Source organism: Tinamus guttatus, unplaced genomic scaffold (assembly GCF_059628265.1).
Source record: "Tinamus guttatus ecotype Peru unplaced genomic scaffold, ASM5962826v1 Tinamus_guttatus_pri_ptg000048l, whole genome shotgun sequence".
NCBI lineage: Eukaryota > Metazoa > Chordata > Aves > Tinamiformes > Tinamidae > Tinamus > Tinamus guttatus.
Genome location: NW_028288582.1, coordinates 14,829,523 through 14,973,701, shown reverse-complemented (window position 1 = coordinate 14,973,701; position 144,179 = coordinate 14,829,523).

Below are 144,179 nucleotides of genomic sequence, written 5' to 3'. Positions count from 1 at the left end.
TTATTTCCCATAGAGGTTTATTGTATGTATGAAAATTTGAAAATTGGATTTCTTTAGAAATGTATAATAATTCAAGATTTCCTTGATGAAAATAATGCTAGTTGAAATACAGAATTTTTCTTTAGAAACATAAAGTTATTTTTAAAAATCCTGACAGTATGAATGGGGTTAAAATGTCTTATCTTAATTTAGTTGAAGATTGAAATGTCATCACCGGTTATCATAGGGCTGTATGGAATTTGAAATAAGAGTGCCTCATTTTCACATTTCTGATGCGGGAAAAGCTTTTAGACTATTCCATCTTCTAGGCTATGTAAGAATCATTGGGGTAGGTTGTTTTCCTTTCTTTTCTTTTACGAAGTGCTGTCATAGGAGCACTTGAAATTGATGATGCACAATAGCAAAGGATACATGAGGAAAACACTTGTTTCTGAAATCTCTCTTTCCAAACTCCTTTGAAACATCACTGCAACGCAGATACATAAATTAATGCCTGATCACTCCCTAGTGAAACATTGTGATTCAAACCACTGATCAAAACAAATACATTATTTTGATTTTGTTTCAGGAAATCAATAATAATAAAATATAAAAAAAAAAATGTATCCCCTGGGAAAATTTGTGGAAACTGCATTCTTCAGAAGGGAAAACCTTTCAACGGATATTTTCTAAGCAGCTTGAGTCATAATCAGGTTGAGAAGCCAGCAATGATTTCAGACGATTTTTTTTCATATCCATATTCATGATCAAAAAGAAGTGCACAATAAATTCTTTGTTAATAAATTTTATGTTTTATTTTGGATTTCTTGTATGACTGCTATTAATATTTTGCCTGACAGTTCAGTTAGAGACAACAGCATTTACTGAGGGTATGGAAGACTTATGCTTTCTGCCTGTGAGGATTTAGACCCGTAGCTTCTATCTCTTGGGACTAGCCATAAGCTACCACTGTGTTTGAATGCTGATTAATGTTTTGTAGCTGTTTTGCTAGAATTCATACATAATGAAGTTGGGACTAAAATATAGTCTCCTGAGTGGGAATTCTAACCACAAAGGGAAAAACAGTTTTTATTCTTTTTCAGCTAAATAACAATTTGTGAAGGGAAAAAAACAAAACAAAACAAAACAAACAAAAAAAAAAAACCCAACCAAACAAACAAAAAAAAGCAATGGATTAGAACTATCTTACCAACTAATTCTCATTAGAAAATTCTTCAGGTAGGAAGGGACATCAGGTGGTCTGTAGTCCAGCCTCTTACTCAGAGCAGAGTCAGCATTGAATCAGATGAGCCTCAGCCAAAGCAGGATGCTCAGACTTTTGTCCTGGAGGATATTGAAAACCTCCAAGGATGGATGCTACACAACCATTCTGTGCAACCTGTTCCATGCATGTATATTTACTTATTTCTCTCCCTTAATCCTTTCTAAATTTGTGTCCTTAAGGCAGAGGAAAAGTTTAGGTGATTTAGGCAAGTTCTTAGCCAAATCACTGAGGTAGGATGTAAAAAGTAAATCCTCGTTCTTTTTTTGTGAGGCCAGTACTGGAAAAAAATTCCAGTTGAATGTGTTCGATAATTTGACCTGAACATCCAGGTAATCTAATTGTGCTCAGAAGCCACAGCTTTTCACTGAATTTGCAGTCTTGTCACTGCTCACTTATCTGACCTTTCTTTAAAGTAATTTTAAAATAATTTAATGGGTTTGTTTCCTTCCTTCCATAGGACTTCAGGCTTAGCAGAATGACTCTGTATGCAAGTAGGCAAGCCAAGTAGAGCTTGGTATACCAGAACAGAGGCTGAAAGTGTTCAGAAATTTGCTATTCTAATAGTGCTCAGGAGATGAAAAATATAAAGATTACATTCCCAGTGAATCCCACTTGTTGAGTTAAATTTACAACAGGGAGTGGTTGAAATAACAGATGCTATTGTCCTGCTCTGCCTGAGCTGTCTTGAAAATGATATCCATGTGTGAAAGTTCATTTCCAGGCTAGACAAGTATAACTTGTCTACTAATTTCAGAACATAACTATTGCAGAAATTGTTCATACAGTAGCCATTTTCAACATTATTTTAAGGTTATGATTTATGGACTTCCTCAAGGAAATGTGAGACTGACTAACTAACTTGCTTCTGTCTCTAACCTCTTAAGTATTGTCTGTGTGAAAGTATGTGTCACAGACAGTTAAGTGCACAGATGGCAAAAGGAGATTGGAGAGACAGCAGTATGCATCACTTATGCCTTTGGAATCACGGCAAACAATCTTGTTATATTCCTTTCCTCTATTTCCTGTGCTTGTCTATAACCTTCTGATACTATTATGAAAATATCCTTCAAGTGGTGACAGCCATTTATGCATTTTTGCCACTTAATTGCACTAACAGAGTAGAGGGCAGCTTTTGGAACATTTCTGCAATACTTTAATACAATGAATAGTACATAAATTGCCCCATTGATTCATCTGCATCACTTGTGTAACTATGTTCCTGGTATAACTGTTATGCACTCAAGACTTTCAATTTTCATATGGCCTCAAGAGTGACTCTTTATAGCAGAGGATTGGTTCTAAATAGGTACTTATCCACAACAGAAAATCTGTAGGAAATACTTTGTTATATTGAATTTGCAATAAGAGTAAATTCCGTATGCATAGCATTTTTTTTTTCTCCAATTGCCTTGATTAATAATTAAAATAAAAACCGCCGGAAAAAAAAATCCAGTTCTTACAGTTTATTTCCTCCCATTTCTTGAACCTACAGCTAAAATAATTAGGGAAATGATTAAATACTTTAGGGAAAATAAAAATATTTTAAATATTTGCCTTAAACTATTCTTTAACTGACATTCATAGAAGAGCAATTAATATTTTTCCTCAGCACTTGTATTGTGCATTTTTAGATGTCTTGAAGTGGGAGTTTGAATATAAAGTACAATACAGTGAAAGCACTGATGATTTGATTCGATACCAAAAATAAACCAAAATAAGAAAGCATTTTACGGATAACTTGCAGAAGTGGGTGTGAGATGAAATGTGTTTCAGGGTTAGTTTCCGTTCATTCCCTCAAGGCAGTCTCTGGGCAATTTATTCATCCTGAAAAAGGGAGAAAGAGCTCTGTTGCATTTGCTGTAGGTTTTGTTGGCTGGTATAGAATGAAGAAGCCTGGAAGCTGTCCACACTTTATTTTTAACCAGGAGCTCAAACACAGCTGAAGGGCAGAAGTAGCAATCAACCTGGGCATCTGTTGGTAGATGCGTGTTCAGGCTGTAAGTTACACAACAACACAGATGTTTTCCAAGAATGTTAAGTGGTTGATATTTGTGCCCTGAATGACACGAAACTGTCTCCATGCCACCTTTCTAATGTGTTTCAGGAACTGCATGTTATTATAGTATTTTCTCTTCCCTGTTTGCTGTTTTCCAGTAGGTTGTTGGCTGAGGTAGACAAACGACATAAGGAAGATGACAGGAGGTGTCCTACACTGTTCTGTCTATGGCCCTATATAACACCCTGTTTCAATACTTGATCTGATTAAGTTTACTGCCATATGAGTGGCATATTACCTATGTAATCTGGTTTATTAGGTTGCTTGTGCATCTATTTTATGATATATTTTGTGAAAAATGATTCTGAAAGATACCACCAACATCTAGTCAGTGGAGACAACTGGAATAACACTGCTCGTTGGCTCAGGTGATTTAAAAAAAACCCTTCTCGTTTGGACTCTATTTGAAGAGACAATTTCTTGATCCAATAATATCTTTAAAAGTTCATCACCTCTGGTAATTGTACTTCATCTTCACACTAACCAAATACTTTGAGTTGTTCTGTTATTATTTTCCTGAAGTGATAAAATCCAAATTACAGGCAAAGTAGCTCCTTTGTTTTTCTTTTGCTTAGTTGCAAAGATAAAATATAGAATATTTGCGAGGATTAAGGCAGCTGAACCATAAAGGCAAGATGGGCAGCAGAAGAACAACTAATATAAAAACATCTGTACAAAAGAATGCTGTTAGCTAATAACAGTAATAATGAGCTTTTAAATATCAGTAGTCACAAATAGACTTCAAAAGGAAGCACTATTCTCTTTTAACTGTAGGTGAAAAAAATGCCTTTTCTTGCTAACTGAGAGTGAAAGTAAAATTGTCATCACACTGTAAGTTCTTATTTTTAATCCAAAGTACAGAATCTCAAAAGATAATAGCTGGGTACAACTGCAAAGCAAAACACACACACCTCTACACGCACACCCACAAAAACACACACCTCTACACGTACATTTTAGAGCTGTTTTTGCCATCTGCTTGTTAGATTTCCACATATTTCTTAATTCATTAATATCAGTGGCAGAATAGAGTGTATTTGATTCTTTACCCTTTAAAAAAATCTCAAAGGTACAGGACGATTGTAGACAGAATGAAGTACCCCTCATTTGGCAATCTAAACAAGAAAGTGCCTGTGATAATGAAGTGAGTGCAATGTCTGGCGGTGTTTTCACTAGGCAAACACTTTCATATTGTGCTTGACTTTTTATTTCCTTTGAATTAAATTAAATTTAGATGCATTTTATTTTGAAATGAAGCATATGGACCGTTCTTAATATCAAACTATCAAACTAACTAGAATCTCAAAATTTGGCTTAGAATTTGCCTTGTAAGTGAGAGGCAAAATGAGTGAAATGTTTCATCTCCAAAGTATAACTGATGAAGATATCTTCATCTCCACAGGCAAAACAGCATTGTAGGCTCAATTAGGTTCCTAAAACTCCATGGTCAACATAATACAGGGTAGATAAGGATGGTGACCTTTGAGGTCTTAAAATGATGAATAACCAGAATGTTTTTCAAAATTGTAGGAGAAGAATTATTATGAATGAGAAGGCATGGAGTTTTTGCTTGTGTTTATTCTACTCCTACTTTGTGATTTATCATGCTGCTCAGTAATTGGTATTATTGGTGTTAGAATAAATTCTGTTTTCATCTGCGTCCCCCTCTTTAATAGAGTTTAAACAAAATCTGTATGAAGAACCACTGATCAAACAAAAAAGATATTTAGTAATTCTGCTCAAAATAATGTTGAAAATCATTACAGAAGAAATAGAAAAAATATTTCTAAAATACAGTTTTATAAAAATGCAATATCTACAGGGTTTGGATTCTCTGCTTTTTACCTATTAAATTTTATTGATGTGGATACACCAAGGAGAAAATCGATATATAGAGAAACTAAATAAGCAAATTATTTCCATCCTTGAATTAAGTGCAGTAATATCCTAGCTTTCCAATTACATTTTCTCTACTGTAACTAATAATTCAAGAGCATTTTTTTTTACTCCGAATTACCTCCCTTACCTATTATTCATTTTTTCTTCATCTGAGGGCTTACTATTCCTTTCCAAGTTTTAGTGATTGAACCTATTGTCTGTCATAATTCATACCAGAAATCAATCATTCATACTGCCTCATAATACTCAACATTTATATGATTTACAAACAATACCAGCAAAAACTGGAATGCACTCCGCTGGTGGAAAATGTTAGAAATAGCTAATGAGAAAATCCCAGAAACACAGAATGGTTGAGGTTGGAAGGGACCTCCAGAGATCATCTAATCCAACCCCCTTGCACAAGCAGGGTCACCTAGAGCACATGGCACAGGGTCACATCCAGGCAGGTTTTGAAGATCTCCAGAGAAGGAGACTCCACAACCTCTCTGGGCAACCTGTTCCAGGGCTCTGTCACCCTCACAGTAAAGTTGTTCTTCTTCATGTGGAGGTGGAAATTCCTGTGTTGCAACTTACACCATTACCCCTCGTCCTATCACTGGCCACCACTGAGAACAGTTTGAAGGACCAATTGGAGAGATCTGCTAAGCAGTCTTAAATGTCTAAATTTTGATAATATAATATGATATTACTAACCACAACTATGCACATGGTCTGAGTTCAACTGTTTTCCAGTGAATGCTTCAAGAAACCAAAAAGAAATGATACTTAATTTATAGTTATTTATAAAGAACACTTTGTCAGAAATATATGAAAATATTCTACATAAAGTAATAGTTGTCATATTTTTTAGACAATATTATATGTCTATTTAATAAAAGTATTGATATATAATTGTCCCATGAAAGCACAACCTTTGTCTATTCTATTTCATTTAATACTTAAATATTTTGAAACTTTGTACTTTGGAACATTTTTTGGCAAAGACTAGAGTTAGCTATAGACAGACTTTTAGTTAGTCCTTAATGAACAGTGAGGATTGATAGAATTAAAAAGCCAAACAAAGAAACAAAAATGCAGAACACATTCCTGGTCATTATTATAAAATAGTTTATCACTTATCTAGGTTTAGAGAGATCTTTTCTAAGGCTTGCATGGTACAGACATGCAAAAAAGATCAGACCTTAGTAAGCAAGAAGATTGCAAATAAACAAATATCTTCTTAATACAGCTGAACCCAAAATAACCCATTTTGGAATAAATTATTTGACTAAATATAAAGGGTGGCACTCTCTGTGTTGGAAGCTTGCAGCTGTCTCTCTTTTACCCTGCGAGAAGAGGCTACAGAGCAATTGCAAGCACATCTTGGTGCTGGGTTCTCCTAGTGCCTGCCTTTCATCTATGGTGATTGCTTGTGTTCTGTCCGAAGACAGGCTGTACAAACACCCTTGGCAATACTAATTCAGCAGGAAGTCTCAGGCACATTTAGTCCTGTGTGTCTCAGCCACAACTAATCTTAACACTCATTGGTTCTTTGTTTACATGACAGGCAAATTTAACCACAAGTGAATTTCTGAGTATAGAACAAACAAGCTACAGGCCTTTGAAAATATCTTTAAATTCTACATAAGTAAATATGGTAAGCTTTTAAGGCAACAGCTAAAATAAATACCTTAATGAGATCACAGAATATATCAAAAAGAGGATTACAAATAGCAAAGGAAAACTCAATTTTCTTCTGCACATATCATTTGATAAGAATTCATCTTTTCCTATCACAAGAGTATAAAAATACTGGAATTCTATAAAAGAGTCACAGAAACACCTTGAAAAATCAGCTTTGGAGCATGTGTGTGTGTGCGCACACATACATGTGTATATATCCAGTGGTTACACAACCTTGCACTTAAAATTAGATGCAAATCTAGGAATAAGAATCTCAGATTTTGGAACAGGATTTCAGAAAATGTCCCATTCAGAACTTGTCCCATCAGGAATCCTTATGGCAGAGACAGATACTGAAGAGGCACACTTTATTTTCTGCAATGAATTCTGTATTCTCTCTGTACAACAATCAGACTAAGACAGAATAGTAATCAGATCTTGGCACCTTTGAAAGAGCAGGACAAATAATTCTTATTTGTAGAGGTTTTTTTGTGTTCAGTAAAGAGATAATTTCCAATGAAGAATGTGAGATGGAAAGAAATGATGGGTTTGGATACAACCACTTCCATATAATTTCCTGAAAAACTTCAATGTCATGGGCAAATTTTTAGTAAAATCAATATATTTTCTTTCCTCCTATATTTCCATATCATCAGGGAAATGTGTTAAAAAATTCTTTTCAAGTTAATATAATGACTGCAGTGTGTGATTCTTGCGCTATTTTGCTAATGTGGCATGCTAAACCCTTGCACACAATAATACATTAGTATTACATTAGTACATACTTTGCTAATCATTTTACATTAGTTTGTACAGTAGTCTTTGATTGACTAAGCAGACACCAGATATTACTTTGTAAAATACAGATATAACTAAATATATTTCACTCAGAGATTTCTTTCTTGTTAGGACTGGCTCCTGCCATCAGTTGGATCAGCCAGGAAGATACTTCACCAGTTCAAAGTGGCCTCTGAAAAATTATATGCCCGATATCTCAGATGATGCAGACTGTCTTTTCTGGTGTCTAGGTTGATGCTTCTAAAGCATCTCATCCAGAGAGAGAGGATGTGAGAGGATGACATGCTTGCTTTGTAATTCTGAGATGGCAGTACGCTTTGTAGGTTCAATGACTTGCTGAAGTTGGTAGAAATCTATGATTCTATGAAATATAGTAGAAGAAACAAAACTTGGTGTGATCTCATTTATGCAGTCTCTTGGAGAAATCTCTGAAGAAATCTCTGGATTGTAGTTAGATGTCATCAGGGAGGAAATCTACAAATGCTCTCCAAAGGCAATGCCAGAATCCAGTTACTATATATGCAATCTGGAAATTAATAGATCAGGGAGCAGAGAGGCAAATCATTAGTCAGGGTAGACTTAACCTTTATGTTCAATGCCATGTCCTTTTTGAAAATCCTATAGGGTACAACTGCCTTTAAAAAAAAAATACTCAGCAGTGAGTGGGAAAAATAGCAAATGTACATGAAAAGAAAAATATAGTCTACACAGTTGACCTGCATGTGTAGGGAACAATTTCATGTAGAACATTAAGTGAGCTCAGTGCATTGGATTTCCTGGGTATACAAAAACCTGAGCGCACATGATTTGTTTGGCTGTGACTATCCTAGATATCAACACTTAAAATTAATGCAAGTAATTATTATTAATTGCTTATGCATGTAGCAGTCCATAATCAGTGGTCATTCTCAAATGAGCATGAAGGAGTCTGAAGTCATTTTTACAGAATGCATTACACCATGCACAAAACAGATGACATAATCTCTAAGAAGGCAAAGTTTATAAGGGAATAAATGCTAATTTCTTCAGGGACATACAGGATCATTCATTTTATTAAATGGTTTGTTAAACTTCATTCTGCCAATGTTTTTGTCTGTTTGATTGGCTTTGCAGTCGAGCATGCTAAAAACACATCTAGACAGGATTTGAAATAATGACTGGATTTTACTGCTTTAATACATTCAGTAAAATGGCTTCCATTTGAAATATTCCTATTGATTTCATTGACCGTTTTCATGGAGAGAGTTGCTACACAGTATGAGCAAGTAAATTGCCATATGCTCTTACAGTAATGAATTATGTGGGCTCTGATAGAAGTGGATGAGCCCCAAATGTTTGAAGTTGTAGAAATTCATAAATCCTTTAACTAAAAGTCTCAAATACCGTCAGAATAAATTTGAGTGGGAAACACTAGAAGTTTAAGAGTTCCTATGCTTCCGTCTTCTAGGATCAGAGTACTATCTTAAACTTTAAGATGCATAAAACAAACAAACAAAAAAAAAACAGAGAAGTCAATTTTATCATCTTTAGACAGAGTCCACACTTAAAAGACACATAGGACAATATAGATACTAAAGTGCTATGCTGTTAAGATACCTGATTTTTAAATATTGCATTTATATTCTTGTAAATGTGGACCTCTGTGAAATCAAAATGGGGAAGATAAAAACTCTATGAATCAGCCCTAAGTTTTTGTGAAAGCGATATGGAGCTCCCCATTTATTGCAGTAAAAATCACAAAAAGTCAGGTCCTTTTTGAAACTGGACCTCCTATAAGAAGTAGCTTCAAGAGTCCTTGGGGAAAATGTTACTCCATTTTTTCCCCCAATTTTTGGACGTCTTCCTGCTTCATAAGTGTTATTGGCTCAATCAAAAAGATATGAATGCATTAAAAAAAAAATCAGAAAGTTTCAGTGCTCTCTGTCCTTGGTAGAAAACTGTTACGTAAGCTAATCAATTCTCTAACAGGGCAGCAGTGACTACAGAGTTTTTCCTTGTACATATTAATAGTAATATTCAATCTGTCAATAGTTATTTTCACAAACAAAAATTTAAGTGCTTGGCAAAAGATGTCACAATTATTAATGCATTTTGCAGGTAAGAAAACTCCAGATAATATAGAACAAGTAGCTTAGTACATCCACCCAGCAGCTGCAAAGACAGGAGGAGAATGTCTGGAGTCCTGGTCCTCCCTGAGAAGAGCACTGACCTCTACCTGTTTCTTGTTTTCCCACTGACCTTTCAGGTGAGAGTTATATGTGTTTGTTGCACCACAGATACTTCTGTAGGGATAAATTAGTCCAGAAGGAGAAAGATTATTCCAAAATGGAGTTAAGATGACAGCAGGAATGTATTCGACCCATGCACATTCTCTGATGATAATCAGTTTAGTGTAGGGGCACACTCTTTTCAAAGAGCTATTTATAAAGCTACTGCTTTATGCAAGTGATTCAAGAGCAGCCCAATCGGTCAGTCCTATGCTTCACTGTAACTTCCAGAAATGCTGAGCCTGAATTCTTGGGTTTGAAAATGGCTTATCTGGAAATTATTATTGTGAGATGAATAGAACTAAATTAATACCATCATCACTGCTTGGAAAGAATGTGGCAGTGCTTAATAACTATAAAAGCCCCTTCCAAATTCTCTCAAAAACTGTTCCAACCAGTAGCTGTTACTGTAACTGCACGATAGGTTCACAATTCCATTAGTGGTATTTCAATGTCACTTTGCAATGACACAAAATGACATAAGATAGAATGAGTCAGTAACTTTATATTATTGATTTTTGTACAGATTTTTTTTCTTGCAGTGCTATAATAAAGAATTAGAAGTCATTAATATAGATGCTCCAAATTTAACAACAACAACAAAAAAAAAGGTTAGACATTTCAAACATTACTTAAATATATCAATACAGCTACCGAATTTCATGAATATTTCCTGAGACCATTGGAGTGAACTGAGTGCAGATTGGACCTTGGTCTTGCCATATTCATCCCTCAAATTAAAAAAGAAAGAAAGAAAAAAAAAAGTGATAGAAAGTTTGCTAGTGTCCAGGGGAGGAACAGCAAAATGTAATAGCCGTTATCACTGTTGTAATTTGTTAAGAGTCCTCTTCCTGGGAGCATTCAGTATTTCTGAAAGAGATGCATATGTAGTAAATAGAATCAGATGAGTTAACTCAAGCCGCATTACTGAACTGTATATTTGCTGGATATGGCTTGAAGCAGAAGTGTTCACACATTCTCCATTTACAACAGCGTGGGAGAGAGAGCTTGCAGAAGAATGGGTAGAAAGAAGCTGAAGGTTGTTAATATCTTCAGCCAGCACATCTGTATACAGAATGAACATCTGCCTGTAGCCTTATCTTCCGAAATTTCTCAGTGATGGGGAAACAGTTAAATTGTTTTTCAGGTGATTTTAAAGAATATCAGAGAAAGGAGAGCCAAGCTTCCTTTAAAATCAGGAGGATGCCATTTCTGCTCCAGGTCAGGGAGAGTTTGGGAAATATACTGGTGTCTACCATTTACTTTTTGCTAGTTGCAATGTTCACTTTTTTCATAATAGAGCTGATTCAGCAGTTCAACCTGGACTTGTTATTTTTTTTACTAATTTATTTGTAAATGAGGAGTAATATTACAATATTAAAATATGCTCAATCTTTTTTGGATTGCATAATTATTCCAGATTTCAAAGTTTTTCACAATAGCTTTCTGGAGGAGCTCTTTTTTTTTTTTTTTTTTGCCTGTAAATATTCCACCGTGCAGACACATCATGTAGTCTTGATATTCTGTACCTTGAAATATATCAATGTCCCCTGACTGAAGAATCTGGAATCTTGACAGAAATGACCAAATCGGCTTTGTGAAAATCATCTGTCTACAACATAATGGATATCTCATGGAATGGTAGGGTAAGTAAATGCTCATATTCAGAGAAAAACAGGTACTCCGTATTTAATCAGTGAAACAGATCATTGGTATTTCCAAGGCTACTGAAATCAGGATAGATGAATGTTTGAATATACAACTTTTGTGCATATTTCTATCAATCATGAACAAAAGTGTTATTGCTAAACTTCACAGTGTAAAAGTTGCTGAAAATATGTTCAATAGAGATGGGTGTCTATATTATGTCAAAAATTCACTGTTAATTTTTCCTTTTTCCTGTTTCTTCTCTTGGGAGGAGGGGGAGGAAAATGGAACTAATTTGGAGCTAATGGGTAAAAGTATGATATTTTCACACTTTTTCTCAGGGAAGATTCAGTACTTTCCATTCTGACCAATGAGTTGTAATCACTTCATTATCATTATGGGTTCGAGCTTTATTCTTAATTATAAAAGACTGCTTACTGGTTGTGTTCCATTCTACAAAATAATTCTGTCTTGCTTTGGCAATGTGGACAAAACTTTTAGGACAAAATTTTTCACAAATTGCTTTTGTTATTTTTAGTAATTCAGTAATTTGGCTTGATATACACTTTTTACTTGTAAAAATATACCACTAGAAAACTGAAGCCACTTCTAAATAGACTTTTAGACTTACTTTTTACGTTAATGTCATTATATTTACACAGATTTCTTTGAAGTAATCTTTGAAGTTCTTAATTGAGAAGGCCACAGAAATTCAAACTGTTGTTATTATGAGGTAATACCGGTGCAAATTATTCTTCTGAGATGGGCAGATTTGGTTTTTCCATTATCTACGGCTTTTGTTTAATCTTAATCTAAAGGGTCAGCTTCTGCCTTGCTTCTCTTTGTCTTCTGTTTTGGCAAACAGAGCTAAGGTTTATGGCATGCATATGAGATCATTTATTGAGAGTTATAAGAAGCATATTCTGCATGTTATTTGATACAGAATCTACTTTCGTAGATACATTCTGATTTGAAATGGTAAGTAAGCACTGGGTAAAACTTCCATAGCTTGTCAGTGTGAAAGTTAAGATGCTTAGGAACTAGAGAAGAATATGCACTGGAGTATTATTTTTATTATTATTATTGAACTGGTGTATTACCATGTGAAAATCCGCATAACCTGTCAGTGCATAGGTTAAAACTACTCGAGAACTGTTCTCAGACATACAGTGGGATATTTAAGTCATTGTAAAAAATGTTTTGTTAACAGATAAGTCTATTTTGTACACTGGAGCTGTGGACTCCTTATCCTGTTGACTTTGGCCCCTTTCCACTCAAACATTCCCTCCCTGGCTGTGCAATGAAGGAGCTAGCACTCTGTCAAGGCAAATGAATTATAAATGGGGTATTCTAAGATTTTCCAAACTAGACATTTTATTCATGTCCCCACACCTGAAGCTGAAGAAGACAAAGAATTAACTACTATCAATATTTTTTGTGTCTGAAAGTTTGAGACCTCCATGGATCTTCTTGCATTTCTTAATCTTCTACAGAATTTCTTTCCACACTAAATAAACTGACGAATTAGCTTTCTTTGTGGTTTTCATTCTTCTTTATATCAAAATAAAACTCCTATAATTATGGCTATAGGATTTGGTTCTGAATACAGTTTGATTGTGCTTAGAGTTTATATTTTCCTTAACTGGGCTATGGGATTTTAGCTCTACTGAATTTCATCTTTATGAAACCTGTCTTATTTAATTGGGTATTTTTTGTAAAGTTTCTATATTGCTATATTCCTAGAAACTCCAGAAATTGGTGTGGGTTTGCACAGATGGCCAGCATATTCTGGAAATGCTGCCACTATTGAATAGATGGCTGTGGATCATGTGTGATGAGGTCTGAATATCAAAGAATGGTCATTTCCCCATGACTTTTAGACATCTGTCATTTTCATTGGACCTGCTACTACTTCTTCTGCTGAAATGCCAGATATCAGAAAATCTGTTTAAACTGAGGTTTTTTCAGTCAGACAGTCAGGAAATTTCAGAAAAAAAAAAAAAAGAAAGAGGAAATGTTCTGGCTACATGGTAGTATAGTTTTAAGTGCTAGATAGAGAGACACATCTAGTACTTTGAATGATTCATTCATTGCTGTAAAAAAAAAGATGTATGTTTGAGATTCAAATGTCTTCTCACTATTCCTCTTTATTTTAATTTCATATGATAAAAATACTTTCTGGTTTTCCAATTGTGCTAGTTTCTTTATCCCTCTTTCCCAGCTTTGACACATTTGTGATGAAGTGCCCTTGATTTCCCCTCCTCTTTCCCCATATTCTTTTAGCTTTTAAAGTCACTGAACATGCAATATTTTCTTTTGATAGATAAGGAGAAAAGGCCAGAAGTGGTTTAAGAAAAAAATCTCTTGGTCTGTTTACAGAGGTTTCACAGAATTCCCTGGCAGATGATGTATTAAGCCTTTCAACCTTCATGTCAGTTCACCTCACAGCCTCTTGCTACCTGTTCCACATTCCTCATGTTGGAGAAGGAGACATGCTGAAGCCCTAGCCTTGTAATAGACACTTGTGGGGTCCATATAGACACAACTACCAACACCACTCTTCGTGAAACTGGTGTGTGTCCTCTGCCTATGCACTTGAAACACTCATCTGTTGATTTCAATTTTTTTCTCCATGCATTTATGGTTTGGCAAAAGCAAACTATTTTTTACATTTGCACAGTAAAAATTCAGTCTTCTTTGGTTTTCCAGATGTGGCAAGTAGTATTTACTGATTTATCTGTATATTTATCCATTCCTTTGTACATGTGTACTATGGTAAGTCTTAGCTAAAGAAATTGTTACTGAAGTAAACATAAAGTGCTAAATAGCTATTGGGGTAGGTCAGCTATTTTTATTGGATATTAGAACCTCAGAGTTTGAGACAGTTCAGGTTTCTAATGTTAATGCTCTCATTTATTTTTACCTTCTGTAGATATAGCTTGTTTCAAAACCCCTGGTACGAAAATAAAACTCTTGATATCAAAGAACTATTTTGATGAAACCCCAGTTCCTTAGCATTTCCCCAAAGGTGACCATTTTAAAGACAGCCTCTATTGACCTTTCTGGAACTTTTTCAGAGGATTTTTACTAATTTTACTAATGTTGAGGTATTCTGTTATTGTTGAGACCATATCATATCTTGGCATAACTGCCTGAGTTTTTCACTTGTTTGCAAACTTTTATGTGTACCAACTCTGTGAACAAAGTACATAAAATATTACTGAGTTAGAGAGGAGGTATTTGTACAGGCAAAATGCTGCATGAGTGTACAGATTTCAGCCTTGTGAATTAACATTATATGAAGTACATGAATCTCCTAAGACTTTTTAAAAATGGGGTTCAGAACGTATTCCGGAGGAGAGGGAGATTAACCTAGCCTAAGCATTCCACTCAGTGATGTCGATATAAATAGGAAGGCTAATAATAATATTGAGGGCTAATGAATGGCTGAGGGCCAACCATCATGACCGCTAAAAAGCAGGGGATAAGGACGTGTGTTCCGCTTTCTTCTATTGCAGTGCAAGTTCTCTGGGGATCTTTTCTTCTGTGTTTTTCTTGTGTATTCGTGAGCCCTAGTCATGCCACAGCATGGGGAAAATGTTTCCCATAGGACTAATGATAATCTGTGACTTTAGGCTTTATGACTTTCATTTTCTGTAGCTTATGTCACGTTTATCACCTACATTTAGTAGAGTACTTGTCTCTGGCTAAACTACGCAGCGTGACCTCCAAAATCCTTGTATGCGTTCACCACTGTTATTTTGTCTAGCAGGATCTCAACCCTCTTGCAAAGAGTGTAATTTTAAAATGGGAATAATTTCTCTAATACATAGGTTAGCCCTTTTTTTTTTTTTTTTTTTTTTTTTTTTTTAATTCCAGATGTTCTCAACATCTCTTCTCGAATGTCCTAGAAGAACACAAAATGAAATCTTGGGTCATCCTAGATGCAGAGTTCCCTTTGACTTTGACAAGCAGATGTAGGAGTCTAGCTCATTCATGTTCATATGAAACCTGTCAGTTTTGCATCATGTGATTTTTATGTGTGAATGCGATTTTTATGTGTAATGGAAATTGCAGGTAATAAACACTTCAAAGAATTCTAATTTTCACCACGGTCAATCCAAAATCCAGTAATCCACCATCTGCCTTGCAGCTGCCTGCTATTGTGGAAGGAGGTCCACAGAGAAATAAATTGCACAATAACTGATAGATGGAACAGAAGACCGGGAACAACTATTTGGGCACAGATTATGTTAGCATCCTAGATGCTAAACTTGGCCCTTTGTTTCAGTTACATACTTGTTCAGTGAGGAATCACCTTTGTAAGTTTTTTTGAAATCTACACATAAAAAAAATTATATTACTAGTAGGAATATAAAAATAAAATAAAGGTTTCCACTTGTATGGCCAAAGACAATCTCAATATTTAAAATTGTGTCAAGTGTATTCCCTTCAAATTAAGTTTTTTTTTTTTTTTTCCTGTTTAGAAGAAGGGGAAGGGCAATCTCAGGCAAGAAGAAGCATCAGGAAAAAATACTTTGCTGAACAAAAAGACCTTTATGTAGGTATTTTCAGTAAAAACTCCTTTATTCACCAAGCAAAACATCAAACTCCCCATAAATATCTCTGTAGCAGCAGCCAACTCCATTTTTCCCTCTTCTCCCATTGAGTTCTGCTCTTCCAATTTCACTCATAAAAATATTATTGTAGGAAAGTGTAAAATCAGTTCCAATTTCTAGGTTTCTAATTCCAAGACTGAAAAAAGAACATCCAAATATTACATGTTTCTGTTTAATCTAAAAAGCAAAGCTTGCAAATCCACCTGGGTTTTTTGTTTCTACTCTCTGGCTGAAAGTGATGAAAACATAAAACAAGAGAAAGAAGAATCAAGCAGAAAAGAATAAAACTTAAGTAATCTTATTATTAAGTTCTCCTACAGAATGCCATGACAGGGAATTATATATGCCTTTATCAGTAGTGATCCTTGCAATATTTTTTCTATATGTTTCCATGTTTTCTACACTGAACTTAGTTTTAAGAATAAAATTTACCACCATTGGGATTTCAAACCGTAATTTCAGAATATGAGACTGATTTCATAAACTTTGTGAATAAATCTACTGATGAAATTACAGTTTTTATATTATAGCAGCAGGATACATACCTCTGCGTGTGTGTGTGTGTGCATGCATATATACATATACTCATATACAAAAATGAAGAAATCGACTGTCACCCTCTGCTGTTTAACCCACAACACTAAGAAAACAATCACATCACAATACATAGTATTGATACATGATCCCCATGGGGGTATTTTGAAGTCATAAATAGAAATTCTAATGAAAGAGATGATAAATTACCTTTTTAAAATTCTTGGGAAAAAATATCCTGGTACAGGAAACTCAAAAATTTATTTTAGGGAATTCAGATTTTCAAAAAAACACAGTAAGATGGAAGAATAATGTTTGTCTTAGCGAAGATGTGTATTATTTACTAAGGAGAGGAGATTTTTGCAAAGATATTTTTGAAATAACTGATGGGAGATAAAAATTAGTAGAATTTTATTTCATCTACGAAATTGGCAAGAGAACTCCATTCTGAAGTCTACAGGAGGGATAGTATATTAAAAAGCATGTATGGAGCACATGGTAGACCATAGTGTTCCTAATTTGCTAGATTTCTCTTGCCATTGAGAACTGACCGCCTTGATCCAGAGGGGTCAAGCAGCTTAAATCTCCTTTTTACATAGTCTTGACCTTACCCTGACATTAGCTTATCATCAGCTGACATTAAGTCCTTCTAGTAGCTGAAGTTTTTGCTTTTATGGTAACATATGATTAAAACAAGCAAAAGTATGATTTTGTTTTAAAAAGTCATCCATCACATTTTTTTTTTGTAAGCAGAAGTGAAATCAAATGTTTAATCCTTGCACTGAAAAAAAAAAAAGAAAAAGAAAATTAATGACCCTTATCTAATGGCTCCATAATGTAGACATTTAAAAGAAAATGATGCCAGCAACAGACAGATATTTTACTGCAAGATCAGATTTTACAGATAACAGTAAAGTTGCCTGGAACTAACAGTGATAGTTTTTAAATAAAAATCAAGAAATGCTTTCTACTTTCATGGCATTTTTATGATAATTTTCACTCCTCTCTATGTATGGCAAAGAAGAGTTTCCCACACAGAAAGTTTCTTTTCTTAAGCAAGGTACACATATGCATGTAAATATTGATTTCCATTGTTACAATATTGATGAAAAATTCTTTTCTTAAATACTTAAAATCCTAACTGGTGATATTAATTTTGGAGTACTATCCATATTGGCAATAGCACAAATAAATCAGATGCATAACATTTGCCAACAAACATGATATTTTATATGTGATTTTTTAATAAACACTTTCTGTCAGCTAAACTGCAAAAACAGAGATACTCTCTGTGAAATGGTAGTAAGCTGGAGATTGGCAAGAAATCTCTTTCCATTGCTTATGGTAAAATGTTCTGAGAAAAACAGAGAGTTCCTGGACAAAACCTGCTGTTTCTAGGGATACAGAACTTGAACCTGAATCTTTGATGTAGCTCGATCAGAGAGCACAGGCCATATCAAGCCTGTGCCTGTGGATCAAGCCAGGCTCTAAGCAGAAAGGGTCCAACTTCAGTAACTTTAAAGATTGTTGGTCATTTAAAAATACCACTAAAACTTCAAGGTGGCTCTTGCTGATTAAGTTATTGTCACTGTAATTTGGGAATTAATTTCTTTTTCTTCTTTCTCTTGAACAGAAGACCTCAGAGACAACATAGCTCTCTAATGTGATAGTTAATCTATTTTACTGTACATATAATAGACTGTAACAGACATTAGAGAAGACACAAGAATCCCCTGAATGGGGCAAACTAAATACCTAAATTGTGGTTATAAATCCATAATAGAGCCTGGACTTCTATGAGACACTTGACCTTAAAAACGAGTTATCGCCATTATCATCTTTATTATTTATTGAGATATCAATATACCTGTTTACTTAAGGGCTTATGTACCAAAAATGTTACATTTGTCAAGCACATGTTATTTGAGAACTGTATTTCTCTCATGTGAGCGAGCATGATTGCAAGATCAGATGTGAGAACTTCTGTTAATCTCCACATAGCATGATATGTAGCAGTTTTCCTAAAAATATAATTCTTTCTCTCTGATTGAGAAATATGTAATTACATTGAAAAACTGGAACCTCTTCATTAGGAGAAATCAACTCACAGCCTGATTTCTTAATCTGATAGTTAATCCACTTTGCTGATACATAACAGCAAATTAGGTTCTAAACTTTCTTCCAAATCAAACAGAAGGAGAGCCAAAGTTACACTTGGTAGCTAGGTACATTAACGCACCACTAGCATAATAAATAGCAAATATAATTTCTTACTTTTGTGGAAGCAGTGACTAAGCTTCTCCCTCAGTTTGGAAAAAAAGATGCACAGATGAGAGAAGCATTCCTATTCTTTCCCATAGTTTTTATGTATGGATAAATTGATCCCTTGGAGCAGTAACAAGTTCTAACCCCTACAGATAAGAGCCCAGTTCTTAAGAAATAATAATAAAAAATGTTTTTCTTGTTTTCTCAGAAATCTAATAAATCAGTTTCTGCATGGAGTAATAATTTCATCAGGATAGAATGATTCTCCTCATCTCAGAAAGCTGCTAGCCTGATGCTTTGGGTGTCCTGCTGTAGGTGTCGACCTGACTCTGTCTTCAGGCATTTGCTTGAGGTAAATTCTGAGTGGCACAGAATATAGTTTCTCACAGCTTTCAGATGTATCAGTTACTGATACTGTGCCTGGAAAAATTGTTGAAACTGATATGCAGAGGGCATATCTTTAATAATTGTTCGGTTTTTGAATGACTATCTCTATGCGGGTGAAGAATGCTTTTCTGATACATGAAACTTCTGTAGCCATAAAGATGCAAATGAGACAAAAATCTCCTGCTTATGTGCGATCTCACATTAAAGTATAGTCCATTCACCTTTTTTCTTGCACTGAACTAACCAGTCTAGAAACAATAAACAAAACAGAATCTTGCAGATGAAACAAAAGGCAACTATTCACATCTGTGGAAATGCTGTTTAATTCTAGAGGGAAAACTGCTGAATCGTTGACTGTTGCATTGTGTTATAAAACAAATGCACAACGACTAATATTTATACCATAACAAAACATTTGTTCCTCTAATTTATTTATTAAAGACCTTTTTAGTAAATACCATCAAATGAATCCAGACTGTTGTTTACATCTCTGAAGAGTAATAAACAGGAGACAATTAACTGCTAATTATTTCCACCTGGTGAACTCTATTTTGAAAAGTTTTAATTAATTAACAATGGGGATCTACAATCATCATTTGCTGGAGAGGGGGAAAAATAACAATTTACATCAAATTAACATTAATCTGAAGTGAGGTCTTTGTCCATTTTCTGGGTCATTGCCACTAAACTCATTATAGAAATAATTGGAAAATGCAGCCACTGTTAATCAATATAACAATATGATTTCCTTTATGAAGCTGCTGGCAATTACAAGGAAGTCTGAAAAGAATTTTTAAAGAAGGAAAAGTAGAGAAGTGTTTTGTTTAACCATTAACACTGTATTACCTCAGCCGGTCACAGAGGTAAAAATAGCTCTCCTGTGCCGTCAATGTACAAAAATTTCCTTTTGTTTGAAAGGAAAATCTGGGAACAGTGGGAATGTTGTTTCAGAACTTATTCCTTCTTAACCTGGTGTTTACCCATTTGACTGAAAAATATGTACATAATGATTTTAGACTACAATATTTTTCTGTTCTTTCGGGTGACATCAAAATTGCCTTTCAGCCTCCCCAGACCAATGCTTGTGGAGATTGTCAGTTGTGCTGGGGCTTTTCCTTCATCAGATATAATAGTCCTTAATCCTCCAAACAGCTGCTCAGCCTCCATCTTATGCTCTCTCCTGAGATTATAAGGAGATACCTATCAGCCAACCCCAAAGGATATTCATTTAGGATCCTCAGGAGAATGTTTTTTCAGCTTATTGTTTTTGTTTATTTTATTTACAGTGCTGTGGAATGAGTTGACTTGACATGAACAACATGAGTTGACATAGGGATAACTGACAGAAATGTTAGTTAGTAGTAGGTATTTCATTATGCTACGAGCGCCATGGGCATTGGATGAACATGCTTTTATAGCAGAGCAGTAAGAATCAATACAAAAATACAGCGTGTTAAGAATAATGTTTAAAAAAGCATAAGGGGACAAAAACTAAATAGTTTCTTTCTTATTCTTTTCAGTGTTGACTTCTACCTCTCAATTTTTTGACCTTCAGCTAAAGATATGTGAAACATGCTTGTGTCTCTATTGACTTGTATATATATTGGTAGTATTTTAAAACAGATTTGTTCTTGAGGATGTGTGCCTGACTCCTATTGCACTAATCAGGACTTGTCAGTAGACAATTTCTTCCTTTTTTTCTTCCCTTTTTCTTGTAGTCAATATACATAGCAGAGAGTTAGTGGGGATGGATATAGGAAGGACTGTTTTATCACTGTAAGGATTTACCTGGGTAATTGCCATGTAGTAAATAAGATAAAATTCATGCTGGGACATTTTTTACGTGTATGAAATAGGCTTAAAACAATTTCCTGCTAAGGAAATGCTAAGGATGATTGAGATTAATTTTATGCCTTTGTTTTGGGGAAGAAAAATAGAGGAATGGAATGTGAAATTTTAGTCCTTTTACCATTTTCTCTTTCCTTAAAAAGCTATTTTTTCCCATTCACCCATAATTTTCTTCTACCCTTCCAAAGTCTCCCAGAAAATACTGTTGATTACGTAGGCTATTTTGTAGAATGAGCTTAAAGACCCAGGAGAAAGTAGAGCATTATGTATTAACAGAATACAAAACAGCCTATTTACTACAGGCTTAATTCATATCCATACTAGGAGAGTATGTTAAAACTTTCAACTGACCTTGCACTGTTACTTCCCCTTCCCCTTCCATACACATACATATATATATGTGTGTGTATATATATATATATGTATATGTGTATATATATGTATGTGTATACACATGCGCACACACAGAGTTATTCCTTCAGAGCAGTTCTTCAGTTCTTCTAGGAGAAAGAGACAGTAGCGCTTGAAAGCAATTAGGGAAAATAAAAAATTAAGGGCCAAATTCTCCTTTTCACTAGGACACTTTAACCCGACTGCAGAAATGTGAAGCACCAAAGGAAACTGCTGTTTTTTCTTGCCTAACACAGAATGTTTTCTAGTGTAATAAGGCAAAATTCAAACTGTGCACCTACTGAGGAAGAAGGGATTAGATCAGCCACATGTTGAGTGGAATGCAGCAGTTATTTACCAAAACACAGCAACTTTATGCAACATGCTAGGAAAGGAAATTAAGAAAACCGTCACCATCTGAAACTACAGGGGGAATTTAGGGAAGCAGAATGTAATTAACCTAATTGAAATTTGTCAGTGTGCAGGCTTTTCCTGTGCCTTCCTGTTCAGAATGACTTTATCATGAAGCAAATGAGCCACTGTCACGGACATGCACTTCGAGCAAGGCAGCAGCTTTGATCTGTTGGTTATAGCTACACTAAACTCCAAAGGCTGTTCATGCACTAGGCATTCATTCCTCTGTACTTTTTGTTCTTGGCAAATAAATAAGTAAATATTAAAATCCAGTTGATGTAACAGGACATCTTGAACAAACAGTCTATAATTATAAACATTTTCGCTAGTGACAAAAATGAGAGGAACAGTCTTTGGAAACTGCAGGATATGCCAATACTATTCCTGTAAAACAGTGACATGGTACAGAAGAAATTAAAAAAAAAAAAAAGGTTACCAATAACCTTTTCAGCCTCACTTGTATGTTTTTCAAAGGTTCACTCAGCTACAAGCTGTATCCTTAATATGCATAACGACTGGACAGGAAAGATCAGGGCACTCATTAGCTACATCACCTTTGAGGTAGATGATATTTCCTGTCCATGTCACTTTCCTTCTGAAAGAAAATAAAAGATATTATAATATACTGATCTGCAGAGAAATAAACAGAAGTGGAGGGTGGAGTTAGTGATTTCTTGAATTTATATGGCAATTCAACTGCAGAGCTGAGAATATACTTCTAGGGCACAATTTAACCAGTTCCATCACTAGTTTGCAATATGGTTCGTACTGAATAAAGATAAGAACAAGCCACCTACTTTGAACAACTTTGCTCCTGAATTTGATTTATCAGCCACACATGCAGCGCATGATCTATCCACAAAACGTTTCAAGGTCCTTTTCTGAGCCATGCTTAGAGCAATATTACTATTCCATTCAACTCCTCCTCACTTTCATTTCCTTACCCCCTAGGCTAATAATATTGCACTTCTCACTACATTTTCCACTTACTGGTCTAGCCATCTCACTGAAAAAACTAAATCTTACTGATTCTACTTACATTGTTCTTCGATTCTTGTACATCTCTGGTCTCATATTATGGGATGCTATAATACCATAGTTGAGGAAAAAAAAAAATTGCTATTATAGCACACTACAGACTTCCTAAAGAATTCTGCATTGCTCTTGAGTTAGGTTTGGTATTAATTGTAACGACATTATTAGAAATTTTCTGAATCCTTTTGAAGATCTGAACCTTAGCCCTGTGGTACTTTAACTTCCCATCTGTAAAGAAAGAAAAATAGTACTTTCATGAGAATTCTGCTGAGTAGGGATATAAGGATAAACATTATATTGTTTAAGTTATAGACTAATTAGTTCTGGAAGGTGGGTGAAGATGAAGCATAAAAATGTCATGTAAAAGGAAGAACTTAATTTTCAGAATAAACAACACAACTGTTTTCTGATTCTATACTTAAATAATATACTTGTTGTCCTTTTTTAAAAAAAATGCTTATTTGCCATTTATCTCCTGAATCTAACCAAATATTTTTGTCAAGAACTTCTGAAACAACTGGAAATTCATTTTCTTTTCTTTACTGTCTGTTTTGCTTACATTAATCATTACCATTTTTTTCAAAAACCATTTCAGTCTTCATCTTCACATCTTGCCCCATATCTCTTGGGGTTTGTCTCTTGCCCCAAATCTGCTCTGCATATCTTCACAAGAAGCTGTTGTTTATTCCTCTGTGGTTTTATGCAGGTTCTGTTCAATAAATCATTCTAGGTATTTCTCTCTTTCATTATGGCTGAGAAGCCAAATTACACAGTGTTTGTGGAAGAACTGCTTGAAAAGAGGCAACTTGGAGAAAAACCAGGGTCTAACAGAAGTTTGGGCATTACAGAGGCCTGCTTGGGGTGATACACAGTTGCTACTTCCAGGATGGCTGGTGCGCATGGACCCTGCTCCTCCACGGGTCCCTGGGCAACACAACCTGCCCTTCTCGCAGCTGCAAAGGTGATGGAGCGGAGTGAAGGCACCACGGCCAAACTCTGTTGCACTCCCTGTGCTGGGCTGCTGATAAGCCGCACAGTAGCTGCCCAGGGGGAGATAATACGATAAGATGATCGGTGCTGAGCCAGCAAGGGTGGCAAATCACTCAGTTCGGATGAACTTTGCTTGAACTTTCCTCATTATAATCTCATTATAATGCCAACACATGCCTCCATCCCAAAAGTTATCCGCCTCTGAGGTACGATCACTTCTCACTGAACATGCACTGTAGATTTTTGATTGATTGTACCTTTAAATGAAAACGAGAGACTTTTTCACCAGTCGTTAACAAAAGTAAGTATGGCTATAGCCACTCAAGCTCCACCTAAATGTAAAAAAAATATAAATAAAAATGAACTAAGGAGGGGAGAGGTTTAGAGGGAAGACTCCATTGTAATTTCTGCAAATGGTTGATGGGCTGAACCCCTTTCTTCCCCTCCAGTCGGGATGCTGCCCTAGGAGACTCCTCTCCCATCTTCTTGGGTGAGTGATTATTGCGCATTGGTTCATTCGATCTAGCTAAGAACCCCACACTGTAGTAGAGAATATTTCCTGTACTGACATCACAAACCTGCTTTTCAAATGTTGCTTTTGAATAACTCATGCTATTCATGAACCCAGCTACTTGTTTTGAAGGTCAACAGACCTACAGTCAACCTAATATTGCCAGAGTCAGGCCTATAGTTGACCATACTGTCCGTGAACTCCACTACTTGTTTTGAAGGCAGTCAGGCCTCCAGTCGACAGACTGTTCATGAATCTAGTGCTGCCAGAATTGGACCTATAGTTAACACAGTATTTGGTATCCCTGCTATCCCTAAGGAATGAGTCCAGCTGCCTCCAGTCCCTCTAACCTCCGAGGATTGGCTGGAATGCAAGGGGATTCATCTCTTCCCAAATCAGCCTAACCAAAATATGCTGAAAATGGACAGACTTGTATATAAACAAAAATACACTCCAGATGGGTGAATCAGAACAACAATGGAAATGGACAGTTCTATATAGTATCCAGTGATTTTCAGAAGCATTTCACTTCCACTACCATTGGTAAATGTCAACCTATAAGTTTCCTATTTTCATGGAACGAGTTCATAAAAATAACAATGTTTGTAATGGCAACAATTTAATTTCAGAAAACATTCTCCAAGGATTCATGAAAGCATTTATGCAAATAAAGAACTCTAAAATAACTCTCTTACTGTCATCTGCATCACAGAAAATATTTGTTTTCTCTTGCTTTATTCACCATAAGAGCTGAATATCTTTTGACTTTTAAAGTCACCAATATAAGGTAATAGCTGTTAGAGGAGTTAATAATTTGAACAGGTTTTATGAATATATTTAAGAAATATGTATACACATGTATTATGTTACATATTTAAAAATATTTTTCAAATCAAATTAATAGAGTGCTATTAAGTTTGCGAACCAATCAAAATTAAAGAAGCAGCATGCTAAAGATTGCTTCATCAACGGTAATTTTGTCTTTCTAATTTTGCCTGTTATCAAAATCAAGCTGCCTGATTGTCTTGTCCACTTATATCCACTTTAATGCCCTAGCTGATAAAATTTGAAACCTGAGCTTCTGAGCCTCAGTACACAAAAATACACACAATTTTAGCACTTCCATTAGACAGCTATCAGAGTTGGCCATAGCCTGTTACCCACAGTGTACCAGCTGCTAATTGTAATGCAAGGAAACAGTGGATTGCATATGCATACACAGGTCAAGTAACCAATTGCATTGACTTCAGACATGATTTTTTAGAGGCAATGTATTTAACAGAAGGCAACCTGTGCCCGTCATGTCAGACATCTGGGTTCTAATCATAGATTATATGGCCTTCTGCTGCGATATAAATCTCTGATGCATAAATATGTCACAAAGGGCATATTATTAATATTAACATAATATTGAATATGTGGTCTTCCTATTTGCTGCATATTCCGTAATCCAAAACTAGAGAAAAGGTTAGGTGACAGTTGCTAAATATGAAGCTGGTTGAGGGCCTTTCTAGAAACTCATTTGTGTGTGCATGCAGAACTGAGATCTCAAAAGCATCTTCAGTTTGTACTGTTGGTATATAGTTTGATCTTAGCAGGATTTCTAACTCCATTGTGCTAGAGAATACTGCAAACGGTAATTTTAATGTTGTAAAAATATAAATGGACTTTCATGAGCTAAAAAAAGAGCCTAAGCTTCCTGTCAAAATCTGAAGATAGTCTGAAAATGACCAAAATACCAAGATATTTAAAAAAGTGGTCAGGAAGAAAGAGCAACCACACATACACACACACACACGCATATGCATGTGATTACTGGAAAGTAAAGAACAAAGCTGTTTATTGGTCACTACTGTGATCCCTGTAATGGTGCAAAATTGCAAGAAGAAAATTGTATGAAGAACAGAGATCTGTTTCGGTTTGAGAAACTGTGATATGTTCTAACTTAGCTTATTTTTTACTTTTTTAATTTGCTTTTGATATCAAGTACCTTAGTGATGAGATAATCTGTGTAAATAAACAGATAATTGTTAGTGCTATAAAATAAATGAAAAATAATATGGTATCTGAAGGTTTCGTTTTGAGACAAGAGGGTTTAGCTGTCTAACATCCTCTTATGGCTCCGACTTTCTACTGTGTGTTCAGTCTGTGAAAAGTTTATTGCTGCAAGCTTTTCACTCAGGTTCTTGGCTCACTTCTCATCTGATCTGGGAAATTTGAATGCATTGGCGTTAACTGTTTCACACACATCATCCATGAACCTAGGATCATTTTCTTGTAAAGTAATTAGACATTAAGACTTTTTCATTTGCTTCTGTACTATTGATGGTATTGGATGTTCTTCAGCCTTAGCTTATCTCATTTAGTGCGTAGGCTAGAACCCAGTATGTATCTTCCTCAACAAAATACAGCCAAATCATCATTTGATGGCAATGATATAGAACAGATTTTTTTTTTTTTTTTTTTTTTTGGATAGAAAGTTTATATGGTTGTATAACAATATGAATTATATGTTTACATTGTTCTGATTAAAGGAAACGCTTTTCCGATGTAAAAAGATATATACTTTTCTGAGTCTAGTTCTAGTAAAAATCCTGTGGATGGAAAGACTATGTAAACCATAAAGGTGTATTATTGCTTTCTGTGTGGGGTTCTCCAGCACTTTCCTCTCCTCCTCTAACAACTGTACTGTATCTCAGGCTGCTGATAGTGGAAATCCTGCTGCTAGTGCAGAGAATAGTTAGGATTCCATGGGATCCCTGCATCCCTCACCAAAGTGGGGTTTCATAAAACTGTACATCTCTCCTGGAAATTGGAAAGAACCTCCTCCCTTCTCCATGAGCACACTCCACAGGACCCAGGCGCTGTACTCTGTGCTGCTTTCAGCCATTCCTCTTGTGGTTCATTTTAGGAATGCTATTCTCGCAATAATTCTCCATTATCTTCCTCCCACTCTCCCAATTTCCCTCCCCTAAAACAAGTGAGATTTCATGAAATGGGAAATACTTTCTGGAAGAATAGATGCCAATAGAAGATGACCAGATGGGTATTTTCCCCTCAGTCTTGTTTAAAAGGATGGAAAAAAAATAGACATGGCCTGAAGTTATTTGATTAGGAAATCCAATTGTCTTCAGTTCCAATTTGTGGAGCTCTTGAACCTCCTGCTCTTGAGAGGAGAGCTGCTACTTATTTATTTATTTGTTTATTTAGTAGTTTGATGGCTCATGGTAAAGTAAATTCAAAGCTAAAAAAGCCCAATTTTCACTTTTCACTTGTTTGATCCCTAACATCCTTGACAAACTGAACAGAAGTGGATAGAGACAAATTGCTAGGGAGGAGGAGCACTAATTTGTAAAAGAAGTGTAAAATCAGTAATGCTAAGGGAAGCTATCTACTCCTGCAGTTTTACAGATTATGGCATGTCATCTTCTCTGTTGTTTCTGTTTAAGCCTCATAAAGAACAGAGAAACAGGGGAACAGAGAATTAAGCTTAATTTCAAATGCTTTTTGTACAGTATGACACAATTTTTTTTTATGGAGGTAGAAGACAATATTAAGAGCTTGATCTATATAGATTTTAGTTAAAGCAGAAATCCAGAAATGTAGAAAACAGAATGGTTGCTTTTAAAGATGACCATTTCATTAGAGCTGAAACTTGGTACCATTTCAAAATATAAAGGAACAATTTGGGAAATGTCTGTTTAATTTCTATTTATGCTTTTGCGAATCTCTTAAAATCTTTTTTTTTTTTTTTTTTTGAACAAAACTGGAAGAGCTTCTGGAAGAAAGGAAAAACAAAGATGATCCTTCTGCTTATATCTACAATAATAAAAAGCAAGCTAGGAAAGCAGACTCCTTTTTTAAAGCCATAGTTACAAGAGATATATACATCTATGTTATTCAGTCCAGACATCAGGCTCTTGGAATTTGTTTTCAAAATATGCTTTTGATCACAGGTGAGCAATAGTTGAGTCAAATGAGGGATTTTTTTTTTCCAGTCAGAATTTTTCCAGAATTTCATTCCAGCTTAGAGTTTAAAGCTAGAAAAGATGACTAGAAAAATCAGCCTTGACTTCTTTGGAGAGCTATTATTTTTTAACCAAGGACTCTTACATTTAGTTAACAGCTCGCCTTAGTTTTTTTTTTTTTTTTATTGCATGTAGAACTAAAGTCTCTTTAATGATACTGACTGATTGATATTTGATAAAGCCATTGGTTTCATGGAGAGTTTTGCTTCAGAGAAGAGGGAAAGATTTCTAGTTTTTCTGGTGTTTTTTAAATTATTTATGTAGTCAATTCTAGGGCTTTTTGGCTTGGTCCAGGCTGTGGGACTGGGAAAAGTTTAAATAAGCAGAATCATCCACTGCTCTGACGGGCTCTTGTCAGAGTTAGCTATCTGCTCAGAAAAAAGAAATGAACAAAATATGTACCTGTTATTGGAAAACACATGCCCTCATGTTTGGCTTTAAGAAGGCATTATAGGATAGTCAAATGTGGCCACTGAATAGAAAATTATATATATATTTTTATAAAGTGGGTGAAAGGAAGACACTGTAAATAAAGGTGCAGAACAGCAGAGGTGGATTTATGTGGGGCTGTGGTGTGAGGTGGCTCTTCCCTTTTCCTTAAGTCCACTGTTAATCACTTGATAGGGGAGCAGCTGCCCTCTGCCTTGGCAGCGGCAACCAGCCTTGGGAAGGGTTACGCCAGATAAAACTCTTATTGGATGTTATTCTTAGGTTGGTGAATTGCAAAAGCTTTGCCTTGTCTTTTGTGCTTGTAAAAATGCTTTTTTTTCTGCAGAATTTAGCACTGAGGTGCCATCCTGAGAGTGACTCCACTCTTATGCATCCACTGTAGTGAATAAGTTGGGAGAAAAATCACCTATAAAGCCGTTGATTTAAAATTACTTTCCTCATTCTCTTGGGAGGTGAATTTTCAAGTTCAAAATACATTACTTCATTCATCTAAGGATTATATAGTATAAGAGAAACACCCAAAAGGAGAATTAACTCATATTAAACTAATAAAGCAGGCTGTCAAAATGAAATCAGTTTAAAGATCACAGTTGCTTTGAAAACAATTATCATTATCACAGATCTCATTAAACATTATATATTACTCACCTAGAGGGTCTAAATTAGGAAAGAGTAGAAGGAAAACAAAGAGAACCTGAATGAAAACTAAGTAAATTGATTAGTTTCAGACTAATATATGTTTTTGAATAAGTTTATTTCAGCATTAATTTTTCCAGAGTGTATGAACAGTGCTTTGATGTTCCTATGTCTTGAGCTCATTCTCTTATCTTGCAGAATTGTAACTTTTGCTTTAGGCCAATATATGCTGGAAGACAAGGTGGTGCATTTGTTTGGTTTGTTTCCTGAGTTTCCCCCCTCCCCTTTTATGCAAGAATGTTACTATGTTTTTGTATCACTTCCCTTATTAAAAAGAATTCTTAAAAGCCTGACACTTTTGGCTCCAAGCCAGGCTGCAATTTCAGGGTGGTGATGACAAATAATAGTCTATACCAATTTAATTCATTCTTCTTTGCCTACCACTTGCTAAATAAAAGAAGCTCTTCTCTGAAGATTTCCTGCAGACACAACATCCTCTTTGTCCGCAATAGTTTAAATTCAGAAAAGAATCGTGTTAAACAACTTCCTTTACCCCTTCCAATCACCAGACATAGCCCAGGTCCAAAAGCTCTTCAGTCTTTCTGTCACCTTGGTACTTAGCTTTAAAAAACTCATTTGAGTGCATTTGCCACCTTTTTGCCTTCCGTTTGACAATAAAGGTCATCAAGCTCTCCCTAGATTTTTATTTTTAAAGTGTCATCATGCAATGATCAGTATGACAGCATGTTTCATACAGTGGCCCATAAAATCCTTGGAGAAAACCCCAGAGAGGATTAGAGCTTGTGAAAGACAAAGTTGGGGGAGGGAATGAACCAGTGGATTCCTTTTTTTATTATTTTGTATTTCATATAGGAAAGAAAAGGACAAATCCTCCCCTTCCCCCTTGGAGTTTTTTTGATGATTGGTGCCACTTGCAATACTTCCATAATCCCCTAGATAGCACAACTTTTCAATCAGAATGAAACATAATATCACTTTATTGCACATAAGCTTAAACCCTTTAGACAGGCAGACACTGCTCCTTTGTATAGAGAAATCTGAACTGAATATGAATTGCTTGGATTAATGGGACAGAAGACATTGGTAAATAATTTTATTGGGGATTAAACAGCACCAAAGCCCTTTAGCCGGTAATGTGTGCTATATGATGACATTGCATGCATAATGCAGAGTAGTTATGAGATACGGAGTTCTGTGGTATCATAAAACACCATTTCTGGTTTACATAGACTCCTTCAAATCATTTGTGCGCTGTGTGCAGATATAATACACTGCAGGGTAAATTTACCTGTATCTATTGCATCTTTAATAATGGGAAACTGCAACAAGCAAGCTTGAGAATAGTTAAATTAGTCGGCGCTTTCTGACACGTAGCCCTTATTGAATTTGACCTCTGTGGGCATTATTTTACTACAGTCATCACCATGGTTATTGCTGGGATTAACTAGCAGGAGCAGGCATACAGAAATTCAATATGCATTTTCTAATAATCAAGCCTCAGTTGCAGATTTTCAATCATTTCTGATGACTGGCATTTAAAAGTCTTGAGGCCAAAATCTGCTTGCGGTTACACCAAAGCCCATCCACAGTCAGTGAAATGTAGGCAGGGGGAGTTGAGCCTGTTTTCTAGCAGGAAGTTGTGGTCCCTCATTTTGAAGTGATAGGGAGAAAGATCAAAGGGAGAAAAATGATGCTACAAGGAGAAATATTATTCACTTCATGAACCTGGCTAAGTGATAAAGGCTTTGGGTGAAACGGCTTTGAAGATGTGTTTTGCTGACAGAATTCCAACAAAAAATTGTGGAAGAGAGGGAAAAATTCTCCGAATCACTTGCAGCTAAGCCAATCTTTCAGGACCTTCTGTAAGAAATTACTGCAGCCTGCTAAATAGTTCACATTCTCACTAACATGAGAGGTAGATCTCAAATATTAGGGCCCTGTTTTGGTATTCTTTTGTTCTCCAGCACCATGAAACCATTTTTTGAAATCAGTGGGTTTAGTGGTGGGATAAATTGTGCTCCTTGTAAGTTTAAAGGGCAAGTTGTGTGGCAATGACTAACTTTCCAAGCATCTGAATGAGACAGCCCACTGGGTCGTGAGGTCTCACCGGTGAGAATAGTAACAGATGTGAATAGAATAATGATAGATATGGAGCTCCGCCAGGCAAGTATAACTCAAATAGCCCCGCCATTAAACTTAAAAGATTAGTCAGACTCATTCATTTTTGGTAGAGTACTCAGCATACTGTAGCAAATGTTTCCATCCCAGATGCGGCTATGGTTTCATAAGCAGGATTTTTACTCATTGTTTTGGAACATAATTCAGAAAGCGAAAGTTTTCTCCATCTAACAGCGTTTGGGCTTTATCAATATAATGTCACAGCATTTCACAAAGGAATTTGTCTTCATCTGAGGGAAATAATTACATTTTATTTTTAGAGGGAAGGAAATGAAGTACAGAATGATAACAGAAGAAAACTGATCAAAGAAAATTGTTCCTATTGTATCAATATACACATTACAGAACATAAAAAATTCTCACTGTGCGTCTCACTGGTCTGTTTGGTCTATTATAGAGGTAACATCTCCTTAGAAAATCTTCTCCTCAGTCAAATTTTTAACTTTTTATTTATTCTACCGAACAATAAAGTAGGGAAAAAAATCAGGATACAGGAGGAAGCCCTATTATGTGACCATCTGTCTCAAGGAAGATTTGTCTCCTGTACCTGGAAGCAACAGCTTTACTTGGATGTCATACACCCAAGTCCAAAACATGTATATACATGTTTTTCAAAATTTAAAACTGCCAAGTATTTGAGAAATAATGTAAAAATATACTCTGAATTAAGAATCAGTTTTCTATAGGAAGATGCAGAAAGAGACCTTTCCTAAAGGCATAACAGCCTTTCAATACTATATGTGTTTTTCCAACTTTTTTTGGATAGAGTCATTAACGCCTTACATAGAAATAGTGTGAACTGGAAAATACAAGGAAATACATTTCCTTTCAAAGCTCCCCCTTCTCCCAGTAAGGATACTTTTATAGCTCCAGGTCAACTGGTGTGGACAATTTAATTGCTCTGTTCTTCTTCCAAATGATCGGTGCAGGAGTAATAAAGGAAGCAATCTTGCAAATTCAGTTTGCATGGCTTATTGTTTACTGTTATATCTTGGTGATTATTTCCTTTGTATGAAAAAGAACCATCTACTCAGTGCGGCAGATGGTTTCTGTTATCAGCTACAAAGAAATTAATCAAATAGTTTTAAAACCCATACTGAAACCAAAGAGGGGACACAAAACCAGCTGTGATCCTCTGGCAAAATCTTCTAGATTCAAAGTTTAGGTATTATACCTCCCAGCAAGTGGTTTAATTATTAAATTATGTTATCATATTGTGATGTTTTTCTTTGGGATTGTAAAAATGTACATTTTATGTATTTAAACCTTTTAGAGAGTCTTTCACCATTTACTCACAACACAAAATGTAACCATGTCCTATTGAAATAATGCTCATAAACATATTTCAGTTTTATGTACTGTAATTTGAACTAGGAAGAACTGAGAGAAATGATCAATGAGCTCCTGTGTCTATTTGTGACTGCAATAAAGCCACTTTAATATTGCAGGCTTGCAGAAGGCATCACATAATAGAAATGTGATCACCTAGCGATGAATGAATGCACTGGCAACATTAACACTTCAGGGAAGGGCAGTGAAAATGACTAGATTCAAGGGTTGCTATTCATGTGCAGAGTTCTCTTATGAGAACAGATTAAAACAAAGACATCTTCAAAAAGAAATCACGTGAGGAAGCTGTGAGTAGGAAATTAAAAGAGCTCCTGCTGCACAAGAGAGCTTACACTGTCTATTCATATCCAAAAACTAAAATGATGGCCTCCACTGCATAAAAAAAGCACTTATTTCTTTCACTGTTTGTAATTCACATAAGTTGCAATGGACATGAGTGCAGGGGAATGTGTCGTCTCTGGTTTTAATGGGATGATGCAACTGAATTGTCTTTTTTTGTCCATTTTGAATGGTCACAAGTCATATACTTTTTCTCCTTACTTTGAGAGTTGACCAACACTGTAGGGCTCATGTAGGTGGAAATTTTGTGTTAGAGAAAATTGTGATATGATACCCTGAGTTATGCCACTGTAATTTAAAATAAAGTTGGCAGATGAGACAAAGATAGTGTTACAAAACAGATTATTAAGAAAGCCACCATTTTTCCCCTCCTTAAAAAAGACAAGTGATAGACAAACTGATGATCGTGCTATAGAAGCATCAAGAACAAGCCTCTGAGCATCAAGATAACACATGATGAGTTTGGCTATTTTGAGTGAAACTGTAATGTAAACTAATCTGCTTTTTGTGATTTAATGAGCTCCTTTGCTATGTTTGACTTGTTAAATAAGCAATGATAGAATATGTTGCTTGACTGTGTTCTTATATCCTTTATAGTTTACTCTTCTTGGTGAAATTTCATTTCTTAGAAAATCACCTCCTCTGGAATGGCTTGCATAGGCATTCATTTGAGAGAAAATTAAAATATAATTCATGGATAATACACATTCTGATATAGAAAGCTACTAAAAACTTTCTTATGAAGCTTTATGAGGTAGCTTGATGTGACAGGGACATCTGTTTAATTTATGATACTGTTTTCCTACGTTATAAGCATTAACTGCTTAATTATATCCAAAAATTAAGAAATAGACTTTGTATATATAATGGCTGACATTTGAAACTGATCTTCTGCAGTACACATGCAGAGCATGTTGCCCAGGTTGTCCTGATGTATACAACTGGTCATCTCAATAGCTCCGCAGTTTTTATGTAAATAATACACTGAAGTGTTTTCTGGGAGATACTATGTTGGTATATTTTTGTGAAAAGCATTTCTTTGGAAACATTGCTTTGCTGAAGCTCACACTTTTCATGCAAATGTAAATATTTCCACAATATCTTTCTCTATATAAGATTTTGTATAGAAATTCCTCTCAAAGACAAAGCCCGAAAGCTTGTCACTGCACTCTGTCTGTTGAAGCACAAACACACCTATAAAGTCACAAGCACAACTCTTCTGCCAAAATGCTATGCATTTTGAATGGCACTCTCTCATTCACTGTAAGTAACAATTTAAGGCTTATTTCTCCTTTGCTTTTATTCGTCAGTTAGAATCATTCCCAGGCAGATTGGCAAATTATCCTGCAACTTTTCTGCGTTTTTCTGCTTAAATGAGAAAATTTTCACCCAACTTTCTTAAAACTACTGGAGCTATCTTGTTGTAGAAGAGTATCAAACATTAAAAAATCAGTAGTTAAGGACTACACCTGCAACTTTTGTGAGTAAGTCTTATGCTGCTGCACTAGGTCTCACTATCTTTCCTCCTTTGTAGCTGTGTTTAGGTTCACGTATACAAATACATGAACCAGATTCAGTGTGTCACACCTTACTCACTGTGTAAATGTAGACTAAGTAATTTTATATCCTTTGGAGTATTTATGGATTTGCACCCACTAAGTCAAGATCAGAAACAGGGCCAAAGTCAAGAAATATCTATTGCAGCCAGATAATGCATTTAAAGATTACAGAAACCTAACTAATAAGATAAAATTAGTAATGGAGAAATTATTTTGTGGCATGTTCTTCTAAGTCCCACTGAAAATAAGGGTACTCTGACTGTAGGTTTCCTACTTCATTTTTTTCTGCAGTACCATAAGATCATTACATTTTTTCAGTTTAATTTCAACCTCGTTAAGTTACAACATTCAGGTTCTTTGGAGGTTTTCCTTGGAGAAAGCTCAAAAGTATTGGTTTAACAAACAATTAACAGAAGAAATCTATCCCATTGACACATTCCTTCTAATTCACTGCATCTTTCTTACATTCCAAGCCCTAAAGCAAGATGCAGTGGTGGCAAATACCATAGCCAGAAAAGCAGGATTCTACGTACATTTTGTCTAACATAGTCCTCTCATTCACCTCAACATCTGCCCTTTATCTATGGGTGGGATTCAGTTAGACTTCCATAGAAAGTTGATGATATTGCTGTGCCTTAGTCTAAGTCAGGAAAGGAGTTGAGAGAAAGAGGGTTTGTCTGCACCTCCTTGCCCATCTGTCTTTGATACTGGCATCAATATGTCAGTATTCTGACATACATACATCAAGTATTCTGTCTGCTGCAACAGAAGTATTACTGCTGCTATCAGGCCTTGAGGACATGTGGATTTACCTCACCTTCAAAGGGAAATATGCATTGCCAGACCCAAGGGCTGAAGCATTTCCCTCCATGTCCATCTAGAACTAACACAAAGTTGCTGGGATGTCTCACTCCTACTCACACTGGGTAGCTGTAGCTCAAAGGCTCAGCAGCTCCTTTCACCCCACACACAGACAGCTACACAGCAAATGACAGGGAAGGCTCCTCACCCTTCCACTCAGAGCCACCGTTTACCTTTGGAGGACTTTGATTTGACTTCCTTGACAAAGTCTTTAGATTATTTGAAGGAGATAGACAGTGAAAGGTAAAATGTATGTACTTAGATGTGTAGGTTGACTAATTAACTGGAGCTTTTTATTGTCAGTTCATTTACATTTTTCCCTTCCTTGGGAGAGAAAAAAAAAAAAAAAGTTATCTGTCTAATGTGGATGGACTTCAAAGAAACCAAGGAAATAAAATTCGCTTGGCAAATCTGTAAGGAAGGTAATCGTGCTTTAATAATCTTTGAACCTAAGGAAACTTTCCAAGTTCTGAACATAGTTTCCAACTGCACACAGGAGCTCATGGGTTCCCAAATGCCCTATTTTGAAGTCTCATGTTTCTTTCTGACATAAAGTAGTTAGATAGTTAATGCAATTAAAGTTATTGTGCTTTTAATTCTTGAACTTTGATTTCAACCCACTTCATTTCAAGAAAAATGAAAGACCTGCCCAGCTTGGTATCCTATTTTAACTTTTTTTTTCATCTGCAAAAATATCTTCATCAACATAAATCCTCCTTTGGTTACTCTATATTTGTATTAACTGTCAGTAATTGACCTTCTTGGCCCACTATCTAATGAAGTGAAGTTTGCTGTTTTCCTTTTTATTCATACACTTAATTACTTTATCAAAGCTCCAAGAGATTATTTGTCTTTTCTTGTTTTGACCTGTTGCTGGCCTCCTTTTCAAGTGAATTTCTTTAGTGCATAAGAGTCATTTCAGCACTAAAACAGTAAAGTTCTCTTTTTTGCCAACTAGCTAACGGAGTAAATAACAAATAAGTTATCCCTTGTCGCGTTTAAGGAGGCACAAAATCAGTTCATATAGATATTTGTTTTCTTTCAGGTAAGGAGCTATTTTATCAAAAACTTGGAGGAGGAATTTTGATAGGATGTTTGCTATTAAAAATAAATAAGAATCTGAATATGAAAATAGAGATGGTAAAAATGCGAGCTATAGATGAAGGAATTTACACTGAGATCAAATGTATCTGTGGTAACATGGCCAGCATCAATGATGGTTTTTAGAGAAAAAAATTCTCATATTTTGTAAAATTGACAAGCACATGTGTTATAAATAATATGCATAAATATACTATTTTTACTGTATATTTTGACATTTCAGAGTTATCCCACTAAACTAATTTGCTCTTAAACACTGAACCTATTTATCAGGCTTGTTCCTTGAACTCTGGTTTGCAGGGAAGTATTTTGTTTTCTTCTTTTTTACTGGAATAGGCAGTGGAGTGATATGATAAGGACAAGCAAGTCATGATCCTCACAACCTAACAGTATTTATTATTACTTAACAATATACTGCTTAAAGTATATTTTTCTTAGAAATGAATAGTAATTTAAACAGAAAATGCATGGATATTAGGGATTGGATAAGACTTGCCTAATGTATTATAATCTGTATCTTATCTTTTCATTATTTTGGTAGTAATGATTTTCATTCTGCAACAGCCAAGCATGAAAATGGAGTATTTCTGAATTTATGCTTTCAAGATTGTCACAAAACACTTTTTTGTGTTGAGGACAATCCTCAAGCTTTCTGTAAAGAGTCTCTTCCTTACAGCCTCAAATCATGGTAGGCCGCAACATGTTAGCTCCTCTTGAGAGGACAATGAAGGGCTTATATCAGCTTGCAGGCATTAGCGATTTTAGGTTCTCCTGTGTATGTGTGTATATATGTGTGTATATATATAAATATATATACACACATATGTATTGCCCATATACTATTCTTTGTATATAAACTGCATTCTTGAGAAGATGACTAGTAATAGAAATTTTGCACTGTGTGAAAACATAAGTGAAACTTAGAAAGAATTTTTGTAATATTGTTCTGCTTGTGTTCCTTATTTTTGTCTATTTTTTTACTTCCCTTAATATGCAACGTTAGATAATATAAATATAATAGTAATATAAAGTATAAAAGTAATATAAAAAGCCTATTTTTACTAGGGGAGCTGCAAGGGAGCCAGCCTATCCTTACAATTGTCACTGAGAGCAGGAGCCCTTAAATGTTCCAGACTGGCCATGAGTTTTGCCATTAGGGCAATTTCTGGACCACTGTCACAAGACCATAGCTGTTGTTTTGTGTAAGTACATAGTTCAAAGTTCCCATGTTAATAGATGCCAAATGCAATTCGGTAAAGTCAAATAATGTGTCTGGAGCAGGTAATAAAATGGGTAGCTGCTAAACAGAAGAAGTGCTGAAGCATAATGACCCCCAGATAGATTTCAGAAATATTGCCCACTAAATGTCTCTAAAGTATTCAGCCAAAATTGCAGAAGTTTTGAAGATAGATAAGATGAAAACATTTCTGGAGAAATGGTCAACAATATAGATGTAAACCAATATATTAAACTGAATGGGATGATTAGTTTCCAATTTAGAATACATAATATTGACAAACTGATGAGGATATGCCAGGCAGCATGTAATTACAGCTGATGACTAAGGATACAGATCATCAGCTTCAAAGACAATGGCCTTAGATGGGAAAGAAAACACTTTTGTTCACACGGATTTGGGGAGGGACATCAGGGTGGCAGCTCACATCTGATGGTGCAGCAGCTCGCAGTTTGCAGGGTCAAAACTAGAGGAAAGGGTGTTCTGCATTCGGCACTGGCTAAGGTCAGCTGCCAAAGCGGTGCCAGGATCAGAAACTGGAGCTGCCATTGGGGCCAGAGCCACCACCCAGTCAGCAGCCTGAGCAGGGGGACACACAAGCGCTACCGTTAACTGAGACCAGCCGCAAGCACCACCAGAGCTGGCCCAGTGCAGCCTGGGGACACATGACGCTTGCCTGAGCTCTCAGACCAGGCTGCAATGCTACCATCTGCTGGCCAGGGCTTTATAGGGGGACCTCTGCCAGCCAAAGCAGTGCATGATGATATCATGCAACCTCCTTTCCAGCAGTGACAGGGATGTTCTCCATCAGCTGCTGACCCACAGTGAACACTAAGACTCTTGTTTGTCCTGTCTCTTCTGCTGGCCATGGGTCACTGTGCTCAGTCACACAGCTCTTGCCCCAGCAAGGTCGTGGTGGCCCCACAGCACAGCACAGCCCATGGTCCAGCCCATGGTCTCCTGAGCTTGCACATCACAGTCACATTCCCTTTCATCTCTTATGAGATATGATAACTTTTCATATATTTCTGGACAAGTTAGGTAACAGCTCTTCCTCTCTTGCGTCCCCCATGTACCCAAGCACATAGACAATGCCTGCAACCATATTTGGTTGTTTTCTGAGCATCATCATCTGTCAGCAAAGAATAAGCATGTGTGAGCACACCAGCTAGGGAATTTCCACATGTTGATTAAACTTGCACATGAACTTGGTACTATGCTGGTAAGACTGTTGATGTGCAGAAATTCCCTGTGAGCTGTGCCAGGTGCTAGCCATGTGCAGAAGTCACCAGGTAAGATAATTCCTAAGCAATTTAGGAATTTTTAGGGTTGAGCATAAGCAGAATGTGAATAATCAGATTTTTTTTTTTTATTTAGATACCCCAAATTCTACTTTGATTGCCTGAATACTTTAATAGAGAGGTCACTAAAACTGCTGGTAGCTCCAGTCCCTGCTATTTGTACTCAGTAAAGTGGAGAGCCTTCACAGAAACATTCCTGTTTCAGCCGCAATATAGCAAGATGCTCAAAGATATGTTTAAAGAGGTAGCTGACTTTCTTAAGAACTATTTTCATCAATAGAATAAATAATATGTTTATGTAAGTTGCTAAACCAAAAGATGAAGCAAGTCTTGCCATTCAGAGGATGCTGGATTTGGGATTCATTCTTCTTTCTGCTCAGATCTGGCAGTAGTCTTGTCCTGTTCGCTCACGCAGGCTTGAAAATAATCACACCTGGGTTCTCCAATTCTGAGTCATATTACTTTTCCTCTTGCTGGTTGAACTTTGCCTGCTGAGAAGCAGCAACAGATCTTTTTTTATATATATAGAAAAAGTAAGAGCTAGTACATGAGAAAGACTGCTGAAAAATAATTAAGACATTTAAATTAAAAAGTCATAATTGAAAAGCTTGAAAAGAATGGGCATGTGCCATACATTTATGACCTTTTTCATAAATTAATTAAATACATAAATTACACACATAATTTTATCCTAACATAGAATCTCTGCTACTATATGCCTATTAAAACTACTAGATGATACATCTTTGAAATACTTCAAAGAATGTTTTTAATTAGGTTTATTACAAAATTCCAGTAGAACTTTTGTGGACTAAGTATTTCATACTTACTGATGTTATTCAGTATAGATATTCTAATGCTAAATTGCGTTCACATTTAGGCTTTCCCTTTAAACAGAAATGCTCTGTGAGATGCCAACATTTAAAAGATTTCATTAGAAAGCAAAAACTAGGTTTGAACATAGTCATTTCCCCCAAAAGATAAATTCTCTTTATTATTAGCTTTTATGAATTAATTTCAAATACTTTTAGCTAATCTCTAAAACATCTCTCAACTTCTTCAGGCAAGTGGCAGATTTGTACCCAGACAAGGTTCCAGGTCCCTTTCTAGGTGTAGGCGGTGCACAGAGTTGCCTATAGCTTCAGGCCACTGCTGGGAGTAGAGTCAGGGACTGTCATTTACTCACATCTCTCAAGAGGCACATACTAAACTCCACAGGGCCCTTAAGCCAACCACCCTCCCTTTTCTCTCCTCTATTTCCTTATTTGCAGCATTGTATCTAGCAAACGCCTCAGTGTAATCAGTATTAATACACTGCTGAAGGAGAAGGCCAGGCCCTGCCTAGAGGCTCTGAGCTTCCCTGAACAAGCTCTCTTAGTGCCACATAGACTCAGTCTTGTTGCATTAGGGCAAAGAAGGACCTTAAATGTCCCCTTGCAATGCAAACAGATCCTAACTAGAGGCAGGGGGAGCCATCAATCCCCAGTATCTTTCTCTCTGCAGTTTTCCAGGAAGGAAGAGGCAACAAACTGAGGGGCTTCTTTCTGTCCTCTCATTTCCTTTCCACCACTTTACATCAAGCTAGTGACTCAAATGCCAGGTCACGAACATGACGTAAAGGGAGACAGAAAGAGGCCTCCTAGCTATGTGGTCCTCTTTGTTTCTCCTACCTCATTCATATTGCTTCAATTAATCTCCCCAAAAGCTGATGCGGATGGGGGAATCTGAGCCTGTATAAAGTGGATCTATTTCTTTTGAGCTTGGCATCCTAGATCGTTAAGGAAGACTGTTTGTGGAGAGAATGGAAGAAAAAAGTAACGAAGAAAAAAAAAAGATATTGAATTAAACACAGAAGAGAGGAAAGACATGCTTGAGTGGTAAGGAAAATGATGGTAAAATGGACTTTAGGTAGTACTGTTATGTATTCCTTTTAAAGATCTACTATCCATATTGAACTTCATCCTTCCTTTCTTGGCAGTGCCTGACTTATATTGGCTCCAACTTTTAATACAGCTAGCATCCTTCTTACTAACCTTGACATTAAAACATTCCCCTTGAAACCAGAGTGGTCACATATATGGGAAATGATAAATTCCTGGATCCCTTTATTGATCAGCTGAAATACCAAGCAGCTCCAAAGACAAATAATGCAGAAGAAACCCAAGAAGCGAAAGTTATAGCACTTATTTTAGCACTGCTTTCTAAAATAAAGGCACACAATATCCCCCCTGAGGTATTCTGCTTAAGAGGACTGGCAAAATTTCCTCAGTAGATGAGAAGAAATATTTACCTACCCAAACAGAAAATGATCAAGGAGAAGATGTGTTTTCTGGCAAGGAGATTCACTAAATAACACCAATAAGAATATTCAACACAGCAAATTTAAAACGTAAATGTAAAGTATAAGTATGCCATGTTAGTTCAAATGTGTCTGGCATGCCTAACAATAGTGACAAAATTCTCACTATTGTTGGTGGCACTAATTTTAGTATAAATAGCAGATTTGATATTCTTGTTATATGGCAACTTCAATAAAGCTTGGCAGGAGGAGGGCAAGTAAATCCCACTACCATAGGTCTGTCCATACAGAAAAATAGTTTCTGAGATGTGCTTTACTGTAGTGAAAACTATTGCTACCACTAGTACTATCACTGTACGTGTAGTTGCTGTCAGTGGCTACTGGTGCTTCAGAAAGAACTGAAGGAGAAACTGACTGAAGAAGCATTTTGAGAGATTTTAGGAGTTAGTCCTTGCTCTGTCACATGCAAGAATCAACTGGTGGTATTCCACATCACATTCTCCCCATGTTTTACTATGAGTGTCTTTAGTAAAGCTAACCTAGTTCTTCCTTCTTTAATTTGTTAGTTCACTACTTGTGAATCCACTGTGTGACAAGGTTGGGGTAACATATGCTTTCTTTCACTTTTCAGCAGCCTTATTAAGCAGTTGAAGACTGCAAACATTCTCCTCAATCTTTCTTCTTTAAGCTTGCAAGATCAGTTCTTGTTTTCACAATTCTTTTGTATCTCTGGTTTCTTTTTAAAAGGTCTTTAACCATCATACGCCAAACCGGAGACAGTAGTCCACAGGATGCATTAGGAGTGTATACATAATTATATTTTTACATTATTTACTGAATATGTCCTCTGTATATCTTCAAGAAATGGAGATGCCTTGAAATAAGAACAAGTCTTCTTGAACTTACCTATCTACAAGATCAAAAGAAATAGTAGCCACACATACGTGGTTTTTGCACAGGAAGGAGATTGATGTACACTGCAGCGGTCTGTTACTGAACTCTTAAACCACCCATACTGAAATGACAAGGTTGGCTATAGATAAAAAGTATTCAGAGTAGTTAAAACTGTAATTGACTGGACAGTTCCTGAATATTCTCTCAATTTTAAATATTTTTCTTCTCATCATTTTATCAGAGTCAATGTTGATAAACACAAAATAATTCACATGGAATAAAATCGATACCTACATACATCTAAACTAGTTATTTCATTAAAAAAAATCTTAAAATCACTGTGGACAGTTTTGTTTCATAAGTCAAAACAGAAAGGAAAATATAATATTGAGAATTATTAGAACTGAAAACCACAACGTATCCTTGTATGAATCTATAGCATCCACATCCTGAATATTGTGTTCAGTTCCATTGAAATCATTTCAGAAAAGCGTATGAAATAAATACAAAGAAGAGAAATAAGATGATTGAAGAATAAACCAGACTGGTAGGGTTCTTTGGTCTCAAACTGATGATCGAGAGAAATGTAGCAGAGTCATAAAAATCATGAACAGTCTCAAAGGGAATATTTAGTAACTTTTTCCATAAAACAAAAACTATGAATTGTCGGTGAGGACATTTCAACAAAAGGTAACTTTTTAACAAAATACATATTTAATGTATAGAAATTATTTCTGCAATATTTTTCAACATATACCCTTCTTCAGAAAGAAACTGACTGAGCTTGCTATTTAATTTTCGTAATTTCTTATACTTGTCTTTCACTGTACCCCACTACTGCAGTCATTTCAGTTGTTGGCAATATTATACTTAGATATTTATGTTTGACTCCCATTATAACTTTTTCATTTCTCTTAAAATCATTTGACTTTATGCTTGACATCTTTCAAGCTTGTGATTCTATTTCCTTCAAACTGCTGCTATCTCTTTCATTTAATACTACTCTTTTCAGTCCACAACCATAATGAAATATGAGTTTTAGGAGTCTCTACTTAATAGCAATGTCTAAGTCTTTTTTTTTTTTTTTTAATCCTTCAGCTTATCCATATCTGTATCTGTGTTGAAGACACATCTCCTTTTAACTCCATTCTTGAAAGTGCTGTCAATTCTGATCTATTTCCTAGAAATGCAAGAATTTGATTATTTCACCACTGCCACATTTTAACATATCATCCCTTTTTCCTAGTTTAACAACTTCATATATTTGTCAGTCCAAGTCAGACAAAACGTTTCTAGAAGGAGTGTCATTTGCAAATGAAATATGTGTGATGTTGTTTGTATAAACCACGGAATTAAGCTCTTCCATCCTGTTACATGGCAGTTAATGAGCATTTGAATGTGAGCCAGTAACCAAAAGATGGCAAATTCTTTATCTCTTTTCTTACTCAAAACCTCGAGATAAAATGCCTTTTTCCCTAAATTCTAACAATATAGCACAACAATCTTAAATGTAAGTTGCATGCTTTTGTTACTTTATATAAAACTCCCAAATCAAAGTCAACAAGAAAAAAAATGTGTTTTTTTTTTAAGAAACTTATTTGCTTTCTTTTCTTTGACTCTGGATATTTGATCAATGCCACTTCAGACTGAACTGAAGCTGTGAAGTTATTCATCTAAAATTCTCTTCATTTTGTTTTTGCTCTGTACTGCTGGAAAACAAAAACAAAACAAAACTCTGCCCCATTTAAATTGCTGGTGTCTTCAAAATTGTTTTCATCATTTCTTTTAAAGTTACCTGGTACATTTTTGTATATATACCTTCCTAAACTCTTAAACCTTCCTACCTCTGCTGATGTTTAACAACCTAGTTGTTATATTGCCAGTTTTTGCAACTATCCCATTTTTAATTTCCCTGCTATTCCTTCTTCTACTAGTAGTGGTTTCTTCATTTAGCATGCCCAACACCACATGCCTGTACTACAAACTGGCATTTGAACTCTGTCAGAATGCTGCTTCCCCTCTATTTTTTGTGGAGAAGACTTTAAGGGAAAGAAAAAAAAAAAAAAAGGGAAACCTCAGAGTTGATGTAAGGGGAAAGTCCTTCATCTTCCTGTGAGAGATTTACAGCAGAGCTAAGCAAATTCAAACATTTATACAGCTTATGAGCCACATGGTAGCCACATTAAAATGAACCAGGGAAAAGAAGAGCAAGTGATTGAAAGGGATCTTGTAAAGGGATTTTTGGAGGGAGGAGTGGAGGGAAGAGGGAGAAGGAGAAGGGTAGGAAAACAACTCAATTCAATCTAGAAGGGAGCTTTGTTGTGAACTAAGGTTCTTGTAGACCCGCAATGTAAATACTGCAGACCAAAAATCTGGAGAAATAGAGCAAAGCAGTTGGTGTAAGAGCTAAAGACAAGCTTGGAGAGATGTTGAACAAGTGGCAGTCTGTTGCTATGGACTGAATGCTCACAAATGATCATGAGTGGCGGAAATCAGCAGCGTACTCCTGGATCATATCTTCCTGTTGAATTTTTCTGAAAGGAATTCACTTGTTCCCTTTGAGACCACTCCACAGTGCAAATGCACTGCACAAGTGTGGCCTGTCAGGAGATTCATTTCAGAAACACACTGAATGCTGATGCAGATGCACCCACAGTGCTGATAGCAGGGGGTGCAGAAGTGGAGTAAGGAGTGAGACGCACTGACAACCTTAATTTCTCTCTTCTCTCTCTCTCTTTTTTTTTTTTTTTTTCTTTTTTGGTCTCACCTTGTGCTTAGTAATGAAAGTTTTTAATTATGACCTTCCCCCACTTCTCCCACTTTTTCTTCTCCATCATTTCACTCCCCCTTACAGGTATTAAAAAAACATATCAATTGTCCAAGATGGAGAAATCAGCTAGGTAGATACAAGAATCTGAAATTGGTGCTTGTTCTTTTCAATGTTATATTAAGACTCTTAAGGGAGTAAGATTTTTCCTATGTATCAATAATACTTAATTGTGATATATGTCAACAGCTGTGCTCTACAAATTCAGGATGGCTGGAAAAGTAGTAAAATAAGGCTATGCTTCAGAAGAAAGTAAAAAGACAAATTGTGTCATTTGTTGGGAAGATATTTGTGAACTCTGAATTGGCCCCTTATCTTATAGAATATACCCTAAGCCAAAATAACAATTCTTTTCAAGCAGGAAAGTTTCAGATCCTCAGAACAATGTGAGGACTTGCTGCGAGTTCTGGTTTTAATAACTTAGTGCTGCCATTTAGATCAGCTTTTTAAATTGCTATTTTATTACTTCTGCTGACATTTTGGAGGCATGAAATTAGCAAATCACATTCAAAAAAAAATACAGTAAGGAGAGACAGAGGGAGGAAGCTAGTTATGCCAGCCAGGTCAAAAATTTGAGTCATCATCTTAAATAGTCAAGGACAAGCTTACTCAAAAATGAAAATCCCAATTGATTTTTTTAAACACAGCAAAAGTAAATAACTGCAAATTCTCTGTTGATAGGGAATTTGGATAATAATAGATAAGAGATCAACCTTTATTTGAAGCTTTTGTTTGTTTTTTAGTGTGTGTATGTGTGTCTGTATTATATATGTTTTGTATAAATATATGTATTTATGTGTACATGTGCATGTGTGTACATGCAGAAGAGGCTAAAAAGAGATATGAATGCTAGAAAAGAAACGGATTTGGTGAGCCAGTCTCCTTTTTTGTTTCCAATGAAGAAGTTAAAAACGCTTAATTTACAGAACCACTATATATATAGTAGATTTTATAATCACTGGTTCCAATAGTGATATTACTAATGACACATATAACATTGCCATTGACAGTTGATTTCAAATTTGTGCAACATCTGTATAAGTCTTTATACTCCAAATTTCATAGACAATATTCTCAGTAACTGAAATGAGGGCATTTCTGATAATTTATGGACACTTCAGTTGTATAACAAAAGCAGAGATAGATAGATCTTGCAATAAATTACATGAAGATAGTGTATCAAGTCATGATGGCACTAGTTCTTATTCTTGTAAATTTTAAGAAAATTTACTACTGAGTCAAACCACAAAATGAGACAGAAAAAAAATTTAAAAACTAAGTTGCAGAAAAAAGAATTCCTACGGTGGAATCATACTAGGAATTTTCTCTGCATGACAACTTTAATAACATTGTAGGGAATAATAGCAAAGTCGACGAAAAATAAAATAAGGAGAGTAGAGAATGTTCCTGAGACCATCTCCTTTGAGAACTCCCAAGCGTGCCACACTGATTCACTTATATCAGATTACCTTGCCAGGTAACAGATGTTTTAACAAGATTCAAATGCCTGGAAGACTTGAAAGTGGCAACCTGTTTTCTTTTCAAAATGTTTAAATACATATATTTTAAAGATTCAGCAATTAGTTGTCATGCAAGTCATAGGCACGAGTGAAAAGTAGCACATACTCAACAGTGTGCTGTAATTAGTAATTGTCTTACTCTTGAATTTATTATCTTTGAATTATCTTATCAAGTTCTAGTTGCCCAGTCAAAAGCACATAGCTCTCTTCTGTCTTTTTAATTTCTGTCAATGCATCTTAAGTCTTAAGCATCTTAATGGTTATAAGGGAATTAAATAGTGGCCTTAAATGTATAAACTTTTCATAGAAGAGCCAGTATAATATGGTAACTTAGGTAGGGCTCATCAGCTCTTACTACTCTAAAAGAATTATCCTGTTCACATCTTTTTAGCAGGCTTATGCACCATTGTCCCCAGTTAAAATCCGTATCTCCTTTTAAAGGCACTTTCAGTACGTTTCAAGTTTCTACAACATCCCTGAGTTAATCAATAGAAACTGCTAGTATGTTACTAAATCTGTAGTTACAATATAATGAATTTTGAATGAGAAATGATTTCTTTTAAGTGTTGCTGAGGGTTATATTCACACTGTGCAAGGGTAAGTATAGTAAACACTCAATCTGAGATCTGGATCTTGACTTGTCTCCTCATGTTTACTGAGTTTTTTAACATAAATTTAATTTAATTTAATTTAATTGCATATTCTGTCCAAACTAGGCTTCTATGTAACAAGCTGCAATGTTATCAAGCTAAGAGCGAGAAGGTGGGACTCAGAAGGCAGTGAAAAAAAAAAAAAAAAAAAAAGATGTAAAACTGTTTGGAGTATGTACAATGTTAACATGAGGCGCTAAATTTTATATATTTTCTCTATCACATACATTTCTGACATTTTTTCAGATGGATTAAATAAATGGTACATAGAAGGACATTAAGGGTCATTCTGGATATCATATAACTTTGCTTTCTGGAGAATCATGTCTGGTGATTGCAATTTACAAGTAGTTTTAGGTGATTAAAAAGTACTTCACAAATGAAAAAGGAAGATGACTGTTCTCTAAGCAACACTGTGTGTGTTTTCTTGGGGAGGCTGAGGTTGTTTCCAAGGATAAAATTAGTTACCTGGGGCTGGAATAGCCTTAACAAAAAGGTATGAAGGCCCTTGGGCTTGGTCCTCTCTTTGGAATTAAGAGTATACAAGACTTGTTTATAAATTTCATGTACTCTGGTAACAATAACAGCTTCTGACTGTTGAGTACTTCATTTAACTACATATTAAATTTTGTAATCTTTTTGCAAATAAATTAGACAAAGAAGCTTATTCTCCAAGGTGTTAGCTTTTTGGATCTGTAGTCATAGAATATCATGGAGCCAAAGTGTCCTGTTTTCTCAAGGTCTTAACATACCAACCAAAGGGAAATTAGATAGAGGTGAAAAAACTCCCCTTTTTCAAGCTAAGTTAAACCTGCATATAAGACAGAACATCTCTTCATGGAAGACTTTATAAATGTAGAAGAAATGGGTTGTAAGGAACGCATGTTTAGATATAGAACTGAGTTCCTCAGTACTAATTCAGTATAATCAAAACTTGAAACTCTTTGGAACAGACACCTATGCACAGCTTGAATATAAACCACTTAAATGCAAAATGAAATCTCAACTTCTTATTAACAGAATAGCTATATAGCTGTAAAGCTGTTCAAGAAAATATTTTTATAGCAGGGTAATATTTTTACTACAAAAAAGGTACAATTTTATCCTTGTCATGTCCAAAAAATGGCTGAACCACTTACATTCAGTATCTCCAAATAAATTCAGATTTGGTTAAGAGCCCTGAGGACAAAATATGCAACCAAGTGAAATAACAAGTGCTTAAAATCAAGTCTATTATGATTTTTAATTAAATACTGCTGCTGCCTTTTCCTTAGCCAGTAATGAAATGGCAGATCTTCATTTAGAGATTCACCTTAGTGGGCAACATATTTAAAGACACATCAGCTAAAGTGATTTAGCTGATAATAAGTTAAAGTAAGTTAAAGTAAGCTGGCTGGTGACCACAACAGTTTCATTGCTTCAAGCAGTCACACCTTGAAGCTCAAAACTAAGACAGACAGCACAGAGGGCTAGACACTGTGCCAGAGACACAGCAAAAAAAAAAAAACAAAACAAAAAAAAAAAAAAAAAAAAAACAACCCACACCCTCCAGAAGCTTATATGTGTGGAAGAGTGTGGAAGAGGAAATATTTACTCTCTGTGTATATGCCTGGAAATGAAGCAACAGAGTAAGGAATATCTCCTTACTCTTAGCTCACTGGTGCGTTCATACTGTAATGGTTTCCTACAAGTAGTGCATTTTAATATACCTTAAAAAAATAAAGAAAAAAAGGTATTTAGTGGTTGAATGGGTTGCATCAGGGGGAGAATAGCCTAGTTAAGCAATGGGTATTTGGCTACTTGGCAGCAATTTAACTTAGTATCTCAGCTCTTCCCTAATGTTGTAGCTGGTGGAAGGTGTGCTCTCGTTGACTCGCTTGTCAGTAGACGTGAGGTTGCTCTATGTCTGTGTCCTCTGGTCCTGGCAGCAGCAGCACTGAGCAGATGTTCTCAACACGCACACATGTGCGATGCACTGTGAACAGGCAGGCAGCCACACTGACCAACGCAGTGGTCAGTTCCTTAGCTGATACTCACATTAAAAAAACAAAAACTAAACCCAGCAAAACAGGTCCAGCTTAAAGTTTGCTTGCAAAGCTTAGAGTACAGAGCACACCTACATAAGAGAGAGTTAGAAATAAGATTTAATAAGAATAAGGAATAGACAGCAGTGATTAAGTGCAGAGATGGCTCTATCTACGCAAATATATTAGCTGGTACTTATACTCAACCAGCTTCTTTTATTTCCAATTTTCTCTCCTTCCAGTACCTGTTCTTCCCCTATCCACTCTGATCTCTCTGTTTTCACGCCTTTAGTCCTTAAGCATAGAGTTTTGTACATGCCTACAATCTTATTAAAACATTGCACAGTTGGTTTTACATAATCACAAACTCTTCTCTCTCTTCCTTCTCCAAATTCTAATTTTCTAGTTTATATGGCATTTTCAGGAGCAATCTTAATTCTTTGGCTTATCATGATGGGTTTATCATGAGTAACAATGAGGATCTAGTCATTCTTCTGTGATATTTTCTAGAGCAGCAGATGTAGTGTTCTCCATTTTCACTGATTATGTTACTTGGTCTCCTCCATCTGTCATTGTTCCTCTGATCCTCATTGGTCTTTGTGTTTAATTCGATTAGCCTTTCATCAGATAACCTTATGTTTAAGTCCAGATGGAATAAGAATAAAAATGTTCACAGTGAGATAGTTTAAGCACTGGAAAGGGTAAGCCAGAGAGGTTATGAAAACTTAATTCCTGGAGATCTTCAAAACTCAGCCAGGGAAGATCATGAGCCACTTCAAAGCTAGCCCTGCTTTGAGCTGGATGTTGGACTAGTTGATCCTCAGAGGTCCCTTCCAACCTTTCATTGTTTTATTTATTTATTTATTCATCCATTCATTTATTTTTTTCTGTGGAAAGGGAAGTGGCTGTTTATAGCAGTAGGTGAGTTCCCAGAGGGGAAGTGCTTGAATTATACCATAACTTTTCATCTCTATTGAGTCATTTCTGGAATATCATAAACTGCAGTTAAGTGCAAACGTGTAGTGTCTGAATTCTTTATGACCTGATTTCATAGTACTGCAGTCGCTTTCTCAGAAAAGTGGACTCATCATTCAAACAATAATGTTTACCAGTGCATAGCATGCTGTCAAGCTCTAATGGTCTTTAAGTATCAAAAACCCCATAAGGAATAGTCTTCCTATTACCATTGTGGCATAATCTTGGGAGAGTCTGTATTATTGAGAGGCATATGTATGCTTTCTCTTTGTCGCTTCCCTGGATATAAACTGATGCAATCTATCACAATCTCAATACATAATTTCAAAATGTAGTGGCTTATGAAATGATTTAAAGTCAATGAACTAACAGTGGAATCAACCTGGCTCTCACATTTGTGCACAGAGGCTATAGTCTGCTTTTTGCAAACACAGCTATGCTTCCTTTGCTCTTAGCCACTGGCATTGAAAGCTTGTTTTTTAGGTACTTGGAAGATCAAGGGCAGTTTTAAATTTGCAAAATTTGGGCATGTTTTGGCACTGTGTCATTTTGGGAGAAAACAAAAGTGGGTGGATTAATTTGATGGTTCTAATCTAAATCCAACATACACAAAAACAATAAATGAAAGTATTCCAAAGTGATGAAAATTTACAGATGGAGAGCCTTAGTAAACACAATATTCAGTGCTGAAACCATGACAGCAAGAGAGCATGACTGAGCATATAAAAGAGCATATGAAAGAGCTTGGGTTATTTGTAAATAGGCAACGAGGGGAAATGTAGCTTTCCTTCTGTTGCAGTTTTAATATATTTAATATTTCTGTATTTAAATTAGAAAATTTCAAATGCTAGGGTTTTAATTGTTAAAATGGTAATCACTGTGATTTTCAAATTAGAAGACTACCAAAATAAAATAACGGATAGACATCAGAGTGTCCTTCAGCAGTGACCATACTTCACTGTATTTATAAACATGATGATTAGAATCAAATATTAACATGAGGAAACATAAATGAGGATTTCACTTGATTTGAAATTATTGTTTTTACATATAGTCTTGCCCCTTTATAAAGACAAGGTAATTCAAGTTTTCTTTGCCGTCATCATTGCCTAGCTATCCCAATATCTTTGTGTGTTGCTTTCAGAGGGAAAAACAAACTCTTATTAAAAGGAAATGGTTTGTCTTCGAAATCCTCTCCCTTAGTACTGCTCCCTAAGGGATGCTCAGCATCCAACGATGCCTGAATGCTTTGATACTTGGCATTGTTCATGGGAAATTGTCAAAGCAAGAGCAGTTTTTAATAAATGAAAAATGGAATGGAAAGAGTGTTAGTAGAACAAAATTAATGGATTGTTTAAAATTGTAGATTTATACATCTTGCAAATTTACTAGAGAAATGGTCTTCATATCAGTTATGGCATATGCCTGCCAAAACTCATCTTCTCTGATTCACATAGAATGTGGCTGACTGAAAAGAATTTAAGAGTCTGACAGATCGACTAGTAGTTATCATATTACTTGATTCTATATTTGTGCATGTAGAACTTCACTTAGAAGATAGCAACTATGATTTCACAGTTTCCTAGAACACTTTATTCTATTTGTAATTTTATTTACCAGTTCTTTCAACAGCTTGAAAATTCAACAGACTTCCTTCATTCAAACCTTAAGGTTTTCTTTTCATTTAGATTTAAAAAAAGAAATCCATTTATGTATTTTTTATTGCTTTGGTTAAGATCCAGACTGCCTGGATACATATAATTATGTTACGGCAATTCTTGTTTTGTATTTGCATTCTTTATTTTAGATCAGACCAAGTTTGACAAGTCTCTCTCTTTTTTTTTTTTTTTTTTTTTTTTATCTCTCTGTATACTATGTAAGAACCAGAGTGGCATTTTTTTAAAGGCTATTCTTGTTTGATACTTATATTCTTGATCTTATAGCAGGCCCAGTATGAGACGTATTTCTGCTCTGGTAGTATTATCTGTCTATGCAGTAGAATATTTCCCATCTACACTGGTAAGATCTTGTCAAACAAGCCTACAGGAGGCTGCAATAGCTGCAGGCTACCTCATCTCATCCTGTCTTTCTCCATTTTTCTTTAGGCAGTAGGAGCAAATCCTCTGAAAATCAACAAACACCTTTTAAATTTGAAACTCACCAAAGGCTTTTTGAAACAACATTTTCAAAAAGAATTATGTATTTTCCCTTCAGACAGGAGCCTGAAATTATAAATCATTCAAGGCTGGAAAGTAAGAAATAATGTGACATGCAATTAGGTGTCAGAATTAATGATGGTTCAAGTTTTTCTCTTATGTAACCTTAAATGTTTTGGGGCATCTAGAACAATAGCTTCATCTTGATCAAAATGAGAGCTAGTTTTGCAAAAGAGTATTCAAGTAATTCTAGGTCATTAGAAATAATCTCACTGTCTTTATCCCTAATATATTAGATGTTGCTTTATCTAGAAAATAAGACAGAAATCTACCTAGTTATCTTTAAAACCCTGCCCTCCTTTCCATAACATGCTATGTCACTTTAATTCATAGTAAATATGGCTTGTTTCAATCATTTGTCAGATGGCTTTTGCATTGAGGTCTGATTTGAATGAACAACCTTTGCATAACATTCTGTGTTGTTATATAAAAGGAGCTACAAAAATTACCTATATTGGTTGGAGAGTTAATCGTTCAGATTGGTTCTCTGTGTACACCAGTGCTGACTGCTCGATCCCTGTATCCAGCTTTTCTCAGGATACATTGCATACTGCATGAACTTGATGGCAGATGCTTCAATACTCCTGAGAATATTGCTATTAAGAAATAACATTAAAAGTCAGTCAGATCATCCTCTCACTAGTCAGCTAAATTTGAATATACATGGTCAGTACCAGGTAATTTCTTAGAGAATCATTTGCTCTCTTCCTCATCAATTCCTTTTTTTCCTCCTCATTGTAAGTTTTAAAAGTCAAACTAGAAAGCTGCTTATGTTCTAAATAGACTCAATTCCCTTACTCCTACATACTTTGAAAGGTGCCAAATCGTGTGTAGTCTCTGTAGAGGAGGTATTAATACAGGCTACATAGAGTAGCCCTGATTGCTTAGAGGCTTTCTAGAGAAATATTTGACTGTTTGTCTTATGCTTCTGAAGCTGCTGGTGTTTCTATCAACCCTGTCTAGACTGATCCTTAAACCTAGCCAAGCCCAGGGCCATAATAAAGCTCTTTATCTCTAACCACACACTATATATAGAATAAAGAGTGCAAAGAAAACATGCTTGCATGACAATAGACAGATATGCGGAGTCTATTGACACATCATGTCATTGTGTATCAGTCCAGCTCTCTTCTCCACACTGAAAAATAACAGCAAAAGAACATTTGAAGATGGTTAATCTGCATAAGAAAAGTGTGTTATGCGTTTAGAGGGAAACCATCTGATGCCCTAGTGACTTACTAGTAATGCAAGTGGTTGAAGGTTCTGGGAGAATTTTATCTTTATTTTTCTTCTACCTGTCTGCTAATACTTACCAGTATACCTCTATCAAATCATATTCATGTTTCATGTTTTTTTTAAAGAAAATCTTTACATCTTCACTGATATTTTTCCTGTTTCCAAAGGCAAAGGAGAAAGGCCTACCTTAACAATACATAAGGATTTACATTCTCTGTTTTGTTTGTTTCTACAACTTCAGGCACCTGAGGAAGGTAGGTCTTGCTAATGATGTGCAATAGTTGTTTCTTGAATTTAGCATGCTTAAAGGATTTTCAAACATCCAGATAAGGAATAGAAAAAAGTGGTCCTCAAGCTCGACTCTACAGCATCATTTTGAAAGCTGTGCATGATGGGAATTAATTTATTCCAAATGTCCTTGAATTAAGAATGTATTGATAAAACTTTTCTTCTCTTTTCCACTCCATTTTTTAAAATATAGTAATACTGTGAGAAGTGAAGCTTATATGTAAGAAATTTTAAAATAGAGGAAGTCAATAAGAGAAAAAAAAATCTATATAGAAGGAATAGGCTGATGAAAGAAGCTGAAGTGGAAAAAATGAGTGTTACCAACACTATGAAATATTGGGAAAACCCCTAGAGAGAAATGCTGTCATTTTCATATTTCAGGGCTTTCATTTCACTTTGATGAAAATTGAATAACAACCAATTTTCCCAATATTGTAAAGCATTTCACGCATCTTTGTCATTTCCAAGTGACAAGTAATTTCCAAAGTCAACAACTTTAAGGTTGGTATTTGACAGAGAGGACGGTTGGATAAAAACATAAAAAAAGTTGTCCAATGACTGCAATGCTACTCTGGGATTTAGAGATCATAGCTATGCCACAGAATGTCTGTCTGATCTTGAAAAAGTCACTTGATCTTAATGCTCCATTTCTTCATCTGTAAAATAGGAAAATGTAGTATATAACTGTCCCAGAGGAGTATGCAAGGCTACATAAATCGATTGTCAGGAAGAAACTTCAGGAAAAAAAAAGTTCATTTAGGCATCCAAAATCACTGATTTTAAATGTCATTGGGGTTCAACAGTTTAAACATTTGGTCTTAGATACTTAATGCAATGTCCTATATTGCTTAAATCATTAGAAATGTAAATGTCTATGAATAGCTATGAAAAATCTTGAGGCCTCATAAGATATCAGTATGGAGTTTTTCGGTTATTAAAGTTCTGCTACAAAACTATGCTAAGATTAAAAACATAGACAGGTTATTTATTACTTATATTCAAAATCTTGAAGTGAGACTGAATAAGGTGTTAAAATAGGACCTGAATCTGAAAAGGTAAGTGAGGTATAGTCATGGTAGGTCTCATTCACTTTGTACAAAATACATCATTTCCATGGATAAAGTTTTACATACTTAGAAAGAGATTTAAATATTAAGCAGATTTAAAGATTAAAGCAGATTTAAAATTGGATTATCTAGTTTTGCTCAGACTATGATAAGTGAGATCTTTCCCAGGAAAGAATCAGTGTATAAGAAATAATTTTGGAATTAGGCAGGCTCTCTCATATTATACACAATGTGAAGAGCACAGTCAGTTTTTGTATGCTGAGTTATAAAAATACAAAAGAGATAAAAATATCACTTCTGCATTGAAATTCAATGTTTTACACATTTTATCCAACAAACTTCTAGTTTATTCTTCACATATTCTTGCTTATAGAGAATAAATATTTCCTATGAGAAGAAATGATGATCTTATTAAGAATGCATGTTTACATACTTCTAGATTCACTTCTAAAAGTAAGCAGTTTGGATAGTTTTTGATAGTTGACAGATTTAATTGTTGTGACATATCAGCTCAGCTGAGATGTGTGTGAAACTGTGCAATATAGTTGCAGGGTAATGATAAGAGATTGTTACTTGAATGAGTGCTAGGAAGAGATTATCTTGTGTGAGTTACTAAATAGATGAACCCAAGCAACGCTCTGGAAATCTCTTAGGATAAAAACAGTCAGAGGTTGGGAAAGAATGAGTGGTACATACGATATTTGTTTGTTTTGATCTACTTTCCCTTATGTTCTTAAAATCTCTTATGTGTAGGAATGTTAATCCATTAGCGTTACTCAAAATATCTTAATGAGACATGTGCCAGTATTTTCTTAAAGCCGGGTAGGATGAGATACAAGCTTGTATGAAAGCAATCAAGCTACAAAGAAATGTGACCAAAAAAAAAGGCACTTAGGAAGCAGGATGTTAGATGCTCTTGCAGAAAGGAATGATTTGGAGCTGCCTTTTCCTCATGTTGTTCTTTTGTCTATTTCTTTCCATTTAACTGTGACAGTAGCTAGTGATAACTATTTCTCTTAAATGCTACCTCACCATTTTCATACCAAGTTTCTGTAAGTATTATGCATTTGGCATTGCCATTTATTCCAAATCCTGGAAAAGCAAACTAATGCAGAAGCTAATGGATAAAGAGCTAAATGCAATTTGACTCTCCCGCTTTTCATGGAATACAGTATTAGGGATTTCAGGATGACAGTTTCTGGGGGATGAAAATTAAAAGCTATCAATCTCATTACATCCCTAAATAATTTGAGCTTTGCTTCTTTAGATTTCTTCTCTGTTTGACTGAAGAGCATAATCATGATTGTTATTACTTGTTAGACTTACTTATATGACTCAAATAGTGGAACACGTTAGCTTCATCTTTGACCTGAAGAGCTCTGCATGGGTCATTTATTCTCCTGTGATGCTCTTTAGTAAGTGATATGAGTGCGGTAACTTGAGGCAGATGAGCTAGTTAAAGAAGATCTCTGATGATTGTCAGTATGCTTCATGTAAATAATTTTAAATTAGGAATATGACCAGAAGCTGTCAAATCAGAATATGAAAATGCAAGAGAGTCTTGGAAATTGTACTGATAAAGTGAGCCATATTTGTTTTTATGCATCTGATAATTAAATTTTAAAATCTGCAATGTCACGTAATGGTTCTCTAAAGAACCAGTATGTAAGACTCTGTACAATAATACAATTTTATAGCTCAGAACAAGAAAGCTTTTTTAAAACAGGAAATTAGCCACTTTAAATAGGCTCATAGAGTCCCTAGCAAGTTCTATGTTAAATAGAGCTAAAGTTTGCATTTGAAAAAATTATTCTTGGAGTTTTGTTTCTGTGCACGTGTCAATTATGCACATTTTGTGCATAAAGCACTTCACAATCTTCAGTATGTACAGAATTAGATTAATACGTGGAGAGCTAATCCTACCCCTGCTTACTCATTTGATTAAGACATTTTAATAAGGTGCATTTTTATTTCCCTACTGTCCCCTTTAAACCAGCTAGAGAGACCTCCCTCTCTTCATTGTCTAGGGACAGTAACATAACCAAAATTCAAATTATATGTCCATTTAAGTGCCTGGAAGCTGTATGATAAATTCATGCCTAACCATTTTGCCTGGAACAGAGAATAAACCTTAGTGAATTATTCCTTTTAATAGCAATCAAAATATGAATCATTAATTGCCTTAAGATATTAAGTCATGGATTATAAAGGCCTGATGGGCTTTGTAGAAGAAGGATGATGAAGTACAGCTCTCTGTGCCTGTAGTAAATGCCCAAACCAACAGAATTCTGGAAAATTATATAGAACAACTATACAGTTTGTAGGGTGATGCACTAATCAGAGAACTATGTGAATTAAAAACCAAAAAAAGCTTCTTAGCATGATGACGTTCAACAGCCTTGCCTGATTCACAGACCATGATTTGTGCTTTTTATAGCACATGTTGTTTCTGTTAGAGCTAGAAACACTGTAATTTTTGCTTTTATACCTATTTTAAAAGATATATTTCTATGCTGTATTTTTTGCCAGTTAATATTAAAACACAGATGTGTGAACTGTAGTATAAATTAATCTTGGAATCTTTTGGCACAAAGTAGACTCTAGTTTAAGTTAAACTTCTCAGTTTTGCGCCATCCTTTGTGAAATTATTTTAGATATAAATACATAATACTTAGGCGGCAAATTTATTCTTACATAATGATGAAAAATATATTTGGTCATCATTTGGTCAGTATTCCAGAATAGTTTCTTCTTACGCACCTCTACTATATCCATTCTTGATCTCTTCAGTTCACCTCCAACTTAAAAGGTTTTCTTCTGTCAGCATGAAGATACACATAACCTCTCCTGAAAGGCAAGCTGGATTCAATTCTACCCTATGCGTCACTGAGACATTAGCCAGAAAAATGAAATTATTCCCTCTCTAGTCTTTATGACTTTGGAAAAATAAACCTTACACAATGTTTTTTCATTTTGTTGAATATGTCATAAGTGGTAATCACCAATTTATAGTCTATGTAGTCAAGGTAATCTTCACATTTGCCTAACATCAAAAGATGACATGTCAAAATCATTATATGATCCTTTTTGATAATGTAAAACTAAACAGGTAATTATTGAAAATCAGATTTTATTTTCTCTATCTCCTGGGCATTAATAGCAGGAGCTACATATGAAAACCCATTATGATATTAAAATCTTACTTCTAGTATGAAATAATTGCCCAATGATGTTAAAGCACAAAATTTCTCAACCACATGACAAATCAAGCAAGAAACATATTTTGGCCTAATTATATACCAAAAAGTACCTACTTTGTCTTTTCTTATAAAAGACAAGAAAAATGCATTTCAGTTTACTCAGTCTAATGAAGATTGTGAATGAGATGATCTCCAGCCAGGTGTGATGATATTGTGACTCTTCTCACGCTCCTCTTTAATGCCACTCAATTCCTGGTGTTATCTACAAGTATATCCCTAGCCTTCTTCATCCTCCTTGAAAGTAAGGCCCAGGACCAGCCAATTTATCATGCTACAGGATCTTTTGGCATGAAATAAACATATTTACATTACAGTAATTTTGGGATCAAGTCCTGTTTCTCCATTTTGCCTGTTTTGTGTAGTCTAAACAAGTGTGTACCAGCTTCCTACAGCCTGCATAGAGTACACAAATTTGTGCTGGATTCAAACACATAAAATAAGTTAAAACTCCTATTGTCCTTGCCACAGGCCACAGAGCAGCCCAAAGGTTCACACAAGGAATCTGAGAAGGCACAGGAGTCTCTATTGCCTACATTTGCTTCTCGTTATTTCATTGATATCTCATTATTACACTGTACAGCAGTGCAAGTATGGCACTATGACCTTTGCTAGCTTTGTGTGCATTAGTCCGTTTTTACATGTCTGTTCTTATGCATCTGGAAAAAGGTGGTTTTCTTCTGTGGTCCACTGATTTCTTGGCTGCAGGAGGTCTGCTAATGAGCGCCCTGATAACTTCACCTGTGTTAACAAAAGCAGATGGCAGGTATCCATTGCATAGATAAAGGAATTACTTACATGTCAATGGGGTCTTGTCTCCTAAGCAGCTCCTGTCTTCTGATCATCCACTTTTTACACATTCATTTCCATAATATGCATACTATCTGTAAAATATAAGCAAAACATGCTTAAAAATGGAAGAAGCAGCAAGTTATTTTTAAGAGATTATAATCTTAAAGATCTTTATTGCTCTCTCCTTTCTTTAAAGGCATAGGCTTTTCCTTTTGCCATCATACTGGAGAAGAAAAACAAACTGGATCTAATATATTTTATTTGTTTCTGGCACGGTTCATTTCAAGATGTCTTTCTGAAATCTCAGCATGCTCCTTTTGCAGTTAGCACATCTCCTTCTGCCCTCTGTCTTGTGGACTGTAAATGCCGTTTATGTGCATCACTTTTCTGTATTTAAAAACTGTCTTGACTGACACGATCTAACTTCACAGGTTCTGCAAAATATTTTTTGTTGTTTTTTTTTGTTTGTTTGATTGATTTTGAGTTGTCCTATTTGTGTTTACCCAAGGCACATAATCTTGTATTTGCCCATTCCTATTCTACTGTGGCACTTTCCATTACCTTTATCTCACTCAATAGTATAAATCTTTTACTTAACTTTGTCTCTTATGGAAAAGTGGATCTTTCTGAGTTAAATACTGCTGACATCTATATTCAGTAGGAAAGGTTCTGATGAATTGCAGTTTTTTTGCAGATTTTTTTTTCCTTATTATTTGTAGTTCCAGGATTTTGCTTATTTGTATTTATTAAATTTACTTACTTAAGCTTCCCTTCCCAGAGTGCCATATTCATTCATCTTTTGCTTGTGTCTGTGGTCACTCAACTGTTTCAAATGACACATCAGCTCTCCTGCTCACTAGTTAGGGCTAGGTAAAGAGAACTACTATTTTCAAATGTCACCTGCCACTAAGCTCTGGAAGCCTTTTACTGCTGTGTGTTATCCCTGAGTTCAGCACTAACAAGTGCAATGGATACTGAAAAGACTACAGTCTTTTTTCTTGTCCATCATTCTGTTTTCTCTCTTTTGGCTTTGTCTGTGGGACTCCTCAGGTTACTGCTTGGTGTATCCTGCCTCAAGAGAGCAGTCTGACCAGTTGCATGTGATAATGAATGTTGTTCTAGTTCATTAGGGTCTAACACCAAGCATTGACATATTCTGATGACACCAGTTCTTATGCATATCATTATTTACTCTTCTTATCCTTCTGTTTCACTCTGCCTATTTTTCCAAAGCAGTAAAAGCCAGTTTCCCATATAGCCCTATTTTACAAAACAAACTGTTTCTTTAAGTTATATTTATTCCATCCTTTTGTCACACATGGCTCCAATTTCAGGAGCCTATTTCCACTTGGCTCAAATCTTTAGTTTATTTTTCCCTGATTGTATCCATCCATTGCAGGTTTTATGTTTCTGCCTTTGGATTTTCATCTGGGATTTTCCCACACCCTTTTGATTTATAATTTTTTGTTCTTTATTTTTACATCTTAGAGATGTGACATGACCTTCTTCCCCATCTCAATTCCAGAAACCTAGGTAATAAGTATTTGGAAGTGAACCTCCACTTTCTACTTTTTTCTGCTTTCTGTCATACAATTCTTAATTTTCTTATACTAGCCAAAAATTCACTTTGCATGCCCCATCTTTGTTTTTACTTTAGAGACTGTTTATATCATAGTAGAACTTAAGTGCTTTGCCCTATTCTTAATAGCTTCATAAGACAGAAAAGACAATGAAATTGTGATTTTGTAGTACAAAATGGTCTATTGTGTCCCTCCTCTTTTGCTTTGGCACTGGAGAATTAGAAAAAGAGAAAATGAGGTATATTTGTTTTTAATAAAGTAAGCAGCAACAGTCTTAATTGTCATGTAAGGACAGGAGTAAGCTCTTTGATATACTCCCAGTCAGATTATTTGAAAATAATGTCATTTCAAGAATGACTATATACATTCCCTGAAGATGTGTGAGTAAAGATAGATTCTCCATTGCCAGAAATCAGTCTAGTTTGATTGATGGAGAGACAGAAGATCTTTTCTCACAAGCTGATACTTACTAAGGCTGACTTCTGAAGAACAGTTTATTTTCAGGCTCAACACTCGGCCCCTTAAGAAGGCACAATATTACCTACTTTCTCATCTTTGAAAAGGAGATATTACTGATACAAATACATTGAAATGGCAAGTACTATCGGGTATCTGAATTGTTCAAATACTACTCAGGCCTAAACTCTGGCCCCAGTTTTAGCATTTGATATGGTTAGTGACTTCATCTTATACTAGCGCTTGATCTCTTTCCCTTTTTTTTGTCTCCCTCTCTCTCTTTATCCCTCACAGTTATTCCAGTGTAAACTCATTTCGCTTTAACATAGATGAGAGAAGGATTTCATTTTATTCCTAATCTGTTAAATGGGTTTCCATCTAAATATTTTTTCAATGCCAAAACAGCTCTGTGAGAAGAAAAACTATCAATAGAGGCAAGAAAAGCTTAATTTTATAGTTTTGTTTTAACATATAAAGGAAATAAATAGCACTCAAAACACTACATAAAATGGAGTTGTACACAATGTATTTTTACATTCTTAATTTCCTGCTTCTGTCTCTATAGTCTGACAACTTCACTGGTCTCTGTATTAATTATAATTCTATAAATGATGTCAAACTTCTGATTCTACTCTTTATATCAGCTATAATTCATTCCAGATTTTGTTTTGTTTTTATGCTAGGGACCACACAAAGCTTTTTTAGCTCTCCTTTTTCCTGAAGCTTCTGTTACTCAGTAAGTTTTAGATTTAGAAAATTACTTCCAATAGTTGGTATCATTTCTCACTAAATAATAACTTCTCTTACCATGATAATAGTTGTTTTCTTCCTCGGATGAAATATTTAATGAAAGTATCACACTTCAGAGGCTATGTGCAAGCTGTCTCTTTTTTCAGCCTTGTTTCCAGCTACTTTGAAAAAAGTGAAAGAGAAGGAACCTCTCTACATTTTTTATCATTTTTATAATCACAATGATAGTATCTTGGCAAATATGACATTTCCATGCTATCTAATATCCATTGCATTCTGACAATTATGTGTAGAGTATACTCTACACAGTGCAGAGTGTATCATCTGTTTTGTTTAATGAAATTTAGGTGGGGGTTATGAAAAGTAGCAGAAAATAATTTTCTTTTATATTGCTATAGGCTGAGGAATGGCATGAAATACATAAGAATTTACAAGCAAAAGCTGATATTCCCAAAGTTTGTGAAACTCATAGTGAACAGTTTTAAAAGGTAATCATGAGAGACATATACAATTTTTAACTAACATAAATTCCCAAATAGCTCTGTGTGTTTTAAAATAAGAGCATCAAGGCCTGGAGTAAAAATATTTTTTAAATTAGACAAAAGAGAACTGAAAGTACATATAACACATTGCAGAAGACCATACATAGGTGGATACATCTAAGCTGTGTGCTTATATGCTTTAAGTTTGACACAAAAATAAGTAGAGCTTAATATGAAGGAGGATATGACATGATCTGGAGGAGTACATGGTTTTTCCATTATAGATAACAGAACTCTTTGCTTTCAAGTGCTATTAGATATCTTACAAAAGGTGGAGTTGGTTGTTTGTGTTTCGAGAGGAAAGCTTAAATTCTACATTAGATCAAATTTCAAAATATCAGAAATGGAGCAGATTACACCTTAATGACCAGAATTTGCATAAACAGTGATTGTATTCTCCACTGAGAGGAAAAAATCTGGGATGTTGACTTCCTCCAGTCCTAGCTACAGAACTAAAAGCTGAGTTCCAGCAAGAATCATTATTCCAGGCAATCATAGTTTCCAAACATTTTTTCAAGAAAATACTTTTCTGCAGAAATTCTTACTTGTCTTACTGCATCCAGGTGGTATAGTGATAGCTGATAGAGGTTAGTAGTGGTATGTTGCAAAAGTCATGAATAATGTTTATACCCACAACCAGAAGGTTCATACCCACAACCTGCACACAAGGACTGCAGAAGATAAATTAGTTCAGATCTTATCCAAACCAGTTCAACCAACTTCACACCTGATTACTGGGTAAAGTTCGTGTTTGAAGATAATCTAAAAATCAATTTTGAATCTAAAACATAATAAACTCTTTTATATTGTCATGCTGTCTATTAGATTTCTGCTAGCCAAACTTGCTGTTGGCTTTAACAAACACTTCTGGACAAGATTTATATCTATTTAGGATATAAGGGAAGGTCAGCCTCAGCAAGTCTTGCACTTTACATAATGTGTGGCAGATTTTGAGTTTCACTGATGTTCTAGGCAGTTGTAGGATAATCTTCATGGAAACCATAATTTTATCCCTGGGACATGTCTTCCTCGTAGCTGACACAGCCCCTGAAGTGCAATTAAATTAGCCACTACAAATAATAATAAAACACTGTGACAAAAATGACTGCTGAGGCCTGAGACTCTGACATAACTTAATAGTTGGTTCCTTAAGTGTAGGAGGAACTCTATTTCTGCGACTGGATCAGCCCTGCTGTAATGATCATTTGCATTTACATTTGTCATGGGCAGAGGAAATTTACTGTAAAGTCTTTAGAGGACAGAGAAGCAAACCAGTTTCCCAAACAATATTTTGTTTCTCCAGGAAAAGCAGCTAAATGACCTGTTTCCAAATTAATTTAGTAGCTTCTTATTTGTTAGGAGACTCCCCTCTCCCCCTTTATCTTCTTTTCTAAAAATGCTGTGCCAGTTGTCTGAGGTTTTGCCTGGTTGGTGGGCTAAAAGATGAAAGATCTATTTTTTCATACCAAATGAATTTCTTTGAACCATTAATATTGTAAGATATAAAAACAAACGTAAGTTTGTTTTCCCCCCTGCTGCTTCTTATCCCCCCTTCCTTGTGCCCGCTTTTCATTCAGAGAGGTATATAGTACTCAGAATATTATAATCCCTTCTGGCAATAGCACAGAAACATGGTTTCCATTACAGTTTATTACTTTTTTCCTTTTTAATTTTTTGTATCAATCCGTATGAATCCCGAAGGACTCCAACCTCTGTACAAAACTGTAGACAAGATGTATTGTGAGTCTGGTTCTCCTATATTTCTATATGACTTAGTCTGTGTACTTTGTTCCCTAGTGCATAGTTAAAATTAAAAAATAAGTACAATGTGTATCTATTTAGTGTTCTGAAATGGATTCTTTTTGTTTGGCTGAAGGGTATTAAAAATCTACCTTCTTTAGGTAGTGCTATATGCAGCACATTCCTAAGCAGAAAAAAATATACATATATATTTTTTTCCCTTGTCATTTTAATATGAAAATGTGTAACATTTTGAATCAATTATTCTGAACTATACTAAACAGACATTGGAGCATGGGTCCATCTCCCTGATAGGCCACACTAGCCACTGAGATCTCATGTGCAGTGAACGCTGCTGGCAACCACATGCTGTGGCCACTTTGCACTGTAGTTTCACAATCAATTTGCAGCAGCAGCGTCTGGCACTGACGCCCAAGGAAGTTCTTCTGTCATCCCCTTTCATCTCTCTGCCATCTCTCCCCTCTTGGGGAAGCTTAGTACAGCTGCAGAGCAGAGCAGGTTAGAGAACCAATCTTGGCTAAAACTAACTTGGCAAAACCCCAAGGTGCAGAGTTTTACCTGGAAGGGAAATGCTTGTGCTTACACAAGGGGGAAGTGGAGCAGCAGCAGAATGGGGGACTGCTTCTCTCTGCAGCAAGGCCAGCTTAACATGATGCGAACTGGTTCTGAAGATACAGCATCATGCATCTACCTTTGAGTGGGGGTGATTGTCTTGAACAGGCTGATTTTTCTCCTCTGATTATCAACATTGCTTCTATGAAGTGCTCCACCTTTGCAGTTGGGCAGTTTGTCTGAAGCACAGTGAGATGATTTCACCCAATGTGTTCTACAGGAAGGCAGTAAGTATCAGCACCCTCGAATCTGTTCCCTGGGGCTGCTGATGGTGGTGGGAGAGTGAAAGAAAAGAAAGATGCTCACTTTAACCCCCTCGCCTTTCAGCCTGTATTACCATATTTACCTTTATTTCTGTTTTTGTTGAAAGACATACTTATATACTAACTACAGTCTCATCTGCTTTTGGTTTCCTTCAGATGTTTTTCGCTATGATATTATCTAATTCACATTGCTTGCCTCGGAAAGAAGACAGTCTTCCTAGAATATCATATCTAGAATATCAATAGCTCCTTATTAGCAGTAGTTTGGCTAGTTACTGCCTGATAATTTTAAGAAGGTACAGAGCATTGTAATTCTCAAAAACAATTCACTTTCCTAGGAAAGCAAGAAAGACCATGATTAATCAACAGTTTGTGGATTGAGAGACTCAGAAGCAAGCAAGAGATTCTGTTAAAAGTTTTTAAAAGTTTCACTAGATCTAAACCTAAATAACAAGGCACTGTTAAAGTTCTCAGCTTAACATATCCATATGGATTATTACCTTCATAAGAATGTAAGACAGAATCAATAGCTAAATAACAGTATAAGTCAACAGAATGGCATTTGCAAGGTGTTTAATGAATCCTGAATGAAAGACAATGTGTATGTGTGAAGTGTTCTTTAACTCATACAAGTTAAGAAAGAAAATGAGGATAATTCTTATATCATTTGACGCGAAGCTTAGATCACTGTGCACCAAGTCTTGACTTCGGAATTCTTTATTGAACAAAGAAATTAGGAAAAGTGCTATGAAAATGAGTGCTTGAAATGAGTTTTTAGACCAGGATTAATGCAGAGAAGTATCCTATTATTCAACCAGGAATGATTTTCAGCTATCGCTACAAATCCAATGTACCTCACTTAAATTCAGGCATCTGACACACCTTCAGCAGCAAGCAATGAAAGTACCATGGATCCTTGCTCTCATATGCAAAGTGACTCCACAGTCAATATTACTCCACAGTTCAATATTACTTGCATGAATCTTATTATTTGACTCTTAAGCTATATTTGACTATATCATTAAGTTATGTTTTACTATGTCATTTGATTCTTAATAAATATCATAGCAAAACACTTAATGTTTGGCAGGATTCCTCTTGGCCTTGGGCCTATATACTATACCCTCAAACTATAACCTCAAAACAAAAATTCCAGTATTAAACAAACAAACAAACAAACAAATACTTTGTTGAGAAGATTCAATTTATTATCCCATCACAGCATCTTTTATTCATTCTAGGAATATACTGTGCTGTGAATGTGAAAAGATTAAACTTCTTGATTTTAAATTTACTCTTTTAGGGCTCTGAGCACACCCCTCTATTTTAGTTCATGTTATTCATTTTTCACTATTTATAACTAATGACTGTCAAATGAATGATATCAAATAAACTCAGAATTTGAACTGAAAACAAACCAAACTCAGTGTTTGATTCGACATCTGCAAGTATTGATTTTTGCATAATTATAAGTGGAAAAAGTATATAAAAAGCATAATTTACACCAATGTCTTATTTCTGTGGCTGAAATGTGGGTCTAGTGAGAAGGTTGCTCATGTTAAAGAATTTAACTAGTCAGAAAATTGTGATGCAGACATTCTCCTTCCCTCAGATATAGCAGTCATATATTGAAACAAGTTGACAAAGCGTTTCCTAGGGTATAAAGCAAGCACACACTGTCATACTACATGGATCACTATAGAATTAGAATTGTAACATTACCCACTCTGGGATTAATTCTTAGCAAATGCACCATTATAGCACAATAAATCATGCTGATAAGTATTATTAGTACATCGAGGTTCATGCCAGCCTTTGCATCTCCGAAGTACTGTATTGTCAAGTACAAGCTGTTCCATGTTACAACCATTAGAAAAGGAATTGTTTCTGTTGGAGAATGATTACAAGCAGCTAAGGATCTAGTAGGGGAGTTTCTACAATGCCACACTTTGCGCAGGAGCCATCACTCTAAAACATGCAACCCAGAACTGCTTTACAGGAAACATCACCACAGAGTTTCCTCACTGGTGTTCAAATGTCAGGAGCACATTTGATTTGAACAATTGTGCAGTCACAGTGTTTGTTTGTTTTTTTAATTCTTTTATTCTTTTGGCTTCTCCAGTAGTGAGCCAAGGGTTCTTCATTTGTGCTTCTAGTGGATGATAGCACAGCAAAGCAAAGGTCTGCTATGTGTTTTTATTCCTGCATTCAGTACAACCTAGCACTGCAATCTGGAGTCTCAGTGTAGGACTGCATAGTAGCATATTCATTTCTATGCCAAAAACATGTCAGGAAAGCCATGCATGCATGATTAATTCTAAACAGCAGCCAGAGGTGTTTTTCTCTTTTCTTTAAACTAATACTCCGGCCCATAAGAGAGGGCTCAGACTCAAGGTTTCTGAGGATTTTCACTGTTGTCTTGAAAGTCATCTAGCCCTATTGACAATCATCTGGCTTTCACATACTCAGCGCTATTTACTCTGCACATTACCCAAAAGAAATAGTCCCCGAGGTGTCTCAGGCTAACGTTACACTAATAAATAAAACAGGCTGGAGCCCCAGCTCTGCAGCTGAGGACAAAGGACACAATTCATGCTCAGGCAGCTAATGACTTCCTCCATCCTCGCTCTGCCCCAGCTCATGTCGTGTCCCCACCTCAGATCCCTGGAGTGAGCTGTGGCCCCGTTGCTCCTGAGCCAGACTCTGGTAGCATCAACTGAAGCCAAAGGGAAGGCCTGGGAATGGGCAGGGTGCACGCAGCGGCCTCAGGGTGCCCCCAGGACAGTGTTGAGGTGGAAGAGGAGCTGCTCTTGCCTGTGCTCCAGCCAACACCTCTGCATTAATATCTGCCATAAAGCTGGGATCAGCCTTTTCTTAAATGTGTATTGGGTGGTGAGGTCTTTCATGATGATCTGACGTGTCATAAATAGAAAATTAGAAAATTAGCTCCTGAAATCGTTTCGTATTACACTACAATCTTCTATCGTGTAGGTGGAACTAAAGGAAAACTGAATATATTATCAGAAGAAATTACATATATTGTCAGGAGAAGGGCAATCCAATGGGCCAATAGCTCATTGGAGTTTTGGACTAGAGGCCATATCAAATGAGCTCTAACATAAATAATAATGTAAAGAAAAATTATTTTCCTGTTCTTTCTTGCTTTGAGGAGATAGAGGTTTCTCTTCATTAAGGGGTTCCATTTTTTACAGAAGATAGTCTATTGATAAAAAGATTCATTATTTTTTAGCACTGAATTCTTAGATTTTTGCATGGTTGTTATTTACTACTTTTTTTTTTTCTGAAAGATACATTTCTAATTAATATATTTTGTGCATTTCTAATTAATATATTTGCCATCAAGAGATGTCAGAATGAAAATTTGTATTAGAGTATTGTATCATTTTAACTGCAGAAGATTGTATTTTTTCTTTATTTTCTTAAGTAGAAGTGAAAATTTTGTTACTCAGAGACTTGTGTATTTAATTCCAGATCACTCTACATATTTTAAACAGAAACTGAACTTGTCTAGAGAAATTGATAGAAAATTTGGGTTGAAATGTACATCTTAAGTTTCTAAGGCAATTTAAAATTCCAAATGCTTATTTCAGAAACAGAAATATTTCTATTCAATTTGTGCAGCTTTTATTATCATTCCACTAAGATATAGCATTAGTTATAAGTTAAACATAAATGTAACACTAGCAAGTAGTCTAGAAATTTGTATCATGTCCCTAAATATATTAAACATGATATATACTAATATATCACTTAAACTCCTGAGTATTTCTTCAAATGATTTCTAGATGTAGGCTTAATAAGATTTTTCAAAATCTAAGTAGTCTTCTGAAATTAATAAATTCTAAACCTAAATAGCTCACATTTCTATCAATGTTCTTGGGAGAGATTATCAGATCTTCAGCGAGCAGATTTGTATTCTTACACATATATCAAAACTGCTATTTTTTCCCCCAAAAAGTCTTGTTTTGGTGAAAGCTTGAGTCTTTTTGTCCCCTCTTACGTTTGCTTTTTGTTTTGTTTTGAGAAATCTTGTATTTTGACAGAAAAATTGTCTCCTCACTTTCATTACTGCCAGTGCATGGCCCTGCTTGGTACTAAACTAATGTTTTTATAATGTCTTTTAACTTCCAGCTAGTATATAACATATAATTTCATTTGAAAAATTCACATTGAGTTTCTAACCACACAGACATTGAAAAAAAGCTAAGAAACTGAAAATATTCTGGTTCCAAAACCACAATACATATCCATAAATTAACGTATAAATACAAAATCTACAATGCCATATAAAATTGAAAATACAGCATGTACAATTTCTGATGTAAAATATGTAATTATGCGGTAAAGAATACATTGTGTATGTATAAAGATGATCGAACTTGCTAATACTTCCCACAGAGGGACTGCAGACACATTGGCACATCAGAAAACCACATTATCTTACTCAGTTACTTGCAATATTGTACAGGCGTAAATTTTCCCCAGGTTTTTTTTACGTAAATTTTATCTTTCTAGTGTCACTTAAAAAATGCAAGTGTAGCTTCTTTCTAGTTTTTATATCCTTTTATAGAAACAGGACACAGGCCATTTACATGGAGCAGAACATTAGTTGAAAGAATCACGAGTGGCCTCCGCAATATAATAACTTTTAAACTTATTTCTGAACTAGAATAGATAAGAGCAGAATGTCACATCCACTGATTGCTTGCATTCACAAGGTATCTAAAATTGAGCCTGGAGACCAGGTGAGAAGGCTGTTTAATGATACGTTGATTAGGATGATATCATGCATATTGGCCACCAAATAAACACATATAGCTGTGCTGCCTTCGTTTTCCCCTGGCGCTCAGCAATAGCTGTCAACCTGCAGAATGTCTGATAACAGCGCAATAGGGGGAAGCAATAGGGGGGCATGTTGGGGCTGAATGCAAAGCAGCAGTGTTTGCAGGGGAAATGTAGATTTAAGCAGGGAGAAAAGGAGTTTGTGTCTCAAATGGCAGAAGTATATAGGCGGCTAAGAGTAGCTTTAAGAGGTTTTCCATTTGAGTTTAGTGATCTGAGAAGCAATTTTGCATTACGGATTAATGTTTTAATTTCTGAGGTTAAGAGACAAAACATTGCTGGTAATGGATTACTATAAGGGAAAAAAAAAAGCTTGAATTATCTACTGGAAAAATGTGAGGTACTTTCTGTTTTTTTTTGAAAATGAACTGCAACATTGCAGAGCCATGTGTCTCCTGGGATTGGGTAGTTTCATGGTTCTTCATATGGCACAGAGCTTCACATTGGCTTTTTCATTGCAAACAAAAACCCTGGAAAATACTGAGCCTCACCTGAGGAGAGGACACAGCCACATGATCAGTCAGAAATCAAATTGTGATATGAGAAAGCCCAGAAGAAGAGAGAGCAGCTCTCCCAGCTACTTGGTTGGCGTAGTTGACCTCTGCAAAGGATCTCCACGTTGCAATGCGAGCGATGCTGTCACCACTAGGGCCTAGGCAGGGGCAGGCTGGTGCTGGCGCATTCACACGCGCCTACGTTTGCAGAGCGAGCGCACGTCTCACTTCACCGGGGCTGCCCCAGGGGCCCTGATTTCTGCTGCACTGTCCGTGCTCTTCCAGTCATGGCTTTCAGTGCTTACTGTGTCACAAGCACTGTGGAAGCATCACATCTGTAATTTCACTATTTGTTCTCTAAATATTTAACCTAAATTTTAAGCTTCCCATGCTGCAGATACAGCTGGCGTTATGGGCATTGAAACCTGCCTGTATCAACACATCACAGTGCGCTAACAGTCTGACTTACGGCTCATCAGGCTGGAAAACAAAAGAAATTATTATTGATGTGCCCATTTTCCCTTTCATGCCTCATTCTTCTGACCTTTAGCGGGGAGTCCAAAGCAGATGGTGTCCGTACGATGTCACGTCAGCTTGCTGATCACGTCATTGCTGAGCCATGAGGCAAAGTTGTGCAACTTTTATTTAAAATCAAGTAAATGAGGAACATTGCCATTGATTAAGGAGGACCTCTGCTCTCTCCAGCCTTTTGCGATTTACTGTGTGGGGAAGACAGGCTCGGTGACCCGTGGTGGGAAGTGTGGTCATGCTGTCTGCTGAGGAAAGATTTAATGTTCTCAGTGCTAGACCCAGGAATATCTGCTCTGTTTAAGGTAGGTGCCATTGCTGCTCGAGCAGCAGAGTGAAGTGACTTTGTGGCTTTAGGGGAGCTACAGATGTTCAGGTCCCAGCCTCTCCCAGCACAATAATCACTCAGAGGATGCAGAGCATAAAAGACCTGCAATGTTTACACAGAATGCCGGAGGTATATGTGACGGTAGCTAATGAATGGTAGAAGGGTAATTTCCTCTGCTCAATGTGTGTGTGCACGCGTGTTCATTTTCCTTCCTCCTTAAAACAAATCAGGGCATTAACTTTCAACCCAATAACCTTTATAAAAACTCCATGGTGACTAATTATAAGCGAACAAGGAGTGTCTACTATTAGCAGAAATAGAATTGTTATTCAATAACCTTGGGAGGTTGAACATCCATTGATGCTCTGAATCCGTGGTTATTAGACAGGGGGTCTGGTGAAGGTTGTTTCAGATTGCTCCTGGCGTCTTGCTGCTGAGCTCTGTATATTCAATGCCACAATGTCAGCAGCTTGAAACTCCCTGTCTGGATTTTATGCAGCTAATAATCTTCAATTTACTACTGTTTGCAAAGAAAGGGAATACGAATGAAGTGTTTTCAAAGTAGGGGCGTTCTCTGCAGCTCTGTTTCTTAATGGCAGCTCTGACAATATATTTTCACGCATTGCTCACCTGCAGCAATATGTCCTGTACTGAAAAACCATTTGATTAAACTGCTGCGATGCGTACTGATGCTGATTAACAGAATGCAGACCTCTGAAATTGCCTTTGCATTGTACACATGGCTTTGTTTGAACAAAAGGTAGCAACAAGTAAGAGGGACTAGGACGACTGCCAGAGATTTCTACGCACACCCTGGTGTTCACCTCCTCCCACTCTCTGAAAGCAGAAACACCAATAGATTTCCGTGCTGCTGAAGCCAGGAGGTTATGTTTCATTTTCACACTGCGTGGATTTTGATGAGGGGAGAACAAACCAGTAAACAAGAAAACAGCTTAGTCTTTACAGAAAGCAGTCTTTGGGGCACTAGTTTAATTCCATTCCAGAAGGTGACAAACAAAGCCACAAAATTAATTTCCAGTCCCAACATCTGTGTTTTTGTAATGAGAGACTTACAGCTCCCAGATGACTATTGGACAAATGACTTTGAAAGGCTGTTTTCACTGGAAAGAGAAGCAAACCCTGTCCTTCCCACCACAGAAGTTCTGCTCCATGAGCCATGAGTTGTTTCAGCAGTAGTTTCTTTAAAATTTGGTTTTTGGAAGAAGACCAGATAGATTTAGGGACTGTTACTAGTAGCAAATGCACCAATTACAACATATGTCAGCCTCGAATCTGTACTTAAGTTAGAAAAACAAGATGAGGGCCAAACTTAGATTAGAGACCCATTTTCTCAGAGGGCAGAGACCCTTTTTCGCATAATAGCAATGCTTTTACAACAGTCAGGGCCCAGCGATATCCTGAGCAGACTGACAGGTGTGAAAACATAGAATCTGCCTTGCCCCATTCCTCAAGAATGATCCCAGGGAAATTTCTTCAGTGCAAAGGATATTCTCTGGCATTTCTTCAAAATCTGCCCTTAAATTGCTCTATATCCCCTTTTCCCTTGATCTGATCCTCTCAGCCTGCAAGCAAGGGTTAGGATGTGCTTCAGGATTTGCTCCTTTCACAAACAATTTTCAATATCTCTTCTGTCAGTCAGTGAAGATATAACTGAAGAGTCATTTCTGTCAGTGATTCTGATCGATTCTCAGGAGCCCTTGTAAACAGATTCCTACTGTTTGTTTTTGTTCACAAACCCATCAGTTACACTATAATTGCATATGTAGAAACCAGAGTTGGATTTTTATAAAATTACAAACCTGTCTTCAGTTTTCCCAGCTTTTTAACTTACATCCTTCAAAACTGTGTTTCTCTAATCCTTCATAAATAGATGTAAAAACTGTTATCTGTAACTGGAGGTGAAAAACATCTGAATTTCCACTTCAGTCCATTTTCACTCAAATCATGAGTGATCATATTTATCAGATGATAAATAAAATCATACTACAACGTCTGAGGAAAAAATAACGTAATACCTCCCCCTATGGCTCATACCTTCATTGCAGTACATTCATTCTGACCTCACTAAACACATACAAATGCGTAATACAAGTGCCCTTATCCGAGAAACCAGACCAGCCTGCTTCTGGCTGCATCTAATGGTTTATAAGCATAGACCGCAGCTCATTCTCAAGGCCGGATCTATTCAACATCCACACTGGCTTGGAGATAGGCCAAATTTTGGCGAAGAATTTCAGACAGTGCTTGAGGAATGTTGGAGACTCTGAGGATGCCTTCCCCTCTAGTACAGGCCCGTGCTGCGCTCTGAGCAGATGGGAGACAGCGGGTTCACAAGCGGTATACGCAAAATGAGCTTTTTCTTCCAGCGTTCACGCAGGAAGAAAATAATTATTGGCAGAGGTGCAAAAACTATTGCACAGAATATTGCAAAATGTAAAGGATAATCCATAAAGATCCATAAAGAATATTCTCTTTTGCTAAGTCCTTTTGCAAAGAAAAAAAAAAAAAAGCCTGGCTCTCAAATGTTTGGACTTTGTTTGTTACTATAGCATACTAATAGTCCTTTCATATCCTGCCTTTACAACCTTCAATTTGAATTAATGAATGTTTTTGTTTGTGCATAAATACAATACAAGGTTGAATTCACTGAAATTTATCTGACTTTGCAAACTGTAGTTGCTGAAAAATTCAATCTATTGACTTAGTTTTCATCAAATTAACCCTTCTTAAAGCCAGCCTGTAGTTGCCTATTACTTTCCAGCTGTGCCATGATATTTTGTAATCTTCTGTTTCTGTGTATATTGTTATATAAAATGTCCCAATCCAGAACTAATCAGCATATTTTTTACTTTAAAGGCAGCTTTGAGGTATGAATTTAAAATAACTTACTTTATTTTTCATTCCATTTGGGTTTTTAGTAGACTTCTGCAGCTGACTGAAGTCAGAGGCAAAATTACACGATATGTTTGCAATTCTAATTAAACTGTTAATTGCTACTAGAGGCTCTTAATGGCTGACGTTTAGCATCAGTAAATAACAACATAGTAAAAAGAAGTAATAAAAACAGCATTATTTTTTCTTGCATCTCTCTGAAACCAATTCTGCTTTAAGTTTTGCAAGCTCATTTGATGTTAGTGTTAAAGTATAATTTCTTCAAAAGTCTCTATCACTCTGTGGGAGGAAAGCTGTGTTTGCAATTAGATATTACTGTAGGTAGCAAGTGAATATCATATACTGCCACTCAAACAAACCCTAAATAGCTTATGCTGACTAAAGAACAATACTGAATTTGATAGTTTAGCATCAAAGTGAAATGCCAGGGCTGGCATGAAAGTGTGAAAATAATGGTGAGCAACAATAATGTGAAAAAAAAAAGATAAGCAATAACAGAGCAATAATAATAATAATAAAGGGTCTTTACCAAGCAACAATAAATATTGTTTGCTAACTAAACACTGTTTGTCAAACTGAAAATTAGTGTAAAAAAAAATGCAGGATATGTGAAAGAAAGCCAGAATTGAACCCATCCTTCTATCAACTATAGGCATATGAAAGTAGAGAATAATTTCATTCCATAGTTTGTTTATAGTTGCTGATAGCACTGAAAACAAATTATTATTCCAGGATATCAGAGGAGAGTATTTCTATGTGTAAATTTCTATCTACCATTCTCTTTTTGAGCATAAATTAGAATGAATCTCTTTTAATTTTTTTAGTGTCGAGACAAAATGGGAAATGCCAAAATTACTTTGTCTCCATTTTAATTTGAGGCAAAATGTTATGTTTTATTTCAAGTTGTAAAGCACAGCTATATAGCAAAAAATTGGAAGAATAGCCCAGAAGGGGTAAATGTTAAACCTATGCTTCTCCTAATCCCAGACTGTACATACTGTATCTGATCATTTTTGATTAAACTATGATGAATTGGTTTCAAATGGATTTGATAATGTTAAAAAATATGGAGAGAGCTGTTCTATAGGCTTCAAATAGATAGCTGCTGGAATCCTATCCTGCTGTTCTTATCTCCTTTAAGTAGGAGGTAAGTTTCCAGTTCCTGGGATCCAACTATTTATTAAGAAAAATTGCCGTATCAAAATTAATATTGAACACTGCAATGTGACTATTTGTTATTAATGGACAGCATCCCTCTCTACTGCTGCATGTTTTACTTTTCTTGATTGATTGCAATGCATTCTTATAACTGAAAAAAACAATTTGGTTGTATTTTCTAGTTCAGATGGTTTGCTGTATAAAGTTCACTCAAAGCTGACATTGCATTTAAACTTCATTTCCACTCTAAATTTGGCAAGCACTTTTTTAATGCAAGGAAGATCATATTTAAATTTTCCATGCTAAATTAAAGATTTTATTTGGACTTTGTACTTTTCTTCTGCAATAGGTGAGTTGGCATATTGAGCAAGCATGTTAAATCCTTGAAATGTAGTAAATCTTCATTTAAAAGTTTAATGGAACTGGACTGGAATATGTCTACTGCCGCCATCAAAATCTGATATCCTATTTTGACAGGGCTGAGTCCTGCATGGTGCTTTGTATAAATCTGATTGGTTAGGTTTTTAGCACTTTCAAATTACACTTTTCAAGGTCAGGACCATAGCGCTTATTTACACATTGATTTCAACTTACTCACTTCAGTGAATAAGAATTATTTAAACAGGTATGTTATTACCAAGCTGAGTTTGTCTCACATAACATACAGAAAATCAAAGACAGGTGATATATTGAACAGAACTGTTTTTCAGCTCCTTCTTAAATATATTTACTAATTAATTCAATTAACAAATTCCCTGATATTTTAAATTTTGCTTCAATCCTGCTTACTTTTAGGCTACAGAAAGAAATTCACAGCTATTGCACTCTCAAACAGTAAAAAGGTATGAAGGTTAAAAAAAAGGAATTAGTTTCACAAAACATATGAGATATGCAATGGCCTGAAACAGCGTAATTTCTAGGGAACAGAAAAAGGAAGAAAGGGAAAGGAGGAGCAGTAGCTACCATTTTACTGACATCACAGAAATCCGCTGTATTAAGGATCAAGTGACCTTAAATGCCACAGGGCCATTTAAAGTAATGGGATGTGATCACAAGCCAGTGAGTGATGCGAAGCCAATTCCTTCTCAGGGGCTCAAGCTGTAACATCCACATTAATATATTAGCACCAGTAGATGAAACAGAACTAATACTACATCTCATTTACATAATGGATGAGACTTGGAAAGCAGTTCCAGATGGCTGATGAGCACCTTGAGCCAAAAGAGGACTTTTTTTTTTGACATGTCAGCATCCAAAGTCCAAAGTGCTGAGATTAGATCAAGATGAAGAGAATATGGACTTTGAGTGACTTGTTTCCCTTAAATTTGAAGAAAGCTAAGATATGCCTCAGGAATTACAGTACTGTGTGAGGAGAGGCTGTGGAACCTTCTCTATTTACTGTTGTCATCGGATTATAGTTGCTAAATTGAAATTAGAGGTGTAGACTTCAGGAAAAAAACATATCTTCCAATCTATCTTGCTGAACATCTCTTCAAAAAGATCAAATGAGTCAAACTTGTATTTATGTATTGTATTAGGCTAGTACCTTGGTGGATGTTGTCCGAGATTTCTGGATTATTCTTAAACTCAGTAAAGTAACATTTGAACAGTTTAAAGACAGATAGGAATGCAAAGCCTTTTTTACATATATTACATATACATATATGCATACATACACACACATATATATGAGCATAGATTTGTTTTATAAATGATCTGTCCAAGCTTGGCACACATATAAAATCTAATGTATTGGAACTGTTCTATCAATGCATTGAATTATACGTTACTGGAAGAAGTATTTGTTTTGCCACTAAAAGAAGGACCTGATGCCCTTGATGACTTCATTTTCTTTGAGAAAGCTGTTTTGTGTGAATGAACTAGAGAATGGCAAGAAATATTTTTCCAATCTCATTAAAAATGGCAGATATTTCACAAATCTCAATTTTTCCATTGGTAAAATAATCCTGTGCACCCAGTAGTATTGAGAAGTCTCAGCTAGACTGTTTGATGTGATTTGTTCACTCTGTTAGGATTTTATTACCATTAAGCTCACCTCTATTAAGCTACTACTACTTTAGTTTTAGACCCATTTCCAGATTTGTAGTCAACAAAAAGTCCTATCTTATCCTCTTCCCTCTAGCAGTGAAATTAGACCAAATCTGAAAGAAACCTGAAGCAAGTTACTTGCAACAAAAGTTTCTGTTTTCACAGGGATTCCAAATTTACGTAAAAAGTTCCAAAAGAATGTCAACAGTTTTTGGAGTTAAAACAGCAATCAACACTTGCTCTCTCCCAAAAGCAGGTTTATTTTTTGATATTCCAAAGAAGGATATATTTCTGAATATGGTAAAGCTTCATGTGTAATTTTTAGTCCTCAGGGATATGCTTATGTGAAAAACTGCTGCAGGAAATTTCAGGCACCCTTTAAATTCACCTTGCCAGGTTATGCTCTTCAGCAAACAAGAAGTCTTGACTAGCAAGGCCTATTAGATTTGGAAGGCTGGAAAAAAGAGGTAACTTGTTTTCTGAGTCCTGTTATCTCATATGCCTTTGTTGTTGATGCTGTTCTGTGCTTTTCAGATTAAGAAATCACCGTGTTAATTTTTTTTAACACCCATACAAATGAAAACTGGGTTTACAGCTTGGTAAGAAATTAAAGTAAGAGGATACATACAGTAATGAATCTGATTCTCATTTAGCTTTAATATACTAACAGAGACTATTGGAGGAAAGCTACTGGTAAAGGGGAAAAATTAAATATAAAACCACAAGCACCGCAGTTAAACTATATTAGCATGCAACTCTGTAAGCAGATATTTTACTACATCACGCAGCAAATCGTTTTTGATGAAACAACCTTTCTATAACCTTAAAATAAAAGAAGGTAATGGAACCATTTAAGGAAGTTTTCCTATTTTTGTTTCTCTTCTTTTTATTCATTCTTTTCCTTTCTTAAAAATCAGTGACAAACTTGCTGTTAACTTGATGTATTTTCCCCATCTTGTGCGTGAACACAGTTGCTGGCTGTGTATCACTGGGAACAGGGGAAGAAGTCATCAAAATGATAACAGCATTGGGAGGTGAGGTGAAATGAGGAAGGTATGATGCAAATGCATCCCTTTGTGCTATGTGAAGCATAAAATGAAACCATCCTTCATTGCAGGGAAGTGGCTATGAAACACATTTGAGAATAACAGCTAGATTTACGTTGACTTAATATTAAGTTAATATTGATTGAGATGAAACAGCTGAAACATCAATAGATACACTAATTCATATTATTATGTACTTTTGGCAGCTTTATTTTTTTGTAAGCTCAGTGAAAGATACAGTCAAGCTAAATCATCCCTAGAGGTTTGCCTTATTTAGCGATCGCATACTGTCTGCTTTGTCTATCTTCTCTTAATTTGCTCAAACAAACACTTTCTCGATCCTTAAATTAAGTTGGCTTTTTGCTTCTCCCTCAAGACAATTCCACATCACTAGAAAGAGGCGGTGGAACAAGCACAATTGCAAACATCTGCCATTATGGTACAGCGATGCGGTGTGCTGATCTGCAGTCATTGTGACTGTAAAAATTCAAGTTTATGCAAAGGTCAAGTTGTTTGATTGTGGATAAATAACCCTGGGACTGCAGGCCATTGCTGAGTGCCTGTAACCTCGTTTTGATTATCCAGTAAATTTGTTATATGAAATAAAAAACTATCGGAAGTCAAGTAGGTGCCCTGAACTATATTTTTGCGTGCTTTTTATTATTTGTGAAATGTTCTTGGTTATTATCATATCATTTGATACTGTTTCCAGTGCTGATACCTAGACCTTTGCAAATAGGAGAAAAAATACTGCCTTAATAGCATGATACAATGAAGTATTAATTGCACTTCTAGGCATAGCTTTTCAAATTCATGCATAATATGAATACTTAGTATGAAAAGACATCATTCTTTAAACTGAAGGGTTTTTTTTTTCTTTTTTTTTAACTGTTAATATATAAAAGCAACTGAGTTATAATTGATAACCTGATGTTCTTTTTACCTTTGCAACCTATGTGATCCTACAAGGATATATTTACTTAGTATATGGAAATAATATTTCACCATTGCTTACAGAAATTATTTGTACAAATCAGTAACCTCTGCCTAAATCCTAAAATGTTCTCAGATGCCCAGCTATCACTGTAGTCAGAGAAGCTAAATACCAACTTTCCTTTATGGATCTATCTGGTTCTTCATTCTGTTTGGACAGATCTTCAGTTAGTGTAAATAGGAATCACTTTGTTGCCTTCGGTAGGATGATAGCAATTTATGCCAGCTTAAAATGTGATGCTTAATCTCAGGACTGATAGAGGAAGGTTAAAACAAAAGGAACACTCCATATCAACTTAAAAAAAGTAGCCTCTAGTCTTAAAACAAAATGATGGAGAATTTAAGGCAAGCTATAAATAGGGCCATTAATTTAATATAAAAGGCTCTAGCAGTACACCTCATTAAGCATACATATTTACATAGCTGCAACTGTGCGACCAACAGGCCATGCCAGTGCTACTATGTGCAGCCATTCTATCACATCACATTACTTGTAGGTTTCAGAGTAGATTAAAATATACTTAGCTCTACCAAACAAAACAAAATAAAAAATCTAGATTAGCCAAGTGCCATCTTGATGTCCTAATACCTTACATTAAAATAAGGATGAAAAAAAAATCTTAAGTTTAATTCTGAATCTAAATGGTCTATGTGCATTTCAAAGCTTGGCTTCTAATTCTACTTTGCGGTGGAAAACATGGAAGCCATGTGTGGAAAAAAAATGAATTAATAAGAAAACCGCTGATAATACCCAAACAAAATGATGAACACATAAAAAAATGAACAGTCCAATAGAACACAGCACAGTGAAAAATTTCAAACAGGGTCAGATGATCACATGGAATCTAAGACGAGAAAGAATGAGATTCTAATTCCCACAAAAGGAGGCAATTATTTCTTAAGGCCTTATACATGTAATTCTTAATGCCATTTTGCACTGTCTACGGATGTTTTGGGGGAAGGGTTTACATTTACATCTACTGGAAGACTGTTCAGAGTTTGATTTCTTTTGTGACTAGAAACCACTTCTAATTACTATCCTAATTTCATTAACTTCAGTCCCTCCTAGAATTTCCTGGTTCTTAGATTTACCCTACTTTCCACTACATTCAGTAAATAGTACATACAGTATGTAAGAATCTGTGCCAATAAACATCATGCATATTTTTAAGGGTGATATCTTTTCAGAACAGACTTGTGTCTAACCCTCTCTCTTGGATCTTACCTGGCACCTTTCCTCCCCTAAAGATTTTACAACATTTTATTGGCTACTTTCTATGTTTCTGGGGATCTCATTATTACTCTTGGTCAGCTTGTGGAAAGTTATCATTGACTTTCCATGAAAAAAGGCTATTCCCTAGCTAAAGATGCGTTTTATATTCCTGGGGAAGAGTGAGTTGTCTAGCAGGTGATATAGAGAGGCAAGCCTTGCTGCTCCTTGAGTCTTTAACTTTTACGCAGTCAAGAAAACTAGATGGCTTCAATCAAATGTATTCATAAATAACAGCATTCACAAAAACCTAGTATTTTTAATATTTAAAGAAATATATTGGGAGCATCTCCAGCAGATCCATAGCTTAGAGTATAAAATTAAGGATTTTGGTGCACATAATATGCTCATCTTTCCCTAGTGCTACCTTTAGATCTTAATTTATGTAGTGATTGGAAGGGAATTGTAATTTGTTGCAACCTACAGAAGTTATCAGAGTACTACAGATGAAAGATTGGCAATTTTTGACTAGCAGTAGCTTTGCTTACAGTAAGAATCAAAACTCTGGTTATGCTACCTATACCTCAGAAGAAGAAATATAGTGGATCCTAAGAAGAAAGTTTTGTAGCAGAAATTTAGTATTTAATAAATCTTTTGATTCAACTACAGTCATATAACATCAGATTTCACTGTGAACATTTCTGTACCAAGATCAACTTAGCCCAGCAATTACAGGTTATTTTTCCCTGTAACCACATGCTATATTTTATATCAGTTCTGATCTGTGTTGACAATGAGACCATACTGTTACAGACCTCTGGAAAGATTTGATGGTAAAATGTCAAAGCTAAATGGATCATATTGTGTCTCTTGGGATGACTGAGAGAAACTGCAGTTCCCTTGCTATACTTTTTTCCTCTCTTTGCTTTTTTCTTGTAAGATCTCCCAACCCACTAATCAATTTCCCAGTCCTTACATGTTCTATCCAAGAAAAATAAAAAGAGAGAAAAACACCATTTCTTATGCCAAATGGCCACTGAAACATTTTTCAGTGAACCATCAAAACGGTTTATGTCCAATGTTTCAGGAGACCATGATTTATGCAATATTTCAAAACCTATCCCCAGAGGTGTTTGTGCTTCACACTTAGTATCCCTTAAGGATATAATGAAGTCACTGAATTCCTAGACTTCAACTATTTATTTATTTAAAAAAAAAATCCCTTTTAATTACTTATCTAATTTAGATATTACAAATATTTCAAATCTCCTCATTCATACACAGAAGAATATGGTGATGTAAAACCCTCACATACAATATCTATATTCTTCCATTTATCTCGTTAATGAGAAACAGTGAAAATCAAAGCTCTCAGCTTTTATTGGCAAAAGGATCTTTGTAAAGTGGGGGACTAGGCTCTGAGGTTTTCTTGACTGCATATCACTAAGTCTTACCAACTAGTTTAATAAGAACCTCAGTGATCTAAAAATCACTCCAAACAAATTGCCATTCTTTGAATTTTATCTCACTCTTTGGTGTGCAGTAATTGAACTAGTAGAAAGCCTTATTCAATCTTAGTGAAACCTAGCTCAGCTTGAAATTGGTTCTTGATCATAATTCCTGTTTGGAATAATCACGGGAAAGCTAGTGAGCATTGTCTCCCTTGCACGGGGCTTTTTAATGCTATGTTCCTGCTGAATAATAGTCCATTTCATAGCAATATAATCTATACTACAAAGGGTAGATTAATTCCAGGCCAGTTAGTGAAGGCATGGGCTGAACACTTCAGAGCTGTCAAACAGACACAGTGCCTTTGAATGCAGTTATGCTGCCAAGACACTGAAGGCTTAGAGGTCTGGGAAATAGATGGAAGTTACAGAGAAAACAAATAATGAAATCAAAGCTAGAAATGGGGGTTTAAGTGGTAAATCGGCTATACGCCCTTTATCTCTGGAGATTAGTGCTCAAATCCTACATTAGGGCCCATAGTGAAAGTAATTCTAATGGTTTGAAACTGATCCCCAACGTGCAGTTTATCCGCATTACAGATTTCACTATACCATTAGGAATTACAGACATTTTTCTCCTAAGGAGAGGTGTGGAGCAAGAATAACAGGGGACACTTCACAGATCAGGATTGATGCATCTTGGCAGGGCAATGTGTGAAGACTGTAGGCCTGTAATAGCCAGGGGATTAAGCGCAGATTAAGGTGTTCTGAAAGGGACTATTGAGAACTCTGCATGACCTCTCTTTGCACAATAGTGCTAATATTCAGACCTTAACTTCATGAACACCATTTTCATCATTATAGTTATTATCTATAATAAATTAATGTGTACCTGAAAATCAGGAGCCCATGATAGCTCATCTCTTTCAAAGCTGGGTGCTGCAAATCATACAAAGACTGTGCTTTTCACTTGCCCTGATCTAGAAGTGTAATAAAAATGACTGGGCCACACATTAGAAATACTGCAATAATAATATTAAATGAGCACATTTGTGGAGCTCTTTCAGTATTTGTCAGGGAAGCTGTGCAAATCTGAGGTTTGTGAATCTGAGGACCTGCTTGATTTATCATAGAAAACTATCCCAACCATTTTTAGGGGTACCTCATAAGTCACAAATCTTTTTTAGGATATATTTTTCCTTTGTTAGGTTTCTGCATTTAGTTTAAGTTTAATCTTCCATCATTCCACCAGGGCCTTCCATCCCTGGATGTTTTCTATTCTTTAGATATCACTTAATTCAGGATCTTCTAAATGATAGAGTTGATGCACTTATGAATGTAACTATAGGAATTCCCAGTGTCTGAATGCTTTAAAGCAGCTGCCTCTAAGATGGTCCCTGAGAGGTTACTGGTGCCATGCCACCTAGGAGACCCTCTGACATTGCTTGCAACTACAAGCAATAAAAAAAGTGAAAACTCAAAGCCAGCAAGAATAGCAAAGTTGTAATTCTGGCTGTTATGCCAGTCAACACAGCAGAGTCTAACTAGGTACCTTGAGCTGCAAATCCCTGCAGAAATCTTCATATCTCATGCGTACTGCAAGGAGTAACACCTCCTACATGATGAACTCCACTCAATAGCACAGTTTTGCAGTTTTGCTTTCTTTCTTTTCTTTTTCTTTTTTAAGAAAATGCTTCAGACATCCTGAGAGATCACTTCTCTCTTGCAGGGAGAAGCAGCTTGGGATCATATGGTAAATATGATCATAAACTCGGAGTGAAATCGTGGCCCTATAAAACGTAATCAGCCTCTGGCTCTGGTCTCAGTAAAGCCAATACAACTGTGAGTGCTCTGCAAGCTGTAACTCTGTTGTTCCCCCAGCTGTAAAGCTGGAGCATCGGCTAAAGATTATTTTGAGAGGAAGCTCACCCACCGCTCTCTGAAGCATCACTAGTTACAGCTCGGAGACCATTAAAAGAATTAATCTTTTTGCTTTTGCAAGGCAAGCAAGAGATCAGGGCTAGAGAGATGCTACTGTAGTAGATTTGTAACAGAGAGGGGAAGGGGAAGACCCTGGGAGGAAAGGGAGGAAGAAGAGGAAAGAGACTATTGATTTCCAAGTCCTTCATGCACTGATAAATGAAGAGTTTTGCCATCAGCAAGAGAAGTTGATCTTGTCTGTGTCCTTTCTACATCCAACACGTTCTTCCAGAAGAGAAAATAAGGACAAGTTTTTGAAGGAAGCAGAGAATGAATTGAGAAAGGCTGTTAAAAGAATCTCTTTTCTTTTCTTTTCTTTTCTTTTCTTTTCTTTTCTTTTCTTTTCTTTTCTTTTCTTTTCTTTTTTCTTTTGTTTTAACAAAATATTCTCTGAAGTAAATACCTGATAAAGAGAAACAGCTGTTAAAATGAATTTTCCTTGGCAACAAAGTTGCTCACTGATCAAGCTTCTGCTGAAGTACCAGCTGTGAGATGTTTTGCATGAAGAGAAAGCCTTAATCTTCAGGTAATTGGCATTTTGCTTATGCATTGAGCAGTTGTTATTCTTGTTCCTATTGTTATTGTGGAACACGGTTTAAAGACTAGCTTTGTCTTTGTTCAATGACAATGGTTATGAACAATTAGAGTTCAAAAACACATTTTATTCTTCTGTTTGCAATTCAGAGATAAAAGTCTTTCATACAGTGAGAGATTTTAAATGGTACTTTAAAGAAGTACAGAAATATATAGAGAGAGTAATAAAAATGCCATATTGTGCCTTTTATATATATATTCTTATTATTCCCAGCAGACGCCTACAAAATCTTCATCATATAACACTAGAGTAACATGAATTTTGCTCTAAGTATAAAATGCAGTTGAAGACATCGAAGAGGAAAAACATGAGCTCCCTTTCAAGTAAACTCAGATTGCTGTGTGTGCTTTCCCTCAAATCACAGAAAGCTTAGGGACTTCACATGAAACCCAGGGAAGCTTTGTGGGTTTTGACTGGCCTTGTTCCATTCCAAAACTGAAAGTAAGATTTGAGGCATTTTTACTTCTAAGGATAATGTCATCATTTCCTCATACTAAGTGAAGTCAATGACCTTTTATCTGGGCTGAATTAGATCACTAGGACATGGTGTTATTCCACATGCAATTTGGTACCTCTGTGTCAAAGCTGTTTCTGTAGTTATTACTTTAGTAAGTATAATGCAAAAAAAGAAATTCTTCCAATCAGTTTAGTACCCTGCATTTATATCAGGATTAGAAATATTACAATTAGAATTAGAATTTATATCAGAATTAGAAGATCTCTTGGAGTTTTAACTCCTGCATCATAAAAATAACATATGGTTCATCTGGATGGTTCTTCTGTGGGACAGCTTTTCTTTAAGAAGAGCAAAAATGACAAAGTCAGTTTCCTGTGTTGTGCATAAGTGTGATGAGTTGGAACCACCTAATTGTGAAAAGGTCCCAATGGAACTCAGTATGATCAGACTAGGGCAATACCAAGTAGCTCATAAGAAAATCTGTTATCTTTAGACTTCAAGAAATTTCTGTCAGTCTTACAGAATCTAGAACAGATATATTCAGAACGCCAGTCAGATACCGACATACTTCAATGCTTATGGACACTGCTGCTCCTAACCTATTACACTTTGTCCTTGGGATATTACTGAAGTAGGATAATGGTGAATACAGGAGATGATAATCTTTATGGTATAAATCCCAATTCCAGTTTTTCTTCTTTTTTTTTTTTTAAAAAAAAGACATTAACATTTTTCAAGTAAAATTTGAAGAACCAGAATCTAGAAAAGAAAAAGAACTATTAAGTGAAAGCAAAATTAATGTTACTTTTTATCTTACCCTTTATGTTTCCTCGTGTTTTCAGAAAAAAAAACAAAAGCAACAAACCATACAAACAAACAAAAACTTATCTTATCTACACTCAGTCAATAAGAGAAGATAAAATGATATGGTTTTAGCCTTCAAGATATTTTGTAAATTATGAACAACGTGGCCAGTTACCTAAAGAAGTGAAATTCCTGTGAAATAGTCTCTGCTACTAGTGGTACCTGTCTGCACTGCTCCAAGTGTTTCATCGGAAAGAATTTTAGAATAAGAAATTTTGAAGACGTCTCCAGGTTCTTATACTCTTACATTGATCATGTGAAAGGAAAAAAAATATGTGTATGTCTGTTTTAAGTTTAGAATTGTTGTATCATTATCTGAGTTCAGTCTACCTCCATGGACTGTCAAATTTACTCTGAAGCACCAAAATATGTTGTCATATGTCTTGCATCTGCTCAAAATTATGTGTGTCTGTCTGTGGAGGCATGTATATCAATAACAGTGCTCAGCGTGACAAATCCACCACCACAGGTTTGCATCCTTGTCCTTTTCTTATACTGTTAAGCGTCTGGATAAGAGGTTGTTATTCTGTTGCTAATTAACTTCTCCTTTGCCCGCTTTTGCCACAACAAACTGGTTACAGACCTTGCTGACAGCCTTTTAAAAGCAGAAAAAAATCAAAAATGTACAAATATCTGCAATATATATATATATATATATATATAAAAAGTGTTCTGAGGAAAAAAAAACCCTCAAAATTGTTGCAGAAAATGGATTCAGTTGGTGTGAAATTGTGCTGTCTGCCAGAATTTTCACTCCTTGCTTGTAATAGACCCTGAAGTGGAAGGGGCAGGCAGATTAAGGAGTAGTAGGGAGTGCTGTTCACAAGTCATTTAATTCACTGCCTTTAAGAAGAGGAATGGCAGTGACTATTGCCCGACTGACTTTCATGTGATTATGGAAGGCTCCTACTCAGGATGCAGCTCTTGTCTACAGGCTTTCACATGAGCTGAAGAGGCTTCTGCTCAGGATCTGAGTATTGATTACTTTATATGTTCATCTAGCAAGACATAAAATCTGCTTGGAGGCTGTCTTTATCATAGGGTAAACTGCATGACGCAGAAGCAAATTTAATACACTCAAAATTGTAACTGAAATGGAAAGTTGTATAATATGGCCATGTAGTCACAGCTAGCGTCTTCCCCAAGAAGGAAGACATTTACACTGTCTAGTTACAGACATGCAAATTCAGGTGCTTATCTCAAGAACTTTTCTGCCCTAGGCTCTCTGTAACCAATGGAGCTAAATAGATCAGATTCAGGAAGATTAATTTGGTACCTAACATACCCTAGCTAGGTTCCCTGGTGTGTGATTCAAGGTGGAATCTCCCCCATCTCCTCTAGTTAAAATTCACTGAGTTTACATTTGCCTCTCTCAGTTTCTTCCTTTTGTTTTCCTTCTAACTGTGTTATCTTTTTTCAAAGAGCTATTGTAGCTGGAGAGCCATGCGCATCCTGGCTAGTACCATTTGTAAGAATAGACTTTCACATTCTTAAAAAATGTAATAAGATAAATGTAATATTCATGGGGTAAAAGGAAACCTATAAAAGAATCTCTGAGTAGGTGCCTGTGTAGTGCCAACAAAAACAAAGAAAATTAAAGCACTAAAGAAAAAAAGAAATCACATCTGTCCAAGGACAACACTATATCAAGGAAGAATAATTCACTTTGTCCTACCTTGGGGTTAAATGCTTGCTGCTACTTGGGAAAGCTTGCATTTCTTTTGTGCTGTGTATGCCTGTGAATGTTTTATGAATCTAATTGAGCCTAGGAATCAAGTTTCTTAGACAGACACAGTTTATTTTGGAGAATAAAGATACAGCAGAAAGTTATTGATTTTTGAGGAATCTACGCCTTGTGAAAAATTAACCAGACATTCCTCCCAAATCAATATGATTATCCTTGCTGTTTCAGGACTTCTTAAACTGATCCACAGAGTCTTTCCAGTGTAAAATACTCTGTGCCATCATTCCTTCTACAAAAGCTCTTTTCTGCTTTGTCCAGCTTCATATCTGCCACTAATCTTTCTCTGTGTGTGGATGTAGATCTCTGTATAAGAGTACTGGTGTGCATGAGCAACAGAGAGGCTGTTCTTCCATTTTTAGCAAATTTAGAGGTGTAACAAGTCCAAGGACCATTTTGCATCATAAAGACCAAGTCTTCTTTTACTGACAGAATGGAAAAACTAATTATTATGCTTCTACATAATGCCTAAATGCTGAACTGGAGAAACGATAGCTAAGAGATAAAAAGTTCTTTCAGTCTCAGTTTCCAGAGATGTTGTTCTTGAAATAACTATTAAAACTCATGGTTCACAGTTATAGGAACTGGCTTTGGTAAGGCTTGTGATATCTCATTTGTGGTGAAAGATGTCCAATCTGACAGGATATATTTTTATCCCATATCTTGGGATAAAAGATGTGAGATCCCAAAAGATCCCAAGATCTTTTATCTCTTTATCTTGGGCACTTGGAAATTCTTCAGAACTTTTATTAAGGTGCTTGGGAATGACTGCTGCTGTTTGAATCAAATACCCACCTGATTAATTAGATGCCTGTGTTCAAAAACTATTTGCAGCTCGAAATAATTTTCACTGCCTTAACTCACTGCATAGTCCTGATGCCTAGTTCTGAGCAAGGGCAAATTCCACTCACTGGAGTGTTCCTGCTAAGAATAATTTATAAAGTGTTTTATAATCTGCTTGGATGAAAGGGGCTATGTTCATGGAAAATATTATAGTTACAAACAACAAGAATTTTAGATTTAAAAGATTTGTTGCTGTTTGATGAGTTCCTAAGTTAGTATAGGAAATAAATTAGTTTTTAATAAAGCAGTATAGGCCTTGGCCAGGAATGACCAGAAAGATCTGGCAGAGGACAGAGATTCCTGGAAGGCCGTCTTACTCTGTCTGGAATACTTTTACAGCATACATATAAGCAGGAATGCATATACATGTGTGATTGTATATACATAAATGTATAGATTTAAACAGAAAAGCAGTAAACAAAGGTGAGAAGGTTTGGAGCATGAAAAAAACAGATGAATATTTCAGGGCATGAAGTATTCTCCTTGGTGGTGTTTGAAAGGAGTATAAAATTGAAAATGTCATAGTTCAGAAGCAATTTATAGCCTTCTCATTATTAAGAAACATGAATAAATAAATAAATAGAAAGATTTAGTTTGCGGCATATCTTCTCTTCAAATGGAATTACAGGTTTCAGATAAGGAAAATAAATGTTCTAATATGAACTGATATGAGATGCAGTTATTGGTGGGCTTTTAAAGGTCTATTGTTTTTCTTTGTTACAGCTGTTCCACTGTAATACTACAGTTTAATATTTCAGTTTGAATGTAGGGTCCACCTAATGTTTGATTTAAACTGACTTTAACACTTGCTTGAAATTACCCCAGGGTTTACAGAATTAGAAGTGTTCAGTGTAGATAAGGAAGATCAATTCACTATCAGCTTTGCCAGTTTCCTTACCGTAATAAGCACCTGTACTCTGTTGAAAGCGTGGATCTTTGATAACGATTTTAGAGCCACTCAAATGTAATGATTGATACAGAAGAAAGCTCTGAAAATGAGAGGGAAAAAAGGGATGCTTTAATTAGCAACAGTGATAACATAGCATTTGTATTTATTTTATTTTTACGTAACAATTGACAAATTATTTGGCCAGAGACATTTACAAATCAAGATCATGAAGCGAAGAATGCATGAAAAAGTAATAATATTTCTGAGAATGAGGTCTTAGACCTTTGAACTTAGGGGAAGAAGTTGACAGAGAAACCACTTAATCATAAGCATTTGGAACATCAGAGAATCTCAAATTCCAGATTGTGGAGAAAGTCATACTGAAAAACAGATTTGAGTTCAAACTTCACACTATCCTACCAGGAAGATTTTTTTAAAAAAAATTGTTTTTGCATACTATATTTCAAATAAGAAGGTCTATGACATAATCAACCTAGAGTGACAAAAGCTTTTTAATAAAATACTGGCCTAGAAAATTTGAGTGACTTTACATTTTCCAGAACATGTTTTGACAATTCTTCATCTGGGACTTTCCCATTCATTAATGTTGCTTCATAAGCAGGTAGTCAGTTACAGATCCACGTTGTGGATCATATATTAAAGGTAAGGAGACTTTAGAGCTATAGCCTCACTGTGAAACTTATTGAGGACAAAACAGCATCACTGCACCTACTTCCATCTGCAACAGAAATCAGACAAACACTCTGTGTGTTTCTGTGCTCTGCCCACAGCTAATGAGATTTGCTGAATTGGAAAGGAGAAAAGCTCTAGGTAAAAGCGAAGCTTGATTCAATGATGCTACACAAACTGAGAATGAGAAACTGATGGTGAAAGTAGAAAGTAGGAGGCAAAATACATTAGAATTTATGAAGCTGATTTAAAAAAAAACCAAACAAACAAAAAATCTTTTCTTAGTGGTTAATTTTCAGTGACTTTTATTTTTAAGTAGAAGAGAAAACATCCATACATTGTTGTAGGTGAACTAAGTGGAGATTGCAAAACTGCTACAAATATATGTAGAGCTGGCAGATGTGTCTGCACTGTATGAAAAAAATAGGATATTGTACTTATCCTCAAGAGAATAAGAAGCATATTCTCACTTCTTAGAAACGGAAGAGGCTTTTAAACAGCTGCTAGGTATAAATATCAAAACAGCTCTTCCGTTGATGCTGGTTTTTAATATTCATGGGAAATCTGGAATATTCTAGAACAGTAAAGCAGCAATACTGACGTGCCATGATAGAGAAACGGCAAGCAGCATTTACAGTTTGGTTACCCTGACTTCCATTTGGGGAGAAAAAAAAAAAAGTAATACAGTAACTAATGAATAAAGTCTGAAAAGACAGGGATATAATTAATGCCAGTCCAAATGGTTTTATGGAAAATAAACCTTGTCAGACAAACCTAATTTAATTTTTTGATGGGATTACATGATCAGCTGTTAATGATACTGAGTACATGTTTAGCTGTTAAAGACCTTTGCAGACTGAACATGCTTAGGTTTTTCTAAGACTTTTAAGTTAAACCATATGACACTCAGATTTTTAAAGTTAACTTTATACTATATCAATAAAGCACACCCTAAGTAAATTAAAAATTGACAGATGTCCAAAAATAGCTGTCAGAGAGAAATAATCACTGAATGAAAATGTTTTCAGGGGAGTTGGCATTCAGGCTGACACTATTCAGTATTGTGCTGCCCATGAGCTAGAAACAAATATGAAATTGGTGCTGAAAGAGAAAGAAGTAGGTGACAGATGAATAGAGTGGTAAAGAACAGAGAGGGACAGGCTTGTAATATAGAGTGAGACTGTCAAGCAGCCTGGGGTTATTAAAGCTGCAAAGCTGTGCACTTCTAACAAGAAATTCCTGCCACTGATACCTTCTATTCACTTGCATAAAGCTTGAAAAGGGGATAAGAGTAGCAACAAAATCAGCCGAGAGTGAAATGCTGTTGAGTAAAAAAGCATCTGAAATTCTAATATAAAGATATGGGGAAGCTGTGAATTAAACAAAGGCTAGTGGCTTTGGAAGAGTTTTGCTGTCATTGTCTTTTATCAGAGACAGAACTTAATGGCAGTGAGAATACACCTCCACCAAGAGACAAAAGCTTAGCAGGAACCATGATTATATATCAGAAAAAATTCCAATGAGAACCAAAGATAACATTAACCGTTTGTAGAGAAAAAAGGAAAAGAAAGAGTGTTCTCTTCAGCTTGTAATGATTTCTATCAAAACTGTCAAGATTTGTAGGGAGAGGTAATATATATTATTAAACCAAATAATCTTTTTGGAAAAAGTAGGCAAACTGGATCTTATAAAACCTGAGCCTGACAGACAAGATTTTGCAACAGCCATTGTGGCATTGCCAGGCTTTATTGTATATTCACCTAGATTTTTTCAGGGGAAACAAATTTAACATTAATTCCTTATATATGAAACCATCTATTAACTATATCTGTATTAGATCTTATTTTCTTCCTCCTCAGGTCAACTACACTATTGTTGTTTGCAGTGCAGCATTTTTAGATTCTCCCTGCTGCTAAGCATATTTACAAATATGACTTATAAATGTTTATTCTTTTTTTTCCCCAGGTCAGATCATGTTGTTAATGTCTGGTTGAGCATGTTGCTCATTTGCCAAAGAGGCATCCTTGGAAAAACAGGCCTGAATCCTTCTACATTGCTGAAGTGAGCACTAGTGTTAGACTCTTTAATATGGAAATATATTTTGTATTAGTCTTTGCATAAATACTTTCAAAAACTAGGGTAAAATATTTTCTTGAAGGAAAAATAAAACCTTGACAAATACAGAATCCACTCTTTTACAGCTCTGGGCTAAGAAGAAAAAACAGTGAAAGGTACTGTCCAGAGTCTATGACCTTAAACTTTCTACTTACATCTTTCAAGCAGGCTTAAAAGGAAACATATATTTAGAAAAAGGCTGTGCTCTGGCTTTTTGCACTAGTATGAATTTTCCCTATGATGAAGTTTTTGATAGTGGCCTGCCAAAGGCTGGATTTCACTACCGAACTTAGAAAAGAAAATAAAAGGCACCTCAAAGAATGGAAAATCCAACTCAGACTTTACTATTTCTTTTACAAAGGTGAGTTTAAAGAGAGATAACTTACTGAGCTTGTCAGCTTGGATAAGGCCAGGTTTGGAGGTTGGAATTGGAGGCTGGGTTGTATATAATGAAGAATCAGAACCTTACCATGGGGATGTTGGGAGGAAAATACTGTTTTATTGAGTTCCAAGCATTTTGTGTAAAATACCTTCATTTGATGAATTCTCAGTTTCCAAAACAGGCTAATATCCTTCTTGATTCTAAAGATATTGACCAAATCAAGTAAGCTGGAGGCAAGTAATGGCTGCTCCCAAGCCCCAGGATATTTTTCTTGTCAGAAATTTGGTTCCATAACTCAACAGATATTTGATTAATTCCAGCACACAGGTATAAGAGCTCCAAATGCAAAATAGAAAGACAATTATGTGTGCTTGAGTATGATAGTAGCTGAACTCAGAAAGCATATTTCATGGTAAGCAAGGCATTTAACCTGTGAAAAAGAGAAAACATGACACACCTGTGTGGATGCTCCATGTGTACATTGAGCTACAAGTGTGGTTTTCCTCTCCTCTTTTTTTCCTGCAGCTGATCATTCTAACTCTACTTTTTTTTTTTTTCTTTTTTTCTTCAGTGGTGCTTATTGGCTGCGTGACTGCAGAAGATAGGCTGCTGTGTTTCTTCTGACATGGTTTCTGGAGCCTGCAAGTATTTCTACACCAACATTGCAGTTCTGTGCAGAGACCAAATCAGTGCCAAAAAAAAAAGTCACGCCAAATGCAGAAAAACAGCAACTAGAAGAGCGTAGAGCCCAACTAGTCTTGCTAAGAAGACTGCACTAACACGACTTCCCTGTTTACAGAACTGTTAAAAGCCGCACTGAAAAGCAAAGCTAGGAGGTAGCTGTGGCCCCGCACCATGCTGCAAACCCCCAAGAGAGAACTCATCTGCCCTAACATGAGACATTTGGGCTCCATTTGTAATCAATGAAGAGAAATGAACCCCTGTGGAATGCGATTCACCTGATCTATTTTAACCATCAGGCTTATGATGAGATAAATTGTGCCCTAGAAGCATCTGATTCTTCCAACTGACTGCAAAGAGAGCCTGGACAACTAATGCAGAGAAAATTGCCTGCATTTGGCAAGATGAATCTCAAGATGCTTGGGGAAGCTAGGAGCATCTAGGTTAATGCCGAAGAATTTTTAATTAGAGTTGAGACATAGATGCCTTAATTTCACCTAAATCCCATTAAAGGTGTTTGATTCCTTTACTGCACCTGCCTCCCAGTTGATCGCACTGCTCTTGCAGTTTAGAGAGAGCTGGAAGGAAAGTCCTGGAAGAAAAAAACACTCATTGATACCAGGAGTGTGCGCTTCAGTCAAACCCCACTGCTTATTTAGGACATAGCTTCCCTCTTTCCTATCCCTTTTCAAGATAGAATAAACACACATTCTTCAAATTACCTAATTCATACAGCCTCACCTTATCTAACAGCTCTCCCAAATGCATCTAGACACACACACTTCAGTCCAGGATTTTATAGGATCTCTTAGCTGTTACTCAGCTATCCAAAATTATTTCTGTTGTCAGGTTGTTTTTGTTTTGTTTTGTTTTGTTTTCCTATTGATCAAAGCAACTCATTCAAAATCACAGAGGTGATTAACAGCCTTAGAAAAATGAAAAACTTAAAAACTAATGACTCAACCATAAAAGAAATTTCTCGGCGTAAATTCAAGATCATTATATTGCTATTATATGAAGCACTCCTGAAGGATGTTCTCCAATATGAGACATAAAAGGAGACAACCAGAAGCTGTTAAACATATGGCCTAAACTTGAGGACAAAAAGTGTTTTGACTCTCACTACCCTCAGGTTGCTATCCTTTCTCCTATATAATATAACGTATTTTGCACTTTTCTATAATTTTTACTTTTCTTGTAGATTTTTTTAAAAGGAAAAAGTATTTGAATTGGTAGATATTTAGTTTTTAAATTCTATTTTGGAAGGAGAATTAAGAGCTTTCTAAAGAATCCCAAAAATGTTCTTAGGTTATCCTTTGTGAATTCCTTTGAATATTACAAAACACCTCTCCCCCTTCTGTACAACAGAAGGAATTAAAAGAATATTGAGGTTATTTAAGCAAGTCTATTACATTGGTAACATTGGCCTCTGCTGCTTGTCAACCACCTTGTTTGAGCACTTAGTTCAGAGGGAGCTGCAATTCTCATTGCACTACAGACAAGGAGCTTGTGAGGCACTTTGACCAGCTTTATCTAAATGCAAACTATTATTACCATTTTTATTCTGCAGAACATCTTTGTTCTGGGGCTGCTTACAAATCTGGTTTAGCTGCATTTAAAGGAGAAAATAAAATGGCTGTGTTGCAGAGAGACTAGAAGACATTTTGTAACCTAATGAAAAATATTTAAGAATTGAAAAAAATCTTAATGTTGCCATATGCATATACATATACTTACAAACAAAGACTCACATGTAACAGTAAAAACAACGTTATGATTGACTATACAGAATCTGGAAAATAAAACTTAGCCATGTGCCATCAGCAATAGCCAAAGAATTGGGGATATGTACAACATGGTGATGGATGAATGGATATACTGACAATAGATTGTAAATAACAAAGATATAGTAATTATTGAGTATATTAGGAGAAGGCAAACTTATTATCAAGTAATAATTTCATCATAATTATTATTTTTTTTTAATCTGTGGCTTCAAACTCATGAGCATTAGTTAATATTTAAAATGCTGATTCTTGTCTGCTGTGCCCTTACTGTAGCAGCATTTCTATTCAGTGCTTAAGATAAACACAGCAAACTTCATTAAAAATCACAGACATATAAATACATTAATAAATGGAATTAAATGGACTTGCTCAATGGAACTAATCCTTTGCACTTCTGCAGCATTTTCATCTTGATATCTCCATTTACTGGCTCTGGACCCAATCCAGAAGTGCACTTACACATGCATTTGACTTGAAGATATTAGGACAACACTATTGCACATCTATTTAGGTGTTCAGGTAGAGAAGGAAGAGAGTAATCATCTTATCTGAGCAATGAACCTGCTAAGCCTGATACAGATGCCATTGCCCAGTTTTACTCCAGGATACTTCTAATGATTTTAGTTTTGGTTAAGTTATTCTTAGTCTCACAGTCCCCGTGAAACTGTTATGTCTCTCTTTTTTTTTTTTCCACTCTTTTCTGATAGAAAAGGCTTCAACTTTCCTTGTGTGTGCCTTGTATGTTTATTAATTCCCAACCAGTACCAGTACAAATGTGATGGATAGTAGCCTACCTCCAGAAGTAAGTTTTTAGTTGCCCAAGGCTCTCTATGGTCAATGACAAAGAGTTATTTCACCCATTAATTACAGACAGATCCATGGAATTCGGGTTCACTTGAACCTGAATTCCATGAGCACTGTAGTGAGAGCCTTTGGGCAATACTGTGGACCTGTGCCCCTCAGTTCCTTGTCTTTTTTAGAACAACACCAAACTTACTTGCCAGTTATATTAAGATAAGGTACTTCTACATGGCCTGATAACATGAAATTATGCACATTGAGAAAAAATACAAGAAGCATAACTTACACATTCCACTAAAACATCATCCATCATTCTCTGCTGCTGAAGGTAAGCAGGTAAGCTACTGTGGCAAGTTTTATTTTCCCTACAGCACCTAGAAGCCTAGCAGTTATAGAAAGGTGAGCAGCAGACTCCTGACAGACTTGTTATTGCTGCCAAGATACCCATTGGGTATTTTTATTTTTATACAGGCTGTAAGCAAATTAAATACATCTATTTGCATATTGTTTCAAAAGTGTAAATCCTGTATAGTGTTTAATAAAGATTTACACAATCTTATGCAAACTTGATGCATATCCACTGCTTGTAAAATTGAGAGGTGCTAGACAAACTGCACTAACAATGTCCATTTCTTTGATTATTTATGATTTTGAGTAATGCCATTAGCCACAAACATATGTTACTGTAAAACATTAGACAATATTCTCGCCTTCCATGTACTTCTAGTAGATGTACTTCTAGTGAAATTTGCCTGGTCTATCACTCATGTGACACTTGTCAAGGAAAACATGGGGTGAAGGATAGTCTGCAAATTGCCCTTAACTGTAGGAAATGTCTTGGACTTTTCATACCTTCTGGAAGTATTTTTTTTATTTACCATCGCAGCAATATTGATTTTTGAAGAAAACATTGTAACGTCAAAATTACGTTTTAGTGACAGCTGACAACTTGAGTGCAAAATAAACCTTGTAAACAGAAAGGCTAAAACTGCAGGGGGTAGAGACTGTTATTTATTTCCCTTTCTACACATTCAGGATGTGTATCTTGTTCCAGAACAACTGGCTCCCAGTTAGCAAGTGCTAGTTTGTACAGACTTGGGGGGCATTTATAAGCTGTGAATTGAGCTATATGGATGTAGGCTTACACCAAATGTTAGAGTCCAGATTTATACTAAACCAGGCAAATAGCATGGTTTTCTGAGTAGTCTTTTGACTAGTTATAATGCTTTCAGCTTTAATTACACAACAAAATTTCTCTCCATTTGCTTGGTCTCCATATCTGTAAAATGATGGTAATGATACAGTCCTTGACTCTATGCTATCACACTTAATTCACAGAGAGGCACTTAGAGTGATTAGTGCTATAAAAATGTCAAATAAACAAAGACTGGCATTCAGGCTCAAAATGATAGATTTGATTTTCCCAAATATTACTAGATTATTTTGTGTTAAATACATTTGTCAAGAACACCTGCTATTCTGTTATTTTTACAAAACTGAAATACTGCAAGAAAACCTGTACTCATACCTTTTGGTGATATCCCTCTGCTATGTCTGCAAAAGTGCTGCATGAGCAGTAAAATTCTTTAAAATGCACCGCTTGTGCTTGCCCACAGTTCTAAAGTTCTATATTGGGTCTGCTTTATTTTCAGAGCCAAAATGAAATCTCATTTGGGTTTTGTTTAAGTCAGACCTTCTGAAACCGTAAGCTGTTTGTTTTTTTACAAATCCAAAATTGCAGATCCAAGCTACCTCAACAATATGTCTCTGATTAAAAATATAAAGAAAATCTAATCACTAGGTATTTCTAATGCTTTTATTATTGTGGTATCAAAGCTGCATCTGGGTGGTAAGAGAATTAATTCTAAATTTCTCAAACTATCCCATAGGCTTTTTTTTCCATTCTCTTTGAAGCTTTCTCAAAAAAAAAAAAATGCTAGTTGAAAAAAATGAAGAGGTCAGTTCTGTTCCTTTGCAACTTAGTGTTGTTACCACCTGCTGAATTATTCCTATTCACTGAGCTACCTAAACTGCCCTGAGTGTGGTTTAAATTACTTTGCATGTTATAAATGTCAAGTGAAAGCAGAAGCGGGAGGTTTTTTCAAGAAATGACCCTATTCGTCCTTAGCAATGTAATTTTTGTATTCAACCTTTGAGGATATTTGGCTGAGCTTACCAAGTTCTCTGGGAGGCTTGCTCAATAGTTTGAAGGCTCCAGCTGTTTTCCACCTTTTACAGTCCTCCATGATTGCTGTCTCATTCATACATGCTAAAGGGAGCAGTTGCTTGAATTAGTTGTTAATCTGCAGCTCTTCAGTAACACCTGTGTGAAGGTAATATCGCCACACTTTACTTGAACAAAGCTAGTTTTGATACTCAGAGCTTTCTTAAGAACTGAAACTATGAAATCCTTCATTCATATTCTTCTTTTGCTTGTGGGAAAGGATTAGAACATATGAAGATTGAAGATGACAAACCATCAAACCTTCAAAGAGTTGCCTTTGAATGTTAGGAAGCTGGTACAAATAAAGGAGCCATTTCATGGCACTCAAAATAAAAGAAACACAAAGAAGTAGTGATCAGCTGATTCAAAAGTGCTTATTGAGGACCACCATATTTGCTTATTTTTATAACTTTTTCTTTTTTTTTTTTTTTTTTTTTTTTGAACAATCCTTTGCTTGCAGGTCTTTCTCACTCTTGTGGTAAATGAATAGAGCAGAAATATTGAAATAAAGCAGTATTCTTCCTATCAGTACTCTGAGGATAATAGCGAATTTAATGAAAAGTGGGATATATAGTATATAAATTGTTTTTAATTTTTGTTTGCTAGTGGAATTATGACAAATCAAGCAGAATTACTACCTTATTTGTATCACTGCATTACAAGTTGATTAAATTTTAAACAAATTCTGTCTTTATCTGCACTACTTTAACCAGACCAGGAAGAACTAAAATGTGCAAAAATAAGAGAGGGAGGAATATGACTGAACTTTACAATCCAGAAATAGCCCATTTTTAGTGAAGATGGGTTTGAGACTAAGCTTGAAATACTGTAATCTTTTAAAAGGCAACCTGCCTATTTTGATATCACAAGTTACAATTGGTTGGACATTTTCTTTTGAGACAGCATTGATTCCTATGTTTTTCTGAAGTGAAAAGTTGTTTCACTTATTTGAAATTACTGAAAATTCTATTTTACTATTATTTAAATTTCATGTTCAATATGTGCTTCTACTTCTAGTTGTAACCTACCTGGTACAAAAGAAATAAACTAAAAGATAAGATGAAATAAAATGGTTCAAAAAGACTTACATAACATTTTTCAGTTGACTCAACCAATTTATTTTTTGATTATTTATTTATTTATTTAAAGTGTAGCTTGGGGATTAGAAAGGTTTTGTCTTCATTTGGGAAAATTGATAAAATTCGTAAATGCTTATCAAGATGGGAAAATCGGAAAATGTCTCTATGTTCACATAATTGAAATTACTAGACCCCATGGGTCTGCCTGTCCTCTATAGAGAACAATACTAAAGCTCATGAAGATGAACTACTGAAAAGTGTGGCAGAGGTTTTTCCTCTTGAAGTGAAATGAGGATCTGAACACTTTCAAATGTTCAAGAATCAGTGTCAGCTTTTTTTGAATAGAGCCTTTAAAGTTTAAGGAAATGCTTCTGAGGCATCATCAAGCTAGGATTGTAAGGACACTAAGGCAGCTCTTCATGGTGAAACTGTCAGACCCGGCATGTATTTTCCTTTGTAATTATAAATGCTTTAGCGAAATGGTTTCCTTGTAAAAAATGGTTCTTTCAAATTCCTAGTCTAAACCTATCACCAGAAGAATGCATTAACTTGGGAAATTAAACAAGGAACAGTTTCCTGAAAATGTAGCATAAATCTACCATAAAAAAGGTCTCAGACTATTTAAATATTTTTCCAAGGCTATTTACCAATTTGGATCTAAATTCAGACATAAAAGATGCTTTGCATGGATGTAGTGAGCTGGTGGGACAGACAATGGGGACACAGAAATTTTTCAGGCAGGATATCACCCCATGAGGGTGGCTCTGCAGACCAGAATCCTGCAAAACTTCAGTAGACTTCTACGGAGTATTTGCTAATGTCATATTGAGAGATCTGTCCCAGTCACATAGATTGTGAAAAGACAAACCACGCTCTTCTGTAACTTGGATGATATATCTATTAAATTATACTTTGAATACTGCCATGCATGGGAAATACAAGTTTCTCAGACACCATGAAGGTATTTTTTTTCCCTGCTACTATTCTTCTTGTTCCAGCTACCTGCCATGGACAACTCCTAAGTTTGTCAAAGTTCAAAATAAAGAGGAGTCTTATGACGGAAAATGTAACATATTTTTACCTGTAACTTGGCTTACAGCCCTCCCTATAATGAATCTACTTCTAGTTTAATGGTTGAGCCCTTCATTATGTTAAAAATATCAGTAGAGTAATGCAGTAAAATAATATTGTCTATGTCCTTATGGCCTGCTATGCGAAAGTACCTTAAGAAATTTAAAGGAACCGTGAAAATGAACTTGGATTTTTGTCCTAGAATTCGTTTTATTTTATGTGAACCACTCCAGCTGAAGTTTATCTGAAATTTCAAAGAACAAAATCTCCCCTGAGATTCCGCAAGGCTTCAGCTGCACTGGCAACACTTGGGAACCAGCAGTGCCCTTAAAGTTCGTCTCTCATTAAGTAAGCGAGAAATGAACCTGCCTGTCTGAAGACAGAATTTGACCTTTGTTCTCTAAGCTATTCTGCTCTCATGCCAAATGAATACCAGAGCAGAAGCAATTTAAATAAATATATTTATAAATATATAGCATATCTAGAACGATATACAGACTTCTTCAAAACAACTCAAATCGTGAATCCCAGCTTCACTTATTTAATTTGCCTGAGGTTGTTTCCATTATCTTAGTTTCACTTCTACACAAAGCTTTGAAGCTTCTACCTGAATATTAGGTAAACAGCTCCTGACAAAGCTGTTTTTTAAATTGCTTTATTTAGTTGGAAAGATACCATTTGTCAAAGGAAAGCAACAGCGAACTATTGCACAACAACAAAATGCTAACTCACTGAAAATGAGCTCTTTGGGTGATAACTTCTGTAAGGAAAGAGGAAATTTGTGTCAAGATTTCTTCACAGAGCTCCTCTAATGTCTCTCATTGTATGCACAAATGTCTCATCTTAAGCAAAGCTTAAATCTTTGGTAATGGGCAGGATTTGTAATGGGTCCCTGGTAAATGACCTTTTTCTATGGAAAAGGAGGAGGAGCTGCCTGTAAAGAGGATATGAAAAGCATGGTCTGGGAACAACATTATTTAGACAAAACAGTGCCAAAATTCTGGTATGTAAATCATACAAAACATTTCCATGGGAGAATATTTTTCTTCTTAACACACAACTGCAAGGTTTTAACTACTGAAATGGCTGTTATGGGGCACCCTCTGAGGCAGAAGGTCACCAGCTCCCATCAGTTCACAATAAGGGAGTTTGTGAGAGCCTGTGAGCCACCAGCAAAATGAGCCAGAGCTGAGGACAGATTGAGCTCAGACATCTGAAAGACAGAGATGCAAAGATGGGGAGGGAAGGCAGAGCTAGAAGGTGGTATCTGAGAAGGGAGTCCAGATGTGAAAATTCTGGGGACCACCAATGCAGGTCTTAGATCTGCTTTGACTGTCCCTAGCACAACTGCTCCCCTGGTACGGTGCATTCCTGCATGTCCAGAAGGTTGCCTCCTGGGAAGACTTTGCACTTCCATTTATGGACATTCATCTGTAAATCCTAAAGCTCTTTACATGTATGGAGCCTTACCATGCCTTTGAGGCAGTAATAACTCCCTCTGACAGGCAGATAAACCAAGCTATGGCGCACTACTGGCTGCCCATGGTTTCAAAACAGGTTGCTGCCAAAAGTTAAATTGCATTTCAGATGCACATTCTCAGTGCCTGGATATAATACTTTTAATAATACTTTTCAAAGACATTAGAATTTCTTCAAGCATTAAAATTAGAAAAATAGAATTTGATAGGTAGGTTTTTCTGTTATTTATATTCCAATTTTTGCAGTTCTTAAAGTCTTAAAAAATGGAATTATAGATTTCTATCTAGTAAATTGCATTTGATGCATCTACCTGCTAAAGTTTATTTACAAATCCCAGTATATTAAAAAAATTAATAAAAGAAAGCATTCCTGAGACCCTAGCAATATTATTGTTATAATGAAAGCTGAAAAAGAATTAAATCAGGCTTTTTTTACTATTTTGAGATTCTTGTAAACTGGAAAGACTGCAGCTGAGAATTTAAACACTGTAATAATTTAAACCTCTTTCTCACACACATTTAAAAACCTGAAAGAAAATCTCACAAGATGGAACAACAGGGATTTTGAATTCTTCTTCCAAACTTTCAGACTTTTACTCTGCTTTAAAATCTTCCTTCTAATGGTCACAGGAACAAAAACTGCATTTTATAATCAATTTTCACAATGTATCAGAACATTTATATTGATAGTTGAGTGCTTTTATGTTTTGTTAAATTTTGCTAAGCTTTAGGCAGATGCTCAAAGACAGCATATAAGTTGTAAACATTTCCCTGACAATTTTTAGTATCTCCTTTTTACAAAAGTGATTTTTTTAATTATTGTTTTTAAACTTATGGTAGAAACTGATAAAAATAGAAATTTTTATTTTATGGCTATTATTAAATATAATTTTTAATGGAAAGCTGAAAAGTTGCATTGAGACTGAAAAGTTTCATCAAGATGTATTGTTTGGTTAATAAGAAATTTGAAATTTAAGACAAGCTTTATTAAAGCAATGAAGTTTTGATGTTAAAGTCAATATGAAGCTAAGGCTCTGTTAGTTACTGAAGTTACTCTGTTTAGTTACTGAAGTTATTTTCTTCGAGTCCAACTGGAATGAGGAGGACGATATATAATTAAAGTGTTTCCAGTGACCTTCTAAGTCTTCTACCTTTGTGGACCACTGAGACCTTTAACAAGATTTTGTGACTCTTGTCAAATTATAATCATTATAGAAAATTGTTTGGCATTGAACAGTGATCAGTATTCAGAAAGTTCATCATTTTAGTGCTCCTAATAAATTGTACTCTGTACAGACAAGATCATTAGGGAAAAAATGCCAGTTTGTGAGGGGAATTTATGGAATGAATTATGAAGACATGATTATTGATAATACTTTAAATACACTGCTAAATTCACAAACTTAACTCAATTACTGTTGTATAACCCTCTTGCTTTTTAAATTTTATTTGAACTTCTCATTATTTAATGCTATTTATTTAGTGAAGTATATCAGAGTCTCAATTCTATTTTAAGAAATGCAGTTGAATTGTTCACATTTTTTTCTGAACAGTTGTGAGTGAAATGGTCATTCATTTAGTTTGATCTCTGTTATAACTTATTATTTGATGGGTTCTAGATATACATTAAATTATCCAAATGTCTTTTTACTCCTATTACTTTTTTTTGACACATTGTATTGAGACTTGAAGTTAAGATGAAGATTTCATTGCCACTGCAATACTGTTTTTCTTGTTTGGCCTCTGTGAAACACAAGAGCAAGACTACATATAGATCCTCAGTTTTTCTCTGAAGTCTCCTGACAGCAAGTGTCCTTCCAGAATTTAGTGTCCATTTTTGGTTCTTGACCTCTTCAATTTCTAAGCATACTTTACACACAGCCCATTCTTTTCAGTAATTTTGAAAACTGACAAGTCTCCTCATTTATGTAGCATCAAGATGCAGAAAATTTCACATGAGTAAATGAAATGGCTATTTGGAGGGGAACTCATGCTGAGTCGAATGAACTTTTTAATTTACTGAACATAATTTGTTGTCTCAAGGAAGACTAGCCAGCTGGCAAATCTTGGAAGCTGATGACTCCAAAAGGGCTTTGATGTGAGACATACTCAGCTGATTACATATGTCAATTTGGTAACAGATCAGAATTGGTATAGAAATCGACTTTGGTTCCCTGAGAACTTTTCCAAGGGAAAGACCTGGTTATCTTTGCAGTTCAGTTCCTGATAGTTTGGTGAGGAGCACTCTAGCTCACAGCCTCAGAACACATGACAAAACTCTGTGAATTGAGGTATTTATGTTCTATAATCAAAGAACTTACAGATGATTATCCTGATCAGCCATCTATAACCTGCCCAGCTACAGAGCACCTTCCATCACAGCACAATTCACCCAAATGATCATCAACAGAGCTAGCTCAGCAATATCTTCAATATTGTCGGAAATATACATGACATTCCTATAAGGAATTAGGATCCTTGACGCTCATAAACTTGCTGAGCACATGGCTGCAGGGTCAGGTAGCCTAAAACATTCTGTAAAGGTGAGCATTATGAAGCAGTTGTGGTGGAACACTTACCCAAAAAATCTAAAGAAAAGTTTAATTTCCACCTGTCTGTGTAGCAACAAAAATTTCTACCTTCCTCTTCTTCCACTACTTGCAGTCAGTGTACCACTGACTACAAAATTATAAACTCTTCTGAGTGAATGCAGTGGCAAGTAAAACCTTTGTGCAAATAATCCATGAAGTGCTAAAAGAAAATGAAGCACAAAGTTTTTAATAAAAAGGCAAGCTAATTTTGAATGGCAATATTATCCTTGCCTTACAAAGGTTTGTGGTAATGATATGAAGTCTGTGTAAGACCTCATGAATCTTTCCCTATTTGTTCTTCATTAGCATATTTATCATTTGGGAAATCTGAATGAATGGCTAGAGGAACTGACAACTCCTCCTAGACAATTAGGAGTTGAATTTTGTGCCAAATAGCATTCAGAAAGTAATTTCTCTAAGAATAACGTTAAGGCCTTAGATTTAATCTATGAGTTTAATGCCACAGGCTGCTAATGACTCCGGGCATGCCTCAAAAGAAAACAAACCATGTTTGGTCACAAAATACCCTCTTCTGCAAAACTTATGTTAAGATTTTCAAAACCATGTTGAAAACACGTTTACACATTCAAAAACGTGTAATTGCTAAGCTTGATCCTTTGACAGACAGAAGCTACAATACCAGACTAGAGAAGGGAAACTGTATCTGGAATCTTCTTGGTTGATTATTCCTTTCCCTTTCCCATTTCCATAATAGGTAAATAAGCAATAAGTAGTAAAATACATTTGTGAATTTTGCAAACCAATTAAAAAAAAGCATTACGTTCATTGATTTTATTTACTTATTAAAATTTGTACTCTCTGTAAGAATAAGTGCTTGATTCTTCTCACTCTTTCTATATTGGCCATTCTTTTCTCATTGACTGATGTTTATATCTTTATAAAAATATTTATGTGTCTTTTCATGCTTAGCATGTGAAAAGTACCTTTGTTTGTCTGTTTGTTAATTTGCTTGTTTTGTTTGTTGAGCCTGTCAAGAAAAAAAGTATTCCTAAATTGCTTTGCTTTTTCATGGGTTTAGGACAAAAACAGAAAATTAGAATGGAAATATTTTTACAGAAGCACTTAATTTGACAGCAGCATCTCCTGAAATAAAGACTTTTTTTCAAATTTTTTTTTCATATTGCCTCTTACAAGGCATATTCTATATTCTCTGTAAATTTCAGATACAAAAGACATCTCAAGTGAAACTGAAAAAGTGGTTATTACTTTTGAGAGTCTTTATCCACTTTATAGTTAGAAGTTCAATTCAACTTGGGTTGAAAAAAAAAAAGTTTAATCTCAAAGATCTTGGGATCTGGCAGCTATGAAACTCAGTCTAAGACATGATTCCTCAAAACCTGTCTTCTACCCATTAACAACTCTTACTGCGTCAACACTTGAATTGAGAAAGAGAACTGCATCTTTTAATCACCATTGTTGATCATTTCTTTTGCTGAGACTCTCATGCTAGCCCCTGATGAGTAGATCATGAATGAGAGTAGTCTTCCGTGACAATCAATTTCTGATGAATTGTTCACAGACTACCTGAGTCAGTCTAAGCACCTCATGTTTCTCCTGTGTCCCTGTCACATTGAGTGGAATATGTTTTACAAATACTGCCACCTGAAGAAAGAGTCTAGTCATGTGCCTCTGTAAGTTATTGCAGAACATGACATTTCAGGCCTCAAGAGGATATGCGAGGTCTGGTTTTACAGTAGCCAAGGGACATTGCGAAGGACTAGGGAAAAAGATTTTTATTATTTCTAAGTGAAGAATGGAGGATGATTGTTTTCTACACTAATCAGTGGACAAAAATACATTTACAGCCTGTCAAAATAAGTTATTTATGACAAAACTAATGTTTATGCTTTCATTATACAGAGAGATGAATTTCTACCCAAGCTCAACTTTCATAGCATATCTGAAAATAATAATTAAAAATCATATGTTTTGAAGGAGACCTACATACTTTCCTCATTTGCATCTACCCTGAAGAGGTATATGGCAGGGCATTGAGACCTTGGTCTTAAAGGAAAAGTGAGAGAAATCATGGACAAAGAAAATTCTTCATGGGTTGTATTGCTTCTTCTGTCCAGATTGCAAGACAGTGTGTGCTGTTGTGTCTTCTTTTTTCTATTGAAATTTGATTTCGAACCTAGAGTTATATTCCAACTATTGAAACAATCCACTTGCTTTAAGTTTACCTCACCCTACATATAGATAATACAATAATAATACAATAAAAAGATAATACAATAATACATTACTTATGGAGGTGTATGGAGAAGAAAACAGGAGTATGGGGGAGAAGAAAGAAGACATAGAACTGATCCATAGTTGGTCATCACAATGGGTCCCTTTCCATGATGTTCACATTGTTTGGAAAGTAATCAAGGAACTATCCAGCTTCAGATAATGTTAAGTGTGCTCAGTGGACTGGGACTTACTTAGAACAAGGTGATGATCTTGGAAAGAGATTGTGCAAGTGAATCTCGAGGTCTTACACACAGTATGAGTAAAAAGAGATTCTGATCCTAGACTAATTTCAATGCATATTTAGTATCTCCTGTCTGACATCATTAAATTATACTTGCTGTATTTGTTTCCTACTACTGGTCAAGAAGTACAAAGGTATTCCATTGCAACACAGCACACATTAGCTCCACGGTTAATTTGTTGGGATTCTACCAACATAAGCTTTTCTCCCCAGTGAGAGTACAAAAACTGATTTATCTGGAATTTCACTGAAAGTTCCCCTGGTAGTGAGAAACACATGTTCTTTGTCGGCTCTCAGGCCACTTGTTGATGCTCTGTGTGTCTTTCGATCCAAATGGAAAATCTGGAGACCTTCTGTATATCTCTGGGGCTTGGGAGATTTGTCTGAAATGGAGCCAATAAGCCTGAATAACTCTTATTCCTTATTGTCCCCGGTAAAATGATTGCTGTGAGGTTCCAGTAACAGAGGAGCAAAGCATTTGTTGTTACTTTTCACAGGAAAGTTGGTTCATGGCACCCTAGGTACCTCAGTGCCTTAGACTTGCTAAGGACTGCTATTTGCAGCACTGTAACCTCACCTCTGGGACACTGAGGCAATGTTTTCGCAGAACCTCTGTGCTGTGATTTTTCCTTACCCTTTTCATGACATTTTTCTCATACTTTTGCTCTTATGGCCTGTACCTGCAAACCAGCAGTGGTCTATGGTAAAGTTCACATAGCATTGCCTGCCACTGACATTACATTCACTCTTCTTTTCCCCTCTTTCCTTAATTGCTGTTTTCCAGCTTTTGGGTTAGATTAGAGAAAACTAAAACATACGGTACAGCAAAGTAGATGCAAGTCATTAATGTTAGTCTACATGAGAGTCATAAAGTTATGTGCACACATAAGTATTTGTTCATATGTATTTTAATGAAATGACCATCCTGAATTAAATCATGACTCTGTAAGTCACTGGAAAGTTTGCAATTGTTTTTGGAAAAAGCAAGTCTTTCATCCACATTATTTTCATCTTCAGACTTGTCTTGAACTATGAGATCAAACGGAATGGTATAGGCATTTCTAGGTGCCTGCTCTAAAACTGCAACTATTCTGTGCAGTTGGAATCAAAGACATATTTTATAGGTCGTGTAATCACCCTCTTTGAAATATGAGAAGAATAATGGGTAATTGGAAGGATGAGCTTATGGGAGCCTTTACTCACTCCCACTTCTTCACAGCCGAGCAGAGTTTAGAGATTTTTTTTGTGAACTGGTTGTTCTAGTGAACTGGTGTGTGAACTGGCCCTGTTTTCTCCACTCTAGGTATTGGCTGCACCACCACTTATGCTTCCTAGTCCCGTTTCTCGAGGATTCAGACAGGGTTCTTTTCCATCAATAGCAGCAACATGATGCAAATGTTTCACTGATTTATCCTTTTGCCTTTGAAAAATTGTAACGGCAAATTCAGACTTGGGCCTTGATGATGCAAAAAGGATCAGGCAGCGTATGTGATGAGAGACTTTCAGAATGGGCAGCTGAGCTACCAATGGTAACTAATTTCTTCTTCTCTTAAATCCTTGGTTGCTGTTGAATGACATTATTTACACCATGCTTCATTCTTCATCATCCTCTATGATGCCCTCTCTCATCTGTCTCCATTTTGTTGCCATATAAATATTTCTGGTTACAGTCATAATACAGTAGTAATAGAGCAATAATACTGTAATGATCCAATTTTGCATTTATTAGTAATGGAATTTCTCCCAGATACTTCCTCTATAATCTCCATCTATCATTTAAAAGCTTCAGTTTTATGTCATCTTTTCCAATAGCACTATAAAAGTTCTAAACAATTTTGTTGTCCCCCTCTCATTAGGCAGGAGTCCAAAGGGTTGCATTCTCACAAGTTTGCACCAGTTGTTGAAGATAGGACTTATAAGATTGTTCCCAAAGGCTTAGTGAAATGACCAGGGAATTACGATGACATTCTGTTGGAATAAAGTGGAACAAGCATTTCCCAAGACAGTGTTTCCCATACCTAGGTATATTTACTTTAGACATATTAATATACAAGTAGCTGTTAAATGAGCATATAATTTTTTCTTTAATTGAGGAAAACAAGGATTGAACTTGAATAAACCCTAGTTCAGAAAGAAGTAAAGTAACTGGAGGAGAAATTTAAAGGGTATATATTCTCAGGAAACTGATGAGATTTCCATATGCCTAAAACTATTCACATATTTGCATTCTTTGATAGACTGGGATTCATTCCTGCTTGGCCTTAATTAGGCTGGAGATCTGAAACTGTGTCCCTTTTTTTAGAGTCATTTCCTGCAAATAGTTGCCCCTGTGGGTATTCTTCCCCTATATTCAGTGCAACTATTTACATACATGTGAAAAGGCACCAACAACTCAAACTATGATCTCACAGCAGCAGAAACATGGTCTCCTGAGTGTGTGTATGTATATATGGATGTAAATACATCCATCCATATATACATACACACATAAAGCACTGAGAACTTTTTTTTTATGCTCATTAAATAAACCAGAGCAGTCTCCTGCTGAAAATAACATTTAAAAGCAAATCATCAAGGTTTCAGCAATGCCTAAGAGAAGTAGTTAACCCTCCCCTGCCCTTAGAGGGAAGAAGGTAGCCTCCCTTCCTTTGGGTTATCTGTCTCTGAACCTGAGAGATCTAGTTACAAAACGCAACGTTTCACTGATATTTTGCAGTCTCATCATTGATGGGAGGTGAAGACGACAGAGCCATAACATCCTATCATAAATAAGCCCATTCAGTGTATGCAGCTAATTCACTTTTAAAAAAAATGATATAAATCTATTGATTCAGAGTGACTTATGCAGTGTAAAGTGTTCCTAGGAATTCTTTTGTTCAATCATTAATAATATTAACATAACTTGTCTGGCACAGACATGATCCTTGATGTTATTTAATATCTAACCTTGCCAATGCTCTGCAAACGCTGTTTAAGTCAACCATGTTATTCGATTCAGTAATAGTTCTATGTTGTAATATACAAGTATAAGATTTTATTTAACTTTTTTTGAAAAAAAAATGTAATCAATTTTTATTAGCTATATTAAAAGACAGTGATTTGACAGTGATTCTTAGTAGACAGATTTGTAAAACAATAAATTAAGGTAAAACTTGTACTTAACACATTACAAAGAACTTCCATATAAGAGATCTTCAAAGACGCAACATACATTGCAAAGGATTTGTAAGTGCATTCCTCTAGTGACTGTATTTCCAAAGAACCAGACATTTTAACATCAGCAAACTTTTTCTATTGCACAAAACTTTGTACTTGTTTGCCATACGGGATACACTCTCATTCTGCTGTCAACCCAAAGCATAAACTTTAATTTATCATTATATAAGAAAGAGATGAAGCAACTGAAATTCAAGGTAAGCTCCCTTTATACATTCAGGGTATTACTAGCTTTTTTTTCCCAATCGCATTTTTAGGCAGAAGTGTCTTTGAGATCTCTTCCTTTATTCTGCTAAGTCTCCATTTCCTCCACCTAATCTCATAGGCGTCTGCATTCAACTGTGACCACAGTGGATAAGGATGGCAAGGTCAAGTTATCAGCAGACAGAGTATGAAAAATCATAAGAAAATAATCAAAGGTATCTAAATGTATGTCTAGTGGAAATTAATTCCTGAGTTGTTGATAGACACAAGTAGACTTAATTTATAGGAAGTGCTGATACTTGGGACAAAACTGACAAAAAAAAAATCTAAGGATTTTTACATCTTAAAAGCTCTGTACTATTAAAAAGACTGAAAAAAACAGGGTTGCATTCAACTTGCATAGACTTAAAAAGTTTGGAAGTATTTAGTCATCTAAACTCTCTATACTTAGTGGTGTACTTTCAAAAGGTGCTTTCAACTCACACCAGAATGATCTGTTATTTGGAAACACCTATTACACCTGTTGATTACACTGAAAGCCATATGACAAACTACCTGGTACCAGATAATGAATTTTCACTAAACATAAATGAGATAAAGCTAACTTTAGTGATTCTTCCTTTATTTCTTTTGATACAAAATATGAATTCCATATGCATTGCCTATGGATCTGGAAATTTTTTCTTCTCAAGTAGACTCTTCCAGAAGTCTTGAATTTATGAGCAGTCTTTAATAAGTTGAAGTCAAATATAAAATCTACAATGTGTGAGTCAGGATCCTATTTTTTAACTCCACTTTTTACCTGAGAACTTTCACATTTCTATTTCTTCATATCCATTTTCCACTAAGAACCATCCACATTCATTTTCTACTGCTTACCTTGACACTGTGCTTTGCCATACTCTTTATGCTAGGCTCTACTGCTTTATGAATTGCTACCCAGACATGAACCTTTCACAAAAGCAAGATATCACATGAGATTCATCTGCCTCTACTGAATTGCTTGAATGAACAACCACGGATAGGCATATTAGAAAGAATAACGGAACAAACATTTTAAAATGTGTTAAAATGTTCAATTTAGATTTATTTTCAGAAGTGTCACTGGAGTTAATTTTTTCTCAACTCAAATGGAGGAGTTCTAAGAGCCAGAGGATTGAATATCAGCAGGAGAAATCTAGAAGCATTTGGGATTTTATTGAAAAAGAACTCTACCAAATAAAATCCATGAGCCAAAACGTATTTGAAAAGTATTCTTATCTTCATAATTATTTTGATGTATTGAAAATAGGTAACTTTCATGTAACATACCAGGATGGATGAACCAGATCACTAGCTGATGAAATCAGAGAGAACTTCACAGATTCATAGAACTCGAACTACATCCACTGCCTATTTTTTTTAACATGTGTTACATTTATGTATGAATGTATTTTACTCATTTTAAAGGAATTTATAGAAACAATTGCAGAACTTTCAATGCAACCATTTTCATTAGAATTTTCTTTTTCTTGTTAAAATGGAAAAGGAGAAATTTAACTCAAAAGTTCTTTTTTTTTGATAAAATAGATGATAAAGGGTGAAAAATAACAAGTTTATATTTTTGAATAAAATACTTTTAACTCATCCAGTGAAAGCTTTTTCTAACATATTGATTATGTAATACATGAAATAAAATAAATTAAAATTTAGTTTTAAAAAATAAAATTTTCAAAATTTTAAGGTATTGACTTTTTTTTTGTTTTCACTCCAATACAAACAGAAAATGATTACCTCTTTTTTTCATTTGTTCTGTGAAATGAAACTCTCATATTATTTATATGTTTTGTGCTTCTTATCCTATTTATGCACATTTCATGCCACAGGTTAAATTAATTGGGTCAGTGCTATGATGGCTGAGTTTCCAGGATAGTTTATGTTTTTTATTAATCTATTACTATATTTATTATACTCATTTATCTATTACTTTATCTAATGTACATTTTTTACAATATACCACTTTAACACAGACTTTCTTACTTTTTTTTTCTTTTTGCAGAACTCAAATATATTCCCCAAATACTGTGCAAACTCAAATTCACTAAAATTTTGTGGCAGATTCTAAGAATATGTAGTTCTGAAGAAAAATTACATCAAACCAATAGCTGCTGATCTGAAAGACAGAGGTATCATGGTCTGGAAGTGCTGCCTGTAACATCTGAATTTATAACATTTCCAATATTGTGGGATTTTTTTCCCTATATTTAGAACAATGTTATATATCATTTGCAGATGTATGGATTTCAGTGACAGAGGGAATCTGTATGACTATGCAATTTGACTGTTTACAAAAAAATACTATATAGAATTTCACAAATTTGCAAAACAAAATTTAAAAATAATTTCTCATTAACCTGTGCACTCAAAAGCCAAAGCGGACTAGAACTTTAATGCCTCCAGTTTGTTTTCTTGTTTGCTTGATAGATACTTGTCAGAAAAACGTTGCTATAACTTTAAAATATGCAAGCTTTCTTCACAAGAATAGCCAGAGGTTAATGACAGCATTAAGAAATAAAAATTCCACATATAAGTGACCTGAAAAACTATGAAATACTAAATAAGGCTTTCAGGGTTGGGGAATTATAAACAATAAACTATAATGGCTATAGCTTCCTAATAGTTTAATAATGGGCTGCTTCAGACTAATGCTGTTTAATTTACCTTTTTTACTATGATTATACGAAGCACTTTCAACTTATACACTGTCCAACATTCACTTTACAGTGCTGCCACATCATTTTATACCCAAATACTATGCAAAGGTTATTAGATGGAGAGTGAGAATGGTAGATAAAAGCTGCTTTCGTTGAATATTTCTCTAATCTATGTACTCCTAAAGCTTGTATCTAACTCCAATTTTCCTTACTACCTATCCCAGAGTTCATTTATCACTGAGTGGAAAATATTTATAAATGGAATTGAATCAAATACTCTCACAAACCTTAATCATTATGGGTGATTAATTTTCTATTCTAGACTCCATTAAGTGCCTTTACAGATATTCTTTCCTCAAGCTCTGATCTCTAATTTATTTCCCCCGCCCCTTCATCTCCGAGCAGCGCAGGGTCGTGCCGGGATACTCATTAGTTTTATGCTAGCAATTCTGTCCGGCAGCTTCAGAGGCATCAGCATCACCTCAGAAATCATTAACGTAACTGGCGCTGCAATCTAAAACTGACAAGCATAGAATAATCATTTAGGGGCTGAAACATGTTCTTCCATAAATGAGCATTTTGCAGGAAAAAAAAAATGCATGTGTTCCCGTCATTCTCTGGAGGCGAAAAAAGATCTCAATAAATCAGAACCGAAGCCACTTTTGTGCATATATCCTTGCCATGTCTGAGAAATGGCATCAAGTTTTTCTGAGCTGTGATTTATTTTATGCTGACAAAGCCCAGAAGCATTGAATCACATGTGACAGCTGAGATGCTGGATCAGGCTCGTAATCTGACATTATATTGGCTGGAGCTGATTACATTAGTTTCATACTTTCCATAACACCTTTCATTTAAGGTGTCTGCTGTCTCCCTCAGCAGGCCTATTCCTGAGGTAATTTTTCACAGCAACAGCAACAACAACAGCAACAACAACAACAACAACAACAAGAACTTGCATTTTTATATGGGTGCAAACATTCACCTGAAAGAATTCGTTAAGTTTTGGAGAACTCGGAATCTGGTACTGATACCAATGGCATCAGCAAGTCATTTGAGTGAAGCTAACGCTAGTCACTGAAAAGCATTTGGGAGCAAAAGGGAAACGTGCCTTATGTGCCTTTGTGATTGGCTCTCTACTCTCTCCATTCTCTTTCTAATAGAAGCATCAACCGCTTTTCCTTGATTACTTGCTACAGATTTACCACTTTAAACATTTTTCTTTTCTTCACTCTTTCTCCTCATAACTCCATAATATTGATACAGTGTCCTTCTGCTCCTTCCTAGATCTTGCCATTAGGAGCTCCTAATGGACTGTCCCTGCCTAAAATGTGGCTGCACATTTATCAGTGAAAACATGAACTATAAAAATTACCAATCATGAAGGGACAGCTTTCCCTCATTAAGCAATTGAAACCAGCAATGGACTCAGGAACCATCTGTCTGCCTGCAGTAGTCTGCCTTATTGGTTAGGCCTCAACAAAAAGGAGAAAAGCAATGACTAGAAGCAAATGATTAAAGGCTACTGAGATAAAGATATCCAAGACATGGATTGGGGATTTCTAGACAGGAAATTCTCAGGACCTACGCAGGAGAGCTGTGTCCCTCTAAGGTGGTGAATGGATGTGGGATACCTCCATTTCTAAGGTGGGTCTCAAATGGTGGTGCATGCCTACATGAAGGAAATAAGGAACAATAAATCAATTCCCTAATGTTAGGTGCAATTGCTTACACTCTATGACTGCACTAATTACTGTGGTCCTTTAATCTTGGTCTTTAATTTCTCCATGCCTCAGTTCTCCATTATAAATCAGTAAAGGAATAGCAAAAATCATTAGGCAGACAGGCACTGTGGTCGGGTCAGGTGGTTAGGTGGTACAGAGGTGGCTAGGTAACTAAATAAACCAAATAAACTTTTAAGTGATAAGCTGAACAACATATTACATACTAGATTGCTGGCAGATTCAAGCCCAGCTGTTTGTTTGAACTTTCTACTTCCTTTTCATAAAAATAAAACAAAACAAAAAACCCACTACAGTAAGTTTTTTATTCTCTCTTTGAGATTCTCCCTCTCATCACTGTTAATGGTCCTATTAGCAGAATATGACACTTCAAAGTTAGCAAATTTGACAGAATCTGGTCTGGTAAGAAAAGAGACTCATTATGAAAGTTGCTCTTCCGCTCAGGGTCAGTTTCAAAGCTTGCAAGAACCCTATTCCAAACTCCAAGGTCCCGAAAAAAATAATTCCCTACTGTTCAGTTTCTCAGTTTCCCTGGGAAATACTCGTGTGTCATTGCTGAATTACAAGCTGATAATACCAAGGCTAAGGTGTACTTTAAAAGCACACCATCATAGATTTTGTGAGGTTGTTTTGTAAGCCTATAAAAATGCCATCAGAAAATTGTTCTGTTTGGCTATCATTTGAAAATGTGGTCATTTTATCTAAGATACATAAGAAAACAGCAAGGTAAATTCTACAAGGTAGATAAAAGGAGAGCACTTAAAGAATGAGTCAGTTAAAAAAAAAAAGAGACTTTGTGATCAACTGACTTTTTGTCTCCAATTATGTCTCCTTAGAAATTATCTCAAAAAAGATTCAAACATGTCTCCTACTACAGGTAACAATCTCCTCCTCCCCATAGTTCTTTACCTTTATTTCATTAGATGTTTGTCTTTGTTGCAGATCTGCCTGTGATGCACACAAAAGTTGGGATACTGTCTAGGACATTTTAAAACCAGGATTGATTGCAACTCTCTCTTTCAGAATAAAGATACTATAATTATGTTTAGAGAGAGGCTGTTCAAAAAAATAAGGATATATACTTGCTGGAAAAATATGACTCTTTTTAAGCCTGAGCAGTTAAAACTCTAAGAAGCAAAGTATTTCAGGCAGTAAATTCCTGCAGCATATGGAAAAAAAAAAGAAGGGATGAAGGTTCGAATAACAAGGACTTTAGCTTCTTCTCTCTGAATCATTTGGTTGAGTGAATTACACCTAACCATCTGCACAGCCTTTACCTCAGACAGAAAGGCAGTGAAGGAGGCATTTGGATAATGGTGCCAAAGAGAGGATTCTCATTTGCTCTATCTGCCACAAAGGATTTCGAAGGATGAGTCTGTGTATCCATAAACACACCCATATTTTTATTTTGTCTGTCAAACTCCTGCATCAGCACTATTAAATGGACAAAAGAATTTAGTATGTGAACATGCCATTTAGATGAACTTTCACAAATAATCCCTGAGATACACCTACCATTACAGTAGCAATTAGTTTATGAACTGAAGTAACAGTTTACCAAAGAAAAAGAAAGAGAAAAAGAAAGAGAAAGAGAAAAAGAAAAAGAAAAAGAAAAATAAGAAAAAGAGAAAAGGGAGAATGGAAGTTAGTATATTATGTTACATTCTACTTAAGGTATGAGTATTACTAAAATGTGACATAGTTGCACTTGAATGAAATAAAATTCGAATCCAGACTGTGATTATAGAAAAAAAATAGCTGTATTGTATATGATACAGCAGTAAAGCAAAAACAGGAAAAAAATCTACCTAAAGTAGTACAGGTAAACAGGTAACAAAATACACAGGTAATAATCTTGTGACATTTAGCAGTAGCTATGAGAGGTGCTAAGGTGCAATTATTTTGTTCCTAAGTAGGACACACAATATGCTTCACTTGAACTACTGTGAAGAAGAAGCTTTAAATGGTTTCAGAAGCTTGAATGAGCTTTGATGTGGTTGTAATATGGCTTCCATTTGACTAAAAATATAGAGGTGAACTGAGCTTTTTGACTGTACATAGGCAAATTGGAAAAAAACATTAACCGTTTTGCCCTACTTCTAGACAACTCAGACCGGAGATCTGACAACAGAATATCTGGAGTATTTTGACACTTTAATTCAGGTTTGCTTCAGATTTTCAGTGGAGCAGGGTTATTTGATATATATTGCCTTGTCTGGCAGCATTTTTTATCCAAAGACAAGGTAACGCTACTCTCAGTATTACAAGGTTAATGCATCGTTGTCCCTCCTCTGGTCCCTCTCCAAAAATGCTTTAATCTGTCTTGGGGAGCAATGACATTATTTTCCCACTTTTAGAATGGGCTCTGGGCCACAGTACTCTGTATATCATTGCTTACCAACAAAAGAGATTGGATTTGGCAGTAACAGTTCTTTCCTCGAATAGTCTGTGACCAGAGGTGAATTGTCAAGATAACTTTCTTAAAACAAACTATTGTATTCACTTTAGCTGGAAATACACACAGTTTAGTTAAAGCTATCAAAAAATGAAAATATTCTAATGTATAGCATGGCTATAACTTTCCATTCCTTAGTCATATCCCGAGTGGGTCTGGCAGTTTCAGATACCACGAAAATCATCTTAATCCATCTGATTAAATGACTGTGAGGTACCTTCTTTTCAAGTGCTGTAACTCTTTATCTCTGCTGATTTAGTTTTGAATGGAAAAAGAAGCTTTTTAGGTGGCAGGAAGCAAGGGATAAAGTCTTTGTGACACTGTGATAATAATTTAGACATTATCTCATTCCAGTCTAAAAGTATTCACAAAGTAATGGTTTGTCTTCACATTCTATTTCTCCCTATTAAATTTAACCAATATATTCTTTTGATAAATATCTCTATAACCAGGTTATGTATTATGTTTATAAATTGTTGTGGAATAGACAACAATATATTCATTTTGAGAAATGAATGAAACACAATTGCATTCATCTCAGGTTACGACAGTGAAGGTGCATTTGTTTTCATAATATATTCCACCTATATTGTCTATCTTGCATCTATTTTACACACACCACCTTCTTACCAGTATCTCATAATTACAATTGACTCTTGAAGCCAGTTATGTGGTCAGGAATTTTGCAACAGACATTTCTTTTCTCTTAGAAAGTGCTGATATAGCAGTCCCTTCCTTCCTTCCTTCCTTCCTTCCTTCCTTCCTTCCTTCCTTCCTTCCTTCCTTCCTTCCTTCCTTCCTTCCTTCCTTCCTTCCTTCCTTCCTTCCTTCCTTCCTTCCTTCCTTCCTTCCTTCCTTCCTTCCTTCCTTCCTTCCTTCCTTCCTTCCTTCCTTCCTTCCTTCCTTCCTTCCTTCCTTCCTTCCTTCCTTCCTTCCTTCCTTCCTTCCTTCCTTCCTTCCTTCCTTCCTTCCTTCCTTCCTTCCTTCCTTCCTTCCTTCCTTCCTTCCTTCCTTCCTTCCCCTTCTTCTTTCCTTCTTCATTTTCTCTATTTTCTTTCTCTCTTTTACCTTCTCACTCCTTTCTCTCTGTCCCTCTCTCCCTTCCACTCCACTCACTTATGATAAGTTTCATCAAAAGATTTCTCTGATCCAGAAAACTATTACAGTAGGAAAGTAGACACATGGCCACTTCTTACCCTTGGACTGGCATCTGAGTAGACCTTCCCAGGGATTAGAATGTGGACAGTGACTATAAGAACTGGATGATTAAGCCATCCTAGAAGAAATTACTTCTCTCCTCCACAGTTAAATGCTCAAGCCATTGATCCAGAGCAGTCCTCTGATATTCCTTCATCAAAAAAAAAGTTTTCTTTTTCCCCACAGTGGAATAATAATTCTGTTTACAGCTGTTTTCCTGTGGAATAGTAAAAGACATAAAACATTATATTTCACAAAGCTGTCTTTCAGAGGATTCATTTCTTATACTGACACAAAATAGTACGTTTTCAACAGTATATTTGGCTAGGTAAAACAATCTGTGAAAGCTTGTGGTCTGAGGGAATAACAAAATCTGAAAGACTTTTGGATGACTCACGAATTCAGACAGGTACCAGAACTCAAAATTTTAATTTTGTCACATCTTGGCCTTTTTTGAGAAAAACTACATGGAAATTTTGGAAATAAAGAGAATCCCACTTTTGAGTTTCAACCTGTAATGTAAGAGCACAAGTTCACAGCAAAACCTAGTTACCCTCTAATCTCTCACACATACATTCCCATTAAATTTCACTTAACACTTCCCTTCAAACTCAATAAAGAAATGTGTGAACTTGGCCGCATGTTATCTGTGAGTTTGCATTAGAAAATATTATGGTTTCTGAATCTGACTGAGAACTGCATACAAATCTTGAGCTTTTGCCAGAGTCTGTCTGAAGTGCACTCCCAGCCTCCCTGACAGGCTGTATGGAGAGTTTAGGAGGGGAGCCAAAGGAAAAAATCTCTTAATGGAAAAGTCACCTGTCAGAAACCTTCTGCCAAGGAATGTCCAGAGCATGAGGTTTGATGAGGTTGTTGTCTGCAAGTTATAAATATGAACAGCATCCATGGGCCAGAGATGAGAAAACCAGCAAGGATACAGAATCAGCACTTGGACAAGAAAATGTAAACATCCTTAAATCCATGAAGAAAAAAACTGTCTAAAAGTGAAAAGACTGGTATCCCTCTGAGAGACATGGACCAGTTTTACCCTTTGCAGTACAAGTGGGCTTACAGGCAGAGACAGCTGGCTTTACAGATATTCTCTTCATCACTGCTTAGGCTCCTGCGTGGAAAAGGCTGTATGGGCAGTAAAAGAATGAGGATCAGATTTTATTTCCAAAGTTTCCCAGGTTGTAGCCTTCTTCAGTTAGATTTATCAAAAAACAAATGGAAACCTTAGCAATAACTTAGGGATGCGATTCCACCTCTCATCACTAACAAGAAAATATTGCTCTAAGTACTGTTTTTTGTTACAATAGCTCGAATATGATATACAAGCAGAGAAAGGCTGAAAACACTTTATGGGTTATTACTGGCCCTACAGCGTGTTTGAGGAAGGCAGTTGGAGAGAGCAATATTAATTCATTTATGGAGGATAGCCTCTTATTTGACATAAGGCATTTAGACCTTAGCACTGAATACAGCTGTAAAAGAAACACGCATATTGAAAAGAGAAAGGTATTTGCGCCTTGTGGGAGGGCAATGAACTTTCAAGAAGTATCTGTGTAAAATCCGTATCCACAACAAAGTACACAGATCTGGAAAAGATCTAGCACAATAGCTGTACTTGTATAAATAAACACTATATATGTGTCAGAGCAATCCATATGATGAACTGCATTATGCTTTTCTGAACACTTTCACGTAGATTCTGATAACCAGCCTCTCTTTGCAACACTTCCTTTCACATTCCAAACCTCTGAGCAGCATCAAACTCACAGACTGAATATCTGACTTTTACTGCACAAATATTTCCTTCTTTCAGGCCAGAGATCTGGAGAAGAATCCAGTTATCTCTCGTTCAGAATTTAGGATTTTCCTGCAAAAAGAACTCTCAGCTATCCATGGGATTCACATAACCTGATAGTGCTAAAGTATTCTACTTTTAAACAGTTGTCTCTTTCAATTAAACTCTCTCCTTTATATATATATATATATATTTACTGGTTACTTTTCTTTTGCCACATAAGAGTAATGCTAACTAAAGCCGATGCCTCTTTCATGGAGACCACAGTCTCCACAGAACTCAGAATTTCCACAGCTATCTTATTTGCCCTTTAAAACCACATCAGACAAACTCCAAAATCTTCCAAGTGTGAAACCCTTGTGGGCTAACCATGTGGCATTTACAGGCTCAGAAGCCATTCAAGGAGCTCAGCCCTTCATATTTTATATATATCTATATATATCTATATATATATATATATATTTCATTTATTTTTGGTGCTCTCATAAATGTTGATACAAGAGTTTGATACAAGAGGGGACTTTGTGAGAGGAACCTCGTGTATATGCTACATGAAAAACCCGTGCATGGGTGAAGCAACTTATTGAGCAAGGATTTTCCTTCCATTACAGAGGTTTTAGACAATACTGAAAGGCTCATAGCCAGAATAAGGGAGGGAGTAAAGGGGAGCAAAAGGGAAAAAGACAGAAAGAGTTACATGTAACCTAGTCTGGCACCAAAACAATTTTACAGTATGACTTTCTTATAGCAGCTCTTCTAACCCCTGAACACCAGGTTCAACTGCATCTTGTTCACTTTCCTCCTAGCTCCTCTCAGATCTTGAGCACTGTGGGATGTGTCCTTTAAAAGGAGACTGAGGAGAGGAGGAGGTGGAGAAGATGGAGGGTGGGAGTTCTGGCTTAATACCAGATGGGATGGGGATTTGGTTGAGAGAAAGAAAAAAAAAAATCTCTCAGCTTGACTTTGTGTACCCTGCACACAGTTAAAATAGCAGAAAGGGGTTTAACTTGAGCTGAGGATCTGACCCTTAGACTCTCAGAAATTATTATCATATTTATATGGAGAAAAAAAAATTTCCTTAGCTGTTTGCCTACAGTCACAAAGTCTCACTGTTTCTTTCTCTCCTTTCCCAGAGAGTTCTCACATGTTTTCACTTAAATAACTGGGACCACTGATGAAAAACAGAGACAAATATGCAACATAAAAGTCTTAGTCTTCTGATTTACATGAAAAGAATAATTCAACAATACATGATCAATAAGCCCACCAGAAGCAGAAAGCAAAGAATAGAGGTATTTTAGAAAAGTTGAGTACAAAGAACAAATTTTGATAAGAAGTGTCATGTATGTCTGACAAAGATTTATTTATTATTTAATAATAAGTTAATGTGATTCACAATAAATACCCTAAATCTGTACACCATTGAATAGGCAAATTGCCACAGATCCTATCGCAGATTAACTCAGGATAAAGCATTTTCATGCCTGTGTCTCTACTTATATTATCTCTATTACATTTCTATTTACATTTTCATAGCTGAAAAGTCAAAAGACACAAAACAGAAGGAAAGCAACTCTGATTTTGAGCTTTCAAACAGTGGGTAGCAGAAAAGTTATTGGAAACATACTTTACCTACAAAAGGAGGTACAATTACAGCTCTGATATTGGGACTCTTGTTTTTACCATGAGCTTCCAATTGTTATATTGCCATTTGCTATCATCTGTTCTTTATTTGAAGATCCCGATGGGGCAGGCCCAGAAATAATTGTATAATATATTAAATATTACAACAATTTAAATAATACAAACATAATTTTGTGGTTTTACTTTGGTAAAATGATGTTTAAAGAAGATCTTTACTTAACATATGATGAGGTCTTTCTATTATACCTGGTAAAGTTAATAACGTTGTTGAGACTAAATGAGAAACAGAACACTAACCAAAATGGTAGAGAAACGAGAAAGTAAAACTGGAACATAGTAACAGGCTATATTTAAGTAACGATATCCTCTAAACTGTAGGTATATAAACAAATCAGGCAGAACTTCGAATAATGTTTCCGTCATTCAAAGTACTGATCATGTCATATTTTGCAAACACACAAAATACTTATAAAACAAGGAAACCTTTCAAACAAGAAGATAAAATATTTTGATTTTTTTTCTCAGTGGAATTTACTAGACTAAAATTGTAAAGGTATGTCAACATATTTCCAAATGCATTGCATAATCTGTAATTAGCTGTAAATGAAGTCAGGGGATGGAAGCAGCTGTAGAAGCTGTAGGACAAGCGGTTATGAGTTGGTAGCTCATCAGGGAGAAGTATTGAATATGAGGAGCCTAGAAAGCATTTTTTTTTCTATATTCAATAGGCCACTCCTTCAAAAAAACCCTGCTAATTGTTGTCCCACTGGTTGTGTCTATCAAAACCACATATCCATTCTGCTCTGGATATCCATATAGCATATGCAGTTTAAGAAATTATTTGCAATAGTAACTATGTTTAAAAAATTAAAAACACAGACTCCAGCAATACTTGAACAGAAGAGATGGAAAGCAAAAGAAATGATTGCACAGTCTGTGAAGAACAACTCTAGTCCATCTTCCTGGTCATAATTTAGCTACACTACCGTGGTGAGAACTAAACTGCTTGAATGTTATAGCTGCATGAAAAGTCCCAATTAATATACTATGTATCATAAAATGTACATGAACTACTCAAAAAGAATATTTGTAACTTGCTATTTGTATTCTGGAATGTAATGTTATTTGCCTTGGGGCTCTGATGGGGAGACCGGAGCTGCAATGAGTGTTGGAAGAACAAACGAGGCCTTTGATTCTTTAGGGGAAAGGTTTTAGCAGATGATAAATATGCCTATACAATTTAGGACATTCAAAATCTTTTCCTATCCTCTTTGAACCAGCTGGAGAATTATGTTTATTTGGCTCCACACACAGACCCTTGATTTAAAAATAACCATATTCCTTCCTGAATGAGGCAGCGAGCAGGATAAAAGCCAGATGTACTGGCTGTTGGAGAGACTTAACATTCATTTGTTTCTTGACACATTCGCACCAAGTAATGGAAGTGTGCGGTCCTACTTGTGAAGCTGTGGTTAGAGCCTGGTTCAGGCCAGAGGTTTAGAGAATATCTGTTTCCACATCCCACATTACAGCAGAATAGCACACTTTTTCACATAGCTGGCAAGTGCATAGTGAGCTGATTTTCTCTTTTATGTAGGCTTATCAACAGCTACTTGTCACAGGATCACTTGTATGTGGGAAGTGCCGTTGACAGAACATACAACTGCATTTGAGGGGCACTGGACTTTGCTTATTCATTAAGGGAGTTTCACAGAGATAAGTCACTTTGGATTAAGTTCTCAAAAATTGTCTGGTTATTTGCCAGCTCACCTGCATGGCTTTTTGGCAGCTGGTCTACCAGCACATACCTTCCAGAATCCACAGCTCTTCAAGAGCTTAGCAGGAGTGGGGTTCATGTCACTTACACTAGGAATTCCAAAATGTTCAGTTTTTCATCTGGTGGAATACAAAATTGAAAGAATACAATAAAATTATACCTGTAAAGAAATTTATTTGAATGTTCCACTTCAACCCCAATCCCATCTCTATGCTAAGCTATTTCTTATCTGCCTTCTTTATTAATTCAACACATTGGTTTCTGTTTCCTTTTACTAAATAATTGGACCAGAGGGAAAACAAAAAAGTGATACTTCAGAGTGGAGCTTAAGACTTAACCTGGAAATAAGATCCCTAAGTGTATGTCCCCAAAATAGGGAATATTACTTACTTCTTAAAGGGACTTATAATTCAGAAGGTCACCCAACTCCTACCATAATCATCTGGGGTTAAAGCCTTCTCAAGAGACGTGGAAACCACATATTTAACTGCCTGTATCAACTTAGGAAGCTTGTGATTTTAAAAAGAAACCATCTGCTCAAGCTTTCTTCACTAGCTCAATATCAAATTATCTCTGATTCCAGTCAAAGGTATGTCACAGAAGAAATTAAATCAAAATTTCAGGGCTGAAAATGCTAAGCAGTATGATCACTCAGTGTAGCCTGTTTCTTTACCCAAATGGGGAAACTTATTGGGAAGCAAAAAGAGATATGCTCTTCTACAAGTTCAAGACACTTCCATATTTTGGCAAATAGGCAATTTACGTGAAAATAAGCATGCATTACTCAACACAGCAAACAGAAACCAGATTATCCCTCTCCTTGTGTGCCTCTCCCTAACATTAAAGAAAGAACATGATAGTCTATTTTCACTCCCAATGTTCAGTTTTCTGGGAGTGTGACAGATCCACAGAAGAAAGTTCAAAGAAGTTGAGCAAGGATGATGCTCAGAGAAATAGGGAGTGACTGACAGCAGGTGCAGCAAAGAAAGCTGAACTTATTGCAATACAGGAGGAACTGGAGTGTGGCCTTGAGTTTGATAAACAGCTATGATCACCAGACGAATGGTTACTGGTTACTGGTTGTGTAAATGTTTGCCCTTGAGTTAATAAGTCAAAAGACTGCAAGTACCTTCCTGAGTTATCCAGACAAGCACGGGAGTGGGGGTGGATATGTGACTCGTCCCAACACAGGGCATTAAAAACTGAACAACTAACAAGATGAACTTTGCAGTGAGAAGCAGACTTGAGCTGGTTTCAATCCATGTTTGCTTCTCAGTGACTGGGGACACGCAACGTCACGATGGCAAACATATTACAGAGATAAGCAGTTAGGATCACGTTCAAATTGTAACTTAAGTGTATATTTGCAATTGCTATACTATGATAACTGTAATTTGTACTTGTGATTTAAGAATGCTTGCATCACTCTGCTACATCAAAATCTCATGTAATGTCAATTATATTCAAGTAAATTTAATATTAAACATTATACCTTCCAGAAGTGGAATATTCTAAAGAAGGTAGTCGAAGAGTATTGTACACCAACAGGGAGGTAGCCTGGGGTAACTTGAAAGGAATAATTGTATCTTCGTGCCAAAATAAGATAACAAATCAGGGTTATTTTACCACACTATTGCTGAAGATATCTGACTTTGATTCTTCTAAAGCTAATGGGACACTTGAACCCTAACATCCCACAGCCTATGCAAATTTCTAGAATCACTTCTTCTAAAAATATGAAAAAGCAGTATAAGCACCCAATTTAAAAAAAAGACAATAATTACTTTTAGAAAGGTTATCTTTTCAAAGTATTTTTGACATGAGAATGGGAAATGTGAAATCTGAACTGTAAATTCCATATCGATCCTATCATATTCACCAATCCAGTTTTTACTTGACTTTGACCTTGGATACTCTCAAAAACTGAACCTTTCCCTATCGTGTTCAGAATTGCTAGGCTGTGTTCAAGTACTCTCTAACCCACGAAATAAGCTCTCACTGGTACTTATTAATTACAATTGCTACTTGTTATGAGTTATTATTTTTACCACATCCATTCTTTATCTGAAATCACAGCAAATTATACATTATTTTGGAATTGCTTAGAGCTGTTCTACTTGTAAATCTCACACAGGTTTTCCTTGAGGAAGTGTTTTGTTTGCCAAAATTAGACAGAGATATGTAAATTACTGAGAGATAAGTCAGCAGAGTACTTGGAGGCAGTGACAGCTTCAAAATTGAAATGATCAAATCTTTTTTATCCAATCTTATATTTGATTTTACTGTCCAAATTGATAGAAGGAGTCTCATATAAAACCACATTTTTACTGCAAATTTTTAAAAATACTCTTTTCATATGCGTGTGTTGTACTCAGGTTGTATACTTCCTCAGATAATTGACACAATACAGGAGGGACATAAAACACAGAAGTAAATAAAGTGACAAAAACACTATGAAACACTACAACATTCACTATACTAAGAATCTAAGCCTATAAATTATGTTAGCAGTCTGGATTACAATCATAGCAAAATGCTAAAATGCATTGTGAAACACCAGGTAAAAACACTTTCCACCGGGTCTGTGTTTCAAGCGTTTCCATGAGTGAAATACTGACCTCTCTCAATTCAAGGGGAGAAATTCCTGCCAATCTAGCAGCTGGAGCTCTGGGTCCCAGAGTTGTGAAAGCCTTTAAACTCTTCTATTTGTCACCTCAGCTATGTTCATATGTGCTTCAGATAGGAACTGGAAGAGCCTTTGAGGAAGAAACCTTTAAGGCTGAGAAAAGAAATCCTCATTTAGATATGGAGCAATAATCCTTGAATATTGCGTTGTATTACTGATGAAAGCAAGCTATTGTACAAGATGAGAATCATATAACAGATCGCATCTTACCAAGAAGTGTATGTAGTAGGTACTATCAAGAACAAATAAATAAGCTTTTACAGGGATTCTGTTACACAGAGAAAAATATTTTTTTCATAATGTTTTCCTATTTCTTGTTTGCCACTCACTGTATTATTGTGCGGAATTTGGAACAGAAATCACATTTCTTATTCCTCTATCTAACCTTAAAATTATGGTATTCTTTTCCAAGAGAAATGCTAAATACAGGTGAAAGACTTAGATCTGATCTTAAAAACGGATTTAATTTTACTAAAAAGCAGCTAATATCACTTAATCTGAAGCTGACATTTTCATGTGCATTAAAGCCTGTCTTGAAATTTTAAGGCTTCTTACTCAGTATCTCTCAGTAGAACACTAAGAGATAATTTTACGTATTTCTACAAAGACAACAAGGAAATTATCCTGAATTTTGTAAACATAAGGAGGGGCTTAGAATGTCTTTAACTAATCTTTTCCAGCCAATTCAATGGCATACTGCCCCATTTACATTGCATTTGACAGTCATTTTTAAGTATTCATTTTATTTAGTTTCCAATACTATTTGTGTAGTAGCCTATAACATTGGTTTTGTGGAGTAATTCTGTTTGACAGGTACACTGAAACCTATACATTGGCCAAACATATCTTATTCTTGCTGTTTTTTTTTTCCCACTTGGCTCTGTGATATCCAATTAAAACAATTTCAATTCTATAGTAAAAAAACAAACAAACAAACAAACAAACAAACAAAAAAACCCCAAAATATTTCAAATAGTTCAAGCAAAGATTATCATGATCATTATCATTATCCAGATCATTATCCAGTAAACATGTCATTTAGCCATTTTTATTTTCATTTAAAAAACTTACTATGACGTTACCACATTGGGATTTTTCATTTCCTCATTAAGATCCCAAAGGTGAAAACAAATGAGATTTGAGGAGATACAATTTAAATAGGATCTCCAACTACAGGAATTCGGAGCATTCTGGTACACAGTATAGTGCTTACCATGCAATACAGTAGGATACTTTCGTTTCTTCCGGCTCAGCATTTATTTTGCAAGTGCTGTTTGCCTTGCTTTTCTGTTAAGTAGGGTAACAAAGCCTATGGATATTTCCTCTTGATGAGCGACGTAAACCGCTGGTATTCTACAGTGAATTCCTACAGTGAATTGTGGTCTGTTATTGGATACCACCTTGGTAAACCTTAAGATGAAAAAAAAAATGTTTCTGTGGTTTGGATAGAAGTTGTTGTGGACATGCAATTACTACAACTGACTTGTCTGCTACCGAGAAACATTCCTTACTTGTTTCCGCGTGGCTGGATATACTTCACTGCAGCACTCATAGTTATTTCAGTCACTGAGAAGGTGCACGTTCTTCTTCTTATACCAACTAATCTGCTGCTAAGTGTCTTCTTTATTAAATCTTGGTTACCAGAAAGAGCTTCTTACTAAAACTATCACTTGACACTTTCTGATGTATTTTCAGGGTGGATCCACAAACATTCATCTCAGTAACAGAAGAATTAATTCTCCTTAAGTCCCACAGCAAGTACCCCTGCTCACTCAAGAGCAAGACACTTGATCATGGGTCCGCGGCAGCAGCTGTTCTGTAATTAATCTTTGGTTTAGCAAATTTCTTATTAATAATTAAGGTTGGGCAGTTTGCGTGAAACAAGCAGTCACCCTTTTAGCTTTTTACAAGAAATGCAGCCTATCTTTCCTCCATTTTCTGTTTAATCTTTCAATAAATATAAAACTATTCAAGTACTTTCAGCTAACTCTGTTGCTTAATTTATGAGTCAGAAAAGATCAAAATCTTCATCTTTTAAAGAACATCTCCCTACATCTCAGTTCTCTTCAGATCCCTTTTAATAACGAATGGTCAGTTTGTTATCATTTAAACTTCCAAAACAGTTAACATCCATTAAGAGCTAATATAAAAGTTCCATTTATTCCTGTGAAGAAACATGCTGGTACTGCTAGGAATTTATTAATGACAGCTGCAGTTTGCTTGTGCTGTTCTTACCGATAATTTTCCTTAATTCACACTAGCGACAGTTTACTATGTGTCTCAGTACAGTTATTACTGTCAAATGGATAGATACTCTTCATGATCATGTCTCTTCTGCAAAGCCCAGGGGACAAGAGGAAGGTTATCTCTAGTAAAGGTGACCAGCAGAGAACTGTCTTGATTAAAATCAGTTGTGTAAAATGTGTTTTTTGTTCCTCATTCAGAAGTTATAAAGGACTTATTTTTATTTATTTATTATTTCTTTTTATAGAGAAAGAAATACAATATTTCCCAAAACCAAACAATCTATAAAAATTAAGCAATACATCTTGCCACTGTTCAGATATTTGTTTGAAGTTACATTTCCTGTACAGTATCCGTCTGTGTAACTAAGGTAAAATACCTGCATTTCAAGATTCCATTCTTTTTACCTGTAAGAATAATCCTTTCTCAACCACCCCAGGACTTCCTTGCGTATATTTATCTAACCACCAGCATCTCCTTGAATGAATGAATCTAAGCACCTCATCCTACCTTTAGACAGATGAGAGGAGATGTAAACTGATTTATTTTATGTAAATTATACTCAACCTTTGCACTGCTGGTCTGGTGCCAATGCGTCCCTCACTGGAGCAGATATCGGAGACCTGATCTAAACCCATATCTTTTCAGGCTGTTGCTTGTTAATCGCATATTCATTTGTGTCATTCAATTCAACTTCCTGAAATCAATAGAATAATTCTTGCTGCAGACATCTGAATAGGGAATGAAATTCCTTCTGGTTCATAAAGATATGTTGCCATTAGCCACTCATTCCTAGCAACGTTTGAGGTATCTGTGGTTTATCTCCATTTTGCCAGTGGTATAATTAGCCTGCCAGAGAAATATATTTTTCATTTACACAAATAGGAGTGTTCCTGAAAGAGCATCTGTGAAGAACTTTTATGGGAAAAGACTTCTCATCCAATATTGCTGTCAAGAATCATCTTTAAAGATGTATAGTGCATGAACTTTTATATAAAGCAGAGCATATGTACACAGCAGTGAAAAACAAACATACTTGAAGGCAAATGACTAGATATTTATGCTATTATATGTGTATACATTAGAAAGCTTTTAAAAATATGTATCAAAACATTTTTCAAAAAAGGACTGCCAAAAGTGCCAAAAAATAAAGATGTCCATCTGTCCATTTTCTAAGTCATTCTGAGACTGTTGTGTCAAGGTAATACTAAGCATGAATCCCACGGGATAGTTAATTATAGTACAGATGCGGGTTACGAGAAACGAGTCCTGGCATGATGTACTGGAGGGCTTTCCAACAAGTCTTTTTGAAGTACTTGCTTTATCTCTCATTCTGGATACTCTGTACCATCTGCTTTCAGCAGGGTCCAGTTTTACTTGATAGAGGATTAAGATAAGTATAGACACTTTAGAAGACAGAAAACACTAAAAGCAAACTTCTATTAAAAAGAATCCATCTAGGACAAAAAAAATCACATTATGATAGAGCAGTTTCTCTTTTTGAAGTTGTTTGTAAGTGTGTGTGCGTGTGTGACTGTGTGTATATGTGTGAAAGCATGGACATGTGCACAATTTTTTAAAAAAATTATGATACTTCCCAATGTTCTTTTTTGTGTCTTTAAGCATTTCTGGATCATTTGGGAGGTCACCATAGAGATGCTTCTGTTTGTCTGCTTGACTTTTTTTTTTTCTTTTCTGCTATATACAGGATGTCATATAAGATGTATTATATTGAATACATATAAAAATACAGTTTTTGTATAAAACATGTACCATGTATCAGCAGTAACACAAGTGAGAAGGAAATTATCTGTGCTTTAAATTCTCCATCAGTTATTATATCAATTCTATGGATAAGTGGTGTTAAGTATAATCATTTGCTACTCAGGCAAAAATCTGGTGTTAATTTTGCAAATTGGTGAGAAGCACAGACAGTACTGTCCAGCTTTTAACTTAAAATTACAGGCAGGTAAATGTTGGCTTGTATTTATTAATACATTAGTAAAATAATTGCATATACCAAACTAATATGAATTGCATTATCCAAATCACAAGAATACACTAGAGATTAGAATAATAATAATAATAAAAGGATATCCAGGCACATCCCTGAAAGCAGATAGACCAATGAATCCTGGCATCTGGAAAAAATGTAGAGTGAGTAAACACAGTGTTAATATTAAAAAGATTTTTCCATGCTATATTTGGCAGTTATTAAATCTGTTTTCTCTGTAAATTCCTAAGATTGGTTTTTACTGGGCAGAAAGCTTTTAATTCTAATTTTAAAATGTAATATGACAGCAGTGTTCAAACATGTCCATGATCCAGGGCTGAAATTGGGATAAGGATAATTCTGTAATTCAGAGATGAATGAAGCAGCACCTCTATATACCAGCTCTGTAATGCTTGTTAAAGCTCAAAGATTCAGAAATAGTCTCAGCTGAGTCAGACTGGTGGATAAAGTGAGGACAAAGAAGTAAAATGTAACCAATAAATTGATATTATCAAATAATATGCCAGTTATCATAAATGGCTATCACCATGTTATGCAGCCAAGCAGGTGCATGCACTAAATTTACTTGAACCTGAGGGATTTTTCTCCCTCTATTTTACGTATTTGAATCCAGGGGTCATGTTTGATTCACATATTACAATCTAATTATCTCAGACTTACCACAGGGCAGAAGTTGAATATAGCTATCACGGAACTATTCTGCCACACATCAGCTATCCCATTAGGGCTGCCTGCATTTGGGTAGCGAATGTAACGTGATTCAAGGAAGCTCACCCTGAAAACACTCCACCCCCCTGCCCTCCTCCCCCCACAAAAATATTATTTAGCTGTCTTTAATAAGGTCAATTTAAAACACATTTTAGGCTAAAAAAATTAGAGATGGTATAGATTGCCTTAAATTTGGGATCATCTTTCTTCCAGCTAAATATGGGAATATTTGTACATGATAAGGTATAATATTTGTGCCTCTCATTGTTTAAAAGACCATTGTTTCCCCAGATAATACTACTGCTGAATACTGAATGCTGTGAATACTATAGCCTTTTTTAAATAAATCAAAGGTCACAGAAACTTACTACATTATATAAACAGAATAAAATAAAGAATAATATTGTATGATTTTTCCATTCTAATTTTACTTTCCTTACTTTGAAAATCATTGATGACGAAGCTAATATGAGGTTTAGAGAATATCTTATTATAAACAATCATAACATTATTATTTGTTTATGTCTGAATTATTGACATAAACACATTGTGTTTAATGTTGATGTTTAAATATTAACATCCTCACATATTCTTGCCATTTGTATTAACTGGATGGTAGCTTTAAAAAACCAACTTGGATCTGTTTTTAAAAGCAGAACATAAAGACTAAGCATAGCAGAAAAAGTAAAGCAGCTATCTGCTACTGCAGCATACTCAGGGACGAGCTGGAAAATGTCCGTAAAATAAATTTCCATAAGAAGTACCACTAGAGTTATTTTCTGTTTCCTAACAAATAGTATTTTTCATTACGAAGTGTGAGAAGAAAAATTTGTCATTTCTAAGATTTATATTACTGGAAAATAACAGGCTTAAAGAGAAGTTGTAACTTCTTCTTTAACTTATTATTTCTTCTTTAAACTTCTTTTAATTCATGACGTGTCACACAGCACTGTTACATACCACGCCACCGGGCAGAACACAATTAGTCCACATTTTCTAGATCGTTTTCATATGTTTTGGATTTATTTAAAACACACAAAATAATAACTTCAGCTACCGCAGATGAAACAGCTTTGCTAGAAACTGAACAGTTCTCTGCTACTTTTCCCTGAACTATAGGAGAATCCATGGGTGCCCGTGCTTTTAGTGTCCATGTCTCAGTTAACCTTTTAATAAAGGCAGCATTTCAAAGCACAGAGTCCCATATATAATTTTTCAAAATCCCTTACTTCCTACCGTTATTCCTAGACCCTCTCCAAGGAGTCTCACTTGTGGCTGGGGTGAGGAGGGACACCTACACCTCAGCCACCTGCACTCAAGGATTTTTAAAGGCTCCTTTGCAAACACGGCTCTGAGCCCAGCTCTGCACTCCCAAGCGCAGGCTGTGCAGCAGGGAAATCCTACTGCTATGTCTAAATTGCCTGTAACATGAGGCAAATCCTTGATTAATAAAAGCAGTTTATTTAGAGTGCATTTCCTTCCTGTTTCTCTTTTGCATTCTCAGCCAGCTTTATTTATTTATTTAAAGGAAAATAGGAAAAACCTCTGCTAAACTGTCAGTAGTGAATTTCAGTGCTGGCAGCTGTTCAGCGCAGCTCTGCAATGCTTATTTCCATTTCCCATGGCATTGCACTGCTGGGCTCGGGCATTCACAGCAGCCTTCGGCTGTTGCCGTCTGTCCCTCTGCCTGGCTGTGCTCTGCACTCCTGCCCTTGCCCCAAACTGGGGCATCCTGTGCCCCATTTCACTTGGAAACGTCCCCATCTAGGACAATGTCCCCATCCCTCCCCTTGCTGCTGGTCCGCTCGGTTTTATCGGGATGTTCTCAAGGTCGGGGCAGGTCAAGGACAGCCTGGCCATTTTGAGCTGTGTGACATCGCAAATGGCAGTGTCCCATTTCAGCAAGTCGGCACGAGGTTTATTCCTGTCATCGCTGGGACCAGGACAAATCCGTTCGCAAAAGTCAAAGCTCTCAAAGCTTCACTCATTTGCTGGCTTATAATTCAGGAATTGCAGAGCCATCTACTGGTGCTTTTTTATACCTTTATAGACTACTAATGTCACTGGGATAGATAAATATAATCAAATATAAATGAATTCAGCCCCAAAATTGTAAGAAAAAGAAGGTCATCCAAATGAAGCTAGGGAAGTTTATCTTTGATTGAGATTTTAGGGAGACAACTAAGACATAAAAGTGGGCAAACACATTTCACCTGTCAAAATTCATAAAGACGGCAATAAAGCCAATAAAACTAGGATACGTTTGGGAGATAAATGATGCAACACTGAAACTTATGTAAGTGGAGGCTGAAAAGTTAACGTTGGGTATAGACAAGCATCATTGCAATCTTCCTCCTGCATTTCTGTATCTGTCACAAAACTGTTTTGTGGTAGGATAAATTGCAATCACACATTAGAGCTTCAGGGACTCTTCACTGACAGGTTTAATTAGATGTGTAAAATTTAACATTCAGGGTTTTTAGCTGAAGATACACTATATTCTTTCCTGATGTGAGCAGTATGAGCGACTTCACAGGCTTCACTTCACAGGTAAGAGCAAAAGCCCTGAGGCCTTTGCTGATGTGGAAAGTCACCAGCACATCACTCCTCCTAGATGTGTCCAAACACATGACACAGCCGGGGAAACAAGATGCATTTGCAAATTCATCTCTGGACATCCTTACAATAAAGCTATATTAATATTTAAGACAATTTCAGGACATCTTCTCACTTGAGACCAAGTGGCATAGGCTGGCTCACAGCCACTCTGCACCTTCTAAAGAAAAATATCCAAACCTGTATTACAGAGAGCTTGGCCCTGGGCCTTCTCCAAGCCATGTGTAGTACTGCTACAGCCCTAAGGCACTGTAAAATATACACACACACACACATATATATATATATGGGCAGTTCAAAATGTCTGAAATAATGTACAGACTGTACCGCAACCCGTCAGAGTGCTGTGTTTTTCTAGCAGGGGTATGTGATGCATACCCTGAGCTGTGTCACCGACGCGTGGAAGTGTTTGGGGGGAGCAAAGCCAAGTAAAACAGTGTTGAATAAGGAGGAGTAGGATAAGGAAACCAAATTGGTGTGGTCTTATTTATAGAGAATGTCCTTGGCATGTGCTATCCTCTGAATCATGCCTGGATTCTGCCTGGAAAAGTACTAGCAGGCATAAGCCAAATTGTGCCTGCAAGCATGGTGACTAGCAACCAGCACTGATGATGATGAACCGATGCCTGAGTCTGTGACATACACATCTTCCCTCTACTAACAAAATCATTTAGACTACTCCAAGCTACACTTGGAATGGCTCCAGCAACTTTGATTATGTGGTTTAATGCAATTTTTACGTCTTCTGTCCTAACCGTGACCTACGCCAAGCAAATTCCTTTTGCGTGGTCATCGTCCTGGATAAATGCTCAATGTAAAGGAAACAGCAAAAGATATTATAAGTCATCCTCCCTTGAGCAGACAGAGTTGCAGAGTTGCCTGTCAAAGAGTTTGCCGAAGCAAAAGTAGGCCAGACATTGGATAGCAAGAAAAGGAATTAAATAGGCAATAGAGAGTATGAATAATTTGGTGTAGATTCAGAGAAAAATTGCTACGAAAGGCAGGGAAAGAAATTAAGAAAAAAGGATAGCTCTCAAATCCAAGGAGAGAAAAGAAAGAATGAGTCAAGGGCTCACGTGATAAGAATGAAAAAGTAGAAGAAAAAGGACACAGAATAAGACTTGAACAGATAGAGGAAACAGGAGACTTTAAATTAAGGGCCTAATTGCACTCAGCAACAGTCTTACAGAGATCACTAGTCAAGTGTGTGCTCTCCAGGCATTTTCCGAATTCCTATGGTCTTTCATAATGATCTGCTCTAATTCTTACTAGAATAGAGTATTTGTTTACTTTATCAGCAGGCCTAAGAAACCTTTTTCTACATTCAGGATGCTGAATGAAATATTCTCAGAAGTAAATCATGGCACATTAGCAATGCGGTAAGTAAAGCCTCTGTCTTTCCCTTCTATGAAGTGTTCTTGTAAAGCAAAGCCCCTCACCACCCCAGTCTAAGTAATATATCTATATTTGGCCAAACACTTAAGTACTCATTAACATTAGACATAGACTGAGGGCATTTCACATGTTATTGGATCTTAATAATACAGTTAAATAAATGCCTGTACTTACGTATTTTCTTTGAATAGAGCCAATTGTGGTACTTGATATGACTTAGTTCCCATCTCTCTGTGAATCCAGAATCTATCATCTTGTATATCCTAAAAACAGTTTAAGAATCTGCCCAAGCAACACTTTGAGTGATTCTGCCTACATCATCAGGCTTCCACTAAAACCAGAGATGTCAGGTTGCCTTTTCTGAGAGAGTCCGTATTCAGTTAAGAGGCTTTTGTTAATACCATGGTGCCAGATCTCCCAAGCAAGGGAAAAGGAGAAGGTGGCATTGCTCTGGGGATAGTCACTTCTGTATGCTTCAGCTATTCTGTAATGTTTCAGGACACATCTAGAGAGAAGTCCTATTCTTCTCTGCTTCCATCATCAGACTTACCCATGACCTGAGACCTTTTCCAGGCAGACAAACCTCTTTCAGCTGGGCACAATGGTCTTCAAAGGATTCAGCACTGATTTCACTGTGTGTATGCATTCCCCAAATCTATATAATAATAAAAGAAGTGAAAATGATCCTGAGCTTCCACTCTTTTATACTTCACCAATTCTAGTGTCTGATTTGCTGCATTTCATTAGACAAATTGATCTGCAGAATGCAAGGAACAAGTTGCCTGAGACTGCACAGATCTGCTGCTGTGCTCTGCTGCAGACAAGCGGCTCTCTGAGGGGGTTTATCTTCACACCTTTATACATTTTTTAAGTACTCCAAGATGAGTAGTAAAGTGCTATGGATCTGCTAAATATACCCCATATACTTATATCTTCAGCATTGCTAAAACACATAGCTGTTTGTAGATACTATTTGTTTTTCAGGATCTATTTATTTGTCCTTATAATAAAATTCAAATCTCAAAATAATTGTCTTGAGTGTGATTTCAAGACTCTCTTATAATGAATAATTCTTATTTTATTGTATTACTGTAGCACTAAGAAATACTAGTTCACATTTTTGCACACTAGGAATGCCCATTCTTTCACCACAGAGCAAATGGGCAACACAGGCAGTCTGGAGCAGGACAAACAGCAGTTAAATTCTCACATTATACACGGAGTGTATGGGCTGAACTCATTTGCTCTTGAAATAGTTCATTCTTTGCATGGGAAACAAGACTTGTTCTGGTTTCACAAAGCATCCTTCCTCTTTAGTCTGCAGGATTATTCTGGTTCTATAATCAGATGTGTTCCTTTTGTCTTATTTTGCAGATTTTACTACTCGCACAAATTATGTTTGTGCAACTATACCACAAGTCTCCGCTTGCCTCTTTGCAGTTTTATGCTTAGCTCTGTTACAAAAATGTTGCTAGTTCTGCTTCTTGTAGTGTTACAGTACTAGAAAATGTCTGAACACTGTCATTGGTAGACTGTCACTATTCTAATGTGCTGATATCTAGGTCTAGATGCCAATGCCAATATTAATTACAGCTTGCTTAGCCTTAGCATGTGCAAAAGCTTTTGCTATATTGCAGCAGGGAGGAAAGGGCATTTTCAGATGTGTAGCAGACTTAGGGCACTTAGGAAATGTTAGGATAAAGACTCTAAAAACCTAAGGCTGGTTTCTCGGATCACGTTAGGTATGAACATGAGACTTCAGGAACAGAATTTCAGATGTGGGCAATGAAGTTCTAAGTCCCCCTTTACACAGATCTGGCCTTAGCAGCAAGGTTCTTATTCTATTAAGTAAAGCATGTAATCATATATCTACAATAAAATAATAAAGTATAAGGTGAGAAGAAAATAGTATTTTTCCCCATTGTCCTTTTTAAATCATTTATACACACAAATGTCTAACCCTAGACATTTATTTCATTTGCAAGTATGTGTTGCTACTTTATCAGATTGTACCAGTACAATGCCTTTGAAATTAGGATTGCACATATAATTCTAAACAAGAATTAATCCTTAAAATGAAGAATATAGACATTTTATCATCCTCATTTCTAACCAGGTAGTGATCTAGTGCTGTTCACCTATCCCTCTATTTGTGCACACAATATTCAATTTGTTAAGCCATTTAAAGCAGGCAGCTTTATCCATTTGTGCAAGTAGACAATTTATCCATTTCTATGAACTCCTTTATTTGTACAATCAACACAGCTACCTTAAATAAACTGCATATATTCACTGAGACAAAAATGTCACCAGTAGCAGACAGAAAAGCAGCTTAGGTTCTTAATTCTTCCTAGAATGAGTACAGTTCATATTCAACAAAGCTTGTTCAGCAACAAGCTTTTACTAATACATAAGGCCAAACATGCATACACTTAATCTCATTCACATTTGCGTCACTTTTTCCCTCCAATTGCAAAACTGAGGCTAAACCTGCAGTCACTTTCTGTGCATCTTTTACTGAATTGGTTAGTTTTACTAAACTGTATTATCGGAACCATTTGTAGGTTTGAAACTGTCACTTTGTCTGCATGCAAGCCCTCCAGGTTTGCAAACACCATGGGAAAGTCTCAATCAGCTAGAAATCCTACCCCCACAAACTGTTCCATTTTTTTTTCTCTTGAATCCTCTCCTGCCCTATCATCATCACCACCACCAGAAAAATGGTCTTCTTTGCCTTTCCTTTAGTTTTAGATGATTTGTTTATGTTCATTATGTTTTTTCTGTTTCTTCTATTTAATTGAAAACATTTCTGAGGGCTTTTTTCTTTCCTTTTAAAATAAAACCTTTTCTTATTTTTCTTCTCAAACAAACATAAAATAATTTTTCTTTATTTTCCTTTGTTTCTTTTGGCTAGCAGAGATGCATTTATGTACATGAAATCACTACAGGAAAACTATATAATTCTGAACTGGGAAAGCTTTGAAAAATTACAGAGTTAATAAATATATAAAATACAAAAAATATCATTTTTTTAAGTCTGCTATTCTGTAACTTTTAAAAAAATGTCAATGGTAAGGAAAAAAAACTCATTTTAAATCATTTTAATGCATTTAAAATGCATTTTAAAGTGCATGGTGAAATTCTATATATTTTCATAATGTGTGAGGTGCAGCTTTAAAGACTTTTCTTATATGTAATGACAGATTGCAAGTGCAACTGAATTTACCTCTTTCCAAGACGAACTGTTCCAATGATTCAAATATATATATATATAAAATAAACAATAGCTTAGTCCATCTGTTCCAAAAAATATCAAAAATCTGCTTAATAATATAAGTAACCTTTTTTTTCTATTCTAACCCATACGACTTGGGTTTTGGGGTTGACTTGATGCTAAATTTCTTTATGTCCATTATAGAAAAGGCTCAGGAAAAGACTTTTCCATGAAAAAGAAACGTGAAGTACTCATGCCTCACATTGCAAGTGAGGAAATGCAATGGAAATCATCTAAAGCACAGCACATTCCCACTGCCCAGGCACCATACCTTGGAAGTAGTGTAATTGCTGCTGATTGAGTACATCCTACCGCAACGAAAATGATAGCAAGCTTCAAAGATTTGTATTATGAAAAAGACTGAAAAAAGTCTTTAAAGATGAAGAAACAGACATTAAAGGGATTTCTCTCAAAAATTAAGGAATTAGAGAACAAAATGACAGTATATACATTTTAAAAGTCCTGTTTCACAAAGAGAAATAAATCTGTGAAATATTTATCTAAAAAAGAGGCATTATCGCAACTAAGAGCTCCAGCAAAGATGAGTAGGCAGCTGGAACAGAGGTACTAGGGATAGAGGAATCAAAGGAAAGAGCCAGAGAGGTTATTTTGGAGTGCAGGAAACCACCACCAGGAGTTGTAGAGAGTAAAACACAAGGTTATATCAGAAAAGGTTTTCTAGATTTGTATTTCTTCAAATACTTGACTTCTCTGTTTCTTTTTTTTTTTTTTTTTTTTGTAGATAATAGCTTTAGTCAGTTTACTCCCAGCCCGTCACAATATAATGGCTTTCCAGTCAGTACAGTTGGTATATTAGAACAGATATCATCTTGCCTAATCCCTCTCACCCTTGCTTACAATGCCAGGATCATCAGCAAACTGGACTGGAATCTGTAAAAAAATATTTTTTTACAAGTCAGCAACGTACTCAAAAATGTTTTTCACTTTAACCATGTTCCATTTACTTCCATAATTCTTTGGGTTTTGATCAAGGCTACAATTACTTATACTGTGAATACTGTGAATATCACTTTATCTATACAGTAAATACACAAAATTACTTAAACGAATTGTAGTCTTCCACAATTCAGAACAATCAGTTAACTTTGGACATTTCTTCATGGCATTTATCTTTTATTTGAGTCTCATAGCATTGTTTTTGGAACCCAAAGGATATCTGAATCTTTTTAAACAGGAATGCAACAAATGACAACTAGTGAATAACACAGAATATATTTCTGGGTTTGATTTTTGGATGAGCAATGACACTGATTTATACTTGTGGGATTTGCAATCATTTTCATGAACAGTTGTCAGAATACTCTCAAATAATAGTTAATAAGGTGCGTAGACCAACACCATGGCAACTCACTCTATTTATTCATAAAAATATTCATGAGGAATATTTTTGTTATCTGACCGGCTCTGATAAGGAATGAAAAGTAACTATCAAGATGAAAATTGTAAGGGTAGTCAGCTAATGCACACATAAAGATAAGAAGAGAAGAGAAGAGAAGAGAAGAGAAGAGAAGAGAAGAGAAGAGAAGAGAAGAGAAGAGAAGAGAAGAGAAGAGAAGAGAAGAGAAGAGAAGAGAAGAGAAGAGAAGAGAAGAGAAGAAACAGAAACTCAACCCTTTTCCACAAAAATTAGCCAGGATATAATATTGCATTCATTGGTTGTGCCATAACTCTTGCATTCACAGTATCTGCATATTCTTGGTTTAAATTTACTTGCGGGTTTGGGGTTTCTTTTTCCATCTGGAAACTTTGAATAAGTATTGGAGAAAACTCTAACCTACACTTACTGTAACTCTGACCCAATTTCTTTAGGTTTATTTGAATACAACATAGGGCAGGAAAGGATATACTGGGTCCAGCCCCATTCTCTGCTCTGTTCACAATGTGTTCTGCAATTCCTTTCACATACCTATCAATCAGCCTCAAGTTTAAAGGTGATTAGTTTTATTACCCTATTTGTGATGAATTCCCAATCTGGAGAAGAGCCTTTAGTTAAATCTTTGGTGCATTCCCTTTTCTCTGCTCCTTTTTTCCCCTAGACAATTTGAGTCATTCTGGTATAATGGCATTCATCTCATTTAACTTCAGACATCTGGAATATGGGTGTTTTTGTTTTATATCTGAACTAGGTTCACTGTGTCCCATTACAATCAACAGAGATCCAGTTTCATAGAGGCAGGGGAGTTTAGGAAATAAGTCATCTGTCCTAAGCAAGCACATACTTACGGATGAATCAAACCTTACATGTGGTTAACTGTACTGTGCACCTTTTCATTGCCTTTAAAAGGAGCTGGAAGTATCTTTTGCAGATACACGCTCCTACACTTCAGCAGATGAACCCCAAAAATAAGAAACACACAATTCCTTTTGTATATCATATATTTCTAAGCATATTTTTTTACTTCTGTAGACCTAAATTAATTTTAAATACATATATTTGATCTTTATTTACAGTTTCTCACTCTCACATTTTTTCTTTCCATTTTTTTTTTCCTAGATAACTGATCATCTATACGTCTAATAAGAGTACCTGGGCACATATTTCTGATGCACAAACAGATACCATTAGAGAGTCACTTGCCTATAAAATTGCCACAACGGATGCCATCCAACACAGAACTGATAATAGAAGAACTGCAAATACAAGGTCCCAATGTCATTCAGGTATTCATAAATTCACTTTCTAGTAAATTTGAAAACTCAGTTGGTATCTGCACAAGTGTTATTTCAAATTGGCATTTTTTCTGGAGTAGGTGCAGCAAATTTATTTTAGCATGAACTGTCAGTTGAAGAGCCTGTGGGAATCACTTTCAGATACAGAGATGGGGGAAAAATTATCAGAAAAATAGAGAGGTAAGGACAATAACAGTCATTTCTAATTCTGATATTCGAGAAACATTAATTCACTTTCCAGAATCTTCCATCTGACATCAGGTAGCAAGAACTGACAGTTCATCAGTTTAAATACATGGCAACACAGAAATCTGTGGAAGTTTGCTTGAGAATCAGAAGCAACTCTGAACTTTCCACAATATTCTGATAAAATTTTGAATCACAAGATACTGGATATATTTGTTTGTGAAGGAACCAGTAGCAGTTTCATTGCAAATGACAGATATCTGCATATGTTGGGGAAAAAAATAATTTGCAAATAGGAAAGTAAAAATAGGAAGTCTTAGAAAAAAAACAATTCTTTTTCCTTCTTCAAAATGAACTCATGTTTTTTACTATCTTTTCCCCTGCTTTATTTTCATTTTATGTGAAAAGACAGTGTGTTACTAAAGTACCTCCTGTAAAAAAGTGAAGAAAGAAAATACGTTATCCTTCAATTAAAATAACTAACTGTGAGGCAATTGTGTATTTCCCCCCAAAAAACGCTTGCTTGTGAGTAAATTGTGAGTCACATATGAAGGAATTTCTTCTGGTATAACCTGACTGCAATTATAATTCATGAATTTTAAGATTGCTAAATAGGAAGCAGATGTGACAAGCTGCCAAGCATTTCCATTGGCTTCAAGGACTTGGTGGAATGGTGTGATGAAGCAGGTGAGATTAGGAAGAACATTTCAGAAATCATTTTTCTTCAGCAAGTAGTTCTACTGGAATATTTGAATGACGAAATGCATACTTCTTGAGGAGAAAATTCATCCCCCAGAAAGCCCTGATTCAGAGAGTAAATGGAAATAAATGGTTCCTGATAGCCAGCGCCTTGTTTGGCAGATCTGTGGTAGATGAGCAGAGGCTTGGACATGTTAGCTGCATGTTAACAAGCGTGTGTAACATCACACGCAGGTACACAGCAAAAGAGTGCTGTCAGTTGGTTATCTTCCTCACCACTCATTACATAAAACAGGGTCACTCCTTCACTTCAGGATAAAATGAGATCTCAGATGATTGCTTAATGTTATTCAGGCTGTAAACATGTGTGATTGATGAGCTAACTTGGAATACAACCAGCAGCAATGTAAAAGAGTAATAGCTTTTATCAGCTCTCCTAGAATCACTGTTGTATTATTCTGGATTCAGGTAACTGCTGCCATCATCAAATTCTTTTCTTATGTTAGGTCTCAAATCGTCATCTCTGCTAACCAAGTTCATGCAAATTGTCACCTATTTTCAAAGGAATTTCACTGATTGTTACTAACCAAACAAACATTCATGAAAGCCTCGCAAGTAAATTATTATCACAAGTAAATTATTTTATCAAGAGATGGATTGTATTTCACACTATTTCACCCATGAAATATGCCTTGTATACAGAGAGACACCTGCTCTTAGTTATGCTAGAAGAGACTCTAAGACATGTAAGTAGAAGAAATCTCCTATCTATGGTAAATCAGTTAAAGAGCTGTAGAAAAATCAAGACAAAGTCTATCATACATTAGCTCAACTATTAGTAATATTATATTTTGTAATATGAAGAAAAAAATTGCAAAATGTTTAATTATTCATCATAAAAAAATGTTATCTAAAATTGAGATACATTATTAATTTCATTTCGTTTGAACTCTACAGAGGACACGAGCTCATTCATACTAGTGATGAGTTTACTCCCAAATTTGATGTTTAATCTGATTTCCAGTATACAAAGGTGTATTCATATGTGTGTGTGCGTACTTGCTCCTTACTAGGTTAATCAATTCAATAGACCTTCTCAAAATTCCTTATGAAATAGGAAATGAATTGCCTGAGAACTTGGTTATAATTTAGAAATAATTTATTTGTAATGTAAGACTCTGGGAGAAATGAATTGGGAGTCTCTACAGACTACTAACAAAGGCCAGATGTGCCGAGCCACCCATGGAGATGCAAATATCTCCAAACCTCAAACTTGCGGGCAGCCAGGCATTACATACTTCCTGTTTTGAGATTTTGTACAAAATTTCTTACTTGGATCATGAGAGCTATACCATTAAAAGTTATTAAAAAGAAACATTTTCTTCATATTGTGTGTTAGACCTGAAGCAGGGAACATGACGATTATGATGACCTTACAATTGTGCAATCTCCTCCTCCAAATATCTTCAGAAGAAAA